General features: G+C 44.4%; 1 protein-coding gene across 3 annotated transcripts; it reads left to right on the top strand.

Moving 5' to 3' along the window:
* The first annotated feature begins 52,707 nt into the window (after positions 1-52,707).
* On the top strand, positions 52,708-141,058 carry TOP1 (DNA topoisomerase I). 3 transcript variants are annotated; one of them, XM_073309736.1, is made up of 21 exons: positions 52,708-52,893; positions 53,639-53,663; positions 83,230-83,332; positions 104,034-104,160; positions 104,714-104,769; positions 108,346-108,441; positions 109,804-109,879; positions 113,848-113,948; positions 120,492-120,607; positions 123,330-123,451; positions 125,129-125,251; positions 126,862-127,049; positions 127,767-127,911; positions 129,011-129,154; positions 130,843-131,028; positions 132,866-132,934; positions 133,762-133,876; positions 135,109-135,236; positions 136,869-136,963; positions 138,087-138,236; positions 139,618-141,058. In XM_073309736.1, exons 1-21 carry the CDS (start codon positions 52,861-52,863, stop codon positions 139,718-139,720), a joined length of 2,301 nt encoding a protein of 766 aa, XP_073165837.1. In that variant the 5' UTR covers positions 52,708-52,860; the 3' UTR covers positions 139,721-141,058. The 3 variants fall into 3 exon arrangements, 2 of the variants coding, with proteins under 2 accessions (XP_073165837.1, XP_073165838.1); XR_012154700.1 differs by lacking the exons at positions 138,087-138,236; positions 139,618-141,058 and adding an exon at positions 135,823-136,758 and having other exon boundaries at positions 136,869-136,969; XM_073309737.1 differs by lacking the exons at positions 52,708-52,893; positions 53,639-53,663; positions 83,230-83,332; ... (3 more) ...; positions 109,804-109,879; positions 113,848-113,948 and adding an exon at positions 114,144-114,345.
* Positions 141,059-144,179: the final 3,121 nt, after the last annotated feature.

Raw genomic sequence — 144,179 nt, 5'->3', positions numbered from 1 at the left:
CCATCTAATCAACTCTCTGTGTGGGCTGAACACAGAACAGAACCCTTGGAGTGAAAGGCTCGAATACCAGTAACGTGCTCCTCATGCTCTCAGTGCCAGTTGCTTCTTACATTGCACACAGGAGTGGTGTGAAGCAGAAACTCCAAGCAAGCCTGGGAGGCGATTCCAGCTGCAGAGTCACCCATTTGGAAGGGGGGAGGGATAGCTCAGTGGTTTGAGCATTGGCCTGCTAAACCCACAGTTGTAAGTTCAATCCTGGAGGGGGCCATCTAAAGATCTGGGGCAAAAATTGGGGATTGGCCCTGCTTTGAGCAGGGAGTTGGACTAGATGACCTCCTGAGGTCCCTTCCAACCCTGATAGTCCATGATTCCAGTCACAGGAGCTCAGTCTGGGGGTTTTATGATCCCATGGTAGTGCCTGCACCCAGCTTCCACTTAAAAGATAAATCATACCTGGCAATAGCTCATGCACTCATTATTTTTGTCAGCCTGGGACAGCTGCTGCTGCTGCCTGAGGCAAGGTGTAACCTGTCTGCTCATTTCTCTGTGTTTCATTGTATTACACCTTTTAATAACAGCAGATCTAAGCTTCGCAGTGTTTACTTAATGAACTGCAACTACACTAGGTGTCCCATGCCAGAGACTTTTCTCTTTTCTGTTAGGATTGTTTAAGTCCCCGCATCTTTTACCTGCTTTTCTATTAATGATGGGAATAGGCCCCAGCAGAACACACGGGATCTGAAACCTTCCAACTTCGGGTTTCATACAACACAAAACTCAGGTCTGTGGTAAAGGCTCATCTCTGTCATTTGGATCTGCATTTAGGTGCAGCCTGACCTGGTGGCTCTGGCATTGACTTGGCTTCATGTCCCAGACCTGCTGTGTGATTCTTGGACAAGTCGCCTCACCTCTTTCCACTCCCTCCTTTTGTCTGTCTTGTCAATTTACACTGTAAGCCAGTGGTGAGCAGCCCGTGGGCTGCACACAGCCCATCACAGTAATCTGCTGGCGGGCCGCGAGACCGTTTGTTTACATTGACCGTCCACAGGCATGGCAACCCGCAGCTCCCAGTGGCCATGGTTCACCGTTCCCAGCCAATGGGAGCTGTGGGAAGCGGAGGCCAGTGCAATGGGGCCTTGATCCCAGAGGGACTTTCTTGGCATAGGCACATTATAAAAATAATAAAAACTGGGTTGGAACATAACATTTCTTTACATTTCGTCATCTCTTTTCAGCCCAAGGATCACACCATGCTTTGTAAGGATCATTAAATCATAGATTTTAAGGCCAGAAGGGATCACCAAAACATCTAGCCTGACGTCCTGCACATCACAGGCCACTAAACCCCGTCCCATTGATCCCTGCTTTGAACCCAATAACCTGGATTAGACTAAAGTATTACAGCCCTCCAGAGACTAAACTATTGTGTGCCACAGGCAAAGAATAGGAGGGAGCGAGGTGCACCAATGCAATGGCAGGGACTCAATTTGGTGGGATATACCCAGATCACCTCACCCACCACTGGAATGTAGCTACTTCAGCCTGTCATAGAACACCACAGCTGTGTAACAGCACACAGCAACACCACCTAATAATCTATTACAGGAAGTGAAACCAGAATCCTATCTCCAGCTGAAGGTACAGGGGAAATATAAGTAGGTAGAATAGAATTAGTACATCAGCTGCATGAAATGTAACCAAAAAAGGAACAAGTCTAAACATCAGAGAACAATTATCTTAAAAAACTAAATGTTAAAATGTTAAAATACCAATTTGAAGAGACTTTAGTATGTCTTACCAGTACAGCCTTGAAAGTGTAGCTGCAGAGAAGAGGCAAAAAACTATGCAGCACCTCCTAGAGGTGACAGATCCATAATTTATAGGGGGCAGTCGGCACTTAATAAGTATGGCATAATTTCCACCAAGCCAGTTTAGTGACAAGCGGGAAGCAACTGTTTTGTTCATGATATCATCCCTTTTGCCCCCTTTGTCACTAAGGCCCTCAAGTGCACAAAAGTTTGTCGTCATTATTACTGGGTCATTCAAAATATTACAAAGTAAAGCTCTTTCCATGCAAAGCCTGATCATACAACAAACCCCATTTGATATACTATGACCAGAACCTCTATATAGACATATATGTGTACTAAACTGATAGCTTTGGAGACCGAGAGTGGGATTATCCAAAATGCTCAGCATTGACTTAACTCTGCCTCTTCCCATTGTCTTTGATGGAGCAGCAAGGCCAATGCGGAGATCCCACTCAGAAATCTGAACTGATCTCTTAGTTCAGAGTTGGAAACACTAAGTCAATCTGGGGCTGCGATGCACCACAGAGAGAGGTGAGCTGCCTGGATCCAGAGAACCTGGAGTTAGACACCACTTCCACACATGGTGGATATCCAAGCTCAGGGGCTAAGCACTGATTTGATGCATCTAAGTTTGGAAGATCCAGTTTTCCTAAGTCAGTGAGAGACAGAGGCTGGGGCAGAATGCAGGGGTAGAGTTGAATACAGTCCTGTGAAGTAGCAGGGTTTCTGTGAGCAAACAGACTGTTCAGTTACTGTTAAGTTGCGTAGAATTTTTTTAAATTCCTGTATTTCATTTAAAGTGTTCCTCGAATAATTATTGTACAAAATCGGGTTCCTCTTTAATCTTGTGATTGAATCCTTAGCCTTAAGCTTTGCTAGCCTTATAAATATGCCTTTCTTTACCTACAGAATCTCATTCAGAACTTAGAAGCTGATACAGTACCTACAGCTAAGGTAATTCTGGCGGCAATGAGTGCACTGAAGCATGGGCCCAGGGCTGGAATAGGAAGAGGTGATGTAAGTCAGGATTGATGTGTGTAGACAGAACTGTGCAAGGAATCTGCACTACAAGTCTGATTCAAAGCCCAGTAGAGTCAATGAGAGTCTTTCCATCCACTTCAGTGGGCTCTGGATCTGCCCCCTCCCAGATACAAGCTAATGTGATTAGTTTATCTCGCATGAGCACTACAATCCATCATTTAAGTAAGGAAACATTCTGGTACCTTTGAAGATGAAGAGCTTGGAGTTACACAGACAAAGCAGGTGTTTTTCTGCATGCATTCATAAGGCCTCACCCTGTGAGTTTCTTAGCACGCCCAGTTCCCTCTGTCTTCCAGAAGCGTTGCTGGAGCTCAGCATTACACCCATGAAGAACACACCAACTGACAAGAGCATTGCTTTTGCAGGCAAGCAACTCAGAAGCAAGCAGGAGATGGGAAGGGGCAGTCACAAAGCACCCTTCAAACACACCCCGAACTGGATACACCCCCTTCTCCTTACGGGAATTTGTTTAAATGTGAGTACTTTGCCCTCTGTCATAGGAAGACCTTAAAGCATCTTATGAGCATTAATTCATTAGGGTTCTTCTTCACTCTCTTGGCACATGAAGGGAAGTTTTCCCAGAGTCGGGTTCAGCGTGAGCGGACAGTGCAGAGTTACATACTGAGAGAAATCCATGTATTACTCCAAAGGCCTAATGAAGCACAGCAGAAACCCTGCCTGTGACTTGCGTTAAAGAAAAACTGCCCATTGTCAAGAAATATAACCTCCACCCCATAATTAGGAGTTTTATTCCATTGTGTGCACAGCACATGCTCTCTGTCCCCATCGTATCCTAGAACTTGAACTTGAACAGGACACTGGAGCTACTGTTAAACCAGCATCACAGGACCTGAAGGTACAGCTAGATCTAGATCTCCAGCAGAGCAGGGGGTTATCGCCAGGGACCAGGCCAAACTCCAGCTAAGGTAATCACATCCCACCTCTTTCAATTCCCCCCTGCAGTATCAACTGGATAAGGGCTTCATCATTTCCTGCCCTCCTCAGTCATGCAATCTTGTTCTGAGCTGTTAGACAGTTGCTGTGTTCCACCCAGAGGCAGCTGCATTTCAGTCATGGGGGAACACTCCTATCTTCCAGGAGTGTTGCGAAGCTGGATCAGATAGTATCTCTGATGTGCTCTGCGGCCCTAGGACAACACAATCATTGTTTTCCATCACCATACTAATAATGCCGAAGCCACTCGCACATTGTAACACGGCAGGTGTAGTCATTAGCATAGGACAGGGGGCCTCAGCATAGCTGGCACATGAAGCAGTAGCAGAGGGGTTAAAATAGCCCTTCAGGTATGGTCCCTAAGACCTAGTAGGCAGAGGATTGGTAGGAAGGGTGGGAAAAAATACCTAGGTTCATCTTTCTCTCATTTTATAAAAATACATTTTTGAGAAACCTCCACAGCTTCACTATTTCTGGGCCCTAAATCACACAGCCTGACAATCTATCCAGAACTATTTATTGTCAGGCTCTGAGGAAGCCATCTTCTGGGAGGCAGAGGGGCTGTTTTGAAGAGCAAGAGCATCATCTGCTGGAGGTTTGCTGTAATATTTTCCTGGCCCCCTTATCCCTTGGAACAGTTGTGCCCTGGAGGGAAATGGCTCATAATAATAAATAATAATAATAATATGTAGCTCTTTTTATCTTTAGAGCTCAAAGCACTTTCCAAAGGTAGGTGAGCACTATCCTCCATGCATTACAGGTGGGGAAACTGAGGCAAAGAGCCATTAAGTGACTTGCCCACAGTCGCAGCAAGATAGCAACAGTGCTAGCAATAGAAACCAGAACGCCCAACTGCTAACACAGACCATGCTGCTTCTCACACAACATGGTGATGCTGTGTGATGCCACCAGCTGTCTCATCAACCTTGTGAGGATGCTTATCAGTTCTAGCTGAGGACCCTTGGCAGTGTTATGGTGGGAATGAGAGTCAGGGGTCACTCTCTCTCCAATCAAACTGAGCCAAGGGGAGGCCTGGGACTCGGCAGCAGCCACTGCCAGCAGCACCAAGGTGCAAAGGGAGGGGTCAGTGGCATGTGCAAAAGTAAGCAATATTTGGAAGTGTTCACTGGAACTGTGGAACCTCAGTATAAATCAGTAACGAACCCCAAGTTATGGTTTGCCCACGCCAGCTCTCAGCCAGAGCTGGCACTTAACATGGCAATTGATGCAATGAATGCTGGGCTTGGGAGTGGAGGGCGTTCAGGAGGATTTCTTGGGGGGAACAGAAAAAGAAATATCCTGATACGTTGGACTATGCACTATTCCAATACAAAGGGAGTCAGTCTTTGAGGCGACGTCTACACTAGGAGCTAGGGGTGTGATTCCTGGCTCCCGTACACACTGAAAATAGCAGCATCGCCGCAGTAGCATGGGCAGCGAGCAGGAGCCACCCTCAGTACAAACCCGCCTGAACCCCCTGGGTACATGCTTGAGGTGGCCAGCTTGTGCTGCTGCTGTCACTGCCCATGTTCCTGTGGCTACACTCCTATTTTTAGTGTGCTAGGTCAGACGACAGCTGGTGCGAGTACATCTACATCTGTGGGGGACGGGGGATCACATCCCAGCACCCAGTGCAGAAGCAGCCACACACACGTTGTATTTTGTGTGCTCCGTGGGGTGCGGTGCATAGGCCGAAACCACAGAGAATTCAACCAGTACGTGGGACTGAATGAGCACAAACTTAAGTCAACATAGCCAGGGGAGAGTCGGGGGCAGGATCATTGGGCAGGTTCAGAGCTGTCAGGGTTAGGACAGACTACATGGGCTTTGTCCGGCAGTTCCAGTGACACTGGGTACTGTGTTTCACTGTGCAGGGCTTCAGTATGCACTTGTTCAACTGCAGGGATGTCTAGCTTTTTGGCAGTCTAGGCCCCAGTTCTGCAAGATAGTGGAGCAAGTGCCCAACTTGAACCCCACAGGCAGTATCTTGAAGTTACCTTGCCGAACTAGGGCCTCGCAAACGAATATTGCTGTAAGAAACTACAAAAGAGCCCTTCAGCAGAGGATAAAATGCCACTTCCAGGAGCTGCATGAAACCAGTCCCTTGCTTAAGGTGCTTGTGTAACCCACTCAGGAAAGGGGAAACCTCCCCCTACCCCGGGATTCAATTCCCTGCTCTGCCACTGACTTCCTGTATGACCACAGGTAAGTCACTTAGCCTCTTTGTGTCTCGTTCCCCATCTGTAAAGTGGGGATAACAGCACTGTGCTGCCCCATAGGGATGTGGTGAGGGTAAATACATTACAGATTGTGAGGTCTCAGATACTACAGTAATTGGGGCTGGGTAAGTACCTAAGATAGGTACAGGTCCCCCTCAGAGGATATGAGTCAGTTACAGAGGCAGGGCGTGTCACATTTAGCTCTAGAGGTCCCCAGTTCAATCTCATTTGTTAGCCAAGATGGCAGCTGTCATTTTGCTTCCTTGGGGGAAATGCCCTTCAAAGATGAAGTTTTCAGCATGCTATGAATGTGGAAAGCCCTGGGGCCAAAGTTTCAAAGGCGTTCAGGTGCCTAAAGATGCAGATAGGTGCCTAATGGGATTTTCAAGAGTGCCTAAGAGCCTAAAGCCCATTTATGCCAAAAATTCAGGAATGAAGGTATTCAGAGTTACCAGTACAAGTGTGGTTAAGGATTAGAACTGGCTTGGGGGAGACTAACAGAGATGAAGATCTTCTTAAAATCCTGAACATTCCCAATTTCCATATCCCTGGTCATCACCCTTCAGACTCCTCCTAGGCCCTCATCCTGTAGACCCTCATTCATAAGGTTAACTTTAATGGAACTACTGAAGTCAATGAGGCTATCAGCCAAAGAACTGGTCTTTTTGGATAACCTTTATTTGCCAAAGTCTACTGATGAGATTCATGCATGTAGATCAGGTTGTTAGGGATCTCCTTACCTGACTTGCATGCAGCTAAGCCACGTGTCTCTGCGACTGGAAAAATCCAAAGCTGAAATGGTGAAAATTTGGAGACTGCTTTGAGGAACTTGGGCCATAAATATGTCAATTTATTGTGTTGCCACAAGATGGTGCTGAAACCTCCTGCTTCTATTTCCCCCCTCCCCAGCACTCCCCTCAGGGAAACTCCTCTTCCTGCAAACAGCATTACAAGGAAAGATGCTTCCAGGCTTTGTCCCTAGGCTCAGAATTAGCATCAATGTCCTCCTCACTCCTTGGACAGTGCAAATGCCAAGGAAGACTCAGTTTCTCAGACACTACCCTTCAGACAGCTCGTTTTCTAAGGGCCTTGGTCTCTCTCTGGTTTTATTTAAATGTGCAGCTCTGAATCACCTTAATACTGATGGTAATTGTTTTTTTCTCATGTTGGATGTTCATGTTGCCAATGGTCAGAGCAAATGGGCTGTGTAAAACTCTCCTTTGCTGTAATGCCCACAAAAAAATTGACAATGATTGGGTAGCCCAAATACTAAGACCACTGCTTGACACACACAGCAGATGTCTTGCTGTGTCCTTGTACTCCCCCATCGGTCTGTATCCACCTGTCATCTTTCGTCTGATACACAGAGTGTAAGCTCTTTGGGGCAAGGCACTGTTTTTTATTCAGTGTTTGTACAGCCCCTAGCACAATGGGGTCCTGGTCCCTGACTGGGGCACCTAGTGCTACTGCAACACAAAGAATTAATAAATATTACAGAGGCACCTGGTGGCCCCAAGCAGGATTCATAGATATTTAGGTCAGAAGGGACCATTATGGTCATCTAGTCTGACCTCCTGCACAACGCAGGCCACAGAATTTCACCCACCACTCCTGTGAAAAACTTCTCACCTATGTCTGAGCTATTGAAGTCCTCAAATCGTGATTTAAAGACTTCAAGGAGCAGAGAATCCTCCAGCAAGTGACCCATGCCCCATGCTACAGAGGAAGGCGAAAAACCTCCAGAGCCTCTTCCAATCTGCCCTGGAGGAAAATTCCTTCCCAACCCCAAATATGGCGATCAGCTAAACCCTGAGCATATGGGCAAGATTCACCAGCCAGATACTACAGAAAATTCTTTCCTGGGTAAGGATTGTGCTAGGAGCTTGACAAACACACAGAAAGAGACAAGACCTTGGCCCAAGGAGCAGATAGTTCAAATATGGGGAAGGGAAACTGAGGCACAGGACGGGGCTGTGACTTGTCCAAGGTCTCAAGCAGCATGTCAGTGAATGAGCCAGGAACAGAACTCCAGTCTCAGAGTCCAGGGCCCTAACTGCTAGACCACGCTGCCTCGCTCCAGCTTTTTGCTAGAACATATGTGATGCATTCTAGAGGAGGTCAGTGGCGGGGTCAGGGAAGGACTGAATCTCACTCATTAGCCATGGAGCTGCTCCAAGGCACCTACTGCAATCTCAGGCAGCCGGCAACCCCATGTGGCTGCTGTGCCTTTACCACCCTTGTCCCCAGCCTACCTAGCGAAGAGAAATTCCATGGACCGCTGCTTCAGAAGAGACACAGCATGTGCACCCTGTGCCAGCTCCACCAAGCCTGATCCCGCTCCCCCCGTTTCTGCTATGCCCAAGGACTCTCCTGACCATCATCTAGGATTTGGCTCACCGAGTGGGAGGTCACCATGAACCAGGAGTCTGCCTTAGTGAATGAGGTGAAATGGTGGGCTCTAGATGGACCTCAGCCTGGCGTCTGAATGTATCCGCTGCAAAAAAATCAGCCCTTCAGGATTTCTCAGCAGCCACAGCCACAAAGAGGGAGCTTAAGAATCCAGACAAATTGGTGGGTGATGCTAGTGAAGGGATGACTTGAGCTAAGCACTGCCTGGGCAGGCATAATGCAAGATTCCCCCAGGCTGCTCTGCCGGGGCCACTCATTCCTGACCTGCAGCATCCTGCTGTTTTAAGCTTGTGTTGTTTTCCAGTCATGCCATGGTGTTTCCCTGAAGCCTGTAGAGACCATTAAGCTCCATTCACTTGTGACTTTAATAAGATTTTAAACCATTCACCATCTCTGCTACTTGGCCTCAGCCCATGGGCATGCTGTTCCCCTTAGAATAAATCAAAGAGCAAAACCAACAGACCCTGAAGGAACTGAAACCAGGGACCACTGACAGACAGGTGAACACTGAGTGCTAGCTAACTGACCAGCACAGTCACACTGAAGAAATACTAGTAGAGGTTTCCTTTGCCAGGTTTCCTGGTGGTTTAACATGGGAAAATTATGGCAGAGTCTTTGGAATATGGGCCCTGAGGGTGGACTGGGCCCAGACATAAGAGTGTCTGAACAGCAAACACCACAGCCTACAGCCAACCAGTGCAGGGAGAAGATGGACTCTGAGTGCTTCTCCTCTAGTCTCAGGTCCCCTCATGCTTTTGACTGTTTCTATCTTCTTCCCCAACGCAAAGATAAATGTAGTAAGTCTTAACCAAACCACTTCAGCCTTTATTTAGTTTTTCCAAGTGTTAAATTACAGGGAGACAGTTAGAAGCATGGTGCTCAGAAAACTAAAAGTGACTGAAGCTAGAAACCTCAAACATGGTTTGTTTTAGAGTAGCAGCCGTGTTAGTCTGTATTCGCAAAAAGGAAAGGAGTACTTGCAGCACCTTAGAGACTAACAAATTTATTGAGATCTCGGGTTTGAGCCAAATTTGAAGTTTGTTTGGATTAGATGAACAGTCTGTGTTCTGTGCTAGAACAATATACAGTATGTGTATTGAATGTATGGTTGTATGTGAAATTCCAGATTTAACCATAGTATAATTTTGACAAATAAAGAGAATATATAGTGATATAGTGATATCAGGCAAAGCCATATTTAAAGGTATAGTGATGTGGAGAAGAGTTAAGGTTGGAACATTGATCATTCATACTTAAGACTGGGATTTTCAAAGGAAACTAAGGGAGTTGTGTGCCCAAATCCCTGAGACATAATGAGAGCTGAGTGCCTAATTCTCTTTGAAAATTCCATCCCAGATTCTGAAATGTCCTGATTTCTGAGAGCTTGATTTTGTAACCTTAACGTTGCATTGATGTTCATTTTTTTGGCATGGAATAATTTTTTAGATACAGTCAGACTGGAAAACTCCTGCTCAGACTCATCTCTCTCAGTGGAAGCAACTGAATATGGGAGCTGGGACCAAACCAACTCCTTGGACCTGAGCAACCCTTGAACTTTGGATCTGAACTATGGCCCGAAATCAATGCCCATTGAGGTGAATGAAAAGAATGCCATTAACTTCAGTAGACATTGGATTGGACCCTTTGTAGTTGGAGCCCATATTTACTGAAAACCACCTGGGAACAGTCACCGTTCCCTAGGAAATGACTAATAAAATGATGACTGCTAGCAAGTTAAGTAAAATGATTCTTCACACCACTTTCAGAAGAATGATTGTAGCCAATATTCCTATCGGCAAGATTTCAGAAAAATTCATTTTTCTCATGAGTTAGCAAAAGCAATACTAGCTATTCACAATTCATGCCTTAATCATAAAGACATTTTAAAGACTAGGATTGCATGGAATCAGAAAAGATACATTTTATCTTTTCATAGCATCTTTAACACACGCTTAAGGAGTCACATTATTAAACATTTAAAAAAATGAAACATAGGCTTCTCCTGTCATCTCTTGGCTTTAGCAGTTGAGATTTAAAGAAACACTCAAGATTCTTGATCAAATTGTGGGGCCTGGCAACACTGAGACTGTGCAATCAGTTATATGTTTCTTAGAGATGAGGCAAGGAGGCAGGTGTCTAGATGTGGTTGTTTTAGATTTAACTCTGCTAAAAGCCTAGGTGCACTTCTCATGAGATTTTTGGCTATTTTGGGTTGCATTCAGGACAACTGGTTCCTTCTGGTTCTGGATTTGATGCAGAACCAAAACCTTGTACTCAGCACTTTTTTCTGAAGGTACTAGTTCCGGAGCCTCTAAACAAACACAGGTGCCATGCCATCAACACCAGGCCTCAAGCCCACCCTCCCACTGTGTTGCTCCAGGCCTTTTCCTTCACACGGATTTCTCCTACCTGAGGTTCTTTTCTTTTCTCTTCACCTGCATGTCTCTAGGTTTCTTCACAGCCCCTCCACAGGCATGATCTAGCTCAGGTCTCTCACTTTTCTGAGCGAAGGCTGCTGCTTATATACCCTAGCACTCCTTCCCAGAGTGCTGAGCAGCAGCCTACAATGCCCAGGGTCCCTCTGGGAATGCCATCTCTCAGAATTCCATTTTTCTATGCTGAACCAGGACTGGGTCATGCTCTTATAAGCCACTCCCACTCAGTATGGACCTCTGTCCCTCTCCAGTGGCAGCTAGGCCACATATAGAGGTTGACATATAGCTTCCCTTAAAGGGCTAGAGTACACCCTGTTACCGTAGGTTTCCATAAAGGGTTAAAATTTGTGTAGCTCTTTCCTCCCAAATAGATTTGGGAACAAGGACCTGAGTTTGTTTTAATAAACTTTGTCCCTCTGTGTGTCAGGTAGAAGAGCTATGGAAATGGAGGGAAGGGAGAATGGCATATTAGGTCATCGCCATGGGAACAACTTTTGAAGACTAATAAATGCCCCCAAGAGGCCTGTGCAACTATTAGCACATTTGAGAGCCTCTTGGGCTGTTTTTTTTTTTTTTTTGCCACCGAGACAATGGTAGTTTGAGGAGGAAGAGTATTCAAGGAGGAAAGAATATGAAGGTTTCAGGGTTTGTTACTGTTGGGTTTTTTGAACTGTTCTTTTCTACCATAAGACTGAATTACCTGACACGAACTAACTGTTCGTCAAAGCAAAGGAAATTGGTGGCAACCTGGGAATCAGCCCATGAGGAGGAAGTCTTGTCACAGTCTGCCTTGTAAGTGGTGCCCTGTCTCATCAGGTGAAACTGGGGATCATCACCACACTTTTGAAGAGGAATGTATTTGCGAGTCTTAAGAAGGGAAGAAAAGCAATACTGTGTGAAGCTGTCATCTGCAGTTCATTTTTCTTTCCTGCTGCAAAGTGTGTGTGTGTGTTTGCAGAAGAGGTGCACTGCACCATAACACTATTGCTAGCCTACATTTCTCTTTAGCGTAAACAGCAGAGGGTTTTGAACCTGAAGATCCTGAGTGCTGTGCCCAATGCCACATGTGTGCAGTTAACTGGTAACTGTGATACATGTCACAAAATGTAACTCTTTCCCCATAACTTGTTAGGGTCAGTTAGGTTGTCTTACTGGAACTATAGATTGTGGGCTTTGTGTGGGGTGTCACCAATGATCTGTCAGAATACAGATAAGGGGCAGCATAGCCTGGTGGAGTGAGCACAGGACTGGGAACCAGCATCTTTTGTGTTCTTCTAAATCCAGTACTAGCACTAACTGGATGTATTCGGCATGTCAGTTACCTCTGTGTGTCTCACTCTCCTTGTTTACCTTCCTCACAGGGAAATAATTAATTACTGGCCATACAGCACTTTGGAAATGCAAAGTGCTACAGATGCTAAACAGAAAAAACATTTTGAGATGACCAGCTTGGTCAAAACAAAAGCAACGGGGTTTGGGGGTGGGGGTGCAGTTTAAGGCAAGTGATTCTGTATTGCCTGAATACCAGATGGTGCATGTCCTGGCAAAGTTCCTTGCAGTCTTCTAATGTTTGTTATTTTCTTAAAGGCACAAAATCAAGAAAAGAATCATAGGCCTGGTTTTCAGGCCCCAGCCTCTTTTTGTGAGTGATCAGCTTTGCATGTGCACTAGCGTCTGCACACATAAGTCACAGACTTTTCCCAGGCAAAGCCCTATCATCTGGGCCCAGAGGTGTGAGAGTCTTCCAACTGCAAGCACAGGTGCTAATGCTCCAAGCTCCACTGAGTTGAGGCCTCACTGAAAACAGGTCCATACTTAGACTGTAAGCTCCTTAAAAAAGGGCTGTCTTTTTTGCTCTGTGTTTGTACAGCACCTAGCACAGTGAGGTCTAGTCCATGACTATGGCTCCTAGTTGCTACCACAATACAAATAATAATAATATAGACATTTTAAATAGAAATCTCTGCCCTGAGTTACTTAGCAAAAGCTACTTTGATTTTTAAAATTCCTCTGGAGTTTTATTTTATTAGGCTCTGATTTTAAGAGCCTGCCCCCGCCCCCAATATCGGATTGCAGAAGTGGGTCCATAATTTGCTTTTTACTCTTTGGGCTGGAGGTTTACTTGATTTTACATTTAACTGAGCTGGGAGAGTGAAACTGGAGAGGTCAGTTTCAGAGCCGTTAGTAGTCAGTTTCACTTGCAAGTTTTTATGCATTTGTACAGGGCTGCTCAGTGAGTCCCAACATTTTGTGTTGTTACAAACGGGGCCTCAGACTATTTATTTTGATTTGATCTGGTAGAAGGTTTAGCTGACAGTCCCCTTTGATGTGAGGCGGCAATGTTATATTTCAGTGTTTATTTTCATTGTTTTCCTGAATGAATTTGGGCCCCTGAATGAACAAGCTAATAGAATAGATAGCTGGGTCTAAATGGGATTACTTACCTGTTAATTGGGGCATTTAACAGACGTTAAACTTGTATCACAGATATCAAGAAAAGTGTGGAAATAACATGTGTCATAAATATAAAGGGAAGGGTAAACCCCTTTGAAATCCCTCCTGGCCAGGGGAAAGCTCCTCTCACCTGTAAAGGGTTAAGAAGCTAAAGGTAACCTCGCTGGCACCTGACCAAAATGACCAATGAGGAGACAAGATACTTTCAAAAGCTGGGAGGAGGGAGAGAAACAAAGGGTTTGTGTGTCTGTCTGTAGTCGTCTTGGCCAGGGACAGAACAGGAATGGAGCCTTAGAACTTTTAGTAAGTAATCTAGCTAGGTATGTGTTAGATTACGATTTCTTTAAATGGCTGAGAAAAGAATTGTGCTGAATAGAATAACTATTTCTGTCTGTGTATCTTTTTTGTAACTTAAGGTTTTGCCTAGAGGGGTTCTCTATGTTTTTTTAATCTAATTACCCTGTAAGATATATACCATCCTGATTTTACAGGGGGGATTTCTTTATTTCTATTTACTTCTATTTTTTATTAAAAGTCTTCTTGTAAAACACTGAATGCTTTTTCATTGTTCTCAGATCCAAGGGTTTGGGTTTGTGGTCACCTATGCAAATTGGTGAGGCTTTTTATCCAACATTTCCCAGGAAAGGGGGGGTGCAAGTGTTGGGAGGATTGTTCATTGTTCTTAAGATCCAAGGGTCTGGGTCTGTGGTCACCTATGCAAATTGGTGAGGCTTTTTACCAAACCTTGTCCAGGAAGTGGGGTGCAAGGTTTTGTGAAGTATTTTGGGGGGAAGGACGCGTCCAAACAGCTCTTCCCCAGTAACCAGTATTAGTTTGGTGGTGGTAGCGGCCATTCCAAGGATAACGGGGGTAATATTTGTTACCTTGGGGAAGTTTTGACCTAAGCTGGTAAAGATAAGCTTAGGAGGTTTTTCATGCAGGTCCCCACATCTGTACCCTAGAGTTCAGAGTGGGGGAGGAACCTTGACATGGTGGCACAGTGGTGGGATTAACCTGAAATCATTTTGAGATCCAGTTGAGATTTTTTGAACTAGAAATACAGATTTTAAAAAGGAATTTTTAGGAAGTCCAGAAGGCAGCTTTGAAACTGAAAGCAGCTTGGTTTCTCTCTGCTTTGTGGCCAAGCAGAGACAAAAGGGGATTATCTTGTGAATTGCAGGTTTCATTTGCCTGGAGGCAGGGTACTTAACTCCTGCAGGGAAATTCACAGTCTTCCAACCCAGAGGTTTGTTGTTTTTTTTTCTTTTCTTCCTAAAAGTAAATAGGGGGTGTGTACTCTACCCATTTGCCTGGAGACAAAAGTGGCAGGGTTTTTTTTAGGATTTTGATTTTTTTTTTTTGTTTTACAAGGAGCACAGGTTTGAAAAGAATTTTTTTTTTTTTCTTCGTTGGGCTGGGTAAGCAGGTTTCCAAGTAGTTGGAGGTTTTTTGCTTTAATTTGGGCCCAGAGCAGAGACAAGGGAATTGTCTTTTTCTGTAGGCTGACAATCACTATCAGAGAATAGGTATTCTATTCCAGCACAGCAAAATTTTACAGCCAAGTTTTGTTTGTTTATTTCTAAACCTCAGGTGTAAAGTTAGTTAAAAACAGAGAGGTTAGAATGACCAAATCCTCAGCTCGACTACAGCTGGAATTAGCCAAATTTCAGGCTGAGGAAAAACAAAGGGAACATGAAAGACAGATAGAACTCATGCGGCTGGAGAAGGAGGTACAGGAGGCTGCACACAAGAGGGAAATGGAGGCAAGGAAGCATGTGGAGGAGGTGGAGAGGATAAAGGCCCAGCAGAATATACCAACAAACCCTAGCAATCCTTCTCCAGGTACCACTTCCCATCCCAGAAAGTTCCCCACCTACAAGGCAGGTGATGATACTGAGGCCTTCTTAGAAAACTTCGAAAGGGCCTGCCTTGGGTACAGCATCTCTACTGACCAATACATGGTAGAGCTGAGGCCGCAGCTCAGTGGACCCTTAGCTGAGGTGGCAGCTGAAATGCCTAAAGAACACATGAACAAGTATGAACTGTTTAAATCCAAGGCGAGAGTCAGAATGGGGATAACACCCGAGCAGTCTCGTCGGAGGTTCAGAGCCCTAAGGTGGAAACCAGACATGTCATTTACCCGACATGCCTACCACATTGTGAAACATTGGGATGCCTGGATATCAGGAGCAAGTGTTGAATCTCCAGTAAATTTGCCCTTCCTAATGCAAATGGAACAATTCTTAGAGGGTGTTCCTGAGGAAATAGAAAGATACACCCTAGATGGGAAGCCCAAAACTGTAATCGAGGCAGGAGAGATTGGAGCCAGATGGGTGGAGGTGGCAGAGAAGAAGAAAACTGGTCGCAGTTGGAGCGGAGACCAGAAGGGACCACCCCAGACCACACCCTATTACCGGGGGCCGCCCAAAGCCCCACCTACCTCCCAAAGAACCCTCCAGACCCCTTATCGTCCCACCACCCCGTTCTCCAGCAACCCTCCTCGTCCCAGTGACCCGTCAGCTGGACGATGTTTTAAGTGTAACAAGCTGGGGCATGTAAAGGCCAACTGCCCCAAGAACCCCAACAGATTACAGTTCATTGCACCGGAATCACACCAGAGGTCCACAGGCCCAGATACCTCCCAGATACCCTTGGAGCGGAGGGAAACTGTGAGTGTGGGCGGGAAGAAGGTCACCGCGTGGAGGGACACCGGAGCACAAGTGTCAGCTATCCATGCTTCCTTAGTGGACCCCAATTTAATCAACCCAGAGATCCAAGTGACGATTCAACCCTTCAAGTCCAACTCTTTCAATTTGCCTACAGCCAAGTTGCCTGTCCAGTACAAGGGCTGGTCAGGAATGTGGACTTTTGCAGTCTATGATGATTATCCCATCCCCATGCTGTTGGGGGAAGACTTGGCCAATCATGTGAAGCAGGCCAAGAGGGTGGGAATGGTCACCCGCAACCAGGCTAAACAAGCCGTGAGGCCTAGCTCTGTTCCGGAAACTTCTATCAGGACCCAGTCAGAGGTGATGGACCTGGACCCCAGGCCAATGTCTGCAACAGCAGTAGTGGATCCAGTCCCAGAGACCCAGACGGAACCAGTCCCAGAACCGGAACCAGCCGAACAACCAACACCAGACCCCGTGTCAGCACTGAATCCAGTACTTGCAACCTCAACACCAGAGGGCCCCACCGAACCTGAACTGGCAGCAGCCGATAACCCTACACAAGAGGCTCAGCCGGAGCCTGAATCCCAACATAGTGCACCAGCGGAGAGCGGTTCACAGTCAACAGAAACAGCTCCATCCCCTATATCGCTTCCAGAGGGACCAAGCCTAGGTCCACAATCCCATGAGGAACTGATGTCTCCAGCATCAAGGGAACAGTTCCAGACCGAACAGGAAGCAGATGAAAGCCTCCAGAGAGCTTGGACGGCGGCACGGAGCAACCCACCGCCTCTCAGCTCTTCTAATCGATCCAGGTTTGTTGTAGAAAGAGGACTTTTATACAAGGAAACTCTTTCTGGGGGACACCAGGAAGACTGGCATCCTCAGAGACAGTTGGTAGTTCCAACTAAATACCGGGCCAAGCTCTTGAGCTTAGCCCATGATCACCCTAGTGGCCATGCTGGGGTGAACAGGACCAAAGACCGTTTTGGGGGGTCATTCCACTGGGAGGGAATGGGCAAGGATGTTTCTACCTATGTCCAGTCTTGTGAGGTGTGCCAAAGAGTGGGAAAACCCCAAGACCAGGTCAAAGCTCCTCTCCAGCCACTCCCCATCATTGAAGTTCCATTTCAGCGAGTAGCTGTGGATATTCTGGGTCCTTTTCCGAAAAAGACACCCAGAGGAAAGCAGTACATACTGACTTTCATGGATTTTGCCACCCGATGGCCGGAAGCAGTAGCTCTAAGCAACACCAGGGCTAAAAGTGTGTGCCAGGCACTAGCAGACATTTTTGCCAGGGTAGGTTGGCCCTCCGACATCCTCACAGATGCAGGGACTAATTTCCTGGCAGGAACTATGAAAAACCTTTGGGAAGCTCATGGGGTAAATCACTTGGTTGCCACTCCTTACCATCATCAAACAAATGGCATGGTGGAGAAGTTTAATGGAACTTTGGGGGCCATGATACGTAAATTCGTAAATGAGCACTCCAATGATTGGGACCTAGTATTGCAGCAGTTGCTCTTTGCCTACAGAGCTGTACCACATCCCAGTTTAGGGTTTTCCCCATTTGAACTTGTATATGGCCGTGAGGTTAAGGGGCCATTGCAGTTGGTGAAGCAGCAATGGGAGGGATTTACACCTTCTCCAGGAACTAACATTCTGGACTTTGTAACCAACCTACAAAACACCCTCCGAACCTCTTTAGCCCTTGCTAGAGACAACTTACAGGATGCTCAAAAAGAGCAAAAAGCCTGGTATGATAAACATGCCAGAGAGCGTTCCTTCAAAGTAGGAGACCAGGTCATGGTCTTAAAGGCGCTCCAGGCCCATAAAATGGAAGCATCGTGGGAAGGGCCATTCGTGGTCCAGGAGCGCCTGGGAGCTGTTAATTATCTCATAGCATTCCCCACCTCCAACCGAAAGCCTAAGGTGTACCATATTAATTCTCTAAAGCCCTTTTATTCCAGAGAATTAAAGGTTTGTCAGTTTACAGCCCAGGGAGGAGACGACGCTGAGTGGCCTGAAGGTGTTTACTACGAAGGGAAATGTGCTGGTGGTGTGGAAGAGGTGAACCTCTCCATGACCCTTGGGCGTATGCAGCGACAGCAGATCCAGGAGCTGTGCACTAGCTACGCGCCAACGTTCTCAGCCACCCCAGGACTGACTGAACGGGCATACCACTCCATTGACACAGGTAATGCTCACCCAATTAGGGTCCACCCTTACCGGGTGTCTCCTCAAGCTAAAACTGCTATAGAACGGGAGATCCAGGATATGTTACAGATGGGTGTAATCCGCCCCTCTGAAAGTGCATGGGCATCTCCAGTGGTTCTAGTTCCCAAACCAGATGGGGAAATACGTTTTTGCGTGGACTACCATAAGCTAAATGCTGTAACTCGCCCAGACAACTATCCCATGCCACGCACAGATGAACTATTAGAGAAACTGGGAAGGGCCCAGTTCATCTCTACCTTGGACTTAACCAAGGGGTACTGGCAGGTACCGCTAGATGAATCTGCCAAGGAAAGGTCAGCCTTCATCACACATCTCGGGCTGTATGAATTTAATGTACTCCCTTTCGGGCTGCGAAATGCACCCGCCACTTTCCAAAGACTTGTAGATGGTCTCCTAGCGGGATTAGGAGAATATGCAGTCGCCTACCTTGACGATGTGGCCATATTTTCGGATTCCTGGGCAGACCACCTGGAACATCTACAAAAAGTCCTTGAGCGCATAAGGGAGGCAGGACTAACTGTTAAGGCTAAGAAGTGTCAAATAGGCCTAAACAGAGTGACTTACCTTGGACACCAGGTGGGTCAAGGAACTATCAGCCCCCTACAGGCCAAAGTGGATGCTATCCAAAAGTGGCCTGTCCCAAAGTCAAAGAAACAGGTTCAATCCTTCTTAGGCTTGGCCGGTTATTACAGACGATTTGTACCGCACTACAGCCAAATCGCTGCCCCACTGACAGACCTAACCAAAAAGAAACAGCCAAATGCTGTTCAGTGGACCGGAAGGTGTCAGAAGGCCTTTAACAAGCTTAAAGCGACACTCATGTCTGACCCTGTACTAAGGGCCCCAGACTTTGACAAACCGTTCCTAGTAACCACAGATGCATCCGAGCGTGGTGTGGGAGCAGTTTTAATGCAGAAAGGACCTGATCAAGAATTCCACCCTGTAGTGTTTCTCAGCAAAAAACTGTCTGAGAGGGAAAGCAACTGGTCAGTCACTGAAAAAGAATGTTATGCCATTGTCTACGCTCTGGAAAAGCTACGCCCATATGTTTGGGGACGGTGTTTCCACCTGCAAACCGACCATGCTGCACTAAAGTGGCTTCACACCGTCAAAGAAACTAACAGAAAACTTCTTCGGTGGAGTTTAGCTCTCCAAGATTTTGATTTCGACATCCAACACATCTCAGGAGCTTCTAACAAAGTGGCTGATGCACTCTCCCGTGAAAGTTTCCCAGAATCAACTGGTTAAAATCGTCCTTGAGATGTGGAAAATATTGTTAGTCTTTATGTACTTGGTAGTATATTTAGAGATGCATGTGTCTTATTAACTCTGTTTTCCTAGAGCTCCAGGAAGAAATCCCAGCCAGTGTTTCACCCTAGCTGAGATTTGGGGGGCGTGTCATAAATATAAAGGGAAGGGTAAACCCCTTTGAAATCCCTCCTGGCCAGGGGAAAGCTCCTCTCACCTGTAAAGGGTTAAGAAGCTAAAGGTAACCTCGCTGGCACCTGACCAAAATGACCAATGAGGAGACAAGATACTTTCAAAAGCTGGGAGGAGGGAGAGAAACAAAGGGTTTGTGTGTCTGTCTGTAGTCGTCTTGGCCAGGGACAGAACAGGAATGGAGCCTTAGAACTTTTAGTAAGTAATCTAGCTAGGTATGTGTTAGATTATGATTTCTTTAAATGGCTGAGAAAAGAATTGTGCTGAATAGAATAACTATTTCTGTCTGTGTATCTTTTTTGTAACTTAAGGTTTTGCCTAGAGGGGTTCTCTATGTTTTTTTAATCTAATTACCCTGTAAGATATATACCATCCTGATTTTACAGGGGGGATTTCTTTATTTCTATTTACTTCTATTTTTTATTAAAAGTCTTCTTGTAAAACACTGAATGCTTTTTCATTGTTCTCAGATCCAAGGGTTTGGGTTTGTGGTCACCTATGCAAATTGGTGAGGCTTTTTATCCAACATTTCCCAGGAAAGGGGGGGTGCAAGTGTTGGGAGGATTGTTCATTGTTCTTAAGATCCAAGGGTCTGGGTCTGTGGTCACCTATGCAAATTGGTGAGGCTTTTTACCAAACCTTGTCCAGGAAGTGGGGTGCAAGGTTTTGTGAAGTATTTTGGGGGGAAGGACGCGTCCAAACAGCTCTTCCCCAGTAACCAGTATTAGTTTGGTGGTGGTAGCGGCCATTCCAAGGATAACGGGGGTAATATTTGTTACCTTGGGGAAGTTTTGACCTAAGCTGGTAAAGATAAGCTTAGGAGGTTTTTCATGCAGGTCCCCACATCTGTACCCTAGAGTTCAGAGTGGGGGAGGAACCTTGACAACATGTATTAAGTGACTGAATTAACCTGCTTGTCTGGAAGCTTTACAAAACCCACTCGCCCCCCTGGGTGAAATTAGCTACACTGGCAAAAGTTCAGTTTTGCTGCTATAACTGCATTGGCACTAGGGGCTTGTGCTGGCACAGCTCTGCCAGCCACAAATCACACCTCATCACCGCCTTGACCAACAGAGCTATGCCCCCAAAAGTTTGTTGTTTAAACCTGGCCCTAGGAACTTCTGGCAGCTTTCATTTTAACACATTTTGCCTATGATGTTGTTCTTTCCCTGCTATATCTAATTCTGCCCTTATCCCTAACTGTATTACAGTAAAACCTCAGAATGGAGTGGAGGTTGTTCGTAACTCTGAAATGTTCGTAACTCTGAACATAACGCTAAGGTTGTTCTTTCAAAAGCTTACAATTAAACATTGAGTTAATACAGTTTTGAAAGTTTGCTAAACAGAAGAAAAACATTGCTTTTAACCATCTTAATTTAAATGAAATAAGCACAGAAAGTTTCCTTACCTTGTCCAATCTTTTTTTTAACTTCCCCTTTATTTTTTTAGTAGTTTACCTTTAGCACAGTACTGTACTGTATTTGCTTTCTTTTGTCTCTGCTGCTGCCTGGTTGCATACTTCTGGTTCCAAATGAGGTGTGTGATTGACTGGTCAGTTTGTAACTCTAGTGTTCATAACTCTGAGGTTCTACTGTAATAATAATGCTAATACTATTACACAGCTCTGATACAGCACTTTTCATCTGTAGATATCAAAGTACGTTACAAAGGAAGTCACTGTCATTATCCCCATTGTACAGATGGGGAAACTGAGGTGTGGGGAGGTGAAGCAACTTGCCCAGTAGGCTTGTAGCAACTTGTATATCCAGAGGGTGGGGGGGGGGGGTATCCATCATGTACGTATGTATCTCTTGTGTGTATATACTTGTATATCCCTCTCCCTAATTGTAATAGCATCCATGTCCTCTTGCTTGTCACTTAAAAACCTCTATCTGTGTGTGTGTATGTGATTAGCTAGACAGACGGAGAGCTGGATAGTTATTATGGAAGTGCTTGTTGCAACTCCATAGTTAAGGCTGTTTTGAGCCTGAAGCTAGGGTTCAACCTCTCTTATGTGTGAATGATACAACATGACTTCCCCAAATGCACTTGCTCTTTGATTACAGAATGAATTTGTCTGAGAATTAACAAGCACATCTGTTAATGAGTTTGTTACATGGAATTTCAGTATAAAGCCTTTTAGAAATTTAGTGTTCAGCATCACATATTTTTTGTTCCACAATATTTTAATAATGGAATAACACCGACTCTTCTGGGGGGAAGGGCTAGGGAGTCGAAGTGATTAGAAAACAAAGTGAATAAAATGTTCTCTTGATTTTTTGTTATTTCAGTGTAAAGAGATGAGTGGAGGGTGTCCAATTTTACATAGATGTCTGTGTGCATGTGTGTGTTTTCGGAACCCAAACTGAGCAGTACCACATTAATGCATGAGAACCTGAGGTTATGTGTGTGTGTGTAAAAAAGGTGCGTTTTTACACTGAGTTAGCTAGCAGTGTAAAATCCTCGTGGGGACAAGGCACAGGTAACTTTTACTTCAATGTAGCTAGTCAAGGTGACCCTCAGGTGGGGGGCATGGGGTTGAGCTCAGCTAACTCCATTGAGGTAAAAAGTACCTGTGCCACTGGATTTTCCCTACACCCCCCTGAACCCCATCAGCCCCCCCAGTGGTCAGCTAGTTACCTGCAGTGCTGCTAATTTAGTTACTTTCCAAACCACCCCATAAATTCTAACGCCCCCCCTATAATTTCAATTCCTGGGGAACACATTATCTCAAAGTAAAAATGCACCTGTTTTTTTCAGTGAAGACAGTGCCTGAGAGTGAAACTAACCAAAAAAAAACCCCTGAAACTGACCGGTCTAGTTTTGTCCTCCAAAAGAAATGAAATGCAGAAAGTAAACAGGCTGCCTAAATGGAAAAGAGCAAATTAGATTTTTAAATTCTTTCTGACCACTAGGACACTAAGGTGGGGTTAATGGCACACCAAAGGGGACTTATTTGTGATATTTCATCTGAAAGGTTTGATTTTACAAAAAAATCAAACTGGAAATATAAAAACCTAGCCAGGTGTTTTATGGTACAAGGATTAGCATCATGTTTTTCTGTTACTGGGTATCTGAGGATTGGAACAGTCACACACTGGGCAGCACAAATTCACGCATCTCCATCTTGTTGCCATTTTGGTCATGACCAAACATCTCAAAGCTTTAGTTAAAAAGATATGACTGCATGCCCGTATAAACCACTTCATTGATGCATAGATATGAGGGTGGCACCCAGAATTTTGGCCTTTCAAAGGTGATGTATCCAATACAAGGGACATTGCCTTTCAAGGGTGATGTATTGGATACATCACCTTTGAAAGGCCAAAATTCTGGATGCCACCCGCATCTCTATGCTGCAGCAGAGGCCAGCAACAAAGGATTAATATATGAAGAAAAAACCACAAAGACCTGCACCAAGCCCCCTGTCACTCAATGCATTTCATATCACAGGCCCATTCTCTATCACCCTGTACCTTGTGCCCTCGTTTATACTAGTGCAAAGTGGGTAAACATGCCAGTGTTCTGATTTGGCAGCATTTTACACCCACTGGCAAGGACTTTTCAGGGTGATGGAGGATCAGGTGCAAGACACAAGGCATGGGCGAGACAGCCCCTCCAGTCATGCTCCATGACAAAATGACAGCTCCAGTTTTGCACTAAGAACAGGCAACCATCTCTCTTTTTCCACCAAGCACATCCGAGCCAGGGAACAACACGGATTGTTAGGAAGAGAATCCATGTTTCCTGTTGTAAGGGCTTCCCCTTAGAATTTGTTTTCCTCTGCACAAGCCAGGTGTCACTGAACAATAAGGATAGTCAGGGTGCGGGGGGAAGGAGAGGGAAGGCCGTTCTGGTAGGAATGTCCCATTTCAGTCTAGCCAGCACTGTGACAAATGCAAGGACCTAAATGCCAATTGGGTCTCGCTGACCTGAACCCTTGTTTGCAGCCAAGGCAACAAGAAGTGCCTCCAGCAATGACAATGAAAGGTCAGAGCTACAACAGGAGGGGAGAGGGGGAGGGTCAAGGGCTTTGGTTCCCCCCTCTTACCCTTACTTTCCCCTCTGCAAATGAGCCTAAATAATGGCAGGTCACCAGGGCTCAGCATCTCATTTTAGGGCTGCTAACTGGCTGCATTGAGAGGCAATGGTGCCTGTCTTCCAGTAGGGCTCCCCATGCTGTGACCCTGGGGAAAGGTATACTTGGAGCTTCCTTTCAGACAGACAGCGCTAGGACCCAGAGAGAAGCACTCATAGGACCAAAAACTATGATAAGTGGCACTCCAGGGCCCCAAAGGTCATGGGACTCAGAGCAGCACACAGCTTCAGCCAGCTGCACTTGCACCTGGAGTAATCTCTGCACTGGTAAATGATGGTGACCCCCGGTTGCCCCCAGCACAGCCAAGGGCCTGGGGTTAGGGTGCAATGATGGTCGCCCATACTGTCACCTGAGGTGGTAATGCCTCTGCTACGTGCTTCCCCTCTGATCATCCCAGACAGGGGCTGCCCCCAGGGAACTGGAAAGCATTAGTTGTGTGTGACTGGGCTCAATAATGCTGAATTAAGGATGAAGCTCACCTGGGCAGGAGCAGGGGGGGTTTCTTTTAAGCTAATGTAACCCTTCTGCCCGTCAGAGTTGGCAGCAACAAGGGCCGGGTTCAATATCTAGGGGATCCATTCCAATAACACAATGCAAACCGGCTCGAGCCCCCACCCAGTGACCTGGGACAAATATACACCACCCCCGCTGGGCGCCTCCAAGAGGCGATACTTCCCCTCTCGCAAGCACCTCGTCTGAGTGTAGCAAAAAGCCTTTTAATAACAGAGAGAATCAATGTGGCATTATGTTGGGGAAACACCGCCAACAGGATTCATAACACAACCCATGAGCAAAAAAACCCACCCCAAGCAAATTGGGGCATGTCCTTTCCCTTTGGTTCTTGAGTCCAGCAACTCCAAATCACCCAAAGTCCCAAAAGTCCAATGACCCAAAAGTCTCTGTCCCTGGTCAGGGCAGCCCCAGAGTTCGAAAGTTTATCTGCAGAGCTTTACCTCCCAACCTGGGTGGAGATGGGGGCGGGGGTAAAAGGCACCTTACATGATCTGAAGCTGACCGCCCCACAGCTCCATAGGCCTCCGCTCCGCTCCCACCAGCCGCCCCAGGAACTGCTTTGCTCAGCAGCCCACCAGCAGCTCCCACCGTCCCATGAACTGCTCCACCAGCCTGTCCACAAGGCGCTCCAGCCATCCTGCAAATGTACCCACAATATATCTTCAGGCTCCCCCACTACTTAACACAACGCTCAGTGATTTCAGCTCTTAGTCAGTTCAGCTCTTTGGTGAATTCAGCTTGTAGTAGAGGAGCCTCAGTGCTGGTGCACCCTTAGCCCCAAGTGAGCTCAGCAGCCTGTAACCAGACTCCTAATGAAATCAAAATTAGCTCTGATATTCCACAGTGGAGAGAGGAGGAAGTACAATTAGCATGTAAGGCCCTCACCAAGGGGCCCATGCCACCAAGTATTAATACCTATCCCCAACCTCTCTCAATTCAGAGAGTTTTGGAACCCATGACCCTTGCCTAGCGAGTGCTTCTTAGTTGATGGTGAGTCCCTCCATCATAACAAAAGGCCAAGTACAGTTCCAAGCACAGTTCCCATAATCAGGGTAATAACAATTTATTCTTCCTGCCCCAAAAACAGAGACACTGGGGATCCCACAGCAGCCAGAGTGACCATTTGGGCAGCTATGGCCTCATTCTAGGTGGGGTGGGTGTGCCTATGCAAATGAGATTGGCCCCTGAAGTTCTTTTCCACAACTTGCCACACCTCACCACCAGATGTCAGGGTGGAGCTCACCCTAACACTGCTTACATCAGGAAGCTGAAACCAGCAAGGGACTGCAGTCAACGGTTCCTCCCTGACAGGAAGGAGGAGCATTGGAGATAACCGGGTCTGGCAAGAAGCTAAAGAGGGAAGTAGTCACAGGGCATGGAGAAAGTTTGGACAGGTGGTAAACCCAGAGGCTAAAAGTAGGGAGTAGACCAGAGCTCAGGAAAGTAGTAACCAGCTCTGGGAGTAAGTAGACTATAGTTATGGAGCTTAGGGTCCCTGGGCTGGAACCTGGAGCAAAGGGTGGACCTGGGTTCCCCTACCAGCCGCTGGGCAAGTGGCACAGCCTGTGGACAGAGGACTGCCTGGAAGGATAGGTGGACAGCTTGTCCTGAGAGACTTTGATAGGTCCTGGAAAGGGAGGACTATAGTGATTTGGCCCTCTGGCCACAAATGGGGAGCCGGGGAGTCCCAGAAAAAGGCTGCCCTGATTCCTGTAGGGTGAGATTGAGCCAACAGGCTGAGCGACGCAGGAAGGGGCATCTGACTGGTGGCGAACTAATCCCCAGGTGAGTCATGAAGAGGCGCGCCAGCAGTGAGTACTGAACCCCAGTGCCTGGTGCAATATGGACGTTCTCCGTTTACAATCAGATGCATGGAGAGGGGGTAATCATTACATTCTGCTTCTCCCCACCTCTCTCCCCCGGGGCCCTGGGAAGAAGAGAACAGCTGAGCACAGTGCATTCCAGTCACCTCCCTCCACCCCCCACCCACCCCCCCACAGAGAGGTGGGCTGAGAGAAGGAGCAAGGCCAGGCCAGAAAAACTGCCCTCCAAGAGTGCAGGGGAGCATAAAGTCTTTGCAGCAGCACTGCATTGCCCAGGGTGCCCCACTTTGTCCTCAGGTGCAGGAGGGGCTGGCTGTTCCCTCTTTAAGGCCCTGTATGCCGCCAGAGCAACGTCAAGGGGCCTTTGTGTAACTGAGAATGGGGCCCAGTGACTCTACACAGAGTTGGTACTGTGAGCTTTCAGCTCCCAGAGAAGTCAATGTTGATGTACGTCTAAAACCAGGGAGACATGATTCACTGTTACGTGGAAGTGCTCGGTTCTGTTTATTCAAGACTTTGTTTTTATGCTAATGTTGATTTTTTTTTAAGTGGTAGCTGGTAAACATGGCAAATTATTTTTAAATAAAAAAGGTGATTAAATAATGAATGTAAATTGCATTTGTGATTTCAAGTACATTGTAATTTAATTTCCACTAACAATCGGTAAATGCCAAAATTAGACCCATCTGTATTATTAAGCCCCTTGCCCCCACAGCTATAGAAGTCAAACTGTGCCTATGAACAGTCACAAAGACTGTTTCCCTAGCAAGGCTTGGGGCATATATAGTTGGACCCCAGTGTTGCCCTCAGGGGCTACTGTGCAACACCTACTGGAGTCAGTGAGAATTGCAGTGGCTTCTTGCAAAGCAGAATTTGTCCCATGTACATGAAGTAAATCATTTCACCCCCACTGAAGTGCAGCCACCTCTGGGGTAGAACACAGCAGCTGTATAACTGCACACAGTGACGCTGCACAACAGATTAGGTCAGGAAGTGAAGAATTCCATAGCCAGTTGAACATGTAGGGGGAAACTGGAAACAGAAGGCAGAATGTAATTAACCAAATTATATCCTTTGCAGAAAGAAAGTTAGCTCCCACTACTGTCTTTGTCCACTGGGCAAGGACAGACTCTGCACTGACCCAGGAATGAGAGACTAGAACCCGAAATCAACCCCAGGCCTCCTGCACTCCAGCACAGAGTTCGTTATTTCAGCAGGAGTTTGGTAGCTTTCAGGTGGGTTTTGCATTCTGATTCATGGTTTGTCCACTAGAGGACTCACTTCCCAAACTAATAAGCATTTGATCCATCGACAATCCATCAGGCAGACAGTGGATTTGTAGATCTGTGTTTTGTGAATATGGCAGTAGGATGTTTGAAGGAGGGGAGTAACTGAGACCTGCCTAACCACAGCCTTTGAGCCTGAGGTCTGGAACATGGCTGCCTCCAAAATCTCTGGATTTTTGCTGCCACATTTAGTGGCTGCTGCTAATGCTGTAATTTTGAAAATGGCATGAACAGAAGGGGAACAGTAGGCTAGATCCTCAGCTGGTGTAGATCAGCTAGCTTTTTTGAAGAAATGGAGCTACACAGATTGGGGACCTCGGTCTGGAGAGTCTATTCAGGCCACAAGAAGATAGTTGCTGAGTTCTGAAGCCCCACCGTGGCCTGGATTTGCTTCACTTCAGGGATAGACACCTTTTTTTTTTTTTTTTTTAAATTAGGAAAAATAAAGATTCTGGGGAGGTTAATCAAGAGGTGATGGTTTTCAGTCATGTCCCGGGTAGGCAGAGGTAGAGTTCATGCACCCGGAACAGCGCTCATTGGCAGGTATTCCAACCCCCTCACTCTTTTTGTCCCCAGTTGATAGAGAAGAAGACGGTGTGTGGGGGAGGACATCCAACAGTTGGTGGGTAGGAAGGCTTCACTGGTGTTACTATGGGAGTTGAACAAGATGTTGCTAAATATAGAGCAGGATGTATTGGATTGAGTACACATCCTTGTTTGACTCTAGTTTTCACTTCAAACCTCTGTCAGCTCACCATTGACTCATACCACACACCAAGCTATGCTATACACGCTCTGCAGTATTTGAATCAAGTGGTACAGTTTTAGCAGCAAGCTGAGTATCTTTCACAAAGGCCCTCTGTTAATGGAGCCAAATGTTGTCTTAAAGTCAACACATGTGCAAAACACAGATTCACTGAACTCTCTCTCTCTCCAGGATTTGATGGAAAAACAAATATCTAATCTATGGTAGAACGTCCAGGTCTAAAGCCAGCTTGTGACTCAGAAAGGATTCCTCTGCTCTTCTTCTTTTAATCTGGCCAAGAATCACTCTCCAGAATAGTTTGCTATGAATGCTTATCAGATATTCCTCTGGTGTTGTCACAATCTGTCAGGTCACCTTGTTTGAGTGAACAACGATTAAGTGTTGCCAGACTTCAGGAACTTCACCCTTTGTCCAAATGAGGTTAAATAGTTTGCAAAAGAGCATGACCATGCCTCTTCCACCATATTGAACACTTCAGGTGGCATATCATCTGGGCCAGGTGCCTTGTTTTCAGGGACTTGATTGTGGCTTCAATTTCTGCTTCCAATATGTATTCTTCTTTATTGCCTTTGCAGTTAATAGCCTTAAACACAGCTGGGTCAACTTGACTATTCACATTCAATAGATAACATTTTTTCCAGCTTTCAATCTTTATCTACTATATCGTTCCCCTGAGCATTGTGTAGCTGACTTGTTACAGGTATTGAGTTCTGTGATAGTAATCCAACTTTCTGAAAAAACTCACTTTTTTGAAAGTGGTGGTCAAGTTCTTCACCTTCTTTCTCAAGCCAGTCTTTTAGCCTTTTCAACTGTTCTGTTTAGTTCCTTGATGAGCTGACTGTTTTTTCCACTCAGGGCAATCTTCAGCTTTCAGTGATGCTAGCTACACTTCTTGTGCACACATGTGTGTGTACATATATAATATGCACACACAAGAAGTGTCGTTAGCATCACTCATCCTTGTTCTGGTGCTTTAGCCCAGAGGTGAAGTGAGAGGATTTGATTTCAGCCCTGTGTGATGTCCCACTTTTTAAACCCAGACAGCTGCCACATCCTGGCCTCCACCCAGTGACTACTGTAACTTGGTGGGCTGAGAAGCTACTAATGCTATAGTCCCAGACAAGGGACCACCCATGGCAGCTCTGATTGGAGGATCGCCGACTTCCACCAATTGATCCAATTACACTATCTAAGCCAGGAAGAGCAACAGGAAATTTGTCTGAGCAACAAGGTGCTTTCCTGTTGTGACTGCCTTGTTCCTGGCTCCTGCCTTCACTTCTGTTCCCACTGTGCTCCTACACCATGCTTGATCTTTACACCTTGCCTCCTGTCCTTACACCTCACCTCCAATCTTCAGTGACCGGTCCTGCCTCTGACCCTGGCATCTGACTTCTGACCCTTGGCTCTGGCATTTGGCATCTGACCTTGGCTCTGACCCTCAGCTTCAGTTCCTGACCTGTTTCCTGGCACTGGTAACTGGTAGTAGACTCTGGTGCTGACCCTTGGCTTCATTTCCCCAGCCTGGAGACCTGCTCTGCCCACTAGACCTGACTCATGCTCTGACTACTAGGCCAGACCACCTACATCTTGGTCCTAACACCCTGTTTCTACTGCACAGATGTCCATGTTGCCACTGGGACATGTTGGCCGCATTTGCCATCTTAAGAGGTTACAAACTCCCTGCTCCCCCTCAGAGGTCCCTCAAGGTTAGGATTGAGGTACATTGGAAGGGCCGGCTGAACGCACTGTGGCTAAACACAGAATTTCAGTCCGTGTGGCCATCAATCTGGCCCCTGTTCCCAAACACACCATTCACGGGGGAGGCCTTGCTTCTCATCCCAAGTGCCCTTAAGCATGTGCCATGGCTGCTCACATGGCTGCCAGAACCAGGGGAGGTTTAAATAAATCCTTTGAAACACTGTAAGGGCATTGTTTCCAACAGGCTTCCCAAGCTGCAATGTGCAAACTGTGTATTGTGCATTCTTCCCCACCACTGCATTTGAGGCTGCAGAGAAAATTACCCCTTCTATTCAGGAGCTCCTTCACCAGTCAGATAACAAATAATAATATACTGAAAATAATACATTAATTCTTTGCTTTTCTATAGAACCCAATGGAAGCAGGGAGGCAAACCCAATGTCGTGTCGTTAATTTCTCAGGGTTGAGTCTCTTCTTTCCAGCTACTGTCTTTATTTTCTTTCCCAGAGGACAGTGCCAAGCAGTGAGTATCAGTACAGGAAATGCCCAGCCTGCTTCCTCTGTACCGACCTCCTCCCACATCCCCTTTCACAAACATCCCTGTGTTCGGTCCAGACTTGACGTTATGACCTGATCTGATGCCCTACTGACATCTTGCTGTCTCAGGGCTAGTGCATGGCTCACAAGCCATGTTTAGCAGGATAACCACCTCAGAATATTTTGATCGCTTGGGTGTTAATTCTGCAAACTACTGCACAGGGGCAGGTCCCCACTCCCACACAGAAGTCCTGCGGAGGTCCAGTGGGCCACCCACCAAGGGGCGCAGTTTGCAGGATCGGCAACTTAGCTTCTTAGGCTGAGCCTATGCTGACAGTTTTCAGGAAGTCTCCCACCCTTGCAGCTCCACTGATGGGTGCATGAACCAACAAAGGCAGCAGGCATTTTTATCACCATGTCACAACTTCAAGGGTTTTAAAAAAAAAAAAAAAAAAAAAAAACCATGAATGAGGCCCCGAAATTCACAACATTGGCTTAACAAGCATGAAGTGTAAAGAAATAACACAGCTGTGGTGTGGGGCCTTTTTAGTTGCCTTCTGGGGTTTGAGCCCTTAGGGGGTCACATTTTCCAGCTTTTCTCTGCAACCAAGAAACTTACTTTAATAAAAAAAAGAAGAAAGCTGGGAGTCTCACAATTCAAAGGAGCTGGGGCTTAAAGAAAAACACTAATTATCACGAGACTGGAGGTAGTCGTAAGAGTTGGCAACCTGCCAAGAGCTGCTCTAAGCTATGGCCCAACCCTAGAAATGTTCATGTACATGTATAATTTTAATTATGGGACGACTCACATGAGTCTAGCTCAGTGTGTCAGTGTTTGCAGGATGGGGCCTCTAGCCTGTTCCCCTGTTGTTTGAGAAGGGAGAATAACCTCTTTTTTTCTAAATGGGAGATTGTAATAGCACAAACTGGTGGGAGGCTCAGGAACAGGGGCTAGCCCCTGAAATTACCTCTCACTTAACTTTTTGTTCATTGACTAGATTGCACACTGAACTGCGTGGCCCTTTAAATTTTACACAGGCCCAGAGTGAAGGCTTTCAGGAGTAGAAGCCCAGTCTCATGAGTCCCAGTCCAGTGCTCTGTCCTCTAGGCCACAGTGACATGAACAGCTTTCTGTCCCACTATGCCTCCAATAGTTCGGGGGGTTTTTTCTTTCCTGAGTCATCTTAATAATCCTCCACCTGTATGACAAGCCGCTTGCATTATAGACTCACCTATGATAACAGGCTACTCTGTCAGCACAGAGGATGCATCACTTCTGTATTGCCCATCTCCCCCTTCAGCTTCTTGGTGGTGAGCTGGTTGCATAAGAGGCATCTGGAATTAGCAGGGAGATGAGGGGCAGTAGAAGATGGGGTGCAGCATTGAGCTCCATAAAGAAAATAAAGGAGACCGTGAGCGGGGGCGCGGGCTGGGCTTGTGGCCTGTAGCTGTAATCGCAAGTGGGTAGGTTCTCAAAGTGGAGAAATGGACAGAGGTTTCTAACTCAGAGGTTTAGATGATTAAAACATGAACTTTACAGGGAGGGAAGAGGGCACTGGGGATACATATTTAATGAGGGGAACTCTTCTTCCCCTTCTGTTCACCTTCCTCCCACATGTGTACTCAAATGCAGTGCTTCATTGTAACAAAGTAACCAATGTTCCCCTTCTTCCATCCAACTCCCCCACAATGCCAGCCCTGGGCCAGCAGCAGTTTTATGAATGAACCCTGCCCCCGCTTTGCACTGTGACAAAGGTCCCTATGGTTCCCAGGTATCTGCTGTTGCTAATTCCTGGAACTCAGAAGTAGCAGGATCCTTTTATCTTAAACTGTAGCTAATGGGCTTGTAGGGTCAGATTCTGTGCTGCAGCTCAGAAGATTCATAATTCATAGATTCCAAATGCCGGAAGTGACCATTAGGATCATCTAGTCTGACCACCTGTATCTCACATACTACAGAACTTCCCCACAATAATTCCTACAGCAGATCTTTGTAAATCAAGATCGGGAGTTTTTCTAATTGTCATTGATAGAGAATTCACCACGACCCTTGGTAAGTTGTTCCAATGGTTAATTACCCCTCACTGTTAAAAGAAAATTGACTGTTTCCAGTCTGAACTTGTCAAGCTTCAACCTTTAGCCCTTGAATTGTGTTATACCTTTTTCTGCTAGATTGAAGAACCCATTCTTAAATACTTTCTCCCCAAGTAGATACTTACAGACTGCCGTCAAGTCACCCCTTAACCATCTCTTAATTAAGATAACTAGATTGAGCTCCTTGAGTCTCTCACTGTAAAGCATGTTTTCTAATCACACTCATGGCTCTTCTCTGAACCCTCTCCAATTTATCAACATCTTTCTTGAATTGTGGACATCAGAACTGGACATTAGATTCCAGCAGTGGTCACACCAGTGCCAAATACAGAAGTAAAATAATGTCTCTACTAAACCCTGGATTAGCATGATTTATGTGTAGATTGGGGGAGGCTTGAGCATGAGTTTGAACTCTGGCTTACCTTGCAATGTGGACATACCCTTAGAGCCTAGGCAGTGGTGGCTGCCTTAAAAGCTTGTCTACATTAGAAAAGTTGCACCGGTAAACAAAATCCATTTAAAATTTATCTAGTTACACTGGTATGAACACCTAATGTAGACCTGTTTAAATTGATTGAAATCCCATTGAGATGGGTTGCTTTTAACTGGGTAATCTACCAACACAACCTGAATCTTGATCATCTTGGGGTTTAAATAGATCTAGTTACAATGGTGGAAATTGTCTAATAGAAACAAACCCTGAATCAAAGTGGCCAGATGACAGGCCACTCCCATTTCTTCCCATGATATTCCCCCCTTACATCCTTCTCTGCCAGGGACTGCAGGGGAGGATGGCACAGGGTTCAGCCAGCCCTATTCGGGGGTGACCCTTACATAAAGGATATATCCTAGAGGGTGTTTATACCCCTTCTACTCCACTAAAGGGCTATAAAGAGCTGTAGTAGGCAGGGCCAGTACAAGGATATTTTGCGCCCTAGGCGAAACTTCCACCTTGCGTTCCCCCTCCCCTTCCCCTGACAACCTCTGAAAACTAGTAAACTTAGCATTAGAAACAGCCTGTCAGAATGGGTAAGGGCTGTTGTAATGTTTCTTTTTTACCTTTAAGGCATTTCAGTTGTTTGCCATTGCCTCTGATGGTGTCCCATTCAAAGTCTTACTATTGTGCAAAGCTAAACAATTGAGCCTTGCATTGCATTACCAGCCAGGTTAGGCAGGGTGACAAATCCCCCTTGCCCCAAAGGGCCATTAGCCCCTGGTGACTAATCTCTACTCCAAGTCTGTAAAGCAGACTTTTATGGTAAATACATTATTCCTTAAATATTACCCATGCACACATCTCACAAAGATTCTCACTCTTGACAAGTTACCAGCCTTGTGTAAATCCCTTCCACGTTCCTCTTTGTGGGTAAGTGTCCTGTAAGACATGTGTGGTGTGCTGTCAAGGTTCCTTCCCCACTCTGAACTCTAGGGTACAGATGTGGGGACCTGCATGAAAAAACCCTAAGCTTATTTTTACCAGCTTAGGTTAAAACTTCCCCAAGGTACAAACTATTTTACCTTTTGCCCCTGAACTTTATTGCTGTCACCACTAAGCATCTAACAAATATATAACAGGGAAAGAGCCCACTTGGAAATGTTTTTCCCCCTAAAATCCTCCCAAATCCTACACCCCCTTTCCTGGGGAAGGCTTGATAAAAATCCTCACCAATTTGCATAGGTGAACACAGACCAAACCCTTGGATCTTAAGAACAATGAAAAAGCAATCAGGTTCTTAAAAGAAGAATTTTAATTGAAGAAAAAGTAAAAGAATCACCTCTGTAAAATCAGGATGGTAAATACCTTACAGGGTAATCAGATTCAAAACACAGAGAACCCCTCTAGACAAAACCTTAAGTTACAAAAAGACACAAAAACAGGAATATACATTCCATTCAGCACAACTTATTTTATCAGCCATTTAAACAAAACAGAATCTAATGCATATCTAACTAGATTGCTTATTAACCCTTTACAGGAGTTCTGACCTGCATTCCTGCTCTGGTCCTGGCAAAGGCAACACACAGACCGAGAGAACCTTTGTTTCTCCCCCACTCCAGCTTTGAAAGTATCTTGTCTCCTCATTGGTCATTTTGGTCAGGTGCCAGTGAGGTTATCCTAGTTTCTTAACCCTTTACAGGTGAAAGGGTTTTTCCTCTGGCCAGGAGGGATTTAAAGGTGTTTACCCTTCCCTTTATATTTATGACAGGTGCAGTGAGTTTGTCAGGCCTGCGGTGACAGCTGTTTGTGAAGATCAGGGGGCCCCTCCTTGCCAAGGGGTGCTGGTGTCACAGTGAGCTTGGGGTGGCTGACAGTATGGGCAGGGCACTGAGGCTGGTAGGGCAGGTAACATTCACTGGGCTGGGGGGCAGGTGGTGCCAGGATGGGGTAGGGGTGGGTACATATCAGTCTCCAGTGCTCGGGCTGCACCAGGGCCAGCAGCCTCTTCACCTCAGAGTCTCCCCCACTTGCCCAGGGGCCACTCCTCCTCTCAGGCTCCCCGGCCGCTGCTGCCACAGCCTCCGCCACGGAGAAGACGCAAGGGGCCAGGCTCAGCTGGGGCCCTGCACCTGCTGGCCGAGAGCAGCAGGAACCGGGCGCCTGAGCCCAGGCCGGCGGCAGCCTCCACAGCAGCACAGGCAGGCGGGGAGTGTAGGTACCTTGGGCTCGGGCCGCCCAGCTCCCCCCGAGTGGCAGCCAGTTCCTGGTCTGCTCTTGGCCAGCAGGTGCAGGGCCCCAGCCGAGCCTGGGCCCTTGCATCTCCTCCTTGGCGGAGCCCCCCACCCGCGCCCTCCTGGGTGGCCGTGGCAGCAGCAGCCGGGGAGCCTGAGAGGAGGAGTGGCCCCCGGGCAAGTGGGGGAGACTCCGAGGTGAAGAGGCTGCTGGCCCTGGCGCGGCCTGAGTGCTGGAGACTATCAGGTACCTGCCCGTAAGCAATAGTGTAAAAAAAAATTGGGGGGCACCGCTTTTTGGCGCCCCCAAATCTTGGCACCCTAGGCAGCCGCCTACTTCGCCTAGTGGTTACACCGGCCCTGAGTTGGGGACAGAATCAGACCTTTCATTTCTGTCTCTCTCCCACCCCCTTTCACTAAATCATAGGTTGCATCCACTGTAACATTCTAGAATAGCTGGTGTTTCTTGGCTAGGTTTCTAGATCACCTGTTTAGTAGAGCTGGTTGGGAATTTTTAGTGAATGTGATGTGTTGTTTTTTTCCCCACAGAAAAATGCCAGTTTGTTGAAACTTAAACTGGTCATGCAACAGAATCAGTTTTGACAAATCTTCCAACTCCAAAAAAAAAAAATGGAAACAAAATTTTGAAAACATCCTGTTTCCACATTTTCAAGCAGGAAAGTTTTGGTTTTTCAAGTTAAAATGATTTTTTTGTTTTGAAATTTTAGTACATTTAGAATAAATTTAAAACAAAAAGCAAAGACTGTTGAGAATGAAATATTTCAAAAATATTGAAATAAAATGTTTTGACCTCAACAGTCCTTTTTAATTTTTGGTTGGTGAAAATTTGTTTTAATATTTCAAATTTTCATCACAATTAAGGACAATATCTTAAAATTTTTCACAGGATAGGAAAACTGTTACCTGCCCCAGTCTCTTTATAGCACACCCTTACTATAGAACAGACTGGTTCAAGTTGCTAAATGGCTTCAAGTCTAATAATTAGGTGAGCACAAACCATAAAAGTCACATGCAGATTTCAAACACCCAGAAGTTCAGAGGTGTTTGGACTTGGGGTTTTGGCTCAGTCCACTGAAGTGGTGATGATGATGCAGATGAGGGTTTGGATTTCAAACATCCTAAATGTAGGGTTTCAAAGCTGAGTCTTAGGTTATAACCAGTCCTTAATTATTAACTACCTGATTTCACCTGCCCATCACTTTCTGATGAATTCTCCTTTGGGGCTGAAATTTTCCTAGCTTAGTCTGTAATGATAGGGGGAATTTTTCGGGAAAGTTTCAAGGAAAAACCCCTCAGTCATTTTTGCTTTGTGCACATAAGGGGAAAAAAATATTTTTTTTCCTACTGGAAGAAACTTATTGCCCAACCTCCCGAGGCCCAAAAGGTTCCTGTAACAACAATCATCACAACTTTATTATTTTAAAAGTGCCTATCAAAGCATTTGAGGTGCACTCACAACACAGTATTTTAAAAACTAATAAAAATAAGTCATCCACATCATTAACACTCATAGAGCCTTCGCTATTCTCAAAGCTCTGTGCACACATTAACACCATCTCTCTGAAATAGGTCAGAATAATTAGTATCAAATAATACAAACACTGTATTGTATTAGGTTCTAGATAAATATCTAGGATGAAATCCTGGCTCCATGTAAGTCAATGGCAAAACTCTCTTTAATTTCAAGGGAGCCATGATTTCACCCTTAGCCCTTATAGATATTGTTCCTCTTTTCCAAGCAGACCATTTTAATCCAGTTTGCAGGCAGAACATTTTCTAGTGTTACTCTGTTCTTATCTCTGGCTCATTAAGAGGAGACCATTGGATGCAAAGAGTCTGAGTCAAAGCTCAGTGCAGTCAGTGGGAGGATTTCCACTGACTACAACTGGATCAGGCCCTATATTGGTCATATGCCCGGAGGCTATACCTCACCTGCATCTATCATTGTCCTAAATGTGATGATCAAAAATGAACACACATGACCGTGCTGCCTCGTCCTGCTTGTTTGCTCCGTGATACGTGAATAGAAATTGCTTTTGATTTAGAGTTCAACTGCAATAAAAAGCCACCATGGATCAGTTTCATCCTTATCCCTCAATGAACAGGAAAGGGCAAGTATGGGGCTTGTTTTAAGGCTCCACTGGCCGCACTTTGCATGCTCCAAAGGTGGGCATTTAACTTGGAAAAGAAAACGCCTTTTCCTGTTTCCATTGTGGTTTTGCTAATGTTTCCAGCTGGAGGGGGATTGAATTCATAGTTTGCAACTTCCCTTAGTGTTTGGGGGAAGATGACAGTTGTCCCATGTTCCCACCCCAAATGTAGTCCTGAAGTGGCTTAAATATTTTCCTTCTAAAATCTTCCCTACTATGGGAGTTGCCCTGAGAGATGTCTGGAAGGATAGTTCCTTTTCAGTAACTAAGCATCGGGAGGTACTGCTGAGGACTATCACAGCATATCTAGAGCAGGGGTGGGAGGTTTGTATAATTTTTGGTGGTGTCCAGAACAGGTCCAAGTCCTGCCTTCCCCCCCCCCCCGCCCCCCTGCCTTGTAAGCCAATATATATATATTTAAAAATAATGTAAAAATGTGAGGGCTCTGGCGTGGGGCTGGTGATGAGGGGTTTGGGGTGTGGGAGGGGGCTCAGGGCTAGGGCAGAGGGTTGGGGTGTGTAATGAGAGCTGTGGGGTGGGGCCAGGAATGAGGGGTTCACGATGCAGGAGAGGGCTCAGGGCTGGGGCAAAAGGTTAGGGTGCGAGGGGATAAGGACTCTGGCTGGGGCTGGGAATGAGGGGTTTGAGGTGTGGGAGAGGCTCAGGACTAGGGCAGAGGGTTGGGGTGAGAGGGGTGAGGGCTTTTACTGAGGGTGCAGGCTCTGGGGTGGGGCAGGGCTGGGGATGAGGAGTTTTGGGTGCAGGCAGGCCAGAGAGGACTCCCCCCTTCTGCCCCCCAGCCCTCACCCCCACCGGCAGCACACTCACCTCACACCACTGTCCCTGCATGTGCTCCTAGGGCCCCTCTCAGGTCCAGGAAGCCCCCTCGCCTACTCTGTGATGGGCTGCCATCACATTTGCACCTCCTCCCCTGCTGCTGCCCCTCTCTGTAGCCTCCGTAGGAGTCGGGGGTGGGGCTGCCTCTTGGGGCAGGAGTGGTGACTGTGGGCGGGGGGGCCCCCTGTGTTAGTGGAGGGTCCCTCTGGAAAAGAGAAGAGTCTGAGGCAGAAGGCCAGCCTGCCCTGGCACGAGTGATTGGGTGTGCTAGGACCCTGTGATGGCAGTTGATGCTGGGAGCCAGCAGAGCGGAGGCAGCATGGAGCTGCAGGGGAGAGGCAGGGATGCTCCGGGACCCAGGGGATGCGCATGGGGGCAGCAAGCGGGAGCCAGGGGACACTCAGGGGAGGTGCGTGGAGGTGGCAGACGGGGCCAGGGGAGAGACCCAGTCCCGAACATTGGTGGAGCTGGGCCCGCGGGCCCTGAATATTCCTGGAGCCCGGGCACCACGGGCCCATATAACTCACCGCCCCTGATCTAGAGAGCCTCTGTTTGCTCCCCCAGCAGGCACATCTCCCTTGGGCTCAGAGAAAGACGATGAGTCTAGCAAGCCAGAGCCAGCAGGCAGTTGTGCTAAGGATTGAGGCAGACGTGTGGGCTTTTGAAAAAGCCAGTTTCATCTCCTTTTTTCTTCTCCGAGTCATATTTGGTTGGCACTATGGCACACTCTGAACTGCTTTCATGGACGCAAATCAGCCATGTAAACTGTGCAGAAAGAGGCCTCCAATGGCAGATCTTCAGCCAAGGTACAAGGCTCATTATGCCCCTGTCAAGGTTCCTTCCCCACTCTGAACTCTGGGGTACAGATGTGGGGACCTGCATGAAGGATCCCCTAAGCTTATTTTTACCAGCTTAGGTTAAAAACTTCCCCAAACTACCAACTTTGCCTTGTCCTTGAACCGTATGCTGCCACCACCAAGCGTTTTAAACAAAGAACAGGGAAAGAGCCCACTTGGAGACATCTTCCCCCAAAATATCCCCCCAAGCCCTACACCCCCTTTCCTGGAGAAGGCTTGATAAAAATCCTCACCAATTTGCATAGGTGAACACAGACCGAAACCCTTGGATCTTAAGAACAATGAAAAATCAATCAGGTTCTTAAAAGAAGAATTTTAATTAAAGAAAAGGTAAAAGAATCACCTCTGTAAAATCAGGATGGTAAATACCTTACAGGGTAATCAGATTCAAAACAGAGAGAATCCCTCTAGGTAAAACCTTAAGTTACAAAAAGTCACAAAAACAGGTATATGCATTCCATCCAGCACAGTTTATTTTACCAGCCATTAAACAAAAGGAAATCTAACGCATTTCTAGCTAGATTACTTACTAACTTAACAGGAGTTGTAAGGCTGCATTCCTGATCTGTTCCCGGCAAAAGCATCGCACAGACAGATGAACCTTTGTTTCCCCCTGCTCCCGATTTGAAAGTATCTTGTCTCCTCATTGGTCATTTTGGCCAGGTGCCAGCAAGGTTATCTTAGCTTCTTAACCCTTTACAGGTGAAAGGTTTTTGCCTCTGGCCAGGAGGGATTTTATAGCACTGTATACAGAAAGGTGGTTACCCTTCCCTTTTTTTTATGACAGCCCCACTCCTGTATTTTCCACTGCATGCATCTGATGAAGTGGGTTTTAGCCCACGAAAGCTTATGCTCAAATAAATTTTAGTCTCTAAGGTGTCACAAGTACTCCTTGTTCTTTTTTCTGATACAGACTAACACGGATACCACTCTGAAACCTTATTATACCTGTAACCCTGCTTATTTGTTTATTACTGAATGTCCATGTGATGAATCCAGATGTAAGCCTTGGAATTTTGGCTCCTTTCTGAATCACAGGTTGCTGCTATGCTTTCCTGTGATGTTAGATGTGGGGGGGAAATACACCCACAAAGAGATGCTCTTTGCTTTTAAAGCAGAGGCCCAAATCCAGCAGGAAGAATCATGCATGTAGTCCCCCTGCATATGGGTGGAGCCCCACTAAAGTCACTGATTCTCCAACTAGGCACAGGGGTCTAGCTGCGCAGAGTGTGCTGCAGGATTGAGGCAGTATTTATATAAAAAAAGTCCTCATCAATGCTATGTATAACAACTTGGATTAATTTAGGAAGTATTTCTGCATAGCTACTACTTACACACTTATTCCATGCTTGTCACTGTATCTGAATTCTTTGGGGCTGGGACTCTTTTCATTATGAGTCTGTACAGCTCCTTGCCCAGTGGGGCCCTGATCCAGGACTGGGGCTCACAGGACCCACTGCAATACAAATAGCAAGTAATAAATATACATATGGAATTTCCTTTGTCATCATTTATGCCATATCATCGTTGCCAACTCTCACAGTTGTATCACAGGTCTTGTGAGAAAGTTGCATCAGCTTAAGTAAAGGTGAGATTTTGAAACTGACTTAGTTCAACTGCTACAAGACCTTCTTCGGACACTGTTAATTCAGTTTAAGCCAGGCATGTTTCAGTTTATCGTAAATCGGTTTAGGAATTCACTAAAGCTAAACTGTAATAAGAGTGTCCACACGGGGAATTGCACTGTTTTAACCAAAGTAATTTGAACTCTTAAAATGAAATCAGTGCAACTATGTTAGGCCTTGTCTACATAAGTTTCTATCCCTTCTGGTTGCAGAGAAAAGATGTAAAACATTAGCCCTAAAAACTTCATAACCAAAAAAACAATAAGAAGAGCCCAGAGTTTTAGTATTAAAATCTCATTGTTTTGGGGACATGCCTTTTTTTTGAACACTTAGGGCTGGCAGAACTGGCCCCAGGTTTGTCTGATGGTGAGCCTTTGGGCAAAGGACTATGGGGAAAATTTTCAAAAGTTCCCATATGACTTTCAATAAGACTTAGGCTCCTAAGTGCCTGAATTGCCTTCAAAAATAGATCAGTAAAAAACCCACCATTTATTATTTTTAAAAATCTCATTATTTTAATCTCATGACTATGTGGGGCTTCACTCCTGTTCTGAGGTGGGCATTAATGCTATTTAAGCTTTGTGCGTTACTTTTTCTTTGGAAAATGAATCTTGTTTAGTCAGTTTCACATGTGTTTATAATCAGTTTCACTTCTGGGATTTATTAATTCTGTGTAGTAATATTTGGGATACAAGCTCTGCTGGGGAACATTTACATCCCAACTAAAATGGTTTTCAATGGATTTTTTAAAATGATGGAAATACTTCTATCCATCTGAGATTTTGTAAAACTATCTCCTTTAATAAAAATAAAAATGCTGGGCCTAAATCAACCTGACAATGGCTTATTAAATGCTCTGATGGGGTTTGTTTAAAAAAGACTTCCTGTAAATGCCACTATATCATTGAATCTTGGCAGAATTATTGTCCTTTTAATAGTAATAGGGCTGTACCAGTTTTTCTTGGGCCATCCCATAATCTGGAGGTTAGGCTCACAGATACTAGTATGTTCTGAAAAATCTTTTGGGACTGGCACAACATTGTCCTGTTCAGACATTGAGTTTCAACATGGCACTGTCATGACTCAGCCAGTGGCCCCAAACCTTGGATCTGACTAAGATGCACTGCGTACATGGTATAGGATTTGAGGGAGGGGTAAAAAGATGGTTTTATACCTCTTGATGCCCTCTGATACCTGAGGCTGCCATGCTCTTGTTTGGCCCTGTACCCATCTGCAGTGACCCCCAAGGGTAGCAGCACTACAGCCAGGTTCCCTCCTTCCAGGCATCCCATGACATTCCAGGGGTGGGAGTAGGCTATGTAGAGCCAGTTATGCCACCTTGGGATTCCTCCACCCCGAGGGTATCCTCAGCTGCCCAATTAGTTCCTTTGCTCCACAGAAGCATTGTAAAGGGGCCATAGTATGAACTTAGATGTGGTCCAGTAAGTCTGATGCCCGCTGTGGGACAATGGGAACACTGTGACACTACTGACAAGTCTTTCCTGCAGGATGAATGGTGGCAACCCAGTAAATAGGCCTTTAAATTACTCTGATAGCAGGCCCATTTCATTCCAGAAGTCAGAGACAGGAACAATCTAGTAATGTCAGTGGCTCTCCAGCCACACACACTTCTTCATAAGTAAACAGCATTGTCTAGGGCTCTGGACTGGGAATCATGACTCCCACGTCTATTTCTGGCTCTGTCAGTGACCAGCGTGTGACCCTGATCACACGATGTAGTCACATCAAGTGTAAAACTGGAGTGAGGAATCAGGCCTAGGGGTTTAAACCTGACAATGGATCTGATCCTCCCTCTCTGGCTCTTGCATGGCCCCCATCACCTAGTATCTGAGCACCTCAAAAGCTTTTCATGTCTTTATACTCACAACCGCCCTGTGAGGCAGAGGAGGAATTGTGGCATACAGGCTTGAGCCTGGTCTACACTTAGAAGATTTACAGGCTGAGATATGTCTGTTGCGTGTGTATGTTTGTCCTAATGTAGACACAGTTATGCCAGTATAAAAGTGCTTATGCTGATATATCTTACACCTGGTCTATACTGGGGGGATCGATCTAAGTTACGCAACTTCAGCTACGTGAATAACGTAGCTGAAGTCAACGTACTTAGATCCACTTACTGTGGTGTTTTCACCACGGTAAGTTGACTGCTACCGCTCCCCCGTCGACTCTGCCTGTGCCTCTCGCTGAGCTGGAGTACAGCAGTCAATGGGAGAGCCCTCAGGGGTCGATTTATCGCGTCTAGACTGGACACGATAAATTGATCCCCACTGGATCAATCGCGGCCTGCCGATCCAGCGGGTAGTGAAGACATACCCTTAGTTTGCTTCCTGAACCAGAAGTTATCCTGATATAAGCAGTTTTATACCAGTCTAACTGTGTCTACACTAGGATTTTATTTGTTTGTTCATTTTGCTGCTTTTCCTATGCCAGCATAGTTAAAGTGGAAAAACTTTTTAGTGTAGACAAGGCCTAAGTGATTTGTCCAACTGGAAGTCTGTGTTCAGTGTTCTTGCTTTGCCAAAGGTCTCCTGCAGCTAGGGCCCTTACCACTGTACCATTCTTCCTGTGAACCCCATAGTCCTGAGAGTAGTCTTTACTTACTGTGTAATTCCACTAAAGCCAATATAACTATTAAATGGGGAAAGAGGAACTCCATGATTACAGGCTGCAGAGATGGGGCTCTGTATCCCTTTGAAGTGTTCATGCCACTATATTCAGTCAATGTATCCATCCACATAAGAACCCTGGCCAGTGAAAGACTGTTCCCCACAGGTTAGCTCCCTCCCTATTGCCTGGATTGATCTACTGGCTGACCTTAGCATATTTCAAAGCCATCAAGCTGAAGTAGGTCTTGGGCATTAGTCCGAACTCCCCTCCCAAGGCCTGCACAGCATTGGCAGCATGGCATGCTGATATCAAGATGTCACATCACAATGTCAAAATATAACCGTAAACCTGTAGCTATTTTGAAAGGAGGCTCATGGTCACAGTTGACATCAGGAAAACCTGTGGGTAAACCAGCCTATCAAATTGCAGGTGTCGCCTGCCCGGTGTGGGAGGCTCCACAGGACTAGCAGAGGAAAAGCTGTTCTGTGGTTAAAGGATAGGATTAGGAAATAGGCCTTCTTTACATTGGGGATTTGGCCCCGTTGCAGCCATTGGTAGCCAGCTACTGCTGCAGCTGCCTAGAGCGGGCAAACAAAGCTGCTGTAAGCTATCATTTGAATGGATACTTCTTCCATTTCAAATGGGGGCAAACTGCCCCCGTTTGAAAGTTAATCAGTTTAGGGGTTTGTACTGATGCAGCTGCACCAGTAGCTAAAATCTCAGAATAGACCAAGTTTCTATTTTCAGCTCTGATTTGCTGTGTGACCTTGACCAAGTTATTTAAAGCCACATTTTTGAAAGTGCTCTTTTATTTGGGGTTATTTTTTTGCAGAAGAAACTGGTGGTTACTCTTGAAAAATTCAGCCTTAATCTCTCTGTGACTCAGTTCCCCTACCTGCAAAATGGGGATTCTATTTCCCCCTTGGGTGGAAAATGCTGTTGAAGGGCAAAATATTACCCTATTGTACTTGGATACAAAATATTACCCTATTGTACTTTGGTACCTCTACTTAAGTGGTCTTTAAGTAGAGGTACCAAATTTAGGTTTAGGGATTCATTTTTAAAAAAACAATTTATATAAAGCCCAATATAAAAATAATGTTTAGACAAACATTTCCCTGCAGTGTTGTGAATCCACCAGCAGCAGGGTGATATTGCATGAGAAATAGAAAGTGAAATTGATTAGAAAAAAAAGAAGTGAAACTGACTAACCAAATTTGGACAGTAAAGTAAGGGAACTATTCTAGGGACACTGATTAGATTAAGTAGTTTCTTGTCTCAGTTGTAATTGCAACACTTCAGCATTGTAACAGAGCCATTGTGTTGCACCACATACCATGCAATGGTGGCTTTTCCAGTGCATTCTGGGACCCCTGAAGTGCCTGCCTCATAATGCCCAGTACTACTGCTGACAGCAGGACCTATGGTGTAATTTCCAAATATGAGTCACTACACTTATGAGATGGAGCTAGGAGGACTGGCTGCATCAATGCACTGCTTGTAGCTTCCTGAACTCACATTAAGGAGAATCGTCTCATCTGTTAGCAGTATGGAGTTTGTGACACAGAAGAGTTCTGATTTTATCCAGTAGAAGGCAGTGTTAACACATACACTATCCAGTTCATTACAAAATTGCGGAACATATTTCACAAGCATAATGCCTTTTAAGTGATTCATGACAAATATAATTTTTCCCTCATAATCTGATTTAAAAATGTTTGGTTTCACTCCTCTATTATGTACCATCCTTCTTTCCACCTGACTCTTGACTCCAATAATAATAATAATAATAATAATAATAATAGCAAACTATGACAGTATATGCAAACGTTCATGTAATAAAGCAAGCCACTATCAGCTATTATTCCCTAACTAGTAATTACCCATGATTATGCCAAACCTTTCCCTTCCCAGGTGCAACTCAGTAATTAAAGCTGGCCTTTGAAAGTTACCTCGCACAATGACACCTGGTAGTTCTGCTTCTATTTTCTCCTGCTCCCTACATATAAAACTGAATTATTGCTGTGGTTTATCAAGGTGGAAAACAAGGAGCTTTTGAAAGCACTGTGCTCATGTAGTTTCAAAACATAATGGGTATGAATATTTCTGAGCAGGTCATCCTAATAAAGAATGAGGGCAGTAATATATTTGATTGCTCATGTTTTGTACAACTCTTTTGTTCCAGTGACAATTTACAGGACTACACTGATTCAGAATCCAGCAAACCATGTAGGTGTCTCAGGATACTTAATGACATTATTTAAATGGACACTGGCAATAGATACATGAAGATTTGAGAAACCCAAGCATTCAAAAATCATGGGTCAGCCTCTCCCACATCCCTCCAATCATGAGATTTTATTTTTAAACAAGACACTTTGAGTTCTTTCTCTTTGGCATCTGGTTTCTGTGCTTTTTAAGATGCATTTTCTTCACACTTACAAGCTTTTCTCTCCAACCATGAGGGCGAGAAACTTACTTTTTCTTTTAAATCAAAGTTGAGATTCTCATGCAATCTTTTGATTCCAGTAGCTGGGACTTTAAGAAAATACACCAAAAGTTGTGAGACTTATGATAAAATCATGAGAGGTGGCAACTCTGTAAATATGCATTGTCACTCACACTTTTTCGCACTATTGAACAGAGTCAAAGATTTGGATATTTGGTTTTTTAATCTAGAATGAATAGAAATTGAATATACACACTAAAATATAAAATCAGTGAAACCTGGAAGCAGTGTACAATAAACTGAATTTAATACAAACAATACCTAGCACAGGTGATACTGTAATGATAATGCAGTACTGGACCAAGGGCAGGAGATAAAGGGCTGAATAATTCTAGACGTTCAGATCTATAACTTAGGTTTAATGTGCTGCATGAACCATGGGGCCTTCTTTAAATTTTTACCATCTTGTCCTTACATCTGAAACACAACAATCTGCCATGGATCCTGCCTACTTCATTGACTCCCTGACTGTGCAAGCCACTTTAAATAGTAAACTACAATAAATCGAATGCATCCGATGAAGTGAGCAGTAGCTCACGAAAGCTTATGCTCAAATAAATTGGTTAGTCTCTAAGGTGCCACAAGTCCTCCTTTTCTTTTTGCGAATACAGACTAACACGGCTGCTACTCTGAAATCTACAATAAAATTGTAACCCTTACATGCACCCATTCCCATCTTTCGGAGTAGCGGCCGTGTTAGTCTGTATTCGCAAAAAGAAAAGGAGTACTTGCGGCACCTTAGAGACTAACCAATTTATTTGAGCGTAAGATTTCGTGAGCCACAGCTCACTTCATCAGAGGCATCTAAATCCCTAGGCAGGGGAAGGAGAGGACAGGCTGCCACATTTGCAGGCTCCAGCAAATGGAGAGCAGGGTCTTCTCCATTGAACAGGCGGCATCTAGGCATTCCTTATTTTCACCCCCTTGACCCCTATTATGACTTCATCCAGCTGGTGTCCCAAGGCCCCCTGAGGGAGGGTGTTGCTCATTGCTAGTAGCTCAGCGCCACCAGCCTAACACTCTCCACACTTACCAACTTGCACTGCACCCTTTTGAAGGATAGCAGAGCTTCCAGTGCCATGTGTGCTGCTGGGAATCCACAAGAGGGAATCTGATGGTGTTACCCAGACGTCCTCTTGGGGCAGCCTGCTGCGGTATGTCCCCTCTACACTCATCCTGCCTGCGCTGTGTTATAAAGCCGCAATCTGGCCTTGTGGCTATTGCTATCTTTCTACATTTGACAAATCCTGCCCGTCTCTCTGCAGCTGGAGAGGCTGCTGATGGCAGAAATTCTGCTGCACAGATGAGGATGATTTGGAGGAGCTATTTCTCCTGCGGAGGAGGGCACAGCAGAAGTGGCACAGCTACTGCAGAAGCCCTGAGACCACAGTGCAGCCACAAGGGAATTTCTTGCAGCCCTTGCAGAGCTCCTCAGAGCACAGCCCAGTTACTTGGACTGGTGCTGACTGCAGGATTTGACTCTTTGACATTAGAACAGGGGTGGGCAAACTTTTTGGCCTGAGGGCCATATTGGGTTTCCAAAATTGGATGGAGGGCCAGTTAGGGGAGGCTGTGCCTCCCCAAACAGCCAGGAGTGGCCCAGCCCCCGACCCCTATCCCAACTGCTTCTCGCCCCTGATGGCCCCCCTGGGACTCCTACCCCATCCAACCTCCCCTGTTCCCTGTCCCCTGATGGCTGCCCCAGGACTCCTGCCGCATCCACCACCCACTGCTCCCTGTCCCCTGACCGCCCGCGCACCCCCCAGCCCTGACTGCCCCCTGCCGCCCCATCCAACCTGTTCTCTCATTCCTGACTGCCTCCCCAGGTCCCCTGCCCCATCCAATCACCCCTTCTCCCTGTCTCCTGACCGACCCCGCCCCCCCCCCCCGCCCCTGACTGCCCCCTACCGCCCCATCCAACCCCCCCTACTTCCTGACTGCCCTCCCAGGACGACTGCCCCATCCACCACCCACTGTCCCCTGACCGCCCCCGCCCCGCCCCCAGCCCTGACTGCCCCCTGCCACCCCATCCAACCTGTCCTCTCATTCCTGACTGCCCCCCCAGGACCCCTGCCCCATCCAACCACCTCTTCTCCCTGTCCCCTGACCGACCCCGCCCCCCCCCGCCCCTGACTGCCCCCCCAGGACCTCTGCCCCATCCAACCACCCCTTCTCCCTGTCCCCTGACTGACCCCAGCCCCCCCCGCCCCTGACTGCCCCCCCAGGACCCCTGCCCCCATTCAACCCCCTGTTCCCGCCCCGACCCCTATCCACATCCCCACCCTATGACCACCGCCCAGAACTCCCCGGCTCTCTATCCAACCCCCAATGCCCACTTACCGCACTGCCTGGAGCACCGGTGGCTGGCGACGCTACAGCCGCACCGCCTGGCTGGAGCCAGCCACGTCACCGCGCAGCTCAGGGCACCGGGTCAGGCTGCGGCTCTGCAGCTGCACTGCCCCAGGAGCTCGCAGCCCCGCCATCCAGAGCATGGCACCGGCGGTGCAATGAGCTGAGGTGCGGGGGATGGGGGACAGCCTCCCGGGCCAGGAGCTCCAGGGCCGGGCAGGAGGGTCCTGCAGGCCAGACGTGGGCCGCGGGCCATAGTTTGCCCACCTCTGCATTAGAATCTGGTTTGGGTTTTTTAGCCAGGACACTGAGGTGCCACCTCCCTCTTTCAGATGTGCCATGAGAGACCTTTATCATATACTTCCACAGAACCAAATGATCCAAATACATAGGAGCCTGGAGAATAGAAATTCAGGCAATCTGAAGATTTTAGGATTTCCTGCAGATTTTTTTGAATTCACCAGGAATTATGATTTCATTTAAAAATATAGTTTCCAGCTATTTCTTTTCAAAGTTAGCCCCTTGGATGAGGCACTGCTGTCTTGTTGAGTCAGCAGAGGGACAGATTGAAAAAATAGCACTTAGAGGTGTGGACTTCTCCATTTACATTGAGCTATCATAGCCTCTGTAAGCTGTCAGAATCACACTTTAACGTTAACCACTTCCCTGCTGGTCAATGTAATTGAAATGTCCAATTAAATTAGACATTTCTTGTACTGACATTCCATTCATTTGAATGGATGTTCCCCAGCAATAACAAAGCAAGTCCTGAATAATAGATAGTCAAATAGTCTCCCACTTACTTGGGTAATGGACATGTTTATAAATGGACATGTGCTTGTAAATTAGGTAAAAAGGGGTAACTAAAAACTGCTAGACTCCCTTGGTGCAGTTTGTAGGATGTTGCAGGATCCTGTGGGATTTTGTGAGTTTTCTATTAAATTTGTTCCAGCAGAAGTAACTGCAAAGGCATTACAGTTTAGTATGCTTATAAATATCTTTTCAATGACCGTCCTTTTGTCTTACATTTATATCTGGTAATTGGTGGAGGCTCCTGACATCCAGAAATGGGAAGATGAAACTAAGGTGCACTCTGAGCCAATTTGCAACAATGGGTAAGGATCATAAAGTACCTGATTCAAAGCAGGGTAGGCACTGCGTGTGTTGAAGAGTCTACATGGCAGGTTACCAAGCATCAGAACATGGCTAAGCGTGACAGAACAATTATGGGAAAAAATCTTCATGGATCTTAGAAACTTTCTGCTGTCTCTCTGCAGATGCCAACTCCCACCAGAGACGTGGTTCAGCGAACACAGTCCAATTTCCAGTGTGGATGGGGTTTAATATCAGGCTTCTATGGCCTCTGCCCGTGAGTAATTTTTTATTCCAATCCTGTCTCCCCAAGGATCAAGGAGCAGATTGGAAAAAGGGCAGTGGTACTCTTCCATGAAACAGGGTCCACCCACTTGAGACACCAAGATGATGTGTCACTCACAGTAGATTATCCAGATGTCCAAGATATGATCTCTGCTGGGTTCCTTGGGCTTAGTTCCCCCATAGAAGACTCAGATGTCCTGCTGGGCTCTGCAAGGCTCCTTGTGTTTTCCCTCCTTTTTGAGAAGGGAGTCATAAGAGTGGTACTATCATCCAAGCACCAGCCACTTAAGGTGCCAGAAGGAGTTGTCACTAAATGCTTTGATCAGCAGTAAAAGAGTCAACAATGTTGGCATTTAAATGATCATTATTGGGCTTTGACTTCACACTTCATTGATGGCTTCTCTACACCGTGCCAACAAAGTGCACTCAAGGGGTTGATTTGTAGAGCCCTCTAATATATTACACTTTCCTTGACCTGAGCAGACCCTGCTGGTGTGCTCCTCAAGGTACATAGTTTGTATTAACATAGCCGTCATCCTCAGGGAAGGTTCATACCTCTTGGTGCTATTGTTTCAGGCTGTCGGCAGATGTCTCTGCAATGGTTACACTCATTTCACATTTTGAAGGTTTTCTTTGCAAACGGAAGGACTAGAAACTTGCTTTAAAAAATAAATCCAAGCAGAGATTCTGGAGCACAAGATAGCACTTGGAAGAGGTGATAGTGGTATTCTGTACCTCCAAATCTCCCCCATTCAAGCTCTGATAGAAACTATCTCAAGAACAGTAAAACTGGCCCTACTGTACTACTTTCTTATAGTAAATTAAACTGCTGCTTCAAACAAATGTATCTCTAGGGGTTTCTAAGGCTGCCTAGATCCTATAATTTTGGCACCAGATAAATGTCCTGCTGCAACAAAATGCAAATAGTGTAACAAACCACTGGACTCCTATGAGTTCCTGATTATTCCTATGCTCCCACCAGGGTCATTCAGAACTTCAGCGTGACTGTGGAATAGAACTCAAATATGAATGCTCTTTCCACTTGAACCAAAGGAGAATCTTTGTTAGTGCCCATGCTACACAGTCCAGCCAGTTCATTAGAATATATTTTAAAAACTATCAGTTACTAAATCAGTTGACATAATAAACAGATTTGGAGCCAGAAATATTTGGCTGGGGCTGGTAAAAGGGGAGTACTCACATCCTCTTCTGAAGATTGTGAGAAAGTGACAGAGTTTTACCCTTACAGGAATATAAATATTCATAGCAAATAGGTAGTGGCTGCTGCTGCCTGCTCACATTTCTATGTATTTCCTGAGCTCTTCATTTAGCCTGGCAGCACAGGATTATTTTAATGTCAAATCAAGGATCCAGTAGTGTAAAGGAGCAGGGGAAAGGTACATTTCATGTAGTAACCCTGGAAGGAAACTCCAAGATGAAGACTTGAGGCAGTCCAGTGAGATATTGTACCAGCCACATATACTAAACTGTCCTTTCAGTAGATCAGAGAGAAAGCCCCTTTGGTGAGGCCATGAACTGTTGCAGAACACAAACAAATGTTTTCAGATTTTCTTTATAGGAAGGTATAAGATTCATTCTCCTTCAATTTCCATATAGGAAATTATGTTTAAGGGACTGTTTACACTACAAAAAAAATCTGTTGGCTGATTGATCCCATTTTCAAAAGAAAAGATCCAACCTATGAGGCACTACTGATTATGGCCCTTGCCGTAAAGCCCAGTGCAAGTCTAGCTGTGCATTTGTCCAGCACCTACCACAGTGTGGCCCTTAGCAGCCAGGTGCTACTGCAACACACATAATAAATAATGAAGTTTGGTAATATGCTCAGTGGTTCTCCAGTACACCCACCTCCACTTATAGCCAGTACTGCTATGATTATCTCACAATTTGATTTTGAACATTTCACAGATTTAGATTGAAAGTGTCAGTGCCTGATTCTCCAGTCTACATCAGCACTATTCATTTGACTGCAGTGGAGCTATTCTGGTGGAAAACCAGTGTAATAGAGTGGAGAATCAAGGCCAAAATATATAAGAAGCCACATTTTGGAGAAAGATTTCAGAAAATAAAACAATCACAATTATTTATGCTATGCTAGAGTTGCTCCTGGAGTTTACTAAAATATAGGAAGACTTGTCCATACTCCAAAAAGTCCACAATCTTAAATAAACCATAACACAGCAGCAAGCAAAGACAAACAGCTGAAGTGGTGGGCTAGGCGTTATACAAACACACAGTTAGTCACAGTCCCTGTCCCAGAGAGTTTTCAATCTAATTTATAAAATATGACTTTGAAAATGAGCAATTAGTAGGATTACAATCAAACCCTTCCTGCGCCAGGAAATGGGCTAATTTAGAGGGAAAGTTGGGGGGATGGGAGATTTCCTTGGCTTCCTTAGGGGATGGATGTGTGCAACCCCATGCACTCCCATCCACTTCTTGCTAGCCTTCTCTCAGCCTGCTTGAGGGGCTCATGTATTTCCCATCCTGATCTCTCCCCCCTACGCCCCCATCACCCCAGCAGATGTTTGATCCCTGTTCTGTGTACTGGGGTCAGAGGCAGCTGAGAAGAGCTGTATGGGAGGCAGGTCGGAAAATAAAGTTGCTGCTCCTGCTCCTGCCCTCCAGCTTTGGCACCTGGCTCCTCTGCCCTTGTAATGCAACCTTAGCTGGGGCTGACAGTCAGTGGGCCTTGCAGAGAAAGAGTGGGGCCCACATGCAAATAGAGGAATTCTTGCGCATGAGCGTTACGCGCACGTTGGGACGGGCTTTCGTCCCTTCCACCGCGGGCGGGCAGCAGTCTTCCCTCGGAGGAGGCGTGGGAGGATATGCAAATGAACGCCTGCCTTTCCTTCGTGACTGGAGAGAGGGCTGGAGGGGCGGGACCGGATATGTAAATTGCACCCGGCGTTCTGAAAGGGGGGAAGAGTGCTGCGTACGCAAATAGCAAACCGGCTTTTTTCATAAATTGCGCAGAGAGGGGTGGTGGGCGTGGCTCTCATGCAAATCTAACCCGGAGTTCTGCGAGCCGAGAGGAGGCGTGGCTGGAATGCTAATATGACCGAAGCTCTCTTCTAATTGGAGCTGGGGACAAGGCGAGGATGAGCATGCAAATATCGGAACCCACTCCTTTCCTCCTTCTCCCCCTCCCGTACCAGCCCCTCCTCCGGTTTAAAAGCAGCGGCGCCTGCGCACTGAGGGGAAATGAGGACTTAGTCTGTTACACAAGTGGCTGCTGTGTTGAGTGAGGGGGCTGCACTCTCCCTTCGGCCTCAGACTCTGCTGCTCCCAGGCGCCTCTGCTCCTGTGTAGGCCTCCCCACCAGCCGGCATGAGCGGGGACCAGCTGCACAACGACTCCCAGGTGAGGGACCCGCACGCACCCCCCCATATCCCCTCAGGCACTTGGGGCCCCAGTGGGGCCCTCCAGCCCCCCAAAATCCCCTCAGGCCCTTGGAGGTGCCCCTGGCCCCCCAGTATCCCTTGGGGCCACGGGGTGACCTCACCCCCATATCACCTTAGTGGGGGCGGCCCTCCCCCTCGCAGAGCTCTGGATCCCTAACCCCCTTGGCTCCCCCTCCCTATTTGCCCTCGGACACTTAGGGTGGGATGCCTTGATCACTGCCCCGCGGGCTCCTCCAGTCTCTGTGATTGGTGATTTCCCCATAGACACATAAAGGTCTGTAACCTCCCCCCCCGCCCCAAAAAAAAAAAAAATCCCAGCCAAGCCACACACGGGGGGATTTTTTTCTCCTGCCTTCCCTTTAAAAGACAGATCCAGAGAGGATGGGAATGTGCCCCCCCTTTTCATGCGGGGGAAGGGGTACCAGGGCAGGGGTGCCCCAGAGAATGGGTACATAAGCATGAGGGGGGACTTAAAATAGGTTGGGGGGAGGTTAAAACTTTGGGGCGCTAGGAAGTCTGAATTTCGCCCGCCCGCCCTTGATTTGTGGGGGGGGACCCCCCTCCCAATACGTGTCTGTGTGGGAAACGGACTGTGATTCGATTTCCTTCCTCTTCATTTAAAACTGCCCCCTGGATCAGGCTCTTTTACTGTTTTTGAAAACCTACATGATTTTTTTTTCACTCGCTTCCACTTGTCCTTGCAGATCGAGGCGGATTTCCGAGCGAACGGTGAGTCTCTGCCCCCCACCCCCGCCTTTTGGGGGCGATTTACCCCACTTTACCTCCCCTTTTCGCTCCCCCCCTCTTCTGTGTTACTGAGGATGGTAAAGGACAGACATGGCGTCCCAGAGACTAAGTCCCGTCTCCTCGCTCACCGGCCCCATTGTTCCCATCGAGCTGCCAAATGCTCCTGCTTCCGAGGGGCTTAGGCTCCACCCGACCCCCTCTTCTCCTAGTGGGGGCAATGCAGGCCCCAGATCCGGTCCCTCCGGGTTTCCTGGGGTCCCCTTTGGGCCCCGATTCCTCCCTGGAAAGTCGCCTTGTCGACGGTCAGGACTTAGTCTCTGCGCCATTTTCTTTTTCTCTCTCCTCTCTCTTCTGTGTGTGTCTCTTTCTTTCCTTCTCCTCCTACCCTGAGCTGCCGAGCAGGAGCCTCCTGCAGAGAAACACGGGAGAAATCATCACCTCCCGACCCACATACCCTCCCAGAGAAGGGGAAAGGCAAAGTTTTTAGGTTAAATAAATCACTAAGCAGCCTTTATTCCACCCACCCCTCTCTCTCCTCTTCAGTTTTGTTTCTTTCAGTCAATTCCTCTCATCCCCTAAAATGAAAGGTGGTTACAACATGTTGCTCTTTAAAAGATTCTGCTGCATCCATTTTAAGACCAGGATTATTTCTTTCTTTGCTGTTTAATTGATCTAACTTTACCTTATTGGGTAGAAAATTTTAATTTAAATAATTGCATTTTTTTTATTTTTAAAAAGGAGTGTAAGCAATTCCAGAAAGGTAGTCAGCATCACTTCAGAAAGTTTGCAAGTTGGTTGTTCATTTTTGGTGAATAGGTTGGAGGATCCCTGTAGGTGATTGCATTTCGGAGGATGGCTACCAATTTTTTGCATACTGCTGGGTCACATATTGGTTTTGGTTTTTTTCCAAACTGGTATATTTAAAAGTGGAGGGGGGGCGAGAGGGGGAGGTACAATTTGCCTCTGCATGCATATGTCACTGTCAAACAACTGGATTTACTTGAAGAGCTCTGTCTGTCCCCTAAGTAATGGGGATGGGAGGTTTGGGGGGGGGGGGGAAGGATGATGTGCCTGTTGTCTAAAAGTGTTTGCGTTCACTCCCCCTCTTTATTAAGGTGTTTTCATCTTGCCTCCCAATCCCATTGCATTAATACTGTTTTTATTATGCTGGGTTCTTGGCATTTGTAGTCATTGGACTGTTGTTCTGGACAATATGTTTGATGCCTAATTGCTTTGCAAACTGCTATACATGTAAATATTCACAAATATAAAATATTTGTGTATGCACATCTTTTTATATTCATGCACATAAATGCATTTTATAGATAATGTAAATGTGTATATAACAGAAGTATGCAGATACAAATATGCTATTTAAAAAAAATTTCCCCTCTACAGATAAAATAATATTTAATAAATAATTATTTTAAGGAAGATGAGAAGATAATTCATTCCCTGGAACTGTAATAAGAATTTTTAGAATTACTTTAGTATAAGTATGTCTATAAATATTTGTAACCTCCCTATGTAGGAAATATTTGCTTAAGGGTAAGGTTTTTTCTTGAGGAAAAAGCTCCACTTATATGCTGATTTAGATATGTGAAATAATGGACTCTCCTAGTCATACTTCTAGTGGACAATCTTAACAGTGTGTGTTTCCCCCCTCCACCCCCCCCCATATTAAGGCTGGCTGTACACTATTTTTATTGTTACCAATTAGGAGTGGTTTAGGGACATAGAGCACTTGACACCCTTCTGACTCTGTGGGTTTTTCTTGTCATCTCACAACTGCTGAAGGAAGTCTAGTACACAGATTTAAAGTAAGCATGTACCACATATCTCAGACAAAATGTATATAACTGGTGAATCAGATATGCCTGATGAATTTCAACCGATGAAGGTGTCATAGAACTCTTCCTTCCCATCATGATTCCAAGTCTTCCTTTGACTGTCATTAGTCTTCATTGTAGTTTTTCTCAAGCAACAGAAAGGCAAAATCTTCTGTGTTGAATGCTGCATTTGCTAGGCTTGTTAAGGGAGTAACGCTGTTGATAGTCCATGTCCTTTCTGACCTTGCCACCAAAGCTGAACCTACTTCAGGAACCTGCTGTCTCTTCTCTCTAAGGTTCTTTCATTCTTGCTTCCACTGTACAGTAGTACCTCTCACTTCTGTGTCAGACATTATCACGTGTTGTTATTATGGCCATGGGAGTCTGGGCTTTTATGTACTTCTTGTTTGGATCCTAGTTAGTTGCAAGAAGTAGAAATGGGTAGAAAGAATCCCATATACATTATTCTGAGCACTTAAAATTGGTTTGTACTTTAATGAGACTGTATAGAGCTGTTTGATGTTGTTATTAGGAGGCAGGGCCTGGACAGAAGCTTAGGGCCCACAACTATTTACACTTAAAAGAGTGAAGGGAAGTATTTAGTCCTGAAAGAGTCAATGTGGTATTGACTACTCAATCCACATACTATATAAGCGTTAAGCAGACATACTTACTGTTGGAACAAAGAACTCTATGGTTTTTGTCGGTAATACAGTAGCTAAACACTTGTAATTATTCTTATTAAGACAGGAAACTTGGAATCTATGTCTATGACTATACCACTGTAATGTAATCACTTCAGATGTTACAACCCAAGCTAGGTGGGTGTGGATCCTCTAGTTAATGGGAGACATCCAATGTTCAAGGATGTTGGTGGTTCAATTTTTGGCACTATTATCTTTTAATAGGGGCTAAATTGATAGAGTAGCATGATGTTAGCATCAAGGGGTCCTAGAATCAAGGTCAAGTGTAAAATGGAAGTGCTGACCATTCTGATCACTAAAAATCCACGCCACTCCTAACAAGTGTGTCCCAAACCATTCTACCTTTGGTAATTGTATTTTGTGTAACTACCCAAATTCCCCCTGCCATTTAATTAGGATACGATATTTTTCTTCACCTGAAGTGTCTTCTGTTGTTGCTGTGCACTGTTAAGAATTTGCCATCTTTGGTTTTAGAAGTGGGTGAAGTGATTGGATCCTGTGTGTGTAAAAAGAAAAGGTGTACTTGTGGCACCTTAGAGACTAACCAATTTATTTGAGCATGAGCTTTCATGAGCTACAGCTCACTTCATCGGATGCATTCAGTGGAAAATAGTAATTGACAATCTTGTAAGTGGTGTGCTGTTTAAAACACCAACCTGAAGCGTATGTATTATCTGTGAATGGGGATAATACTGTCCTCCTTTGTAAAATGCTTTGAGATGTAAAGATGAGTAGTGCTATAAAAGAACTAAAAAACCATCCTCAAGATCTGAATGCAGTATAAAGAAAGTTTATTTCCTAGTAGGAAATATCTTAAAGTACATTTATGAAAATGGCACCTTCTTATTCAACAGATGTTACTACTTTTTACTCCTGTTAGCCTACAGAGACATTCTCGGTATGCAAGAACTACTAGCTGGATTCTTTTCTGGCTTTAGCTTAATCAATAGCATTGTTAACCAAGTTCCAGTTGAAGAACCTCTTATTGCTAATGGGCCAGAAGGAACCCATCTTGACTTTCAGTTCTCCTCTTGTGTTTGCAGAACATAGCAATTAGAAAAATCTTTGTTTGTAAAATGAACAAACTGGATATGGAGCATCTAAGATGTTCAACACCCACAATTTTATTTCTGCAGTATAAGACTATGTCTTGCATGCCTATTATTCTGTGTTCAGAACTCCTATTAAAATTTAATGGTGGTTTTGCATAAAAATTGTTAAGAGGAGGCCCTTCAGTGAATTTCCCCTTTTGTTGATTTAACTAAATATCTTAAGATGGGATTTAAGGCCAACGTCACTGCAGTAATCGGTGAAATACTAACTGGACTTGAGCACAAATTTTGATTGTCTGGCTGTGTGGAAGCTTATTTTTAGAAGCTGAATGTGCTTGAGTGAGAAGTGCTTCGTTTAATAGTTAACTTTAAAAATGCCAAAAGTGTGGAAAAGCAAGTATCTTGTCAGAAATTGACAGTTTTGTAGTGTTATCATGAGCATTAATAAGACAGTTTAGAGGCAGCTTTGTGTTGTGGGGGGAGCACTTGAAAAGGGGGTGAGAAATGGAAAAGAGAAATTTAAAATTAAATGGCATTGGAGTTGAGCAAATGCTTTGTAAGTGATGGACATTCAAAGGCCACTTTAGTATGTGGTGTTCTATCTTGCATGAAATGCACATTTCATTTAAGCTGACAGAGTTGGGCATGCGAAAAACGTGACTCAACAGAAAGGAGTAAACTTAAATATTAATTAAGTTTTTTCTTAGAAAAATAAGATTATACAAGATATTTTATTAATTTTTTTGATGCACACAGCACTGGTAGCAGTTGAGTGTTGCTAATGTTGCCAGGAAAGTAATGAGTTCAGGAAATGTCAGTCTGCTCTCTATTTTAATATATTTGTAATTATTAGGAAAAATCTTTTTTTCTTAAATCTCTTCCAGAAGACTTGTGAATAACAAGTGTATTAAAATTAAAATGTATTCTAAACTACAGTGGGGAGTAATTGTACCCTGTTAAGAGGAGTAGACTAGCGCTCAGGACTCCTGCTTGCTAAGTCACTGGCAGAAAGTGACCTTTGGCAAGTCACTTAATCTCTCTGCCTCCATTTCCTGTTCTGCAAATATGTGCGTGTTATTACACTTACCTGTTTGATCTTAACTTAAAAAGATGGAAAAACTCCAAGATTCTCAAAGCCATTTTTAGGTATCCCATTGACTGAAAATTATAAGGTACTTCATAGTTAGTTTAAAGAATAAGCTTGTACGTGACTCTGTTTAGTTGGATGTCATGCAGGTGTAGTTTTTTAATGAAGAGCAGAACTCCCTATGGAATTTAGTTCTATATGTACCTAAGCAATGTTGTTGCAGGCACTGCATAGCAGTAAATGAACCTGTAAAAACTAGTAAACTTGAAGCCAAGTCTCATACTGGGGCCTCTCTTCCACTCTCTGGATTCAGAGGCAAAACTCTCATTGACCTCCCTGGGAGCATGATGTAGTCGGCTGTCTTGGATCACAATCCAGAATATCTGACGTTAAAAAGACACAGTTTTAATACCATTTTTAAAACGTTTAAACATTTGTCTTGCTTGTCTGCAAATATCCTTCTCTCTTCTTGTGATAAATGCATGTTCTGAGCCCTAAGAAATGTAAGAATTGCAGTGCCATCATTTCCTAACTGAGATGTTTTCACAATGCAGGCACTTTTATAAGGGCCACACCGATCCTGTATTCAGATCAGCAGCAGTTGGGGTTGCTTGCAACACTTGATGAAAACTGCTCATCTTTGGTTTTTAAAAGCACTTTTTAATATTAACTCAACAGTTATTTTTAAACCTATGGTATCCCACAACATTGGTCCCAAACACTGTTGTTTACGATAGCATTATTGCAGTGTTTGGCGCTTATACTGTAGCATAGTTCTATAAGGAATGCTGCAGGCTTTGTTACAAATGAAACACTGTAGCAAGCTGGTTATTCCTAACATATGTCTCAGAAATATCAACTGCAAATTAAATTTAGTGAAATGTAAATTTTAAAAATTTGCTCCTGGTAATATCCTTTAAACATCATTATGCTGAGTAAAACTACTGTTTCATTATTGATGTTGAAATCTGTTGTGTTAATTTTTCTGGTGTATATGTGGGTAGCTTTCAGGTTAAAACTTGGTGCAAGACGGGAGAGCAGAGATACACGTTTCTATTAAGCTCAATCAATTTTGTTTCTGTTGTGTCCCAGCAAAACTCCCTAAAATGATTAAAGGTCTGTGTCAGGGACTAATGGGCCCACAGACTTTCTGCTTTGATAAAATACGTCTTAACATTGTAGCAATGAGAGGGGGGAAAAACACTATAAGGTAACTTCTGTTTATCTGCAGTGTTGGCCGCCTCATTTTTTATGTCCCATAAAAGCCATTCGTCGGCTGAGATGTCTTTTATGCAAAGTTTCAGATCTGTGCATGACTTCACATTTGAATTAGATATCCAGTTTATCAAGGATTTATAACATAAATTTTAATTTAACTTTAGCAAGCCAAACAGCACAACTGTAACTTCAGTTATTTGTTGGATAGACCACTGAATTCCAGCCTCCTCTTGAGCTGCGTGGTCAGTACAAATGGCAATGATATGTAATTATAGCAAGTACTTCACATCTCGTTGACCCAAATTCTTCTATTAGTGACTTCCCAGAATGCTTGTTAAAGCAATACCTGCTGAAATAACCCAAGCTCCTTGCATCAAGCCCCTGTTCTGTTTATGAAAGTGACGCTGGAGACAGATCCTCAGCTAGTGTAAATTGTCATTGCTCCTTTGTTGTTACATGTCTCCTTTGTTGTTACATGTTAAGGAGAGAGGCCGTGTTGAGATACAGGTGGCTTCTTTCTTTTTGAAAGGGAAAATTTTGAATAAGAAATAATCCCACCTTGGAAAATGTTGAGGACAAATCTTTGCTGATTTTTCTTATCTTTCAATTCTGCTTGAGCTGGCTCTGCTAATTTAATACTAGATATCCTTGTTAGGCAGGCGGTCATTAAGAAATATTTATTGCTTTGAACTGCCTTTGTGGCTTCTAGTTTTATAAGAAAGTCCCACAATCCACACGATAGGAGTCGAATGCTATTTAGTGTTATGGCATTATATATATTCTTAGCTACATCTTTTTAAGGAATTTTATCCTGTGTCTTAATTATCCAGATATGAAAGAGACTATTGTTACATATTCAGTGTTTACAGCCTTACTCCCCTAGAGTGTCCTGTTTGATTTGACTAACACAGGCAAGTGACACGTGACAAATATGTGCAACCATGCCCCCCCCCCCCCCCCGAATGACTGTTGGTTATAACCTGTTCGGCAATGTCAGCATTTAAGCAAGTATCATAATTAGACTTCAAAATGAATTCCCCATTAAGGTAACTTCAGGAGGGTTTCCTCTTAATGTTGTTTCAGTTTGATTGGAGAGTCAAAAGACAGCAGCATTCTGGGTTATATTTGTAAAGCTGCTTTACAGCAAGAAGGGCTAGGAGAAGACAAATAAAAAGGTGGAAGAATGTAGGTTCTGTCAACTACAATGAAATCTGTGAAGGAGAATGGCATTAATCGTTTGTTGTTGTCCTCGGACTCTTATTGACTGTCTGCTCTAGGGAACTTTTATTAAAAATAATTTCCACCGTACATGCCTCTGGTAGCATCCAGCATTTACAGCTGTTAGTTAAACTGCTGAAAAGCATGTTTAATTGATACAGTAGTTAAAAACCTCATCTGGCCAGGCAAGGGGAGACTTGCTCATTCTAGGGCTCCCATCACTGGTTCAGCTGAACTAGTCGTAGCTCTGGTAAGGAATTTTTGTTTTTAAATTCCCTGGTGTGAACAAGTCTATAGCAGCTAACGCAGGGGTTCTCAAACTGGGGGTTGGGACCCCTCAGAGAGTCACGAGGTTATTACATGGGGGGTCACGAGCTGTCAACCTCTACCCCAAACCTCACTTTGCCTCCAGGATTTATAATGGTGTTAAATATATAAAAAAAGTGTTCTTAATTTATAAGGGAGGTCGCACTTAGAGGCTTGCTGCGTGAAAGGGTTCACCAGTAAAAAAGTTGGAGAGCCTCTGATCCAACACATTCTTAGCATAGTGTTTGTAAAACTCCCTGGGCTGACGTAAATTCAGAATAATGCCTTTGACTTCAGCGTTATTCAGGTTTACCGTACTTTGAGATCAGAATCTGGCCCAAGTGGTGGTGTTTGTATGCACATCATTTTTTTTAATTGCTAATAATTGTAGCTGCTGCTGTTCCTGTTCACTGGTGACCCTGTAGGATCATGTGTCCTTGAAAAGGTGACTTGCAAAGGGGGGGGGGGTGAAATTGATGCATTGTGATATATAAAGAATGCCTGGAAGTTATTGGTTGGCTTTGGTGTGTGCATGCGTGCCCGTGTTTTTAAATTGAGAAATTCAGGTCCTGTTTGGATACCACGATGACTTAAATATTTACAGAATTGTGACATCAGATCCAAGACAGAAAGTTGAGCAATTGAGAGGGAAAGGGAATTTAACCAGACTTTTAAATACCTTTTTTTGTGTTTTGGGGTGTTTTTTGTTAATACCTACTTAACTCCAGGGACTAAAATTTTGGCTAAAAATGTTTTTTTTTTAAACCATCTTCCGATGGTTTAACAATAATATTCAATATAAAAGTTGTGTTAGAGCTAACAATAAACATCCTTCTCAGATCACCCAAACCAGTGGAGACCAGAGTTGACTCTCCTGTTATTGGTAAGGTAGTCAGTCGCAAGTGGAATGGGGTGAGCAGCCTTTTAGACCTTTATACCTCAAAGAAGCAAAAAAGGACAACAAACCACATTCTTCTTTCTTTGTTAAGCCCTTGGCAGGTCATCTTTAACAATTAATGAAGGGGAGAAGATGGGATCTGGAATGAGCAAAGATGATCAGGGAAGTGACGGTCCTTAAATGAATAGCATTGCTACTGACAGAAACTTGTAAGCTCTCAAATATGTAGGGAGAATATTTTTTCCATCATCTTACAGCACAGATATCAGATATTAACATATCGTATTTCTGTTCTTTTTATCCCTTGTCAAAGACAAATTGCAGAACAGTACCTCTTAATGTTATGTTTCAGAGTAGCAGCCGTGTTAGTCTGTATTCGCAAAAAGAAAAGGAGTACTTGTGGCACCTTAGAGACTAACCAATTTATTTGAGCATGAGCTTTCATGAGCTTCGTTTGGAAGAATCTTTGTTTAATCTGTTGCTTAAATCTTGATGGCTTTTTCAGTTGAAAGCAGCCTCTACAGCAGTTCAGTTTAGCCGGAGAAAATGTAGTTTGTCCTGGCAACTGCTGGGAAGTTGGAAACAGCTAGTTTCCAACATAAAGGAATTACAAGGTCAGACAGCATTGAACATGCTTTCCTCTTGCCTTTGGAAAGCTTTGGGGAAAGCATAATCTGTTTGAAATACTTATCCTGGTGGGATGGGGGCAGTGCAGGCTCAGATATGGGGAGAGACGTAGCGAGGCCAGTCATTGTTACTTGTCATTGGGCTTCAGGGAACAACTCTTATTCAAGAAAAACACATCTGTGCATCTAGTTAAATTATATAAATACTTTTTTGAAGTTGGAGGCGCTAATTTGTGGACAATATGATAGTTGCAGCATAAAGAGGGGAATGCACCGAGACAATAGAAAGTTGTTGTATTAAAGGGTTCCTGTCAGTCTCTCTTAGGGCCAAAAATAGTTTCCCAGGCAGATCCTGGTGAGTATCTTTTTAGATTCCTGGCTGGTATTTTTTGGTCATCCCAACCGTAAACCCACTTGTGCATTCAAATAATCTGCTACCATCATGACTTTAGTACAGTTTTGTGTGTGTGCTTTTTAAACTGTCACGTCTACAACAGTTGGCTGTAAAAATAACATTCAGCCTTATTGAGACACTACCTTTGGTACACTGAGAGGCTTGCTGAATGAGCTTCATGGTGCCCCTCTGAAGGAGTGAATCTGCATTTTATCACCAAAGTTCATGTAGATGGGTGCTTGTGTTAAAGATAGGAATTTTATCCTATGAATAACTTCATAGGTTCTGCATTTAGCAGACTTCTTTAAAACAGTAAATAGAGATCATTTTCTTCTTAAGGAAACCATAGTGTACACCCAACTTCACTAATCTCTGTTACACATCCTGGTCAAGACATCTTTTAGAGTCAGATTTCAGGGCCAGAAGGATCATCTAGATCACACATCTGTCCTCTCCAAAGATATTCTGTATAGTCAGGGTTTATTAATTGTGTGTGTGTGTTATATATTGACAGCTGTAGTATTTAGTGTCATTTAAAACACTTGACTATTTAAAAAGCACCTAAGATTTCAGGGAGAATTTAAGACTATTTTTCAATTCTACTATTTCTACATCTCTTATTTTCTGTACTACTTTCGCCTTACTTTAAGATGTTTATATGGAAATAGGATCTCTGTGTCTAAATACTTCATCCCCTGTTGCTATGTATTGTGCTTGCTAAAGTCCTAGTCCTTGATTTGCAATGTTTTATAAACTTCCACAGCAACCATTTGGGAATTTCACCAGTGGAGGATTATGCAATTTGAGGTAGGGAATGAACCATAGGAGTAAATGAATTTCTAGGCCTCATCTACATTGTGGATAAAGCTGTGTATAAAACCAGTTACTCTAAAGCTGTGTAAGACCCCATTCAGAGTACTTGTATGAGCACTGTTTGCCAGGCCACCGTGGACCAGGTCTAACCACTTAAGACTTCCTAAAGTACTGGTGGACTACGCTCTTGTGTAGATGTGGGACTTTTAAGATCTCATTTCTGTTCAAATGTTCAGAGTAAAGCACCACCAGGAAAGAGCTGTGGAATATTTTTAATATTTTTCATTACACATCAGCTGTACATTAAAGTGCAGCTGCATGGTAAAAGTTAGCAAAATAATTAATGGGAATTTAGCAGTCCCGAAGTATAGATAGCTTTTTATGTGTCTTGACATTTGTTACTTGTGCTCTACAGCCTAATGCTGCTCTTGACACATGAAAACTGAAGCTGCTAGGTGGGGACTGTTTGGGGCCTGGTTTTCTCCTTGTGTTGCTACTTCTATCGGCCTTAATTTTTTTGACAATTGCTTTTAAAATTCTGCTTTAAAATTCCACTTTAATATGTTCATGTGGGACTAGGTTCTCTTCCTGTTCCCCTCTAAATATTGGCAAGGTTTATATTGAAGATTTTTCATAAAAATGCATTCTTGGTCAGGTTTTATATTGCAATATTTGAATAAGGGCCAAATGCATTGAAACAGTTGTTCATCTTACTCTAAATTTGCAGTTTCTTGTTTGAGAGATATTTAAGATGTGGCCTAAAAAAAACCTGCTGCAGGTGGAGATGGAACATATCTCCTTCAGTATACATTCCTGTTTGGGAGGTGAGTAAAGTTTGATTTTTAGATAGTTAGAGAAATAGTTGAGTAACATTGTGGTCTTTTAATTGGAAGTGTAAGGAATCTGTGGACTTAAACTATTTTGGTATTGCATAAGTAGCAGGAGAATGGCTTCTGTTTTTTCTTGTTGATGTCTGCAAGCAGAGTTTGAGAACACAGAAGTACACGTACTCTTAAACTTGCGTAAATGCCAAATAAGAAGGGTGTAGATAATGGACTACCAATGTGCGTGGGAGGTGGGATGGTTTGGAGGATTGATGTTCAATTTTGGAGTCTCTTCTAGTGGGTTGTTCTGAGGCTGACCAACGTCAGCTGAAAGTTACTCCCGTTGAATGGAGAATAATAGTCTGTGTGAAACAAGTTGTGTATTCTCAGTCCACGTCCAGTTTGTGTTATGGTTCTCAGATCACACCAGCTGCCACCATAGTTTCTAGTACTTGGCACTCTTGTGGACAGTGTTAGGGTATGTCTACATAGCAAGCAGAAACTGAAACAGTGAGTCTCAGAACCTGGGTCTATAGACTTGGGCTCGTGCTACAGTACTAACAGTAGCTATGTAAAGGCTTGAGCTGGAGTTTGGGCTCTGAAGCCTAGGGAGCGGAGTGGGTTTCAGAGCCTGAATGTGACTAGCATCTATCCAGCATACTTTCATCTACTGGTGCTGTTGCAAAGCCATAGCAAGTATGAGTAGGATACCTTATTAGAGAGGTAAAATGAAATAGTCGGGATGGGCATGTTCCAGTTCCAGCTTGCCTGGGAAGTTACGTTTACAGGTTAGACAAGTGCAGTCTTCTGGGAAACTCGAAGCATGAGCTATTTGGAGAGATCCTTGTGACACTATGGTTCATTACAACATGAGCAGTATACACAAAATGGAGGAATTGAGCAATATTAATGACCTACTCCAAGGTTAGTATGGCAGAGTTAACGACCACCAGATGGGGAGTAAAAAGCCACCTGCTCCTTTGCTGCAGACTCAGCATGCAATTAAAGCTATTAAAAATGATAACGTAAAGAGATATATCTCTTCTTGTAACATTTCCTTGTTCACTTTAAATGTCTTCAATATGAAAACGAATCACTTTTTTTACTAGTATTTCCCATCTAATACGTCCTTTTGTTGTAGAGTTGTTCATGAATGACTGTGTAAGCTGGGAGTAGAAGTTAAAGTATTCAAGCATTTTATTTCAGAAGAAGAAGTAGAAGAAGAAGAGGAGCAAATCCTATTCAGAAACTTACACGCACTCTGCAAACAGCTCTAGAGACAATAGGTCCATGCACACTTGTGCATGTGCTGCAAGTGTGTGGATGGATGTATGTATGTATTTATTTTAAAACAACTGAAAGTTTTCTTTCTCCAGTGTTTCCCTGTCCTGGGCCAGCCAAGTGAGTGTGATTGTTCCTTAGAGTAGGGGGAGACAGATACTAATCAGAGCTGGGGTAGCACTACTCCCCTGTGTCTGGTGCTTGCGGGCTGTCATCCTTGAATTGGTTTGTTCCAGCAGGGGAAAGCAACCTCCCCAGCTGTCTGGGATATTTTTTGCTGAGGAGAGCTGAGTTGCATGCGCTCTGAGAATGTTGTGCATTCTCTTTAGAATTGTAGGACTGCAAGGGACCTCGAGAGGTCATCTAGTCCAGGGGTTCTCAACGTTTTTCTTTCTGAGGTCCCCTGAACATGCTATAAAAACTGCATGGCCCCTCTGTGCCACAACAACTGTCTTTTTTGCACATAAAAGCCAGGGCCAACATTGGGGGGTAGGAAGCAGGGCAGTTCCACGTGGCCCCATGCCACAGGGGTCCTCGCTAAGCCTAGGCTTCAGCTTCAGCCCCGGGTGGCAGGGCTTCAGCTTTCTGATCCGTGCACCAGTGAGTCTAACACTGGCCCTGCTTGGCAGACCCTCTGAAACCTGCTTGCGGCCCCCAATGGGGCCTCGGACCCCTGGTAGAGAACTGCTGATCTAGTCCAGTCCCCTGCACTCATGGCAGCACTAAGTATTATCTAGACTATCCCTGACGGATGTTTTTCTAACCTGCTTTTAAAAATCTCCAATGATGGAGATTCCACAGCCTCCGTGACAGTTAGGAAGTGTGCCCTAATGTCGTACCTGAACCACCCTTGCTGCAATTTAAGCCCATTGCTTTTTGTCCTATCAAAGGTTAAAGAGAACAATTTTTCTCCCTCCTCCTTGTAACAACCTTTTATGTACTTGAAACTGTTATGTGCCCTCTGAGTCTTCTCTTCTCCAGACTTTTTCCTTGCCGGCCTCCACCACCACTCAGGAATCTCTTCAAAGGACACAGAGGCACATCTTAGTCATACTCCCTGTTGTATGTGCTGAATGGCCTTTTGTTAGGACAGCTTGCTATGTTTTATTAAAATAGGTTTAAATCAAAGATGCAATCTTTTATTTTTATAGCTGCAGAAATGTTTTGGTTTTTTTAATATTCTAGTTAGTTATAAAGAATTAACTGGCATCTTGCTGTATTGTTTGCATCCTCAGATACTTACATGTAGGCACTAATCTTAAATGCACATGTAGGTTTATATGGTCTGTTTAAATAAACTCTAAAGAAGAAATATGCCAATACAAAAAGTGCCAAGCATTCAAATACTTGGGTGTGTTAACTGTCTCTTACTGGGGGAAAGTAGCTAATGGGGGTGTGACTATGCTTGGCCCCGGTCTGCAGTTTCCTCTGTTTGATGATGTGCTGAATTGGATCTCCTATTAGGTTCTCTTCTTGCCCTGTATGCTGCTCCTGCAAGCTGAAACACTTGAATTGCTAACAGTCCATCAGCCCCAGGCTTCGTGGTTGAAGGAAGAGGTGACAGCTCTACCTCCTCAGAGATTGTGCCTCCTATGTCCAGTATCTGTTGTTCCACTCATTCCTTTCAATGAGTTAAAAAGTGTCCCTATTTTCTCCACACATGTCCCTATGTATATATCTTAAAGCATACACACTCAACAGCATTTATCTTTCTCATGAGCCTATCAGCTTTTTCTCAGAGCTGTCTTCACACTGAAACTGACCTGTTCAGTGCACAGTGTATTAGAACATATGAATGACCATACTGGGTCAGATTAATGGTCCATCTAGCCCAGTATCCTGTTTTCCAACCGTGGCTGGTGCAAGATGCTTCAGATGGAATTATTGAGAGAACCATCCCATCATATAGTTCCAGCTTCTGGCAGTCAGAGGTTTAGGGACACCCAGTTATTGATGGTCCCTATGCAACCCCATGCTCTGGATGTCCTTAAATTTCTGACTGCCAGAAGCTGGGCTATATAGCCATTTATGGACCCCATCAGTTTGTATGTATAGTTGGATTATATTTTCCAATGGCTTAAATTTGCACTTAACATTGAATGTCATCTCCAGTTTTGTTGCCCAATAACATTGTTTTGTGAGATTAAATGAGTTACTTTCAGTATCCATAGGATTGATTGGATCAGCCATGAATTAATCTGTTCTTGGATTTTGTCCATAGCTCATCTCTTTACTTCATTAGAATGACAAAGAATCATCAGGCACTAAGGAAGAGCATTTTCAAGGCCTTGATGTAGTATAGATATAATCCATCTAAGGCTTATATTTCACATAGATTGCTTTTGGAAGAATACATTAGCTGAATTGTTTCTTGTAAAATGATTTCTTGTTCTTGAGAAATCTATCTTTGTGCAACTGTGTTCACGATAAACTAAATGATTGCATTCTTTGCTAAATTCAAGGCTAGCTTTTTAAAAATTTGTTTTCCCTTTGTAAATACGGGGTTTTCTTCATCTTGTTACCTTTCTCTTTACACTGGATTCTAGAGAGTTCGAGGTATTCCAGTGCCCAGGAGCCCATTGCTTTAGCCATAACCAAAGACAGCAAGCCCCAAATCAAGCCGTCCATATCCAATCCCAGTATTCCTTTGTGAGCTGTTTTAGCTAGTGTTAACGTTTTGGGAGGATGGTGAAAAACTTTTTGGATCTCACTTTTAATCATCATTATAAAGCTTGGGGTAATGAGTGTGGGAAGGAGAAGTGTCTAGCATTTTGCACTTGGCAAATGTGTTTAGCTTTCGAATGGAGCGGATATAAGCATGCTGGTTTTATTTAGTAAGTACAGTTTTAGTAGTGTCTTTTCATGCTAGAACATCTTTCTTTTGTGCACTAGCCTGATTGCTTAATCTCAGTTCATCTCTGGAAATAGTGTTTCACTATACTAAGGAAGTTTTCACTCTTTAAATACAGCAGAAACCGTTGAATAATTTCGTGTTAGAAAAAAAATACAATAAAAGCTGTTTTATCCAGCATGTTGCGGGAATGGCGGATGCTGGTAAGTGAGAAATTCCGGTTAACTGAGAGGGAGGGAGCTTGAGCACGGGAGGGGGCTCGGGGCAGCGGGTTGGGCATGGAAGGGGTTTCGGAGTGCCGGATCTAGGGGGCGCTCACCTTGGGCAGCTCCCTGCAAGCGGCGACCTGTCCCCGCTGCTCCTAGGAGGAGGTGCAACAGGTGGCTCTGTGTGCTGCCTCTGCCCACAGGCGCCGCCCCCTCAGCTCCCATTGGCCTCAGTTCCCAGCTAGTGAGAGCTGTGGAGCTAGTACTTAGGGAGGGGCAGCACCTAGGAGCAGCCAGGATAGGTCACTGCTTGGGAGGAGGGTAAAAAACCTTTTTTGTTAGTCTTCACTTTAAAGCAGATTAAAGATTCAGACCAACTCACCCAAGGGTATCGGTGTAGTGGTTGGAGATATAAAAATGGATCAGTACTTCTGTGGGATTTTTAGGTTTCTCTTTATTTATTTATTTTTGTTATTCTGTGTCCCCAAATCAGATTACAGCTCAGGAATTTGAAAATGGCACATGCCAGGAATTGGTTCTGAAGACTGAGCAGTTTAAAAAAAAATTTTTGGAGGGGGGACACAAGCAGGGTTTGAAAAATCAAAATATTACTTTGAACAGTGCTGCTACTGTTAGAATTAGTGCTATGTGATCTCCTAAATCCTGTGGTCTGAATCTCAACTTGCAATGATGCTCTATCTGCGATTAATTGGCAAAAAAAAGTTGCTGAAAGCAGGTTGGTGTTTCTAAAGGGCAATAACCTGGATATTGATTGTCAAACATTTCCTTGTTTACTCTGAGTCAGATGAGACGATGGGAGGGGATGTCAGAAAATGCAATGTCTATTGACATTTCTGGATAATTTCTGATTCCAAATTAATCTTGTATGACAGGGCTGATTTTGAGATGTATATAGCCCACTGAGAGAGCAACCTTTAGGGAACTTCTGGCTGTAATAAATACAGCATTATTTAATGTAAATGTACTTCTTTTTTGTTTTTAGGCTTGGTGCATTATTCTTTTTTCTTAGTAAACTGAGGAATTAATATTGTTTAGCTTTAGAAAACAGTCATCTTTGGCTATGTTTTCACTGCAAGAAATTGCATTTTGATATCAAGATAGCTATCTTGAGTTTAAAAAACACCATTTTTGGCGGTGAAGAAAAAGCCTGCACCTCACACTTGATTTGTTACTCCAGTCAGGAATATTTCTCTTGAGCAGAGAGAAGGAGCTCAGGCGCTGAAATACTACAGTGAAGAGCACGTTTAAAAAAAATATATATAGAATAGACATCCAAATTATGTGATGTAGACAAATGTCCTTTAGAAACTAGGTTTAGCTCATTCCCAAAGGGGGATGAAACCAGATCTCCACAAGTGAAAGTTAGTGTTATGACCTATTCTGTCATCCAGCCTCCCACTTTGTCTCTTATTCAGGGAGAACTTTATTTTGGGATGGGATGTTAAGATAATCTTAAAAGTGCATCACAAGAATAATTTTTCACTTATTGATATTCTAAGAATATATAAAAATTCCTTTTTATTGTACCTGTACCACATCTCACTATCTACTCCTTCCTGGACCCTTAATACTTAGTGGTGGTTGTTCCAAAACAGTGATCTGAAGTTAAGAAGTAAAACTGACTTAAGGCAGCTCTTCTTATCTCCCAAAGGAAGCAGATAGCTTTAAAGAAAAATAGGTACACTTCTTTAAAACTTTCGAATGGCCTAACAGAAATACATCTACACTCTATTGACATATTAAGAGTATCTGGCTTCTGGAGTTTCAGAAATCACTGCAGCTGTTTTCAGAGACTTCTCTTCTGATGCTGTTGAATAAACAGCAGTTTGCTAGTCTGAATGGTTGTGAGCTATGACTTCCTGCCTTCAGGAGAGAACAATGAAGGTATGCTCTCAGTCCTAGAAGCAGTCCCGTCCAGTCTGAAACACATTGACAGGGCAATGGAGGAGAGGTTTGTGCTGCTGCTTCCTCTGATGTATGTCTAGGTACAAAACAAGTAAAATGATTTCAGTGTCTAGAGCTTTCAAACTGTCATCTTTCCTGAGCATTCAGTGGATGTGAAAACATTAAAATACACATGCACTTAATTTTGATTTTTATATAAAGATCATCATAAGGCAGCCACTCAAAGCTCTGAGCGTCCTAACACTTAAAATTCACAACCAAATTGTTTAAAAACTGACTGCGTATGCAAACTGCTCACTGCATGTTTTGACTATAAGGACAACAGACATAACCACCAGAATTGTTAAATGACCCCCTATAACTTTCCCATCTCTGTCCCCAAATGCACATGTGGAAAGAGCTATTCTCTTTCTCCCCCATCTCACAAATATTTGTGTGCAAACAAGCTATTTCGGTTGATTGCTTTTCTCTTCAGATTCCTCTGGAAGAGAATAACAAACGGCCCTTATTGCTCGGGCTTACTTCAGTAATTTACTCCTGGGAGAATTCTGCGCCACTGTGCAGTGCAGAAATTAATGTGGTTTTTTTTGCACATAATTTCATTTTCCCCCTTAGAAATGGGCTGCAGTGCTGCTGGCCGCCGCTAGGGTCCGCTGGATCCATCAGAGCCCAGCTCACACACAGAAAACACTGCAGGCGGGGGGAAGGGGAGAGAGTAGAGAGTTCTGAGTAGCTGCAGCTCCCTGCACACCTTGAGGGAAGGGGATGGTGGCTCAGGAAACTCCACACAAACCTGTGACCCAGCAACAGACTTTGTGTCCTTCTGGATCCCTGGATGATAGGGGGATGGGTGTCTGGGCTCGGGGGCGGGGGGGAGACAGCTAGGTTCTGGAGCGGGTTCAGGTGTATTGGCTGGGGTCCTTGCAGCTGGACTTGGGGGGGAGGCGGAGGGGCAGAGAAACAAGAACTGGGCTGTCATAGGGGTTTCTTTAATTCTGTATACCTGTGTGACTTTTTCTGTGTGTCTGTATTGTTACAGATATACTTGCTGGCAGGTATTTTGAAATAAATTACCACAATAATTGAAACTGGTGATTCATGATTATGTAGTGTTATTTTGACAAATAAAAATTGCAGAATTTTGGGGGGGGGGCAGAATTCCCCCAGGAATAGTAATTCCTTGAGATCTAGGAGCTGTGCTTGTTATTGCTTAATGATTTAACACCTACAGTAATAGCACAGAACTTCAAAGCTAAGGTTGTCTGACTACTACTTCTCCCTGCATCCTTGTCCCCTCCTCCCCCAAAGAAATTATAGCCACTTCAGAAAGCGGTGTGCCCTCTTCTCAGTCAGCACTGAACCACTACTCCATCTTACTGTTTAGTGCGCTTTGCTTGGAGATGGTCTGTAGTGGCTGAGATATAAAACAGGAACACAGTTTTACAATGCCCAATAGTGGAGAAAATAGTGGACTGCATTTCTTTCCCTTTGGAAGGGTATGTCTTCCCTGCAAAGTTGATTCAGATGACTGACACTCAGTTGGTGTAGCTGGAATGAGAACAGTCACACTGCATAGTTGTTAATAATACCCCTGATGGGACCGCTAGCTCAGGTATAAAGCATCACCATATAAGTGAGAGGGGCTTTAATGTGCGGTGTTGGGGCAGTAAGAACATAAGTACTCAAGAAAAAACCTGAGTTAACTCTGTAGTGAAGACAAGCGCCGAGTGAGATAACTTAATGGGGCTGTCTAGCTCTTCTGGAACAAATTTAGACAAACTTTCGCCCCAATCAGATCAGCATGTGGATGGCTCCTCTTGTGTGGAGCGAGTCCCATTGATGTCAGCAGGTTTCTGCATAGATGCAGGGATCTGCACTAGTGGATTCGGTTGCAGGATCAGAGTATAATCTTATATTTCTGGAAACAACAGGATTGACCTGCAAAAAGAATTAAAAACAAAAACAAAACTTGAATTTCTACTAAGCCCATCCTGATCTTTTAGCCACAATTCATACTCTGATCATGCTCAGCAATGAAGCTATAAACTATTTCCAATAGTGCATCTCCTTGCAGCTCTTGACAAAGTATGTAGGAGACCAGTAATGCCTGAGGCCGAGTCATGCCTACTACAACCTCTCTATAGAGAGAGATTTAAAAAATAATCATATATCACTGTAATCTCTTCACTGGGAATGTTGCATATGTTTCAGTCTAGAGTGGCTCCCCTGTATATACCATGGGTGAAATCCTGACCCTAATGAAGTTAGTTTTTTCGCTGACTTCACTGTGTTCTGGATTTCACCCTGTGTTTTCTTGTTCCTCAGTGAAGTTCTTACTTGGAGGACACCCTGTTCTGGATCAAGCCCAAGGTATACAGAGGTATCTGACATGTCCTTGCCTTGCGTTAGTATGAATACGAGCACTATTTGAGGCGCTCTTGAGACACAAGCGTGGCCCTGCTGCTGAAACAGGGCTTAATGAAAGCTTTACAAATATCTTTTTAGTGTGTCCAAAAATGTTAGCCATTTAAGATATTTGTGCTGTACGGAGAGCAAGTGAAAATATTTTTCTAGTTTAATACAAACACTGTTACAGTGTAATTATTCTTGACAATAGAGCAGATTTCCTGTTGGTTGAAGTACCATTAAAACCAAAACTTTCTTCAGATTCTCAATCTCTTTTTGGAAATTTGACTGATGCTAGGAACTGTGTCGTTCCTCACCTTTTCTAATGATGAGGTATGCAGTCAGTTACATTATAGTGAATAAAGATGGAAAACTCCTATTAGGTTAAGTCTGTGCCTCGACAAGGATAGGATACAGTCCATAAAGTTCTGTCTTCCTCTCACTGCATTTGTGCAGTGCCAAATACTCAGTTGTCAATAAATAGTAATAGTCCCTGATATAGGTTGTGCCAACTGATACTACACTAAATCTTAGGTGTATGGCCAAGAAGCCATCCTTTTCATCTAGTGATGGTTTACACTGCACTTAGCTTGCAAGAGTTCTGATTTAAAAAACAAAGGACTTTACACAGTCATCCAGGAGCTGAAGGGTTAACTGGGCCATTTTGCTTTTGATTCTGAAGTAAAGGACACATTATCTCCTGCAGTTGGCTGATTGCTCTGAAGTCTAAACGTGGCTGTGATGTTGCAATAGCTTCTGCATGGGGAACACTTCTGGAAAACTGAAGAGCAGAATTTATATAGATGAGGAAGTGCTTGTAATTACTGCATGTCATTCTTGCTGTGAGCGTGACTCCAAAGACTCCTGGCACTTCCTTTGTATTCCTATTTGCATGTGTTTCTTTCTCCCTCTTTCTCTGTATGGAGAAAGAATGTCACTAGCATGTATTGGGATATTTTGTCAATGAAGAATGAAATAAAAGTTCTTTGCTAAAGCTTTGGCTTTGTATTAAGGGGTCATTTCAAAGTCTGACTGGCCTGATATTGTACTAACTCAGAATTGGATAAGTGTCTTTCACATTGTCCCACTAATCCCCCAAATTCTATTTTTCTTCAACATTTAAACTAAAATTCCATTCGTGTGTGATCCTACATAAACCACTGCCCGGCCCTTGGTTTCTCAGTAGGTATAATTGTTCTTGCTGTGCTTGTTTGCTGCATTTAGCTCAGAGGTGAGGAATATAACTTCAGGGGTGAGGGGAGGAACTCAATATTCTGGTAAAGATTTGACACTTCATGGATTTAAAAAAATGCCCCCAGAGAACCTCCTTTTATCATTTTTGTTTTATTTTTTAATGCAGTTATTTCTTTGTACATAATTCTACATTTGTACGTTCAGCTTCCATGATAGAGATTTCACCACAGTACTTGTATTAGGTGAATTGAAAAAAACAATTTCTTTAGTTTTTTACAGTGCAAATATTTGTAATAAAAAATAAATATAAAGTGAGCACTGTACAGTTTGTATTCTGTGTTGTAATTGAAATCAATATATTTGAAAATGTAGAAAACATCTAAAAATATTTCATAAACGTCAATTGGTATTCTATTGTTTAACAGTGCAATTAATCATGATTAATTTTTTTGAGTTAATTGTGTGAGTTAACTGTGATTGACAGCCCTAAATATTTCCTAATGTAAATTTCTTAGGCTCCTAGACCAAATCCAGACCATGGGACTCATTCCTGTAGTATTTGAATATCTCACAATCTTGAATGCATCTCTCTTCACAATATCCCTGACCAGTAGGGAGGTATTTTTACATAATTTTACTAAGTGACTTACCCAAGGTCACACGCGAAGTTTGTGGTAAAGCAGGAACTTTGAACCCAGGTCTCCTAAGTCTTGGGCTAGTGACCTAACCACTAAGCCATCCTTCCTCTCTATGGACTGGCTACTTTCCCACTGCCTCTTGCTAAAATACCTACCTGCTACGGGCTTGTTCACGTTATTAAAATTCCAATGTAACCTGCTACGGGCTTGTTCACGTTATTAAAATTCCAGTGTAACCTGAGTTCAGGCTGACTTCTTCAACTTTTGGTATCCTGGAGTCTTCAGTCACACAAAGGGTGGGTATTAGTGATCACTGCTCGCTCTTTATTTCTGGCCAATTAAACCGATTTTCACCCATTTTTTAATTTTTGTAATAATCACCAATATATTGGCAGGAAATTGTAAACAAAGTGAACACCAAAAATGAAGGGTCTTGTTTATATAGCACCTTAAAGTGTGAGTGAGAATTTACCCTCGTAGTCTTCACTGGGGTGCAGTGTAGGCAAGACCTTAGAGTGGCTGGTTCTAGTTCTTCAGAGTCTGTGTGGCCCATCCTGGGGGAGGGTGAAGGAGACGGGACGACTGGTAAAGCACAGCAATGGGAAATATAGGGGGTTTAAAATCTAAGACTAACAAAAAGTGCTGATTCTATGGATTCTTTCCCTTATTGAAAAGACAGTGTCGTATCAAAATTCTGTGCCACAAAAGTACCTGGTATCTGCCTTTATCCCATTGTACCTGACCAGGGGCAGAATCCTGGGGACTCTGGAACTCTAACTACAGGGCCATGTTAGACTTTTAGCAGGATACAAGACCATAGGTCTCATCCTGCTCCCATTACATTCACTGATAAAATCTGCCTTCAGGGAGAGCAAGACTCCGCTCCATGTCTTGTAGCCAATATATTCCACCGTTGATGACCATCTTTCATACATGTCAGTACTGTCTGTCACCTGCTGGGTCTGCTTAATGAACAGGAAATCTAGAGGCAGAGGATTCTTGGAGTCTGTGTGTCTCTAGTTGGGGGATTTAGACTGGAGATGCTAGATTTCCTTGTCGTCTTCACTTAAGAAAAATAAAAACACTTTGGGAGCACTGTCATGCTGCTCGTTAATTTAGGAAGTTCCTATTTTGATTATTCTGCCAATCTACCTTGTTTATCCTGAAATTATCACTGGTTTATTTTTGTATTCTTTCTGTTCTAGTGGGTCTAGAAAATAGATGATTTGAGTTTCAAAAGCAGCATCAGTCGTTAGCATTATTCTGGTTCTGAGGCTTGTTATCTCCTGTGTGGGGTTTTCTGTGTTCTCCTTACAGTTTATTCCAGCATTTATTTTGATTTATAATTATTGCACAGTGAAGTGGAAATCTTCCGTCTTGTGATCCAGTTTAAGGAAGGGAGAACTGAGATGTCTACCCCAACCATCACTTGGAATATAACAGACCCCTTTAAACTAACCAATCTGAACTGGAGATGAGCAGAAATAAAATGGGTCTGAATAGATCTGTATTGTTTTAATTAGACCGCAAAAGAGTCTAATAGGCTTTAGAAATACTGAGCGTCTTCCCATTTCATTGAGGCCAGCCAGTTCTTCCCTGATCCCTGTGTATGGATGTGATTTTATTAGCTGTGGGCTAGAGGTAATCTGGAGTAGTGTTCATTGTAGGAATACTTTCGAACTCGATTGGTTAAGGGTCACACTTCAGGCTGCTCTTGAAAGAAAGCCTTTTAAGCATGTTGCTTCTAACTGAGCAAGTAGGAGCCTAGTAAATTTGCTTCAACAGCTCTAAAACTATTTTCTTCCTTGGGACATAGTAGTGCTTGAAAATAAAAGTCCACTCTCTTCTTCAATCTAGTTTTTCTTATTGAGCAAACGTTGTTTTCATCTTCCCCAGTGTTTCTAATGGAGCAAAAATTGGCATGGTTCCCCACTTAAAATCCAGAGAACTATCCAGTCCCACATAATTTAAGGTGAATCAGAATCTGTCTTAAAATGGGCATATGTGGCTGTTTCATGAATTATAATACTTTCTAAAAAGAAAAGGAGGACTTGTGGCACCTTAGAAACTAACAAATTTATTTGAGCATAAGCTTTCGTGAGCTACAGCTCACTTCATTGGATGCATTCAGTCACGAAAGCTTATGCTCAAGTAAATTTGTTAGTTTCTAAGGTGCCACAAGTACTCCTTTTCTTTTTGCGAATACAGACTAACACGGCTGCTACTCTGAATACTTCTTAAGCACTTCTATGGTACTTTTCATCTGGTACTTTTTTCATATGGTACTTTTCATCTGGTATGTTTCATCTCAAACATTTAATGAGCTAAGCCTTATGGCACCTCTCTGAAGTAGGAATTGTTATGCCTGTTCCACAGTTGGGGAAATTGAGGCACTAAGCGACTTATCATAGGTCTCACAGGAAGCTCATCCCAGTCCAGTTTATCCACAAATCCATATTTCATCTTTTAGAAGTGCCAATTGGGTATATCAATTCCAGTTTTACCTCCAACCATATGCAGAGATCTGGAAAACACCTTCGTCTTCCACCTCCTTCTGGTGCTGCTGTTTTCTTCTGATTACTCTTTTCTGCCCTCGCTCCTGCCTCTCTTTCAGGCTGTATGGTCAGTGATACCTGGATGTGACTGTTATTTTTTAAACCATCTCCTTCCCATCTAGAACAGCAACCACTCTCCTTGCCAAGTACATCTCTTCTCTTCATGCCAATCCCACATAATTGAAATCCAGAAACATGGTGTAGTCTCATAATTACTTTAACTTCATGATCAAACTTTGCATTTCTATAGTATTTTTACCTGAAGAACTCAATGTCTTATAAATAACTAAAGTTCTCAAAATGCCTGCAAGTACAGAAGCATTACTGCCATTTTAAAGTTGGTTACACTGAAGTATGTAAAGTTTAGGTGACTTGTTTGGGGTTGCAGAAAGATTCTAACTATTTGGAGTTCTAGATCCCAGTCCCCCTCCCTCTGCTACCCATCTCGCTTCCTCTTTATACATCTGGTACTTCATAAGATGCATGGGGGCCCTGCCACTGCCTTTCTGCTCCTTCTTGCTTTTGTACTTGTAGAAAGCTGTCTGAATCTCTTCTTTGTAACATACACTTCTTAACATTTTAAAAACCAACCAGAACCTCCCCAGAGCAAAGTTTATAAATGGGATTACAGTTCGGCTGGTAAATTATCTCCCTCCGTAACCAAGTCACTTTGTTCACTTTAAAGATCTTGAATAACTGCTAAATGTTATGGTTTAGGTTTTCTTTCTGATCTAATCTGTATATGTCCAACTTTCTGCTACAGTAAACCCTCTTAATCTGGTGCCTGTTAAGGTAAAATAGTTTAGTTTTTGTTTTGTTTTTGACAGTGGGACAATGACTGTTTAAAAAGGCTACACTGCCACAATTACTTGAGCTGTAACATGTATGTGGTGAAAGTTTTCAGTCTAACCTCCAAGGACCCTTTTAGCACCTGAACCAAAATCCGCTTGCTTCAAGTCATTCTTAGAATAATGCTATATCATAGTGTACCAGCCTTCTCTACCCCTCCCTGCCAATGAATGGCGGGGGGGGAGGGGGACGGAAACAACCCCAAACACCATTGTGAATCAAGGAGAATTCCTTACTCCAAGGGATCTAAAGGGAAGATGGATTTATCAAGTCTGTCCAGTTGGGCAATTTTTATACAAGCTATTTTGGAAAATATCTTTTTCCTCTGCTGGTAGGTGCTGGAATTAAAGCGACTGGAGTCTAAAACCAGTCTGTCCACAGAAGAGGTGATAGTTGTGTACACTTCCTTTAATTGCCCCGATGCTGATTAGGGTTGGGAAATCACATCTAGGAACCAGTGGAATTCAATTTCCATGTCCTCTCTGCCTACCTTGGTTTCTGTGATACTCATACCTGAACTGGAATGAGATGACTGAACTTGTTTCAGGCAAGCCAACAAATAGCCATTAGTAATGACTCGCAGCTGCAGTTCACCTGTAAATAGATTGACTGACTGACTGACTGACTGACTGACTTTTATGACCTACAAACAAAATATTTCCTTATCCTGCTACTTCTGAATAATCCAGTATCCCACCCTCTAGCTTTTTTTAACATGAGTGAGTTTGATAGACTTGATTTTATTTTGTCTTTTGATGGAATTTATACTTCAGTGAAATATTCTTTCTGAAGAAAGATTATTTTGGGAGCAGTCCCCATCCTAATCTAATTGCTTGTAGAGATCAGTGCAGATACATCAATTCTGACACTTAAAATGGTATTCACTAAGAGTCAAGGCTACTCTGTGCGTCTGTCCTCTTCATCCTGTACTTCCAGTGTTTGTACACTCCATCCTGGCCTTGCTCCACTTCCGTAGGCAGGTACCTCTCCATCTCTGAGTGAGTTTGCCTAAAGTTCTCTTGCCCCTTTTTTCCCTTAATCCCTACAGAACAGACCGCCGCCTGCTCCCCGCTCACTTCCATCTGCCATCTGGTCTCTGTCACGTGGCAATATTCCAGCCTTCCCACTAAAGCACCCTCCCACAACCTCTTAGTATTAGGAAGTGACAGAAGTGGGAGGGACGTGAACGTTCAGAGGCAGAATTAGTCCCACCGTCCAGAGACACCACTGTTGTTGTACCCCCTGCTGTTGTGCCTGAAAATGAGCCAGTCCTCTCTTCACATCCATCTGCAGACTAGCTCTCTAGGAAAGAGCTTGGGAGCTAGGATTATAGCTACTTCTTTCTTTTTGAGGAGCATTTCTTTGATTTCCTGACCACCTGGGTAGAAGTAGTCGATGGTGTTATCTTTTTCAATAAAACTTTGTAATGAAATCCCATCTTCTCCAGTATATGTGTTTTGTGGTGTTTGCTTCCCGTGATAAGTCACAGAGTTAGTTCTAAATTACACAGAGAGAGTTCCTGTCTAAGCTTGACTCAGGTGTTTACTGGTTGTGGCCCTGCCAATAATTCCAACAGGAGCTGGCCAATAACAAACGTCCGTTTTAAATGGAAAGCAAATGCACTTGGTTGGAAGAGAGTCCTGGTGCGAAGATGGAGAACAGTGCTGTCCCCCCTTTCCTCCCCAGTCAAAAAAATAAATAATCTTGCTGCTCTCTGGGCAAAAAAAGAATAGTTTCAATAGCACAGCCCCAAATAAATATTTTCCAACTTCGGAATTGAGGGAGCTGGCAGACAGTTGATAGGGTTGTGGTGTCACATTTTTTCTGTGTGCCTCTTTGAAAATCAGATGCAATATAAAATAAGTGAGTTCACACAGTTTTATGTACAGCAGTGTTGTAATTGATTTAGTCCATTTGTCACATGTAAATGGGTGGTGGTTTACTTCAGTCATTGCTTTAAGAATCCCTGAGAAAGGTCCTGTGGAATGACACCCCAGCAGTTTCCAAACTGCTTGGGCTTCAAGTTAGTGACTGAATTGAAAAATTACAAGACTGGCACATACTGCCATGGAAATGTGTGATGTATTTTTTTACAACAAGAAATCCCTGCTTGGCAGTTCTGAGACTGTAAATATACCTGCCTAGAATTTGCTGAAAGATTGCTGTAAGGCTTCAGCAGGCTGGGATACTTTGCTGCTTACATGGCTAAAAACTCCTACACAGTTTAAGCTGCAGCACTAAAATCCAGAAATGTCCTGTCACTCTGTGACCCAAAATGTCATAGATTAGGTCATCTTTGCTTGAGCTGTAAGTTTGTTAATGCGGTTTTATGTATTTGATAAGACCTTAGGTTGAGGAGTGTTAGGAAGGGATTTTGAATTAACAGAAGCAAGGAAAGGAGCAGAAGCCAAATGGGGAGTTTGGAATGTTATACATTACTTTATGCCTCTTTATTACAGTACTTGAAGGTACATGTAACAATAGATTAAGTTGAACTTTTGTTGGCTTATTATTTTGTTAGTATTGTTGTGCTATAACTCAATGAATGTTTTGAGGATCTTTGAGCCAGTTTTGGGCAAGAAAAAGAATGATTTTGTGTTTGAAGCACAAGACTCGGGGTATGTCTACACCAGAAACTTAAGTTGACCTATATTAGGTTGACTTACAGCCACCGCAGTAATTGCTATGGTAGCTCATGTCCATGCTACCTTCCCTGAGTCAGTAGTGCACGTCCTCAGTAGGGCCGCTTCCACCGACCTAAGAGGGGCAGTTGGTGGGGAGCTGAGAGCCTGGTCTCTCACCTCCTGGCTGCCTCACAGGCTCCTGATGGGCTGACCCCTCCCTTGCCTACCCATTCCCCTCCAGGAGCAGGGGAGGGATGGGTGGCAGCTGCCTGGGGTTTCTCTGCCTCTCTTCATTCCCCATCAGCCAGGCAACCTTGTCAATTTCAGGCTCCAGAAGCCCTGAAATTGACAAGACAGCCAGTGTTCCCACAGGCTCCAGCTCTCCATAGAAGGGGGGGAGGGGGCAGCTGGGCTCTAGCTGCTCCCCTTTCTTGTCAATTTCACGGCAGGAGCCCTGAAATTGACAAGACAGTCAACAGCCTATATAAGTAAAGCAGCATCTACACAGACACTGCGTCACCCTAACTACACTGACATAAGCCCTACGCCTCTCATGGAGGTAGAATTGTTGTGTTGGGGTAGTAGGGCACTTACATCTGCGGGAACAAGGCTGTAGTGTAGACACAGGAATAATTAGGGGGATAATTAGATTGACCTAAGGTGCCTAACTGTGTAGCGTAGACCAGGCCTAGGTTCCATGCAACAGATTTTCTACCTGATTATAAAAAAGTCACTAAATTGTTGTGCTTCAGTGTCCTCATCTTTAAATTGGGTATAATAGTTGCTTTACAGGGGAGTTGTTAGGATTAATACGTTTGTGAGGACTTTTGAGATCCTGGGACACAAGGCACTATGGAAATGCGGCTATCATCAGAAATCAAATGGAGCTGCTAAACAGTAGGTTTGGCGTTTATTCCATCTATTCTGAATCAAAGTTGGCACAGCATTCTAGTTGATAAATAGATGTCCTGAAGAGAGCTACTTAACCTGTTAGTGGCATTAAGAAGCGTGCACCTAGAATGAGGGGGAGGGAGGGATTTCTTGTGGATGCATTGCATATGTGTTTACTGTAAACAATATAGCATGCAGTTCAACCTGTGAAGCAATCACTGAAGAAACCAACAAAAATTAGGTGGCTCTCTACTTCAAGTCAACAAAATTGTACTTGAAACCTTGGCTACTTTTAAAATCTCCTCTTTGGGACAATGGGATCTTCTACTGGAGGTAGGCTTTAAAAAACAAACAAAAGACCCAAACCCTGTTTTTCCTGTGTTGGGCCATCTATTTGTTTTGGTATTTTTAAAGGACTTTGTTCCAATCGTAGTGCACAGTACCACAAGCACTGGGGGGATTGGGAGAAGGCACTTTTGAAAATAAAATTATTAAACCATTGTATTTGTCTAAACTTCAGCCTCCTGCTATTTGGACTAGCCTTGATCTACATAGCTGGGCTTCCACCTGGGACCTACTACGTGCATATCATGAAATGCTGTCAGAGGCATCTTACTTGTCTAGTCTGTTCTTGAAGGCAGTTGCATGTTTTTGTGCTGTTGTGGACTCTAAAAGAAGAGCTGTTTTCTGCTGCAGAAAACTGAGAGAGAAGGTTCACAGCCTTCCATTGTGGGCTGCTTTTGCCTTGTTCTATGCCAGTCAACCCACTCACCATGTGGATAAGAGTAGTATACTGCAGTTCCTTAAAGGTCTCTTCTCTAGTATTAAATGCTGCTGGAGGCAGTGTGGCCTAACTGTTAGATCCAGGAGGCCAGACTTAATTGTGATTTCATGTTTGTAAAGCGTTTCAAAATTGTTGGAACAAAAGTTCTATATAAATGCAGCTGCTGCTATCTTGAGTTAATTTGTCCCAACGCAATGATGTGTCAAATTAGTACAGTAAGACCTTTCAAAGCTGAGATTTTGTTCCTGTATTTTATTGTGAAGGATACTTTAACAGCAAAATAAATACAAAGCTGCATGAGGGAGCTGATGACTTGACACACAGTTCACTACTCCCAATTTTATTTCTTAATTCCTTTCCTCTTCTGCTTACAGATTCTCACAAACACAAAGATAAACACAAAGACCGAGAACACCGGCACAAAGAGCACAAGAAAGACAAGGAAAAAGACCGGGAAAAGTCTAAGCACAGCAATAGGTGAGGAAAATCAATTGCCAGGTCACTGTTGCCAAAACCTTTGTTCACCCACAGTCAAGGCTTCATAAGAAGAGTTAATGTGGTGATTAATATGCACAGTATTGCTATTTTTAAGTGTTTAAAAGAATGCTCACATATAAGTCATAATCATAGAATATCAGGGTTGGAAGGGACCCCAGAAGGTCATCTAGTCCAACCCCCTGCTCGAAGCAGGACCAATTCCCAGTTAAATCATCCCAGCCAGGGCTTTGTTAAGGTCAGGCTTGACAAAGCCCTGGCTGGGATGATTTAACTGGGAATTGGTCCTGCTTCGAGCAGGGGGTTGGACTAGATGACCTTCTGGGGTCCCTTCCAACCCTGATATTCTATGATTCTATGATTCTAAGTGCAGGTGTTCTTACATGTACAGGTTAATTCACATAATCTTAAAAATGGAGATCAGTGTTAATGTAAATTGGTGTAATAAAAAATCAGTTGAAGAAATAACTACTAACTGCCAAACTGTGCAAACTTTAGCTCAGTACTGTTGATACTTTTGGTTTTTTGTGGTACTGTGTGTGTATTCATTAACAAAAACATTACATTATGCATCTTAGAATTTCAGAAATGTCAGATATTTTGGTGCATTGTGGCCAAGTTCATATTGCAAACTTACTACTTGGTGTTCTTGTGATTATTTTTATTATTTAAGTTTATTTTTTTATAGTAAATATCTTACTACTTCATGTTCTGCTCGTTGCTCACATATTGGCACTGCATCAGTCTGTAGCTTCTCAACTTACTACTTAACACAGTTTCTTTTTGTGCATTCTTGGCTCTACATTTCCAAATGTTTTTCACCTAAATTTAAAACCATCTTTTTTGCGAAGTTAACAAAGCACATGCCCTTCAGTTACATCCTAATGTGTTTTCCATATTTGAAGTTTGAAAGCTCACTTTTATGTTTTGAGCTGCCTTCTCTTGGGGGGGGGGGGGGGAAGTGATTAAGATTTTTTTTTTAAGTGGAAAAATCTTTCACCAATTCTAATTCTCAAACAGCTCATAACTATTGGTTTATATTTTTTTTTTTAAATAGCATTTGGGCAGCTTGAAGTTGAGCAAGTGGAATGGGTAGGTTATAATGGAGATACTGAAAGTGATTACTAGTAGAGACTGCTTCTTGGTCCTCTTGTGGGCGAGAAAAAAATTAAGCTCACATTGGGTCAGATTGATAGCTTTACTCACATTGTATAGGTTTCAGAGTAACAGCCGTGTTAGTCTGTATTCGCAAAAAGAAAAGGAGGACTTGTGGCACCTTAGAGACTAACCAATTTATTAGAGCATAAGCTTTCGTGAGCTACAGCTCACTTCTTCAGATGCATATCGTGGAAACTGCAGCAGGCTTTATATATAGTACCTCACTCCACATGTGTTTCCACTGAAGTCAGTGGGACTACTCATGATATATAGACTGTCTCTTGTGACTACAGGCATCACAGTCTGGCCCATTATGTCTAAAGCCTTCAGCACTCCTGCCTATGTAACTTGCTTGTCCTGAGGGCAATACTTCAAAGCTCTTGTGTCAAAAAAAAAAAAAAAATCAGTGAGTTCTTTAACAGGTACACATGCTGTACTTGCAGCCTGTGGTTTTGAAAAGCCTGGCACATCTGAGTGTGTACAACAAATTCTTGCTAGTTTTGGTGAATGGTTACCTAATATTGTTGACCTACCTCTCCTATGTACAAGTGGTCTGTGAGGCACCTAACTTCCCTTTTGCAGTTCACTTCTCCAGTTTGTGCACACAAGTTGCAGGTACATGTGCTTATGTGCATTTTCAGCCTTTTCAAAATATGTCCCTGAAGGTGAATATATTTGGCCTGTTGTATCAGTCAGTCGTGACTGCAGGCTGATATTCCTGGGATAATAACATTACACTCACATTAAGAACACTTCAGGACTTTTTTTTGAGGAGCAGTTAAAAAACACCACACTCTACCCCTGTCCACACTCAGTCATGCACGGCATAGCAGCTGCTCGCTCTATCAAATAAAATGATTTTTAAAGCAGACATGACTGACTTGTGGAAACAACTGCCTTTTATTATGCAAAGTTTTCTTTCCCAAATTTTCTTATTAGTATTCACCAGTACAATTCCATAATATATACACCGCCTATATAAAACCTTGATTAAATAATAATCCCTGACCTATAAAGTGCGCTCAAAATATGGGGCAGCAGTTTTAGAAGAAGGGGCACAGAGAGATCAGTGTTGAGGAAAACTATTGGGGGAAGATTCATGGAAATAAGAGATTTAAAAGAAGAGGGGGCATGGTGGATGAGAAGTGAGGAGACTTCCAATGGAGACATAACAGAAGGCATGAATCTAAGTGTGGGAGGAGGAGACACAGTAGAAAGGTCAGAGGACTGGGGGGGAATTGAGAAGCAAGATGATGAGTAGGGAGAGAAACCAGTGCAAAGATGTAGAGCTTCTTGGGTGAGGATGAGAAATTTGAATCTGAAGGGATGAAAGTCAGCTAGGGAAGGGGATTCAAGGAAGAGGACAACAGGGTCAGAGCAGTGAGAGCAGAACATATAAAAACTCCTGAAGAAGTTGTAACTTTTTCCTGGAAACAAAAAATTCTTTCATATTGGAATTGTCATAATTTACCTCAAACTATGGTTATTTAAACAATGTTGACACTCTTGGTGATTTCTTTAAGTTTGATTTGGTGACTGGATGTGGACTGGCTGGGGCTCATTTTAAGTACCTTTCATTGTCCCTCTTACTATTACTGTTTTGAATATATCTGGTGCAACAGGTAGGTTTTGAAAATATTATTTTTAGGATAAACAGTCTGTTTAGAGACTGAAGCGGGGGGGGGATGGGACTTATTCCCAGAAACTCATGAAGAAATGCTGCGTTGCAAAATGGCCACCACTTCTCATTTTTCTATATTGGAGTGAAGCCAGGCTGCCCTTAGGGAAGATGGTAACCCTTCTGTTATCAGGATGTGGAAAAGAGCTGGTGAATGGTCCATTTTGGTCAAGGGAAGCCCATGACTTCAGTCCCATTGAGAACCATGGGAGATAGAATTCCCCAAAGAACTCTGAAGTAGTACATATGTGTCTGCCTGTGCTGGAGGAGAAACTTTACCTATGAAGTATAACTGCAAACATAGCTATTAGTATTTTTTTTAAAAAAATCGATTTTAGCTAATGCATGCGATTTCAGTGAGTGTTAAGTATATGGGGAGTTTGAAGAGTGTGTTGCTCTATTATTAAGATCATTAGGGACCAGAAAAGGTCTGACGCCTGGTGTGAAAATTAGAAATGGGTCCTTTAAGAAACTTAACTCAGACTAACAGAATTGCTTATAAATTCTCAGAAAATTCTTTCTGTACTCGGCTAAGTGCTGTAATCTTGTGGAGGACGTGTGTATTTTGTATTTTTCATACATAAGAAGTGGAATACTTTCTTTCAGTGCAAAACTTAAGTCAGCCTTAACTATAGATTTGCCTTTAGCACCTCCATAATGTGTCGTGTATAACACATCAATAGATGTTCCTTTTTCATAAGGGAGATGATGGGGGAGGCGGGGGGCCACAGACTAATCTCCCTGCTCCAAAAGGTACAATTTATAATTGAATGTGTGCAATTAGGAACAATTCCTGGTTGTAGAGGAAGCGGACCTATGCTCTCCATGTCTGTCTGTCTCTAATAATTTGGCAGCTCTATCATCTCTCTTAAACAAGGTTGTTTTATAAACTACTGTCGAGGGCAAAAACATTCCCATGCATAAAAATAATTTCTATGTCTTGTCTTTGTGTGAGTGGGAGGTCGGATCATGGTTCTGAGCTGCCAAGTGATAAGTGCTTTAAAATACCTAAAATAGATAATCATGATCTCATGTGGTAGAAGAGTGCTGGCCTCGTATGCATAACTCTTCAATTTCACTTTCTGGTTTCATCCTCTCCCACTTACTAGATGACAGTTTTATATCCTAACCACTCAAGTACAGATGTAGTAAACTGGGGGAAAATAGCACTCTTGTACATTTCAGGGGTTTTTATTTATTTCTTTGCCCTGTTTAAAAATAAATAAATACAGCAAAGCCTACTTAAGCAAATTCTGTATCAAAGAATAGATCTACGTCAATGTATTGAGTAATACTCAGAAGTCTTTTTGTAAATAAATACCAGATAAAGGAATAATGAATACATTAAATATAGACTTCTTTGCCTGGAAAGGCAAAATGCAGTAAATTAATCTGTGATACATTGAAACCAGGTATTTCAAAGGTCATTTATCAAACAAAAAGACTTGGTAAAATAATGGGCCTTTTTGAATCAGAGCCTTTAACAGAGATCAGTTGTTGTTTTTTAATCTTGAAGTAACAAGAGATTCTTTCTTCCGTGTGTCTTGGGTTTTGTGCATGGAATGCAGGCTTTCTGTAAATTGAAGTCAGCAGAAAACTGGTACTGTGGTGTATGGAGTGAAGAGACTCCCCACCCCCACATTGGCAGTACTGATCCAAATTGTCAGCATGACAAGTGTCGCAGCTTCAGAAAAATCCTCCTCCAGCTTGCATGTTCACTGTGGTTACAAAACGTCTCTTGCTATCTTCTGCGTTTGAACAAATGTTGAGGGTGTAGTAGGGATTATAGACCCAATTCTCAGTGGTGATTTATTGATTTTGTTTTGCCAAAAACAAGAATTGGGATGGGGAGAGGAGCTACTTGTCTCTCATACACAGGTAAATTCAGATAATGGAAAATTCTGGGGCTTCTCCTGTTTTCTTTACCATATTTCATGTGTTGTCTCCCAAGCTATTTATCTAAATGACAGAGGGAAGGAGAAGAGGGAGGAAATCTGGTTGGTCATCTGTAGATGTAGAGGAAAAAGGTCATTTGAAAATTTCCTTGTGCTTGCTGGGGGTAGAGGGGGAGACCAAAAAGGGTTGGCTCCCTCCCTGTGTCCACAATCGACCTTGGGTTGCTATCTGGTGGAAAAACTGACTTCTAGTAGTAAAACTGTTACTTTCCAGTAGTGCCTAGAATATGCATGCTCTGCCTGGTCTCAGTCCCAAAGAGCTTACATACTCATGAGGTTTCATTTTCATCTGTCTCCAACTGATGATTACAGCTCTGGCCTTCTGTTTTATTTCCAAAATACTGTGCTCACTAAGGACCTGATCCATTGTCTGTGGAAGTTCAGCAGGCATGGGATCGGTTTCTCATGAACTGGTAGCTCAGCTGTGTAATTTGGGCCCACACAGGCTTTTGCACCCACTTCTGCTCTGAGGTGGTGCATCTCTAACAATGAGAATACAAAACTGCAGGCCAGCTGAAAACTTGACCTTTGCTAGTACAGTATTTATTGGTCTGAATGAAATCACAGCTTTCTAACAGCATTGCAGTAAGTCAGGCAGTGTAACTTCTGTACTATCCCTGTTGGTTTAAGATTTCTATAAATTGAGAGTTGTCGATTACTTAAGCTTCAGTTGGATTCTGACAGATATCAGTTGTCACACTGAAGTGCTGTTTGCAACTAGTTCTGATGCTTAATAGTAGAAAATACACAGCCGTGCTACTACAAGCTAATTACAGCTGAGCAAATTAGAGGGGAAATAGAGATGCTTCAGATAAAGCATCTTTCCCTGTTTGTGATCTGAAGCTGGGATAGAAAAGGCATTGGAAGGGGAGGAAGAGGATTGTTGATGTACATAAATGGCACCTGGAGAATGCAGTGTTTAAAGTACTCAAAGCTGCTGTGGTTTGAAGAAGGAAGCTGTGTATGTGCACATCTGCCATCCTTTGGAAACACTTTCCACTTCTGGCTTTCCATCTGATCACAGTATAAGCAGCTGCTGCCAGATGCACATTCTCCGCTCCCTCCCCCAATTTTTTTTTTTTAAAAAAAAAACCCTCTATCACATTTTCCTCCAGGCAGCTCAACGAGGGAATACTGCTAGAGTTTTCAAGGAGACAGATTTCTTTTGTGGAACTTAACATTTCCATCATTCTTCCCCTGTCTCCCCAAAACCCTCTGAGATATTGTATTATACAAACCTTCTAAAAGGAGAGACAGGAAACCAAGCTGGTGGTATGCTGTGGGGCACTGGCTGATGTGTGCCTATTACATGAGGTGTTAAATTAATTTCTCTTGTTTCCTCCAAGATATCGGACACATTCCTGCCGCATTCCAAGTGTTGTTGCAGCAAGACTACTGTTTAAGCAGGCCTATTCTTTAACCAGCATTTATCTGGTCTAAGCACAAATGTTGTACCAATATAACTGTGTCTGTTTAGGGAGGGTGACCTTTTTTACTGAAATAATTACACCCATACAGCCTTGTAGTGTGGGTGCATATATGGGTGTATATATATGCTTAGACAGTACAATGTATTCCTGAACAGGAAGGTGGGGGGTTAGCTGTAGTGGTATAAGGCCTTATACTTTGTATTGATCCTCTTCAGTGGGTTTCGCAGTCTGACTTTTGGGTTTTAATCTGGCTAGCTCTGCAGGGAAGGATGCAACTGCGGTGACAAAAGGAAGGATACAAAGGGCTGTAAGGAAATAGGTTACATGTCATAATCCTATGGCTGCATCACATAACATCTTTCTGTAAAGAGGGAAACAAGTAGTGTGTAAAGTCTGAAATGGACAGAAAAGGATTCTCTGATCTTCAAAATGTGACACATCCACCCTAATCGTAGCTTTAGGCATCCTTGTGAGTAGCGTTCCGATGGAAGGCTGAGACCTATTCTGAAGGTTAAGGATGGTGCCTTGGAAGAGATACCATGTTGCCCTCTTCTGTTATAGTTTCCAAACTGTGAAGTGTTTCCCCTGGAGGCTTCCCTAGATATCCTAGCCCAGGGGTTCTCAAATTTCATTGAACCGTGATCTTGTTCTGACAGAATTACTACATGACCCTGGGTAGGGGGCGAGGGGCCAGAGCCCGAGCCCCACCTCTCTGGGTGGAGGTGGAGCTTGTGCTTCAGATTCAGCCCTGGGTCCCAACAAGTCTAATGCTGACCCTGGTGACCCAATTAAAATGGGGTCTCAATCCACAGTTTGAGAACTGCTGTCCTAGCCTGATAAACACGTGCCAGGCCAATGTCATTCTGTTCTCTGGCTGAAATAGGTACGTTTGGGGAAACTATGTGCCTCTTGTTACTGTTGCTAGGATTACTGGCTGAAGTCTACAACACCAGCATGTTCCCAAGCGAAACACATCGGCACTGGCATAAATCAGGCTCTTCAGGTAGGCAGGATGGCATGAGCCTGCTTTTGCTATTTAGTGCATCAGATTTCAGACCCACTTGTCTGTCTGTAAAGTCAGAGCTGTGTTTTGGTGCCCAGAGAATGTGTAGGTGTGGCAAACAATCTGTTTATGAATGGGAGAAAGAAATACATTTTCCTTCTTGCCTCAGAACAAGTAGCAGATGGAATTTTGTTTTATTGGGGAAGCTTCTGTTAGCCTTATAATGGGAAGAAAGGTTGTGGTGGTGGTGGGAATCTCAGAATTCACCACCTATATCACTGTTACTTAGAAATGGGTTTTGCAGGCTAACGCTCAAGATGCTTAGGATCTTTGAGCCTTCCCTCCCCATGCTGCTTCATGCTCTGAAGAGCAATGAGAGGCAACTGTTAAAGGTGTTGGAGGGTAAGAAGTAAGTTGCCTTGCCAAAAAGCAAAGGGAGGAAAGGGGTAGTCTTAGGGTAAAGACCCAGGCCTGAAGGTCAGAAGCTGAGAGACCTATTTCTGGCTCCACCGGTGATGTTTCATAGATACTAAGGCCAGAAGGGACCATTATGATAGTCTAGTCCGACCTCCTGCACAACGCAGGCCACAGAATCTCACCCACCCACTCCTGCGAAAAACCTCTCACCTATGTCTGAGCTATTGAAGTCCTCAAATCGTGGTTTAAAGACTTCAAGGAGCAGAGAATCCTCCAGCAAGTGACCCGTGCCCCATGCTACAGAGGAAGGCGAAAAACCTCCAGGGCCTCTTCCAGTCTGCCCTGGAAGAAAATTCCTTCTCGACCTCAGATATGGCGATCAGCTAAACCCTGAGCATATGGGCAAGATTCACCAGCCAGATACTACAGAAAATTCTTTCCTGAGTAACTCAGATCCCACCCCATCTAACATCCCATCACAGGCCATTAGGCCTATTTACCATGAATATTTACAGATCAATTCATTACCAAAATCATGTTATCCCATCATACCATCTCCTCCATAAACTTATCGAGTTTAATCTTAAAGCCAGATAGATCTTTTGCCCCCCACTGCTTCCCTTGGAAGGCTATTCCAAAACTTCACTCCTCTGATGGTTAGAAACCTTTGTCTAATTTCAAGTCTAAACTTCCCAATGACCAGTTTATATCCATTTATTCTTGTGTCCACATTGGTACTGAGCTTAAATAATTCCTCTCCCTCTCCGGTATTTATCCCTCTGATATATTTATAGAGAGCAATCATATCTCCCCTCAACCTTCTTTTAGTTAGGCTAAACAAGCCAAGCTCCTTGAGTCTCCTTTCGTAAGACAAGTTTTCCATTCCTCGGATCATCCTAGTAGCCCTTTTCTGTACCTGTTCCAGTTTGAATTCATCCTTCTTAAACATGGGAGACCAGAACTGCACACAGTGTTCCAGGTGAGGTCTCACTAGTGCCTTGTATAACGGTACTAAAACCTCCTTATCTCTACTGGAAATACCTCGCCTGATGCATCCCAAGACCACATTAGCTTTTTTCACGGCCATATCACATTGGCAGCTCATGGTCATCCTATGATCAACCAATACTCCAAGGTCCTTCTCCTCCTCCGTTACCTCTAATTGATGCGTCCCCAGCTTATAATTAAAATTCTTGTTATTAATCCCTAAATGCATAACCTTACACTTCTCACTATTAAATTGCATCCTATTACTATTACTCCAGTTTACAAGGTCATCCAGATCCTCCTGTATGATATCCTGGTCCTTCTCTAAACTGGCAATACCTCCCAGCTTTGTATCATCCGCAAACTTTGTTAGCACACTCCCGCTTTTTGTGCCGAGGTCAGTAATAAAAAGATTGATCCCAAAACTGATCCTTGAGGAACTCCGCTGGTAACCTCCCTCCAGCCTGACAGTTCAGCTTTCAGTAGGACCCGTTGTAGTCTCCCCTTTTAACCAATTCCTTATCCACCTTTCAGTTTTCATATTGATTCCCATCTTTTCCAATTTAACTAATAATTCCCCATGTTGTCTAAAAAATCTGTTACTTTCTCAAAGAAGGAGATCAGGTTGGTTTGGCACGATCTACCTTTTGTAAAACCATGTTGTATTTTGTCCCATTTACCATTGACTTCAATGTCCTTAACTACTTTCTCCTTCATACTACAGATGTCAAACTAACAGGCCTGTAGTTACCTGGATCACATTTTTTCCCTTTCTTAAAAATAGGAACTGTGTTAGCAATTGTCCAATCATATGGTACAACCCCTGAGTTTACAGATTCATTAAAAATTCTTGCTAATGAGCTTGCAATTTCAGGTGCCAATTCCTTTAATATTCTTGGATGAAGATTATCTGGGCCCCCCGATTTAGTCCCATTAAGCTGTTTGAGTTTCGCTTCTACCTAGGATATGGTAATATCTACCTCCATATCCTCATTCCCAATTGTCATGCTATCATTATCCCAGAGATCCTCTTTAGCCTTATTAAAGACTGAGGCAAAGTATTTGTTTAGATATTGGGCCATGCCTAGATTATCCTTGACCTCCACTCCATCCTCGGTGTTTAGCGGTCCCACTTCTTCTTTCTTTGTTTTCTTCTTATTTATATGGCTATAGAACCTTTTGCTATTGGTTTTAATTCCCTTTGCACGGTTCAACTCTACTTGACTTTTAGCCTGTCTCACTTTATCCCTACATGTTCTGACCTCAATAAGGTAGCTTTCCTTGCTGATCCCTCCCATCTTCCACTCCCAGGATGCTTTCTGCTTTTTCTTAATCACCTCTCTGAGATGCTTGCTCATCCAGCTTGGTCTACAACTCCTCCCTATGAATTTTTTCCCCTTTCTTGGAATGCAGGCTTCCAATAGCTTCTGCATCTTTGATTTAAAGTAATCCCAGGCCTCCTCTGCCTTTAGATCCATAAATTCTTCAGTCCAATCCACTTCCCTAACTAATTTCCTTAATGTTGTATTTGGCAAATAACAAGTCACTCAAACCAACATTTTCAAGAGTTGCAACTGATTTATTTTGGGGTACCTCAATTTTTGGTTTCCCAGCTGCAGACCTTGGGCACAACAGAAGTGGAAGCCGTAAGTGTCTAGCGCTTCTGAAAATGAGGCCTACAGGTATGGGGTCTCAAATTTGGCACCCAGAAGCAGTGTGATACTCTTGAAAATATTGACATTTAATTTCTGATCCTTTGCCTCTTGTGAAATAGGGACAACACCATTTCCCTATCTCACGGAACTAAATCATTGTTGTTTAAAGTGCATTGAGATTCATAGATACAAACTGCTGTAAAAGCTGTTGTAGTATTTGGATGAATTTAGTAAGCCATGCAATTGCAGGTGGGATTTTAAAAACAAACCCATAGAAGAATGCGGGGTGACTAGAATTTGGTGGTCAGAAAATAGAACAATGTAGACTTGCAGACACAAGTCTAGGTTGAAGCCCTACTGTGGGAGGTAAATAGCTGTATTACCTTTCTCACCCGACTGGCACCTCCACATGCATCTGTCTTCTAAACCCACAAGGCATCTGTTGCAATAGTTTTCTGCTGTTCTACTTGGGCGGTTCCTTAATCATCCCTCTCTTGCACTTTTATAATTATGAAATTTAAGCTTACGAACAATGTGAGAATCATCAGCTTGTCGTCTTTTTCATTTTCCCTCTAGGATACCGAAGCTGGGAAATGTATCTGAGGTAACAACACAAGTGTAGCAGTAGCAGGCATCCAGTTGACTTTTCAAATTCAGTTCGGGGTTCTGTGTGCGCTGCTGTCGTGATCACATAGCGTATACAATGTAATCTGCAGTATGTGGTCTTTAAGTCTGTACTAACAGACAATCCTTGGTATGGCATATCTGTTTATGGCACTCTAGAAATGCTTAATCTCCTTCAGTGTTTAGGCACTCTTGTACGCTGTTCCACTAGTCTAATCCTGTCACTAGAGAGAGAAATGGAAACGGACTTCTATCTGGAGACTTCATAGTGAGATGCTTGTATTGAATTAGTGAGATGGCCACCTCCTGCTAGTGTAATATAAGCTTTTCATTCTTACTGTTTTGAACCAGCAAAGGGAGAGGCTGTCCTAATGCAGTGACAATTTCCCAGTGCTCGGCACTGTACTGTGTGCAGTAGATTCAAAATCCATTTAAATGTTGCTTGGCGTAAAGTGAATGCCCTCAGAACTGGGATCTTCCTCCTTAACTGCTTGGATTTGGAGACAGAGGCGCATATTACAATATGGCACTTTGAGCCTGGTCCTCTGGCTAGACCTTTATCAAGTGCAACTCCTGACGAGTCCATGGGAGTTGTATGCGTACAGGCTGCAGGATGAGGTTGAAGTCAGGTTTTTCTCTGCAGTCCTACAGGTGTGATCAAATTGGTATATTGTAACTTTAGATGCTCATCTCTTAATCACTCACAACCTTTCTGGGTGCAGAATAACAGTCGTCATGTCTTTTTGTAGTGTTTAGACTTGCAGCCCGATTTCTGCATGTCCCTATTTGTTTAGGTAGTAACAAAGGAGAACTGGAGAACTTGTGTCTCCAAAATGCTCCCTCCCATCTTGCATTCTAGACGTGACTTTTTCCAGTGTGTCACCATTCAGTGTCTTTACTTGCACTTGAGTGTTAAATGACTGAAATAAGGAAGCTGCGTACGTTTTCATAAAGCTTTGTATTATTAGTTTTTTGTTATTTGTATTGTAGTGCCCAGGACCCCCACTGTTTAGTCGCTGTACGAACACAGAACAAAAAGATAGCCCCTGCCCCAAACAAGCTTACAGTTGAAGTGTCCATGAAGAGATGACAGATGGATATGGACAGATTGATGAGGGAGTACCAGCAAACGGTGAGACCGTATTAGCCAGTAGGATAGGCTGTTGTCTCAGCACACCAGCAGCACAACCTTTATCAAGATTTTTGTAAGCAAAGGAAAGTTTTTAAGGAGGGATTTGAAGGAAAACCATGAATGGCTTTGTGGATGTTTATGGAGAGCTCCTCCCTATGTGAAGGGCAGCATGGAAGAAAAGTACAAAGATGCATGTTTGAAAATTTAACAAATGGGCAGTGAAGGCTGGTATCTTAAGCTGATCACAGGTGGGAGCTGACTTTTCAATACTGAACGAGATCTAAATAGTGTGTGGATAGGCTGTGAAGGACCTTGAAAGTGAAGTAGCTTATGTTTGATACACAGCTTAGAGTATGTCTACACTACGAAATCAGGTCGAATTTATAGAAGTCGGTTTTTTAGAAATCGTTTTTATATATTCGGGTGTGTGTGTCCCCACAGAAAATGCTCTAAGTGCATTAAGTGCATTAACTCGGCGGAGTGCTTCCACAGTACCGAGGCTAGAGTCGACTTCCGGAGCGTTGCACTGTGGATAGCTATCACACAGTTCCCGCAGTCTCCACTGCCCATTGGAATTCTGGGTTGAGATCCCAATGCCTGATGGGGCTAAAACATTGTTGCGGGTGGTTCTGGGTACATATCGTCAGGCCCCGTTCCCTCCCTTCCTCCGTGAAAGCAAGGGCAGACAATCGTTTCGCGCCTTTTTCCTGAGTTACCTGTGCAGACGCCATACCACGGCAAGCATGGAGCCCGCTCAGCTCACTGTCACCGTATGTCTCCTGGGTGCTGGCAGACGCAGTACTGCATTGCTACACAGCAGTAGCAACCCATTGCCTTGTGGCAGCAGACGGTGCAATAGGACTGGTAGTCATCATAGTCATGTCCAAGGTGCTCCTGGTCGCCTGTGTGAGGTCAATCAGGAGCGCCTGGGCAGACATGGGTGCAGGGACTAAATTTGGAGTGACTTGATGAAGTCATTCTCTTTAGTCCTGCAGTCAGTCCTATTGAACCATCTTATGGTGAGCAGGCAGGTGATACGGATTGCTAGCAGTCCTATTGTACCATCTTCTGCCGAGCAGCCATGAGATGTGGATGGCTTGCAGTCCTTCTGAACCGTCTGCTGCCAGCCAAAGATGTAAAAGATAGATGGAGTGTATCAAAACAAGAAATAGACCAGATTTGTTTTGTACTCATTTGCAAACCCCCCCCCCCCACCCCAGCTCCCGTCTAGGGGGCTCATTTCCTCTTGGTCACACTGCAGTCACTCACAGAGAAGGCGCAGCGAGGTAAATCTAGTCATGTATCAATCAGAGGCCAGACTAACCTCCTTGTTCCAATAAGAACAATAACTTAGGTGCACCATTTCTTATTGGAACCCTCCGTGAAGTCTGCCTGAAATACTCCTTGATGTAAAGCCACCCCCTTTGTTGATTTTAGCTCCCTGTAAGCCAACCCTGTAAGCCATGTCGTCAGTCGCCCCTCCCTGCATCAGAGCAACGGCAAACAACTGTGCATCTGAATTGAGAGTGCTGTCCATTTAAGTCGAAATAAAGGGCTTCATCGTGTGGACAGGTGCAGGTTTACATCGATTTAACGCTGCTAAATTCGACCTAAAGTCCTAGTGTAGACCAGGGTTTAGTACCAAGGAGTGATGGAAAGTGTTTCTTTAAGGCCAGGGATCTTTCTAAGTTAAACCAATGAAGAATAAACAGTGATAAAAGAGAGAGTGCGTTATGGGAGTTGTAGTCCTGATGGAACTGAGTCTGTAAACTGTCAGGACAGGCAAGACACTTGGTGTTTCACCATCCCCAGCATGAAAGGGAATCCAGTTATTCTTCTTCGAGTGATTGCTCATGTGTATTCCACAAAAGTGTGTGTGCTCACCACGTGCACCGGTGCCAGAAGTTTTTCCCCTAGCAGTACCCGTAGGGGGGGAGTGCCCCCTGTGACCCCTGGAGTGGCGCCTGCCTGGTGCAGTATAAGGGGAGCTGCACGCTCCCCCCACCCTCAGTTCCTTCTTGCCGCCAGTGAAGGTGCTTCGGAACTACTCTGGTCCGGCTTTGCTGTGGCTCGATCCCCAGTACTCTTAGTTCGTTCAGTGTTAGTACCTGTAGTTAGTTAGCTGTTTAGTTAGTTTAGTCAATCAGCAAGCCCAGGCCAGGGCATGCCCCGTGCCCGGGGTTTAAGTCGTGCGGCCCTTATAGGCGTTCTATGTCAAGAAGTGACGCACAGGCAGACTGTTTGCACTGTTTGGGAGAAACCGATATCAGCGAAAGGTGCAAGATTTGCAAGTCGTTTAAGCCTCGGACCAAAAGAGAAAGGGACATTAGGCTCCGGGCCATCCTGATGGAGTCGGCGCTGACCCTGACTCCAGCATGCATCTCCGAACCAGTCCCTGGCATGGTGGCGTTGGTACACGGCAACCCTCCGGACCCATCGACCAGTTCACACTGCTCCCCATTCATGGCCAAGAGGGCCAGGAAGACTCCCTCTTCGCAGCGGCACAGAGGGAAATCTGGGACAGAGGCTAGACCCATGTTGGGCCGTCCTCACTCCGCACTGGGCTCCAGGCCTTCGACTCACATTGAGCGGAGTACCCCAGCCCCTTCAGAACAGGCCTGTCCAGATGTCCGGATGCCTTCCACGCCTGAAGCCCTCCAGGCGGCCCGGGACGTTATGTCCATACCAGTGCCAAGAGCACCTCCAAGGTCGGCCCCACGCTCCAGAGGCAAGCCACCGCTGGATCTCCGCAGTCGCCTCCGGCTCGGTATCGGTCTCTGTGGGGGGAACGTTCCCGAAGCCGTTCGCTACCCAGCGACTGCTCAGGGCAGAGTCCAGATGGATTGCCCTTGACACCTACCAGACTGTTGGCTGGGTTCCGTCCAGCCAGGATTCTCGGCATCGCTCATCCTCAAGGAGCAATCGTTGACGGGACCGCGGCAGGCACCGCCAACGGTCCTTGTCTCGGAGGGGGGGACCGCCGGTCACAGCATGGTTGTTGACACCGTTTCCACTCGGCCTCCCGCTCCAAGTCTCGCTGTCACGGGTCTGCCCGTTGAGGCTGTTTGCGGAGCAGCTGCTACCATTGGTACTGGTCCTCCATGTCGAGATCGCGGTCCCGTGGCCAATGTAGATCCTGGCACCACCGCTCCTCCCGGTCCAGCAGATCGTACGCCAGCCTGGCCTCCATTCGTAGCCGTCCTTCAATGGGCCAAGCCAAACAGCCAGCCCCGCCGGTGGTGTAGCAGGTGCAGTGGCACCGAGCGTTGTGGCCAGCCCAATGGTACCAATGGGCACCGTGGCCTCTGGCACAGTCCCCAGTGGGAGCTTGCTCGATGGCCAGAGCTTTGGAAGCACCATCAGCCTCCCCCTCCAGACCCCCAAGGAAGGAGTCGGTGGGACGTGCATCCTCGGCACCATTCCCGGAGTCTGACCAGGTGGTGGACCCTCCAGTGCCGGCCGATACCCAGAGCATTGCACTGGCCTCCTCGCCCCGCCCGGGAGGAGGTGATTGTGGTCCCGCCCCCCTCCACCCCGCAGGAGGACTTCAGGGCCCATCAAGAACTCTTAAAGAGGGTGGCAGCAAGCCTCCATCTCCAGGCAGAGGAGATGGAAGAGCCCTCAGACTCCCTGTTTAACATGCTGTCCTCGTCGGCATGAGTAGGGTGGCCTTGCCTCTCCATTAAGGGGTGGCTAAAATTTAAAATGCCCTGTGGCAGACACCAGCCTCCAATTGCAGGCTTCCAGTAGCGCAATGGAAAGGAGTTAAAGGCACTAGTGGAGGAGGGGGCAGCGGCCACTAGGGCATCCCTACAGGCAGCCTCGGATGCTGAAGATATGGCCGCACGATCTATGGCCTCCGCGGCGTCCATGAGATGGGTGCCATGGCTCCTGCTCTCTGGGCTTTCCAGCGAGGTGCAGTCCTCCCTGCAGGATCTCCCATTTGACAGGAAAGCCCTGTTTACGGAGGAGACAGATACAAGGCTGAACGGCATGAAAGACTCCCTCACGACCCTCCAGACTCTGGGCCTATATGTACCAGCTCCGGCAAGACCTAAGTTCAAGGCGCAGCAGACTCCTGCCCAGGCCACCCTCCCGAAGTATGAGGCCGCCCACAAGAAACAGCGGGACTATAAGAGATGCCTTAGAGGCCGTCTCGGCCGGCCCCCCAGCCTGGCTCCTCTAAGGGCAAGCAGGCAGTCTTCATCAGGGATCCACTCTCAATAAAGCTCCCTTTCTCCAACCGGTTGTGTGCTTTCCTCCCAGAATGGTCGCGGCTAACCTCGGACCGATGGGTCCTCAGCACCATCTCCCAGGGTTATGCCTTCCAGTTTACTTCCTCTCTGCCCAACCACCCGCCGTCCCGTCCCTATTGGAGGACCCCTCGCGTGAGGCTCTGCTCAAGCAGGAGGTGGGGTGGCTCCTAGGACTAGGAGCGGCAGAGGCGGTGCCCAAGGAGTTCATGGGCAAGGGGTATTACTACGGATACTTCCTTATCCCAAAGGGCAGCTCAGACCCATCCTGGACCTGCGAGGTCTGAACCAGTACATGGTGAAACTCAAGTTCCTCATGGTTTCCCTAGCCTCCATCATCCCCTCCCTGGATCCCGGGGACTGGTATGCTGCCCTCGATCTGTGGGACGCATACTTCCACATCCCCATATTCAAGGGGCACAGGCCATTCCTCCGTTTCATGGTGGGAAAGAATCACTACCAATTCACGGTCTTTCCGTTTGGTCTGTCCACTGCCCCCAGAGTGTTTATGAAATGCATGACGGTGGTAGTGGCCTACCTCAGGCGGCGGGGGGGATCCAGATTTTTTTCCCTATCTGGACGATTGGCTGGTCAAGGGCACCTCCTGTCCACATGCACCGCCTTGGGCCTGTTGGTAAACAGCATCAAATCCATGTTAGTCCCGGTCCAATGCATAGAGTTTATTGGGGCACTCCTGGACACAGCTTCGGCCACAGCCTCTCTTCCTCCAGACAGATTCAAGACCCTGAAAGGTCTCATCGACTCGTTTCAAAATTCCCAGTGACAACAGCCAGGGCTTGCCTGCAGCTCTTGGGTCACAAGTCGGCGTGCACATACGTGGTCCGTCACGCCAGACTCAGGATGAGGCCCCTCCAACTCTGGTTGGCCTCGAAGTTCTCCCAGGCCCCAGACAGGATGGACAAAGTCCTCACCGTGCCGGACTCTGTGATCACCTCCCTACGGTGGTGGTCCGCCCCAAACAACATGCTCCAAGGGGTCCTGTTCAGGTACAGTGCCCCGTCGTTGGAGCTGGTGTCCCCAACGTTGGACCTGGGTTGGGGGACCCATGTAGGGAACTTTCAGACCCAAGGCCTGTGGTCAGCCCAAGACCTGACCCTACATATAAATGTCAAGGAACTCAGGGCGGTGTGGCTGGCGTGTATGGCCTTCCACTCACACCTGGAGGGCAAGGTAGTCAGGGTCCTCACGGACAACACTTCCTCGATGTTCTATATCAACAGACAACGCGGGGCCCGATCCTCTGCCATGAAGCCCTCAGGCTGTGGGACTTCTGTATAGCCCACAACATCCACCTGAGGGCCTTCCACCTACTGGGTGCCCGGAACGAGAGAGCGGATCACTTGAGCAGGGACTTTTCCTTGCAACACAAGTGGTCCCTCCACCCGGAAGTGGACCACCGGCTCTTCCGAAGGTGGGGAACTCCGCCGGTTCTGCTGAGTCGCGAATAGTTCCACCTGGGATGTACCCGGTTCTGCTCTGGGGGGGGCCTGTGGAGGGGAGGCGATCTATGATTCCTTTATCCTGTCTTGGTCAGGCCAGCTTCTCTACGCCTTCCCCCCCATTCCCTCTAATCAGCAGGGTCCTGGAGAAGATAAAGACAGACAAGGCCCAGGTCATCCTGATTACTCTGGAATGGCCCAGGCAACATTGGTATGGGACCCTCACGGGCCTGGCGGTAGCTCTGCCGTGGCTGTTGCCGCTCCACCCGGACCCGCTCTCTCAGGACCAGGCTCGCCTCCTCCATCCCAAGCTAGCGGCTCTTCACCTCATGGTGTGGCTGCTCAGTGGTTAGGCGGAGAGGAGAGAACATGCTCAGAACAGGTTCAGTGCGTCCTCCTTGACACCCTCCACTTGCCGCACTTATTTGGTGAAGTGGTCCCATTTTTCTAGATGGGCGGCGGACCATGGTGTCTCTCCCGTGACTGCCCCGATCCCTTATTCTTGACTACCTCCTCCACCTGAGAGCCCAGGGCCTGGCGCCTTCGTCAGTCAGGGTGCACCTGGCAGCCATATCTACCTTCCATCCGCCAGTGCAGGGGCACACGATATTTCCCCGTGCTATGACTGGCCGGTTCCTCAAGGGGTTGGACCGTCTTTTCCCATATTCTAGACTCCTGGTCCCGCAGTGGGACCTGAACTTGGTGTTGGCTCCTCTCATGGGGCCCCCTTTTGATCCACTGGCCATGTGCTCCTGGTCTCACCTCTCGTGGAAGATGGCCTTTCTGGTTGCAATCACATAGGTCAGGCGAGTCTCGGAGCTCAGAGCCCTGACCTCCAAGCCGCCGTACACGGTTTTTATATAACCAGCTCCGCCCACACCCTGCATTCCTCCCGAAGGTGGTCTCCATCTACCACATGGGTCAGGACATTTTTCTACCGGTCCTCTGCTCCATGCCCACCCCACACGTCCAGTGAGAAGTGCCGTCTCCACACGCTCGATGTGCAACAGGCTCTGGCTTCCTACCTCGAGTGGACCAAGCCGTTCAGGAAGTCCTCGCAACTGTTTGTCACCTCAGCTGAGCATGCGAGGGGCCAGCTGATTTCCACTCAGTGGCTTTCCAATCAGATCACTTTGTGCATCCGCACCTGTTATGAGCTGGCGGGTGTTCCCCCGCCGCCCATTGTAAGGGCACACTCAACTCGGGCACAGGCCTTGTCAGCTGCCTTTGTGGTCCACGTCCCCATGCAGGACATCTGTAGGGCCGCCAACGTGGTCTTCGGTTCACACGTTCACCTCACGCTGTGCGATCATCTCCCAAATCAGGGATGACACCGGGTTCAGCAGGGCTGTCCTCCATCCTGGGAACTTGTGAACTCCTACCCACCTCCAACAGATATAGCTTGCAATCACCTAATGTGGAATACACATGAGCAATCACTCGAAGAAGAAAAGACAGTTACCTTTTCCGTAACTGGTGTTCTTTGAGATGTGTTGCTCATGTCTATTCCACATCCCACCCTTCTTCCGCTCTGTCGGTGTTGTCTGGCAAGAAGGAACTGAGGGTGGGGGGAGCGCACAGCTCCCCTTATACCGTGCCAGTCAGGCCGCCGCGTCCCCCCCCCCCCCCGGTACTGCTAGGGGAAAATCTTCCGGCACTGGTGCACGTGGCGAGCACATACACCTATTGTGGAATAGACATGAGCAACACATCTCGAAGAACATCAGTTATGGAAAAGGTAACTGTTTTTTTCCCCCATGTTTGTCTTGCAGGGAGCCATGGTCTTTTTCTTGTGTTTTAATTGGACTTCATTCAGTTTTGTAAACAAGCCTATCTGAGGCATGTTGAACTAGTAGTATTGCTGCTTGGCTTCAAGAACCGTGCTGCTAATTCTGTGTTGCCAACTCTTGTGACTTTTTTAACGTGAGTCTTGAGATGATTGGTGTGTTTCATGAGACTGCAGCTCTTGGGATCAAGTAACAACCTGAGAATCTAGCCCTCATAGTTCAAGTGAAAAAGTTGAGAATGTGATCAGAGTGTATCCTAAAAGGCTCAGAAACCAAAAGGGGAAATAAAAAGAACCTTGGATTTTTTTATCATACTTTGCAGACTCATTTATTATTTTTGAACACTTGATTGACAATGCTGTAATCTGCAGCACTTGAATCTGAGTGGCAATGAACTCATAGCATTTGTTAAAACTAGGCATAGTAACATCTCTGCACTCCTGTCCTGACTTGTCGTCGTTATTCTGACTTGAGCTTCTCCTGAGCACAAAGCCAATTGTGCTGAGCTGTATAGTGATTTTGACAGAGGTTTAGTGAGGCCTCGTTCAAGCAAGCAACTAGGAATTAGGGACTGCTGAGTTTTATTCCATTGATTTAGGGTAACCCTAGGCATGTCACTAACTTTTCTCTGCCTCAGTTTCTCCTCCGTTGATAGGGGAATAGTCACCTACCAAATGTTTATAAAGTGAATTTAGTTCTTTGGATGAAAATGTCAAAACTACAAAACTGGTATGTATTACTTACTATCTAAACAAATGTCCACAGAGGAGTGGAATGTGACTATCAGTATCGCTTCACTTGTGACCTTTCAGGATTTAATTGGAAACAGAAACAAGAACAGTGAATAGCCAAGCTAAAGTGTTTGACCTTGGTAAATATATCATGTTGTGATTTTTCACTGGCAACCTCACACTGATGCTGTTAACCTGATTTGGAGTACTTAGCGGCTGTGGTTTTACCCTGTGTTCCTTCTTCCCCTTCTGAAGAAAGTAAATGCCATGAATCTGACTGATTTGTTGTATCTTCCTGTTAATTTGACTTTATTTCAGATGATTGTAAGTTTCATACCGTTAACACTGTAAGTTGCTCCTGTTGGTCAAGCCTCTTAACAGCCCCTCATTGAACTGACTCTTCTATCTTGCAGTGAGCACAAAGATTCCTCGGAGAAGAAACACAAAGAGAAAGAGAAAACCAAACACAAAGATGGCAGCTCAGAGAAACACAAAGACAAACACAAAGATAGAGACAAGGAGAAACGAAAGGAAGAAAAGGTAGGTAGTTCTTTAATGTGGGTGGGAAGGGGCAATTCTGCTTTAACTGTTGCACTACATGAAGACACAAGAACTGCTTCTAGTTTTTAGTTACCTAATAGTGGAAACTAACCCCAAATTAAGTTTGAGACTTAAAGCTCAATATCTTGTAAGCCACAGTCTCTAGGGGCCATATCCTCAACTGGTGTAAATGGGCACAGTTCCACTGAAATCAATGGAGCTGTGCCTACTTACACCACTAAGGTTCTTGCTCTACATCTTTCCTATTGTAATTCCACTCTGAAATCAATGTCAAGTTTAGATTCATAATTGTCAAAGGTCAATTTAGATTAAGTTCATTCTATGCAACAGCAGGCTTCAGTTTCCCAGTATAAGATGTAGCAGATATTGTACTGATAACTACACTTGACCTTTGCCAACTGACACTAATGGAAGGCCAGAATGTAGCTGATAACAAAGATGTAGGCATCCTGGGTGTGCTAAAAGGACTAAGTTACAAATAGTATGAGCACTTGTTCCTGCTGCAGGTTCTCTGTCCCCTTTTCTCTTTCAGAGCAAATCTTCTGGTGATGTAAAAATAAAGAAGGAAAAGGAAAATGGTTTCTCCAGGTAAGAAAGTGAGTCTGGGGTCTGTAATCTGATGTAGCAGTTTGTCATGGTTTTGCTTTGTTTCCCAATCCTCAAATTGTTATGGCCCCTCCCACCCAGTTTGTGGAGACAGATGCTCTGATATTGCAGTGACTTCTTTCCTCCATATAAAGAGCCCCCATCTCAAGCAAATGGATGCACTTTTGGGTAATTGGCTGACTTCCCAGAAGTCAGTGATGGGAAAAGACCTGTTAGGACATCTGGTCTATTCTATGCATTCAGGATTGTTCCTTACCATGGATTCTTGAATGCTATCATCCAGTGATCTGGAAACTAGGTTCTGCCCTGGGCAGAACCGACTCCTGGAAATGGTATTAACTGGGAGCTAGAAGAAGTCCTTACTCTGCTGTAAAGTGGGTGTCGTGGCAAGCATTTGACTCTCTATGCATTTTGTCTTCTGGAGTTGGGGTTGATAATGCTACGCCCCAGGTACTTGCTTATCTGAAAGCAAGATCGAGGGACTAGGATTTCAAACCCTAGTTTGTAAAGAAATAGCAAATGGCCACTAGTTAAAATTTAACAAAAAAAATTGAGAAAATTTGTCACTTATTCTACTCTATTGACTTCCTAATCCTTAAAGAACCATCTAGACTTCATGAATATTGAATTGTACCAATCACCACTAGATTTACTTGTAGTTCATTTACTTGTGAATTTTTAATAGAAGTGCCATTTATTTCTTAACATCTGACAAACAATAAAGATTTCTTGTTTACTCCTTTAAATCCAGTTCTCAGATCATGAATCTGGGTCCTGTGACTGTTTTTCAGTTTGGGGTGCCTGACCATCTGCTGTGTATTGAAATAGATCTGCTGCCTTGAAAGTAGTTTATATCTAGGGTTGGAAACCTCAAACCCTCCCTCCCTCTCCCCCTTTTTTGTTTTTTGGGTTTTTTTTTTGGGGGGGGGGGCTGTCTTTAGTTTTATGCACTACTGAGAATTCATCCCAGTCTCACCTTGGTCTGAAGTGGAATTGTGGCAGGGAGGGTCATGAGAAGGAGCCTGCCTGTGCTCTACCTGATTAGAATCATATGCTTATTTTGAGTATCTCTTCTTGATACAGTAGTTTCAGTTCTCAAGTAGCAGTATTTGAACATGTAGACTCTGCATTTAACGCTTTTTTCTGACTTGGTAGAGGAAAGAGAAATGCCCCTCTCCAAGGACCTTTCAGAACTATATCTTGGAAATGCAAACCGTAATTATCATAAGCCAGTGGCAATTGCCATAAACCTAATACAGCGCACGGTACCTTTTGTTAACTCCTTCTGATGGAACATGCTGCCTATAGAGGTTATGGAAGCTCCTTCACTTGGTTTTCAAAAGGAGACTAGATAGCCATCTGTCTTGGATGGTTTAGACACAAAAAATCCTGCATCTTGGCAGGGGGTTAGACTAGTTGACCCTTGTGGTCCCTTCTAACCCTGTGATTCTAGTCAGACAATTGAGCACTGTCATAGTTTCACTGAATGTATGTGTTTTAGGCCTGGTCTCCACTAAAAAGTTAGGTCGACCCAGCTGTGTTGCTCAGGGGTGTGAAAAATCCATGCTCCTTAGCACTATAGTTAAGCTGACTTAACCCCTGGTGTAGATAGCGCTGGGTGGATGGGAAGAATTCTTCCATTAATCTAGCTGCCACCTCTCAGGGATGTGGATTACCTATGCTGATGGGAGAACCCCTCCCGTCGGCATAGGTAGTATCTGCACTGAAGTGCTACAACAGCTCAGCTGCAGCTGTGCCACTGTACCGTTTCAAGTGTAGACAAGCCCTTAGCTGGAAACACTTGGCCCTCCCATACTAACGGAATTGGCTCAGCACAGGTTCCAGCTGCAGCACTTTGTGTAACCAGTGCATCGTTACCTCCTCATGCCAGTTCAAGACTTTTCCCAGACTCTCACTGTTGGTAACCCAAAACAGGCTAATAGGGAAGTAATTTATATTTCTCCCACTGAAATGTTCCATTGTCAAGCTCACTAGAAGTATGTCACCTTCCAAAAAATCTAAATTACCCAAAATAAGATTTGGAGGATGCAGGGGGAAGCATTATGGCCTGGGTTACATCTTGGCAAGCTAGATGTGTGTTCTCGGGAACAATGTGGTACCCCGTTTATTCCATTTTGCATTGTCTGTCTCAAACTTCATTTCCTATTGCCAACTGCTTGGAGATGTTTCTGCATGAAGATTCCTTGTATAAAGCAGACAACATTTTAATAACAGTGATGATGATAAAAAGCCACAGAGCTCTATTTCCAGGGAGAATAAATTGTACAGGGTAAACGAATACTTTTTTTCCCTATGGTGATACTTTTCAAACGTCTGGAAGCTTAAGTCTTGGTTAGTTATAAATAATGCCATAAAAATGGCTCCTTGTAACAGCACATATCTGTTCTCTGTCTTCTGAGTTACATCTGCCAGCGGCACAGAAGCTATACAGCTGTGAAAGAGCAAACTGTCCTGTTCTGCCTCATCAACACAATTGCCAGCTAAATTAAGATTCCAGAATGTCTCTCTCTGAGGGTGATGTACAATGCAGACTGCTGCTTGATTTCTCTTTTCCCATTCCACCCAATAACAAAATCTGAGTGTTGACTTGGAAACTGAGCTAATTTGATACAGAAATCATTTCAGGGAATGTGAATAAGAAAGCTCAAGATGTTGCTCTTAGAGTTGCTTACCTGACCAGAATTGCATTTAGGGCGATTCAGAAGTAGTTAGATTTCTGATTCCTTTTGCAGCTTATTTGTTTTATAAAGATAAGTGAAATGCTTTTTACAAAAGCAAAGACTGAAATTTAAAAACAAGTTCATTAAAAGGACAATATCTTTTAAAATAATGTCTTAAAATTATTTCTGCTCCTAGCATTATGGCACATTAAGACTGAAAATGTTATGCCTAATTTAATATTTATGTTGTCTGTTTGAGAGCGTGGGGAGAGCATGCACATGTTGCACTCCTGCAGCTTAGATATTGAAAATAGGCTAATTAGTGTAATTTTTTGTTGTTCATCTGTATCATATCTAGTTCTCACAAATTAGTATAATGCTGCAAGGTTCTATTTGCAAATGCTGTTTTTAAAATCAAACTTTTCATTTGAGATACTGTTTTTAACAAAGACTCTGGACTTCTGTTACTTGATGATGTCCCTGTTTCGCAGCATAAATGCATAGACTTCAGTAGTTTTTAAACAATACATTTGTAAATTTTTGGAAGCTGCACTGTGTTTACTTAAAATATAAGCCTCAGAGTAACCTAGAACCCTAACCTTAACACGTAAAAAATTGCTGCATTCCTTGCACTGCTTTAGGTCTTTTGGATAGAGTCAGCAATTGTGGGGGGAATTGCATACTCCCAGACAGTGTAAGGGGTGTAGCTCCCTACACTGGTGCAGGTGCTAGGAGAAATACAGAACTCTGCACTCCAAGACCAGCCAGCAGTATCTCTTTACAGTTCACTTCTTACATTGAATCGGTTCTGTTTTCAAAAAATTATTTGACTAATTGTTCTGTATTTAAACAAACAACACTCTGCCTTTTTCCTTAGTCCGCCACGTATTAAAGATGAACCTGATGATGATGGCTATTATGCATCTCCCAAGGAGGACTCCAAACCCCTAAAGAGACCTCGGGAGGAGGACGAGTAAGTAACTTGTGTACTGTGCCTGTGTGAAGAGAATGGTTTAGACGGGTTTTGGGCCTTTCAGAATGAACAAGTTGGATGTGGGACTGGGGATCTAGATCCAGATTTTTTTTCTGGAAGATAAATTTGCTATGCTTAATATCTACGAATGTTCTAGGTGTATTTTTGATCTGGTACCCATGCAGCCCTTTTGCAAAAGTATCCTTTGGTGTGCTCTGTGTCGAGGAGGAAAAGGTGCCGTTAAGCATTGCAAAACTAGTGAATACAAAATCAAAAAGCAGGCAGAGAAAAGGGACATGGGTATTAAGAATGTAAAACGTAAATCTGAGTAAGAGGGGCATAATCGTTCACTAAGTGGCTGCAGTAATTTCTGCTGCGCGGTGAAATGACTGCACAGGAGAAAAAAAGCTTTGTCAGCCCTAATTTCGCCTGTGCTGCTTGGCATGGATTCCCCTTTAAAAGGGTCTAAATATGTTGTGAGTTATCCCAATAATTTAATCAAAATGCACACCTAAGACTTACAGGCCATGTGATGTCCCACAGTAAAATGGGCTTTTTGCAAAGCACAGCTGTATCTTATTGTGACCCATCTGAGTAAATCACTGCCATTACTTATCACTGCTACTGAGTTGAGGAGCACAGTCATGCTTCCATACTTAGTAAATGACGATTACCACAGTCCCATTTTTCTTCTGTTACTGTGTAGTATTTGTCAATTTCCAAAAGCAAGATGGACGTGACGTTAGAACTTTTCTTCTATATAGTCAGCCATTGCCTTCTGCTTGATAAGTTTTAGTGACTTTCCAGTCCAGTGTCTGTTATGGAAGGATTATGACCCCACTAACACTATCGTGGCATTGTTGAACGAACTGGTACTCAAGAAGTGAGCTGATTGGAGTGAAGTGACATCTGATTGTTAGCAGTGACAAGGAAAAATGAGTGAGATGGGCTTTTTCCCCCAAAAAAGTCTCTTGTAAAGTGTTCCAGTCTTTATCTGGTATTCTTCTCAGTGGGTGGCCACTAATGCCTGGGAATTGGCTCACTTGGAGTTAGTGAAGTTCGCTAAATCTTTGCACGTTCAGAGGATTTTTCACATCACAGTTTCAGATTTGTAAAGGTCATTTTAGGGGTCTGTTGGCTGTATGGTGAGGGGCAGAGCTTCTGAATCCATTCCAGCAAAAAAGTGCTCTTCTTTCTTTTGAAAAACTTAGTGAGGACCCCACTGTAAGTTTGGGAGGATGGGGAGCATGGGTGTCCATCCCAGAGGTGTTTGTGAATTTGCACATGTAGCCTTCATGCTTATATGTAAGTGCATATCAGGAAACGAAGTGATTTTTTTTAACTGGTCCGTGTCTCTTACAGTGATGAGTATAAACCCAAAAAAATCAAAACAGAAGATATCAAGAAATCAAAGAAGAGGAAACAGGAGGAGGAAGAGGTAAATTGTGAGAAAAAAGTTATAATTTCTGGATTTAAGAATGGAGTGCTTGTGGTATTTTGTAGAACAATGAAAGCTAATCTGTCTGATGTCCTATTAGCCCAAATAGGAATTTAAGGAGTGTTTCTACCCTGAAATAAATGGGTGATTTTTAAGACTCATTCAAGAAGATAACTTTCTAAGGTCATGTCTACACTGTGGGACATTATGCTGGTATAATCCTGTAGTGTACATACAGTCTCGAGTGATGTAAGGTTTTTTCCATCGCTGTAGGAGCTTCACCTCCCAGAGTAACAGTAGCTAGGTCAACAGAAGTAGTTTTCCATTGACCTAGCTGTGTCTTCCCGGGGATTATATTGGCATAGCGATGGTGCCCCTGGGGGGCAGATTTTTTCACACCCCTCAGGTTTCAGAGTAACAGCCGTGTTAGTCTGTATTCGCAAAAAGAAAAGGAGGACTTGTGGCACCTTAGAGACTAACCAATTTATTTGAGCATGAGCTTTCGTGAGCTACAGCTCACTTCATCGGATGCATACCGTGGAAACTGCAGCAGACTTTATATACACACAGAGAATATGAAACAATACCTCCTCCCACCCCACTGTCCTGCTGGTAATAGCTTATCTAAAGTGATCATCAGGTTGGGCCATTTCCAGCACAAATCCAGGTTTTCTCACCCTCTACCCCCCCACACAAAAATTCACTCTCCTGCTGGTGATAGCCCATCCAAAGTGACAACTCTTTACACAATGTGCATGATAATCAAGTTGGGCCATTTCCTGCACAAATCCAGGTTCTCTCACCCCCTCACCCCCCTCCCAAAAACCACACACACAAACTCACTATCCTGCTGGTAATAGCTCATCCAAAGTGACCACTCTCCCTACAATGTGCATGATAATCAAGGTGGGCCATTTCCAGCACAAATCCAGGTTTTCTCACACACACCCCACCCCCATACACACACAAACTCACTCTCCTGCTGGTAATAGCTCATCCAAACTGACCACTCTCCAAGTTTAAATCCAAGTTAAACCAGAAGTTCAAGTTAAACCCTGACAGCAGGATTGTCTGGCTATGTAGACTCCCTCCTCAGGCCCTACGCTACCAGCACTCCCAGCTACCTTCGAGACACCACTGACTTCCTGAGGAAACTTCAATCCATCGGTGATCTTCCTGATAACACCATCCTGGCCACTATGGATGTAGAAGCCCTCTACACCAACATTCCACACAAAGATGGACTACAAGCCGTCAGGAACACTATCCCTGATAATGTCATGGCTAACCTGGTGGCTGAACTTTGTGACTTTGTCCTTACCCATAACTATTTCACATTTGGGGACAATGTATACCTTCAGATCAGCGGCACTGCTATGGGTACCTGCATGGCCCCACAGTATGCCAACATTTTTATGGCTGATTTAGAACAACGCTTCCTCAGCTCTCGTCCCCTAAAGCCCGTAATCTACTTGCGCTATATTGATGACATCTTCATCATCTGGACCCATGGAAAAGAAGCCCTTGAGGAATTCCACCATGATTTCAACAATTTCCATCCCACCACCAACCTCAGCCTGGTCCAGTCCACACAAGAGATCCACTTCCTGGACACTACAGTGCTAATAAACAATGGTCACATAAACACCACCCTATATCGGAAACCTACTGACCGCTATTCCTACCTGCATGCCTCCAGCTTTCACCCTGACCACACCACACGATCCATCGTCTACAGCCAAGCTCTGCGATACAACCACATTTGCTCCAACCCCTCAGACAGAGACAAACACCTACAAGATCTCTGTCAAGCTTTCTTACAAGTACAATACCCACCTGCGGAAGTGAAGAAACAGATTGATAGAGCCAGAAGAGTTCCCAGAAGTCACCTACTACAGGACAGGCCTAACAAAGAAAATAACAGAACGCCACTAGCCGTCACCTTCAGCCCCCAACTAAAACCCCTCCAACGCATTATTAAGGATCTACAACCTATCCTGAAGGATGACCCAACACTCTCACAAATCTTGGGAGACAGGCCAGTCCTTGCCTACAGACAGCCCCGCAACCTGAAGCAAATACTCACCAACAACCACATACCACACAACAGAACCACTAACCCAGGAACTTATCCTTGCAACAAAGCCCGTTGCCAATTGTGCCCACATATCTATTCAGGGGACACCATCACAGGGCCTAATAACATCAGCCACACTATCAGAGGCTCGTTCACCTGCACATCCACCAATGTGATATATGCCATCATGTGCCAGCAATGCCCCTCTGCCATTTACATTGGTCAAACGGGACAGTCTCTACGTAAAAGAATAAATGGACACAAATCAGATGTCAAGAATTATAACATTCATAAACCAGTCGGAGAACACTTCAATCTCTCTGGTCACGCAATCACAGACATGAAGGTCGCTATCTTAAAACAAAAAAACTTCAAATCCAGACTCCAGCGAGAAACTGCTGAATTGGAATTCATTTGCAAATTGGATACTATTAATTTAGGCTTAAATAGAGACTGGGAGTGGCTAAGTCATTATGCAAGGTAGCCTATTTCCCCTTGTTTTTTCCTACCCCCCCCCCCCCCCAGATATTCTGGTTTAACTTGGATTTAAACTTGGAGAGTGGTCAGTTTGGATGAGCTATTACCAGCAGGAGAGTGAGTTTGTGTGTGTATGGGGGTGGGGGGGGGTGTGAGAACCTGGATTTGTGCTGGAAATGGCCCACCTTGATTATCATGCACATTGTAGGGAGAGTGGTCACTTTGGATGAGCTATTACCAGCAGGATAGTGAGTTTGTGTGTGTGGTTTTTGGGAGGGGGGTGAGGGGGTGAGAGAACCTGGATTTGTGCAGGAAATGGCCCAACTTGATTATCATGCACATTGTGTAAAGAGTTGTCACTTTGGATGGGCTATCACCAGCAGGAGAGTGAATTTTTGTGTGGGGGGGTGGAGGGTGAGAAAACCTGGATTTGTGCTGGAAATGGCCCAACCTGATGATCACTTTAGATAAGCTATTACCAGCAGGACAGTGGGGTGGGAGGAGGTATTGTTTCATATTCTCTGTGTGTATATAAAGTCTGCTGCAGTTTCCACGGTATGCATCCGATGAAGTGAGCTGTAGCTCACGAAAGCTCATGCTCAAATAAATTGGTTAGTCTCTAAGGTGCCACAAGTACTCCTTTTCTTTTCACACCCCTGAACACCACAGCTATGTTGACTTAAATTGTAAGTGTAGATCAGCTCTAATGCTCCCAGACTAATCCATGTAGCACGCCCCTCTTTCCGTACAGATGCATTTATCAATGGAAAAAGGAGCTTTATTAACTTTTGGTATTGGCACAGATGATGTGATACAGCTCAAAGGCAAAGAAGTTGGTACATGGTTTAGCTGTAACAGTCTCAAAGCAGCTGCCGAGTGCTTTTTAAAAGCCATTGTAGATCGGCCCTGAGGTCCTGCCCTGTTTGGAAAGGAAATAGAAGCTATTAAAATGACGAGATTTCAGCTACTTGCTGGGCAGGAACAGTGCTCCAGGATCCCAGTCTGCTGGCAGAGGGATGCTGGTGAAATGTATTTTTTGAGTGAGCAGTTCCAATTGGTGTGCTTAGCTCTTGAAGGTGTAGTCTACCCTTAAAAGCTATGCTGAAATAGCTGTACCAGCAGAGAAAACCGTAGTGTAGACGCAACTTGCCAGCAGAAAAGTGCTTTGGGCTGGTAGGGTTTATGGGCAAAATCACTCTTTTATGCCAGTATAACTATGTATACACTAGGGCTTTCAAGAGCACAGAAATGTCACAGAAATTTACATCCCAATTCGACATTGCTATACCTGCAAATTTTCTAATGTAGACATGGTCTAAGTAAGAGTCTTTCTATTTTAAAAATATCTTGTTGAATAAAACGTAGCTGTGTTTTAATAATCCTTCTGCCTTTCCTCCTTGTCCTCCCTTTGTAGGACAACAAAGCCAAGAAAACTAAGAGCAAAGATAAGAAAGTCCCTGAAGGAGACAACAAGAAAAAGAAGCAGAAGAAAGAGGAAGAGCAAAAGTGGAAATGGTAAAATCTCTGTGATAAATTAACCTTTTGTCATTCTCTGCTTACCCTCAAATCCATTATATCGTGCTCTGACTAGAGATTAAATAAACAGGGACCTGCAGATCCACTATCTTTTACTGTTGGCACATATCAAGGTTTGTGTTCTGAATGTGTGGTTTAATTTTCAATAACATTTTTAAAATCTCATTTCAGAATATTCATTCTTTACGTTGAAAAAATCAGAACTTCAAGTGCTACGATATTCATTTTTCAGCTTTTCTGAGCTGCCTTAAAATGAACTAGTTTCCTTCCTATCCTGGAACAAGTGATCCAGAAGCTGATGGATCCATTCTCTTCCCTGCTGTAAAACAGAGGCTACCCATAGTGATCGGACACTAGGCGTTTCCTCCATCATGAGGCAATATGAAAGCTCCTCCGTTTATTGATGATTTAGGTTTATTTGGTTATGTGCAGGTATATTAATTGGAGACGAAGCACTGTCACTTCAAAGGCAAACCTGATCCTGGGAACTCCTTAAACTAGAAGGATACAGTTGAAATAATTTTGGCTTTCACCTCCGTTTATTACAGTCTGATCTCAGCTGTGCAACAATCTCCCTTCACAAAAGGGATACTACCTAAAGAACACATGAATGAAAGCTGATCAACACATTCTATTTGAGGTTTTTAAAAGCATTTAAGATTTAATCTGTCAAATCTGGAAATACAGTTTGAATGGGAAGCATTTTTCCCCTGCGCAGAATCCAAAAAGTAATGTAACTGGAGTGACTGAAGTTCAACGTTCACTGACATTGGCATTTAAAAATATAGATCTACAAATAAATGAGGATTCTCGAGTTTGAGTGCAAGAGGGAGAAAATTATCTGGCTCTGGGATATGAGAGGCACCTGTGTTGTTTTCCCCTTGAAGAACTTGTCAGCTTGATGACTCAGCGGATGAATTTTTCTTTACGAGTGGTTTTGTACTGGCATCTCAGATACAATCCAGTGTTGTCCCCCAGAGTATGTGTAGGGTAATGAATATTCATGTATTTGAGGACTGGCCCTCATCATTCCCTACAGTTTAATACAGCTTGGCTTCAAATGCAAATATTTTTCCAGACTCCTGTCATCTCAGCACTCTGTAAGACCTTCGAATGACTCAACTTCGGAGCTTCCATCTACCTCTTCCCTTTGAGGGGTTATTGTGCTGTTTTATTAGACCTCCTTGTTGGGAAACCCCTCTTAGTATTCACCTTGCATTGCTCAGTTTCACCCCATCATGCCTTGCATCACCCTAAAATAACTCCTCTTCCTCAGAGTGTTTACAGCCTTCAAATATTTGACTCCAATTGTCATGATTTCAAATGCAACGCTGATCACCAAATGTCCTTGTATGTTTAGGTTTTACTCTTTCATCCTAAGTGTATCATTTGAGCCCCTCCATAACATGCTGGTGCTTTTCTCTGAATTCCCTCCTAGCTTCCTGACCTCTTTCTGGTCTGGCTTTCATCTATTTCAGTTTTAATGTAACCATTAGTACATAAAGAACTGGTGATCCAGAAATGGTTTCTTGCCCTAACAAGCCTCTCTTCTGCCTTTATCTCAAGCAAACCTTCCTGGTTTTTGTCTCTGTATCCTACTAGTTAATTTCCCCCTTTTATATCATAGTCAGTATTGTCAGGAAGCCTTTATTGGAAGGCCACAGAACTTTCTACTTGCCTGTCTTGGCAGCATAATTCCAGTTAGCTGTGCCAGAGCTCAGCAAATTGTGCTGACTGCTGAGCAAAGCTGTATTTGAAAGTGCAAAACCCGGCAGTTGGTAGGAATGTCCTTCTGCTGGTGTTTGCTTGGTCCATCTGCAGCTTTTTATAGCATGTCTTTTGTGAAATGGGTTTCATCTCCATCTTGTAGCACTTCAGACTCAGCTCTTCAAGGGATTTTGTTCCATGCCAGTCAGTTTTCTGAAGATCTGAATTCTTTGTGTTGTTTTCTCTAGTGCTTGCCTTCTTGCGCATCTTAATTCTAGTGATTATGGGATTGGCATCACCATTTTACAACCAGGGAAGCTGAGGCACAGAGGTGAAATGACTTGCTCAAGGTCACTCGGTTAGTGGCAGAGCTGCAAATAGAACCCAGGCTCCTGGGTCCCAGTCAAGTGCTCTATCCATTAGTTGCACGCCCCTGCTTCAAGAGCGATGTCTGTCCAGTCTTGAGCATCCCTAATTGGAATGTGGATTGAATAGTTTTGCTGCTGTCTTTGAGTTACTTAGTCAGAGGAAGCACATTCTTTAACATGAATTTGATTCTAGAGCACAGAATTACAGTCTGAAGTCCTCTAGCATGGAACAGCCTATTTGAAGGCACAACCACTTTGGAGTCAGCTCAACTTCCAAACCGGAGAAGTGCCCCCACAAAACAATGAATCTAACCTCCAACATCACTAGAGAGTAGGATGGCTTCAGTGGTACAAAATCTCTACAAGGGAATGTCAGGAGCGGTGTTGGTGAGGGGACTAGTGAGGCAAACAAACATTAAAAGTAATAGTAGCAAATCTATCCTAAAGTATTGCAACAATAACGGCTAGGGCTCCGTGTCTGTCACAGAGGTCGCAGAAGTTAGGGATTCTGTGACTTTCTACAAACTCCATGACTTCTGCAGGGGCCAGTTTGGCCTACCCCAGGGCTGCCCAAGCAGCTGGCTCTGGGGCCGGCTGCTCAGGTGGCCCGGGGGACAGCCATACCGGCTGCTGCTGAAGTGACCCGGGGGACACAGCCTCACCAGCCGCTGCTGGAGCAGCTCTGGGGACAGCCACATCGGTCACTGCTCCGGCAGCCTGGGCAGCAGTCCCCAGGCAGCCTGCCACAGCGGCCCTGGTCCCCCTTAAGATTTAATCACAGGTACAGGTTCCGGGCCGTGAATTTTTGTTTATTGCCTGTGAGCTGTCCATGTCTTTACTAAGAACACCCGTGACAGAATCATAGCCTTAGTCATGGCAGACTATCTCTTTCCCTCTTCACCGCCAAATAGCCACTATTCAGGAGTCACCTTTTTCTCCGTGCTGGAAACTTCAGGTTAGAAATCGCCTAGTACTACAGGTTCGGGTCTCAAAGTGATCAGCTCAGCCTTTGCTCTTGCAAACTGGATACGTCGAGATGTGCGAAACATAGGCTGTCTCCACTGCATAGCACTGCGGACTACGTGGGGTGTGAATTGCAGTGCTTGCCAAAAGGCTGCACTGTAACTGCCCCATGTGGAGCCTACTGGCTCAAACTAAGAGGTACCTAGTTCACATTAACATAGCCCTAGAGGGCTAAATTGACATGAACTAAAATTTACCTTTTAGTTCGTGCCAGCGGCGTACATGTGGGGCAGTTACAATGTAGCACTTTTGTCCACCCTGCAGTTCACACCCACATGGTACAAACTGCAGTGTCATGAACGGAAGCCCTCGGTTCGTTGGTGTCTTTACTCTGAGGCTTATAACAATTGAGATTCTGTCTGCTCTGCTTGGACACAGAGGATCTCACTGCACATCTTGTAAAAGTAAAGGTGGGTCAAGGTGCTTTGGCCAAAAACAGTATCATCCTATCATAGCAGTGTGCTATGTCCCAGTTGATTCCTGGTCTCCTCTCTGGCTGTGGCTGCATTTCAGCCGTGCCTATTGTGACAAAGTGCCTCCTCTATCTTGGTGGATCTTGCGCTTATGGGTGGATTTGCTTGCCTTTGAGCTTCACAGCAGGCCTCAATTTGGGCATTTTCATGAACCCACAGTCCAGGACAACTCCTTCTGTGTCTGACCAGGAGTTGGGCGGTTTGTGGGGAACCCGGGCCCACCCTCTACTACGGGTTCCAGCCCAGGGCCCTGTGGCATGCAGCTGTTTAGAGTGCCTCCTGGAACAGCTGTGCAACAGCTACAACTCCCTGGGCTACTTCCCCATGGCCTCCTCCCAACACCTTCTTTATCCTCACCATAGGACCTTCCTCCTGGTGTCTGATGATGCTTATACTCCTCAGTCCTCCAACAGTCCATGTTCTCACTCTCAGCTTTAAGCACCTCTTTCTCCCAGCTCTCACATGCACACCACAAACTGAAGTGAGCTCCTTTTTAAAACCCAGGTGCCCTGATTAGCCTGCCTTAATTGATTCTAGCAGCTTCTTGATTGGCTGCAGGTGTTCTAATCAGCCTGTCTTAATGGTCTCCAGAAGGTTCCTGATTGTTCTGGAACTTTCCCTTTTACCTTACTCAGAGAAAGGGGACCTACTTAGCCTGGGGCTAATATATCTGCCTTCTATTACTCTCCTATAGCCATCTGGCCTGACCCTGTCACACTATATGGATATAGGCTAATAAGCACTTAGGGCTCCCTCAGAGAGAAGCCTTATTATATATTTATATGGTACCTGTCTCTTATACAGTGATCCTGTTATCTAATTAGGGCTGCAGCAACCAGCACTTATTTGTGCACAACATTTCCTGCGTTGCTGCCAGTACATGTATGTCTTCTCCCAGCTGATGACTCACTCCAGCATGAAACTGGCTAGGGGCCTGGGGATACAGGAATCAGGAGCAGCATGGAGAAACATGGCATTTTTTTGTCCAGCAAGTTGGCTGGGTGATTAAGAGATCGAATGCTGTGACAGGATAATAGTGTCCCCCTGCTGCATAAATGCTAAGGTGAAATAGACTATTTTCTCAGCAGGAGATCCTGTCCCAGTGGTATGTAACAATTACTTTATTGCCACTTGTCAAGGTTCTTTCCCCACTCTGAACGCTAGGGTACAGATGTGGGGACCTGCATGAAAACCTCCTAAGCTTATCTTTACCAGCTTAGGTCAAAACTTCCCCAAGGTACAAAATATTCCACCCTTTGTCCTTGGACTGGCCGCTACCACCACCAAACAAATACTGGTTACTAGGGAAAAGCTGTTTGGAAACGTCTTTCCCCCAAAAATACTTCCCAAAACCTTGCACCCCTCTTCCTGGACAAGGTTTGGTAAAAAGCCGCACCAATTTGCCTAGGTGACTACAGACCCAGACCCTTGGATCTTAAGAACAATGAACAATCCTCCCAACACTTGCACACCCCTTTCCTAGGAAATGTTGGATAAAAAGCCTCACCAATTTGCATAGGTGACCACAGACCCAAACCCTTGGATCTGAGAACAATGAAAAAGCATTCAGTTTTCTTACAAGAAGACTTTTAATAGAAATAGGAGTAAATAGAAGTAAAGAAATCCCCCCTGTAAAATCAGGATGGTAGATACCTTACAGGGTAATTAGATTCAAAACATAGAGAATCCCTCTAGGCAAAACCTTAAGTTACAAAAAAGATACACAGACAGAAATAGTTATTCTATTCAGCACAATTCTTTTCTCAGCCATTTAAAGAAATCATAATCTAACGCATACCTAACTAGATTACTTACTAAAAGTTCTAAGACTCCATTCCTGTTCTGTCCCCGACAAAAGCAGCATATAGACAGACAGAGACCCTTTGTTTCTCTCCCTCCTCCCAGCTTTTGAAAGTATCTTGTCTCCTCATTGGTCATTTTGGTCAGGTGCCAGCGAGGTTACCTTTATCTTCTTAACCCTTTACAGGTGAGAGGAGTTTTCCTCTGGCCAGGAGGGATTTTAAAGGGGTTTACCCTTCCCTTTATATTTATGACACCACTATAACAAAAGATCAGTGCAGATGTATGGAAGGAGTGTGGTGTGGTAGTTTGAGCAAAAGACTGGGAAGCCAGGACTTGGGGCTCTTCAATTTGTTATTGGATGTGTCATTGGCCATTGATTAACACCAGAAAAGTCTCTAAACCTTTCTGCCTCAATTTCTTCAGCTGGAAAATAGTAATACCTACCTCATGGTTATTATGGGACCTAATTAATTATTGCAGTAGGAGCCTTAGGGCACCTTTGTCCTTATCCTTTGTTTTGTGCTTGCCTTAGAGAACATGTTCTCTTTATTATGGAAGGAAAAAAAAAAAAGGAAAGGAGCGCGAGGTGACAGAGGGGATTAATTAATTAGTATTTCTTCTCTGAAACACCTGAGTTTGCTTAGGTCACAAGTGAAAATCAATTTCTCTTTGTCATGTCTATCCTTACTGGAACATCTGTCCACATCAGAAAGTGATCACGTAATTTGCTGCTGTTGTCCATATTTGTTCTGAAGAGATCTTGGACTGGAAGTTAGATGAGGGCTTCGTTAAACTGACAGTTTGCTGTAAAGAAGCCTGTACTATACCTGGCATTCAGTCCTTTCCTTTCTTAAGTACACATGCATGCATTTGTTTGGTGAAGAACATGATGGGCTAATCTCATCCGTGCTGCAACTCAGTTGAATATAACTCTGGCATAACAGCATTAATTTGTGTCTGGAGCCTGTTCCATGCTTTTCAAAAAGATGGCAGTTGGTGTTCTAGGTTTTGCTTGTGTACTGCTCATTGTGAACTCTGAAATGCAGTGCAGTGATTGCTTACTGTTTTTATATGTCACCCTCCCGTGTAGACACTGAAATGATGGCTAGAGGGTGAGTTTGTATCAGCTTGTCGGTCTCTCTTTAAAGGTGGGAGGAAGAGCGCTATCCTGAAGGTATTAAATGGAAATTCCTAGAGCACAAAGGTCCTGTGTTTGCTCCGCCATATGAACCTCTGCCTGAAAATGTCAAGTTCTACTATGATGGTAAGTTGTTAAGGGTTCACGCTTACTGGGCTAGACTGTGGCATCCTGAATAGGAGATGAGGGTTCTCTTGCGAAGTAGTGGGGTGAGGTGGTGGTCCAGGCTAATTATTTGCTCTATAAGCAAATTCCAGGGATCATAAAAAGAGGAATAAGCTTTATAGAAACAAGGAAACCTCTGTTAGAATCTATTTGGATTGAAATAAGCAATTGTATTTATTTTCACTGTGATCACAAGGGTACATGTCACAGCTCATGTAGCATGTGATAATGCTTACACCATAAGTGACGACGTTTGACCAAGGCACCATGTTGTTGTAGTTATTTTTCATTATTGCTGGTCTTCCTTGGGCCCTCATCCTTCTCATTCAGTGTTGGGGTCTCTTTTTTCAAAATTATTATTATTATTAATTCAATTGCAGCTTTCTATATCCAATTAATTTTTCCTATAACACCTGCCTGAAGTGATCGGAATAAAAGGCAGAACTTATTTTAATATAAATGATGATTTGGTTCCTGCAGGTATGATCATATTAAATGGAGGAACATATTAACCAGGGATTAGATTAAGTGACAGGTACTTGAGTGGATGAAAATTGAATTTTTCACTCTAAAGCGGCATCTGTCTGTAAAATTGCTTCAGAAGCAGTGGGCTGTTCCCATGAAACATTGTGGAAGTTTTAAAATTAGAAGTGGTGAGATTCTTTTTCATCAGTAACACGTTCAAACAAATGTCCAAGCCACCCCAAAGACCATCTCTAGGAAAATGAGGTGTTGAATTCACACACACGCTATTGTGAGAGATCTGCTCAGCATCCTACTGTCTGTGCTCAGGAGACATTGTCCAATTCAGAGATTACCCTAGAATAACTTCTAGCCTTCAGTACTCCACATTTGGTCAACCACCTGCCAGCTTCCTCTGAGTAGAGGAGTCCATCCCAGGACCAGTCCTGCTTTTGCAGCAGAATGCCGGCTTCCATCTGACAGGGTGTCCATAATTACTGCCTGAGCTGTTGCTAGAGCTCCCAGTCACTTGCAGCACCAGACTCCTGTAAAGGAGCTGTGGACGCCGAAGTAGCCTGTTGCTCTTGTTTTTTAAGCAGAGTTACTAACTTCAGGGCTCTTGATAAATTCCATAGTACTGAAGTTGTAGTCCCATCACAGGAAGACTGCTCAAGCCTTTGAAAGAAGGGAAAGTGAGGGATGAAATTCAATCCAAGCAAGTCTGTTTCTGCAGTTCTGTTTACGAAATAACAACCGAGGCCAGTAGTTACTCTGTGCCAACTGTAGGCAACTTTTGAGCAATTTTTAATGGGATTTAACCCCCAAAACATCTTACCAGCTGATCACTGGCACCTTTTTCAACCTTAACCCTTTTTCCTTTACAACCTTCTGTTTTGCTGCTTCCTGCTATAAGTAAACAAACAGTGTATATTTGTTACAATTAAATTAACAGCAATCCTGTTGGTATCTTAGTTTCTAGTGTGACGTATTCAATCATCTTTGGCCTAAGTGAGCCTTCCTTTGCTATGTTTTGTTGACTTAAGTTCTTTAGGTTGGGCAGATAGTTTCCTCACTTTAATTTTTGCATATAATGTAAATCTTTCACTTAGTGAATCAAGAGGACTACATTTTACTTCCCCAGTATTTTAATAAACAGTTAACATCAACAGTTCTGGCAGTGACTTTTGTGAGGTAAAAGAGTCAATTAAAAAATCACTGGTGCTGACTCTTCAACAAGCAATTGGGATTTAAAATATTCCTCGCTATTAGCTGTATCCATGAGATGCATTCAAAATATTTCTCAGAGAGCGCCGGAGCATAATGTGATGTCAACAATGAGATCTGGGACTGAAGAGGCATGCTCAGTAGAAAAGGTAGACCTTGAATGTTCAGCAGTTTCTTCTTCCTCACTCCCAAAAGATCTCTTCTTCACAGTGATTTCATTTTGAGGAAAGGCTCTATTGTGATCCTGCAACCAAGCTGAAATATGACCTCACCGATCACTGAAAGAACTAAATGTGACTCTATTTTGAGTATGAGGAGTTGGAGAGACTGGAGTGTATTCCCATGTTACCTGAATCTCTCATTCCATTGGTTGGTAGAGTTCGCACATACTTACCTTCCTGTGCGAGGGGAGATGAGTGTTTGGCACCACTTACTACCCTACTTGTGGGTGTCACTGGCGCGTGCTTTGGCAGAGATTTGCCTCTGTTCCTGGCTAGAAATAGCTGCCTATTCATAGACAGGAAGTTGACCTGTTTTAAACAGTGTGTGTGTGTGTGTGTGAGGGGAATAGGAAGGCTAAATGATTTGTTGTCTCCTGGCTTAGTAAAGATGTTGAGAGGCAGAAGATGGAATTGAATAAAAGCCATATTATCATATCATATGATCTAGATGTTATAATAACTATTTTAATGCAAGTCAAATTTTAGGCCTCAATAGTCTGATCATTCTTCTCTACTCCCTTTGCATCCCATACTTAGTGTCAAGGGACACTAGTTTGTGGTGCTATACAGCACACTGAACAAAACCTCGCTGAAATACTAGGACAAACTGTATACTTCCATAGGGTGGCTAATCTGGCTGTGTATTGTACATCCACAGCAGTCCACAGTTGCATGGAAGGGTTCCAAGATCTCTTGAAACATCACAGTGCAAAAAACAGAATGATTTAGGGGATGAACATCTTCAGCTGACCTTTTTTAAACCTCCTCTCTCATAGGTAAAGTAATGAAGCTGAGCCCCAAAGCAGAAGAAGTTGCTACATTCTTTGCAAAAATGCTTGATCATGAGTACACTACAAAGGATATCTTCAGGAAAAACTTTTTTAAAGACTGGAGAAAGGTACGGATCCCTGGACTGAGATGACAGCCTACACGGCCATTTTCTCCTGAGTGTTAGAGAGAGAAATGGGCTACTCTGACTTGGTGCACAAAATGCTAGTGCGAGGCAGAGACCAAAGGGCTGGCTCAGATGTCAGCACTGAAAGTTCCTGTTTACGCTGTAGTTTTCCAAGAAGGGCCTCCTGGTAAATATTTCTTAAACGAACAAGGGTTGAACTTTTGCAAGTCATACTTGCATGTGATGTGACATGGCTGAGCTGATCATGACGTTTTTATCGATGACCTGGAAGAAAATGTAAAATCAGCACTGCCAAAGTTGCAGATCACACAAAAATTGGGGAAGTGGCAGATAATGAAGAGGCCAGATCACTGATACAGAGCATCAGGATTGCTTGGTAAACTGGGTGCAAGCAAACAATATGTGTGTGAATACAGCTAAATGTAAATGTCTACATCTAGGAACAAAGAACGTAGGCCATACTTACAGGATGAGGGACTCTATTCTGGGAAGCAGTGACTCTGAAAAAGATGGGGGGGTCATGGTGGATAGTCAGCTGAACGTGAGCTCCCAATGTGATGCTATGGCCAAAAGAGCTAATGCAATCCTGGGATGCATAAACAGGGAAATACTGAGTTGAGAGGTTATTTTACCTCTTTATTTGGCACTGGTGTGGCTGTGTCCAGTTCTGGTGTCCACAATACAAGAATGATGTTGATAAATTGGAGAGGGTTCAGAGAAGAGCCAGGAGAATGATTAAAGGGTTCGAAAACATGCCTTATAGCAATAGGCTCAGGGAGCTCAATCTGTTTAGTTTAACAGAGACGGTTAAGGGGTGACCTGATTACAGTTTAGCAGTACCTACACAGGGAACAAATATTTCATAATGGGCTCTTCTGGCTAACAGAGAAAGATATAACACAATCCAATTGCTGGAAGTCATAGCTAGATAAATGCAGGTTGGGAATAAGGCACATGTTTTTAATAATGAAAGTTCCTAATCGTTGGAACTACTTACCGAAGGTCGTAGTGGATTCTTCATCACTGACCACTTTAAAATCAAGATTGGATGTTTTTCTAGAAGCTCTGCTCTAGGAATTATTTGGAGAAGTTCTGTGGCCTGTGTTTTATACAGGAGGTCAGAGTAGACAATCAGAGTGGCCCCTTCTGGCTTTGGAATTGTATGAATCTTTGCCCCACTGAAACTGTGGAATTGAAGAGCCATCACTACCTTTGTATCAGAGGCTAGCCCCTTTCTCAGTCTTGCGAAGTAGGAACTTCACCACCCCAACCAGTATAAGCATGCCAAGAGAATAAGCATATTCAGGCAGCTGGCCCAGGTTACCTTGGCGGCCTCTCCTTCCCCCAGTAACGTCGTCAACCCTTGAATGGCTAAGTGGTTTGAAAGGTTGCTGTGTAATAGAATATACACTCCGTGCGTGCAAAGATCAGACACAGTCTTAATGTTCTGTGTGCCACATATACCCTCTTCATCCTTTTCTCATTCTCCCTGACTAGGTTGAGTACTTACTAGAAGTTGACAGCTCTTTGATAGACAGGCAGAAGCTGTGTTTATTAGCGGCACTTGCCCTTTGATACCTTTTTAGGGGCTGGGAGGGGCAATTAAATATCCTTATTCTAACTATAAGAAGGTTTCAAGCTCTACTTTCATCCTCCCAGGAAATGACTTCAGAAGAAAAGAGTACCATCACCAACCTCAACAAGTGTGACTTCTCCCAGATGAGCCAGTATTTCAAAGCTCAGTCAGAAGCTAGGAAACAGATGTCCAAGGAAGAGAAACAGGTACTCTAGGGAATTGTAGAAGACTGTTCTAGCCATTTAGGTGTTTTTTTATCATTATCCTTTACTCGTTTCTCTGGCCATATCATCTATGCGCAGTCTGTCACTCCTCTCACGCTGAAGGGATTTGCTAGAACCTTCCCCACCTAGCGGGGATTGGCAGAAGTATTGCACTTCTAGCTAAAAGTCTGTCTCTCTGCTGATCTTAATGTGATGACTAAGAGGCCAGCGGCTTGTTTCCTAGTAACATCCCTGAGATTCCTTGTGTCACTTATGTTCCTCTAACATGTCTGCATAGGTAATATGTCGAGAGCAATGTTTAGCAAGAAACCTCCACCTACTGCAGTTCTCTTTCTGATGATAAAACATTTCTGGCCCTTTCTCCTTCAGCACCACGGTGTTACTAGGACAAAGAGTTTGGTTTTTTTTCAAGGAGTATCTGCATGTCTTCCCTCCATTCCCACACAACCCCTAGATACCCACTTTAGTAAGAACTAGAAACTTGTCACAAGATCTAAATCTGGTTCCATGTAGTGCCTTGGGTAATGTAATTCTAGTTTAACTGTCCTAAGTGGTGAGGTTCAGAGCTCCTCTAATTGGATGGGGGATGGTTTTCCCAATACAGTTGAACCCCATGGTGTCAGGATTCAAAGGTTCCCAATATGGAAAAGAGCATGTGCCTGGCTTTTCTGGCTTTCAGCTTTTTATTTGATAAATATTGGTTGACACGCACCCCACCCCAGATAACTAATAGAGTAGAAGGGGCTTTTTTTGGTCCACTTCTCAGTTGGTGCAACTTCATTTAAGGATGCATTGATTGATTTCTTCATACCTTTCAACCTTGTGTTATTAGGTCTCAAAGTGAGAAGCTTGTTTCTTTAAACAACATGATGTTAAATGCAGTGGATCAAAAGTCCTTAAACTTGATGTTTGTGGCACATGGACAGAGGGGAATGGAGAGGCAGTTGGTTTGGGGAAATAGGTCCGAGACAAGTGAAATGTAATTACAAATTTAGAAAAAATTGTACATGTTGCATGTATTACATTAGCCTATTAGTAAGGCTAAGATTTTGTCTTGGATGTTTTTAGTAAAAGTCACGGACAGGTCCTGCAGTTTCAATAAAGAAAATTCACGGAAGCCCGTGACCTGTCCTTGACTTTTACTAAAAATATCCCTAACAAAATGGGGAGCTGCAGAGTCCCCACACTGCCTGCAGTGGCTGGGTAGCTGTGGGGGTTCCAGCTTGGAGCCCCAAGGTCCCCCGCCCCAGGGGTAGTGGGGAGACCCTGCAGCTCCCAGTCACCACGGTCTGAAGTCACTAGGTCTCTGGAAGTCATGAATTCAGTTACATCTGTGACAAAATCGTAGCCTTCACTATTAGTTCCTGACTTTATTTCTGTTTGTCTTGCCATTTAGATTGTATGCTGTTCTGGGCAAAGACTGCCTTTTATTCAGTGTTTGTACAGCACCTAGTACAATGGAGCCCCAGTCCGGATTGGGGCCTGTAGGTGCTACTGCAATACAAATAATAAATTAATTTTGCTTCGTTCTGTCACTGAGCTACTTGGTGTCTTTGGGTGCAGTGCAATCCCCCTGCTTTGTGTCTTCCTAGAAAATCAAAGAGGAGAATGAGCGGTTACTAAAAGAATATGGCTTTTGTATCATGGATAACCACAAGGAGAGGATCGCCAACTTCAAGATTGAACCCCCTGGTCTCTTCAGAGGGCGTGGCAACCATCCCAAAATGGGCATGCTGAAGAGACGGATCATGCCAGAAGACATCATCATTAATTGCAGCAAGTGAGCATGGGATGCTTTGCACCTTGCTTTGCTTACTAGTTAGGATAACCTTTTTTTATCATATATGTAACTTGACATGGCATCTAAGCATTCAAAAGTTCATGTGTTGGGTTTCTTGGTCATTTTAGGTGTTTTGAAGGGTGAGAAGTATAACGAAAGCATCAGTTGTCTACAAGCCATTCTTTACATAAGACAGACACAGAGCTCTGTCCACACACCTCAGTGTTGATCAACACCAGCATCTGCTGTTACAGTGCAGGGCAGCTCCTGTTACGTTCTATTCCCTTGGGGCCAAAGGGTATTTATTTTATGTATGGATCTCCCACTTTTTCTTGTTTCCTAAGAGGCAACAGACCAATGTGTAGGGTCTTCAGACTTCTCCCTCTCCATGTAGACCAGTGAAGCTGCAGAAACATCCCCAAATCAAAGCAACGAGCTTCCCAACAATGCTACTTATCACAATAGTTAACAAAAGGGAATAATTCCATAAGAAGCATAACCATGACTGTGTATCTCTTGATCTTTGACTTTCATTTTGATTCATCTTACTATCCCGCTACAGAAATGCAGTTGCCCAGACTAGAGTAGGGAGAGAGACTTGTTTAATATTTGTTGCTGTCCATCAACACTTTAATCTTTGCTGGTCATCTATATTTTGTCACCTGGGGTCTATTAAGACCACTTCTTTCCTCTCGCTGTTTTTGTTACCTTATGCAGGGATTCCAAAGTTCCCCCACCTCCTCCAGGTCACAAATGGAAGGAGGTCCGGCACGATAACAAGGTGACCTGGTTGGTGTCATGGACAGAAAACATCCAAGGATCTATTAAATATATCATGTTGAACCCCAGCTCTAGAATCAAGGTAATGGTTTATTTGGAAGGTTGCTTGGCCATGCTGCATCTTAACCAACTCTCTTAAGGGGGGGAGTGTGGCTATCTAGTGGTTAAGGCAGCGGACAGGGAGGCAAGACCAACTTTTTTCTTACTCTACCATTGACTCACTGTGTGATATTGGGCAAGTCACTTTGCTTTAGTTTCCGCATCTGCCAAATAGGGAGTAATAGCTATTCTGTAGGGGTGTTGAATAATATCTATGAAGTACTTTCAGATTTCTGGATGAAAGGATGTTCCCGTCCTAGTTGGGAGCCTTTCATGCTCTGGAGTAAACGTAGAAGAAAATTTCTGCCAGTTTTGTCTCTAAGTTTGGCCCCAGTGTCTCCTGCCTGATCATGCAGTGAATTCCTAACTACGTGCTGGGTGTCAGTCAATTGAAAAGGCATAAATCCAGTTATGTAACTTCACTGCAAGATGGAGGCGAAGGTGATGTTCTGAGAAGAACAAACCCCTATGTAGGCACGGATAGCTGGTAATTGTCAAATCATGTAAAACAAATGATGAGATTTTGAAGGTAATTGGATTTCCTTTTTTAGTAGAACAGATTTTTTGGCCTTCTCAGCAGGAAAATTGCCTGTTTTTAAGAGAGCCACTACACTTAGTCGGTGGCTCCCCTGGAGCGAAATAAGAGTCTTGACCTGAGTGTGTGGTGGGACATCATTTCTGCTGACCTATAGTAACCGTATCATCACACACATCTAATGTGCTATTCAAATCTTTTTTTAAATGAGTTCACTCTGCTGTCTTTATGGCTTTACTGAGTGGGTCTCTAATTGTGAGAAGAGGACCGCTAAGAAAATTGCAATCTCCTTAATAGAGGAGGGGGTACCTTTGTACATTGAGGGGCCTGGAAGACCAAGTACCTCTCTCATCTGATTTCTGACTTCTGTGCAGGCACTTGATGTCATGGCTACTGAAAGATGTGCAACTGCATGAGAACTTAGTTCAGGCAGAACTTTGAGCAATGAATTCCCAGTGATTTTGTGCACATAGGTTTGAGTAGGAACTCTCTCTGCTTCTGCTGCTCACTTTCAGGTGTGCTGACTTTCTTGTGACTGTCTCTGCAGGGTGAGAAGGACTGGCAGAAATACGAGACGGCTCGGAGGTTGAAGAAGTGTGTGGATAAGATACGGAATCAATATCGAGAAGACTGGAAGTCCAAAGAGATGAAAGTGCGACAGAGAGCTGTGGCACTGTACTTCATTGATAAAGTGAGGGTTGATTTCTGGCAGTTTCCTCTTCCTGCCTCATTCTGAATAAAGATGCTGGGCTGTTGGGCACCTGTCCCTAAACCCAAATAAAATTCTGATAGAAACGCTCACCCACTTCACAAATTAAATAAGGGAGTTGAAGGGCTTTGAGAGAACTACTGGTTATTCTATTAGAAGTCCAGTCCTCAGAGGACCCAGAGGTCTTCTCCTGGAGTGACTCTGGTCTCCACTTCCTCCCAATTAACTGGAAATCCAGATCAATAAATTGCCATACTGAACCTGGCTACGTTGGGCAATACTGTTTTGTTCAGACAAAAGTCACAATTAGGTTAATTCCAGAGTCCCCCAGTTGGATCAGTGGGAGCTCTGCAGGTGGGTGTATGGCCCTTGGCTTCCAGTGGTTTCTGACTCCTACTGAAATGCTCTGCTTTTTATTACCACTTAGTTATGAAGCTCACGACTCCGACGTGAACTGTGCTATTTCCTCTTGCCACACTTAAGAAAACTGTAGTCCGTCACCAAGTTTACGTAATTGTAGTATTTAAAACTGTGTCCCAAATAGTGATAGCACTGCTGTGTGGCTTCTGTGACCAATTAATTACTCATTTTGATCAGTGTGGATTGAATTAAATCACAATAATTTTAGTCATGATTTAAATTAGCAAGCAGGAAACTTTGTAAATAATTGCTTTTAATCTTGTTTTGCATGTGTACTTTTTAGTTATTTTCCTAAAGAAAGGTTCATTCTCCTTGGTAGGTAATATTAAAACGTGTTTGTTTGCAATTATATGTAGCCTCTAAATGTGGTGGTACTTTTGGCCAATGAGGAGGATACGCTATAGCTATATACATTTATTTAAGCTATCATATAGCGCAATCTACACTTATGCAGATTCTTATTTTTAAACCTGCTTATTTGCTCTTAATATCCCACTGGGAACCTATCTATATCCTAAAGTGTCTAAATATCTTTGAAAATCTGGTCCCATGTCTTTAGCATTAATAGATTTCATCCTCTCCCACCTGGTTTGTATGCCTATATTGGAAGAGGAAAAGCTTTCCTGTTTGGTCAGCTTTGTCAGTGTCTCTCACCTTTGAATAAACTAGTGCAAATGAAGAACACTAATATATGTTCTCTCTGCAACTGCTAGCTAAAATGAAACCAAAAGTAACTAAGGCACAAGCTTTCTTTTTTATTTAAATAATTTTACTAATTATAGTAAATTAGGGCTTACCATAGGTTGTCATAATGTCAAATTTAATTTTAAACAGGGTTTTTTTAATGTTTTAATTTATATAAAAAATCCAGTTTAAAATATAATCAACTTTTTATTTATCCTGATTTTGATGTATCTTTTGATGTCTTCTCCCTCTTTTGGCTCCAGGCATATAACTTCCATTGCACTTCATTGTGTATCCAACTATTTATATTTTAATGTCAGTAATCTAAGTTTCAAACCTCTCCTTTTGAGAGTTACCTGTCTTTAGCTTCTCTGAATGTCCGTACTCCCCTTCTCTTCAAGGATCAGGCACACACTGTACCCCGCTAAATCGGAATACCCTGGTTACTGGGCAGACAAAACTCCTAGAGGACCCCACAATCCATAAATTACCAGAGCAGTTTGAAATGCTAAACCTCTTATTTTGATTCCATTTGCCCACCTCCCCTTCTCTTGTTCAATTTGTAGCTTGCCCTGAGAGCTGGTAATGAGAAGGAAGAAGGGGAGACAGCGGACACCGTTGGCTGCTGCTCCCTCCGAGTGGAACACATTAATTTGCATCCGGAGTTGGATGGCCAGGAATACATGGTTGAATTTGACTTCCTCGGTAAAGACTCCATCCGATACTACAACAAAGTCCCCGTTGAGAAGAGGGTGAGATGTTTCTCATTCTTGTCCCCGTGCAGTGTTGCAAGGAAAGGAGGAACTGGCTGGTGGAAAATCTCCAGAAGTGGCAGTTCCTGTACGTCGTTTTTTATCCAAATGTGAAGGCAGAAAATAAGATCGCTTATCTTCTGACCTTCCCTTTCTGTGGGTGCTTTGGAGGAGTAAGGCTGCCACCTGCCTGGTTCTGATGTGAAGTAACCACCTTTATTGAAGTTTTCTCCTTTTCTAAGGTCTCCATGCTCTGAGCTGGTGGCCATTTAATCCATGCCATACCTATGTGACCAGCAATGGTTATTTTAAAGCCATTATGTGGACGGGTTGCTAGTCTGCAGCCTTAGCATCCTGCTTTTTTCTCGGTGGTAGACGTTTTTGGGACACAGTCATATCCACAGGTGCAAAAGCCAAACCTCCCCAGCAGCATGAAGGGCACAGGGTGGCCAGTACCGGGCTGCATTGTTACTAGTGTAGCAGTAAGCAAACTTGGAGTTATGCCTCAAGTATCATGGACATGTGCCTGGATATTATACTAGGGATTGCTTTTCTTGAAGCTCACGTCTGAATGTTTGCCTTCAGTGGGCTAGGCCATGTTCTCAGGTACTCTGGTGTAAATCAGTGGAGCAGCTTCGCTGAAGTATGCCTGACCTAAGAACTATTGTACAAAGTACATACCTGCTGACTGAGACCTTCCTGTTCCATGCAATATTTATTTGCTTTGTTTATATTCAGTCCACCAGTTCTATCTCTGTTGTTACTTGGATCGCTCCAGAATAAATCTCCATCCATTCAGTATAAGCAGAGGCATTAAACAAAATCCAGGGAGTTATTTATGCTGTATTTACTCTGGTGTAAGAGATAGGAATCTGGCCCACTAACTATGCACATAGCACAGTGTGTAAAATACAGTGTTTGTAATGCTGTGACAAGTTGAATGGCGAAGAGCAGTAAATGTTGACTTTTTTTTTCAAACTGCTGCTGTTATAGAAATGAGGGTGTCACAGGGGTTAAGAAAGAAAAATCTATTTTTCTGTTACTAAATTCATTGGCATTAGTCCCTCTTGGGGTGTGTTCTTTAAGAGTTCGCAGTGGGGGAATTGATTATTATGGAAATAGAAATCTCTGTGTATTAGATGTCGTCTTGTTATCAAAATGTGTGGCTGAAAAGCCTGGAAGTTGAATTTTCAAGTGATTTCAGAGCCATGTAGAGCAGGGATTCATGGTCTGTCTGCATAATCTAGGAAGCCTTGATTGTTTTTGAGTGTAACTGCTTGTGGTGTAGTTATATGAAACATCAAATGCAACTAAGGGATGTGGCTGTATCAGGGCTCCAAGGCAGTTTACGTCACTTGTTTGGGCCTGAGATGGCAACTCTGCCCAATGGGAGAAGGATTAGGGTGCACACTGGATAGCAAGGATGCTCCGAGAGTAACCTTGTTCTGCCAGGGAAAAGTGCCAGCTTGGCTCTCTCTTTAACCAGGGCAATTAATAGCAACGGCGGTAGTAGAGTCTCCCTCAGCTCTGACCTAGAGGGATCACCTCAGAGGTGTGAGATGGGCCATTCACTCCTTGGCTCTTCTGCTGCCAGGGCAGAGACTGTTAGCACAAGCTTCAGTGGTGACTTGGGATGTGGATACCTGTCCACTTGGAATGGGATCCAACTCTTCTCACATGGATGACCAGGTAGCCTTTAGAAGGTAATGACCTTCAGGCACTGTTGAACTGGGAACCCAGAAGCAAAAGGCTCTCTATCCCATTCCCAAACCTCAGGGCCATCTAGTCTCCTTGCTTTGCCTTGTGAAGTATTTTTTCCCCTTCTCCTTTCTTGTAGGTTTTTAAGAATCTACAGCTGTTCATGGAGAACAAGCAGCCTGAGGATGACCTCTTTGACAGACTCAATGTAAGCAGCAATACTGCTTCAGAGCTCCTTACTCTAACCCTAGTGATTCTTACTATGCTATTAGACGAATGTGGTACGATGGCTCTGTTGTTTTGGCCAGCCAATAGCAAATCGTACTGCCACAGAGAAGGCCTCGATTTCATCTGTCTCCTTCCAGTGGGCCTGGCAAAGACTGGCACAGAGGCAATGGCCATTTGTCTCCATAGGGATGTGCCCATTTACATGACTGGTCTAAAATCTTAGTCTTTAAGCAGACTGGCTTGCTCCGACTAAGGGCTTGTTGCTATGCAACAGCAGCCTAAGCATGGGGAGGAGGCGTGGGACGTGTGAGGTGATAGCCTTGCTACCCACCCCCACACACACACACTCAGATCAGCTTAAACACTGTGAAGGAGCTGAGTGCCTCTACTGAGGTGAGACAGACCCACCCCCACATATTGGGGCCAAAAGTATAACAGTGAAGGAAGAAGAATTGCTTTGCCATTCATTCAAGTGATCACATCAGATGCTGGTTCTTCCTCCTCCCTAGTCTTCATCAATGCAGATCTACAGCCCAGTTCCGCCCCAGCCCCTTGTTCATTTTGTCAATAGTTGTAGCTACCACATATTCCATTATTCCTATATTGGCCTAAGGAAGACATGGCAAGGTTCCAGGCATAGGTTACATATTCTCCTTGCCTGGATCATAGTGTGGGTACCTAGAAATTCACAGTTAAACCTCTGGTCCAATGGCAAGACTGTGAGTCTAGCAAGGATGAAAATATTCAGAAGGATTCTAGTCCTAATGCTGGAGTGACTGAAACCTCAAACTCTTTCTGCTCCCTTAGACCAGTATCTTAAATAAACATCTTCAAGACCTTATGGAGGGCCTGACAGCCAAGGTATTCCGTACTTACAATGCCTCCATCACGCTACAGCAACAGCTAAAAGAACTCACTACCCGTAAGTGCTGTTTGTCTGGGACCACCTAGCCTCATTTGTGGTGATGATTTGTGTGGTGGTGATGCCTTGGGGTGGATCCCCGGGGTGCCTCAGTGAGTACAAAATGGTCTTGCTGGATAATGAGGCCCAAAACCCTAGGAACGGGATGGACAAATTATTTAGGATGAAACATGGCTTAGGATTTCCCCAAAAACTCTCCCCTCTTTCGGCTTAAGTTCCAAAGTTTGACCTCCCTTGAAGTGTTTAGATTATTGGGAAAGTATATTCTGGTCCCTCACAAGGCTGTATTGTCCCACTGTAGTGGCACAAGGCAACCTCAAAGAGGACTTTACCAGCTTCCTAGGGATTCCCTTAAAATGCCAGGTGGCATAGGGTTGGCTATTCTAGATCTATGCTACTCCCCTTGCAGCCCCCAACATAAGAGGCATGGCTGACATGAGAGAGTTTGTTGAGGGATCTGCAATCTAGCCAATCCACAGCTGCCAAATCAGCCCTGTGGCTACTGGCTTGCACTGAGGATGGGCCAGTGACTCCAGGACTGGGGTGATGCAGACTTGGCCTACAGCCATCTTGGTGCATTCATACCATCATCTCCAGGTGTGCTGCAGCCAGCACAGCTAGGTCTCCAGGACCTACCTGCCTCCCACTGTCTCGATGGGTGTCTTTTATCTTATGAAACTTAAAATTCTAGAAGTGACCCTTTGAGGTCGGAAGAGAGGGAGAGTGGCTGTGTCCTGGAAAATCCCCCCTTCAGACGTGCAGGCCAACATTAGTACTTGGCCATTTTTGTAACGCCATCCATCCAAATGCTGCACAAGACATGGGTTCAGCCCTCCTTCTAAGGCAAGGAGATACCGTCCTTCCTACAGAAGGGGGAATGGCGGCTTAGCACGGTTAAGTGTCAGGCCCAAGGTTACGTACTATCAAGAACAATCCTGACTTACTCTGTTCTGACTGCAAGATATGTTGTCCCTCTCCATTGTTGACTGTGATGAGCTCTTCTCTGCTGAAATTACTCATGACTGTGGTACACAAAGAGAAGTAAATGGCATCTTTAACTCCTTGGTCCCAGAATAAAATTTGGGTTTGGGATTTAAATGGGGCTGGCATACTAGAGATGAATTCAGACTAACTTAGCCTCATTAGTGAATATGAATCGGTAAAAGCAACGGCGCATGCCCGTGGCTGCTCAACCTCTCAGACTCGTTTCACCTGCTTTTCGACTGTTTCAGCGGATGAGAACATCCCAGCAAAGATCCTTTCCTATAATCGTGCCAACAGAGCTGTTGCTATTTTGTGTAACCACCAGAGGGCGCCACCAAAGACTTTTGAGAAATCCATGATGAATCTACAAACCAAGGTAATTTTTAGTCTCCTTTCGATTAAAGGCAGAGCTAGAAATCACTTTTTTTTTTTCCTTTTGGTTGTGGGTGTATCATCATTTGCTTCTAATTGCGGTGTAGCAAATCCCACTGAAGGGGAGTCCACTTTCCACTGCCTATGGAGTGCTAGTGTGGCTGGGTCTGAAACCACTCTGTCTTGTAACGAGTCCTCTGGTTTTTAAAAAGAAATCTTCCACTTGAGGACAGACTGTCTGAGACACAAGCACCCTTTTTCACTTGGATAGAACGAAATCTGCCACCTCTCAGCTAACTTTCTGCCCCCTAGCCAACCAACCAGGTGCCTAGGTCATGAGCTGGCTTTCTAAGCCAAAAAAGTCCCTAGAATATCTTCCTTGCAACATGTCATTTTCCCCTCAGCAAAGTCTGATTTGCACGCTGAGGACACTTAACTTAAAACCACAGTCCTTTTCTCTGATTTGTGGCCCTGAAAGGAAACCAGAGCAGGTGTCTACTCCTTTCAGAGTGGCCTGGTAGACCTTTGTATCAATTCAGCTTTTGCGTGCAGTGCACTCTACTCCTCTAACTCGACCTCTTCCTTTACAGATTGTTTCTGCCGAAGGCCATGAGGTCAAAATGTGGCTAGGTCTGTTCACAGCCTGACTTTAAAATAACCCTCTCAATAAGGTGTTCTGTTTTAGCATTAGGGTGTTCTCTTGCTTCTGTAACACCTAACCTGGCTGCCCCCACCCCTGATTTTTACAACTGACTTGAGTTGTTACATTGGGAGGAGGAGGAGAGTTTCAAAATAGCAGTTGAGGACTAAGGAGCTGGGAATCTTTAAACCTTACTAGATCCCAAGCTAAGACTGACTGTCTAGATTCAGTGCTTGTAATCTTCCAAAAAATATCAAGAGCATGGAATCCTTATGATTCAGGGCATAAACTGATCACAAGCCGGGGTCAGGAAATTTCCCTCCATGGGATTGTATGGTATATTTAGATGAATTTTTATTGGTTTGCATCCAGCATACTCAGAGAGGCTAACTGACTAAATGGGCTATTGGCCAGCTCTGCTTTGTCAAATCCTACTATACTTCCACTCAGTTCCCTTGCTCAGATGCCAATTCCTGAGCAGTAACCAGAGGCTTTATCCTACTTACTACCTTCTGGTTGGAACTGTACATTCCTAATGCCACAGGAACCCCTTTCTGTGACAAAGATAATCCCCTCTGCACTGTCCCCAAGCTGGTCTCTGTGCACAACACATCTGAAATACCAATGGCCCAATTTTTACAAAAGTGATTAGTGATTTGGAGTGACTCCATTTTCCAGTGTTCACCTTGGATGGGCTTGATTGTCAGAGGGCAAGTGCATAGCAAATTAGACACCATTATGGTGTCTTAAGTCACTGGTCACTTTTGAAAATGTAGGCCCAGTGTGTGAGGTTTTATTTAAAGCCCCAGGCTCGTGTCCCACTCAGACGTATACTTCACCGGTTGAATCCCAGGCCCTTCGATACAGGTGGCGAATCTGCTAGGAGGTTTGTACAGTTGACCTGGATGTCAGTGAACCCCTCTTCTGTAGTCGTTCACACTTTGTGGGTGTGACTCCTAATTCCCACCCTGCTCTCTGGGTTTTTGCCTCTTCTAGATTGATGCCAAGAAGGACCAGTTAGCCGATGCCAGGAGAGAACTGAAAAGCGCCAAAGCTGATGCCAAGGTCCGGAGGGATGAAAAGTCCAAAAAGTAAGTCTGGCTTCAGTGCAGATAAGCTGTAAGAGGTCTCACGCGGCAGCGCAGGGCAACAGCCCCAAACGGGATTGTTACTTCAGCGGTGCTGCTTTAAATACCTCCCCCCTTCCCTCCAGATCCATGATCCTCTGAGTTTTTGTTCCCCACCCCCCACGCTTTCGAGCCTGCATTAGCAAATGGCCACCTAGCTGAGGAGCACGATGTAGTCTGTCATTGCCGCTTCTTACGTGGTCACTAGCCAGCTGCATGGATCTCTGCTTTTCACAAAACATACCCTCACCCGCAAAGCTTCCATGAGCTCAGCATGTGGCTGATGGTTTAGTGAGAGACTGGAAGCATGTCTGTGACAGGAGAGTGCAGAACACTCCTCAGAATCCCGAGGTCACATCCTATGAGTGGGCCGTCTTCACTCTGTTAATTTTCAGTCTCTTGTGAAGAAATCATTCTGTTATGACTTGTCCAAACCTCTCTCTGTTCTGCTCCGCCACACAGGCCCTACCTACCTACCTCTCCCAGGAAGCAGTTTGCTGAGCAATGTGCTTTCCCTCTGGTGCACAGAGTAGGAGATGGTTGGTATCTTAGTGTCTGCTCCAGTAGAAACTACAGAGCAGCGTGTTGGGTGCTGAATGCAAAAACCAGATAGGAGCGTACACTTGCACTTAGACTTTCAAGGGGGTACTCTACAAACAGAGTAGGAAAAATGACCCTCTTTCAGATCAGACTGAATACTGCACTCTTGTGCTTAATAGATGATCTCATACCACTTCATGCAGGAGTGGACTGCCTGGCTTTAAACTGGGGTTTCTCTTTATACGGGAATAGGAATGTTACCGCTAGAGTCCTGGACAAATTCCAACTTGGGGAACTGCATTCTGCCTCCTTAAAACGTTATCAAATAGCTTTAGTTGATACCAGATTCTTGATTTCGTGTATTGAACTGTTTAAAGTGTTGTCACCTTTCACCTCAGTGCTGACTGGTATCATTTGCCAAGAACTGGATCTTTTCAGGGAAGGTGCGAGTTACTAGGGTCCCTTTGGATCCCCATAGGATAATAATGCACCCCCACGAAGGCCTAGCTCTTTCTGAACAGTTCCCTGATTCTTTCCTCATCCACAGGACAGTGGAGAGTAAGAAAAAAGCCGTGCAGAGGATTGAGGAGCAGCTGATGAAGCTGGAGGTTCAGGCCACAGACAGAGAGGAGAACAAGCAAATTGCCTTGGGCACCTCCAAACTCAACTACCTGGATCCCAGGATCTCAGTTGCCTGGTAAGCTGCCATGTGGGGAAGGATTCCCGCCTGCCCCTGTGCTGTGTGCACTGTCCCAGAGTGGTGGGAGGCTTAGCACAGCTCTGCCTAGTAATCCGTTTCCAGGCAGTAGCTTGACCCTCCTGGAAATCTCAGACTCTCTGAATCTTTTGTATTTTAGACCGACCTCAGTCATTTTTTCTAAGAGCACTTTCCAGCAGGAACCACAGTGTCTCTGGGACCAAAAGGGCAGTGACTGTTACATTGTTGCTTCTTACATTTTGGTGTCTTAATTTAGCATCTGTAGAGGCTAGAGACAGGCATGCTGTGAACACTTCCTTCCCCTCCCCCTCAGCTCTCCTAGCACATCTCTCTTCTCTTGGCCAGCCACCTCATCCTGCTCGTTATTTCAGTCCTGAGCCCCTTCTGAGCAGACACTGCGATCATGCCAGTTTTGTATGGGAAGTGGCTTGCGATGTGGACAGTCTCAACCTAACCTTTGTCAGACACAGAAGTTGGGGATTCTGCAGTCAATGGTGAATTCAGCCTTTTAAATTGCCTACGGTATTAGAAATTCCTACTGCAAAGGCTTCTGTTTGAGAAGAGGTGGCTGGTGCCAAGAGATTTCCATTATGCTTTCAATGCATCCATATAGACAAGATAAAAAACTCTTCAGCAGCCTGGATGGTTCTTAGCAAAGATACACCTGTCCTGTGATCTCCATTAGCCATCCTAACATCTCCTTTGCTACTGGCACTTGCAGGATGGTTTGCAACTTGAGCGTTATCCTTGTGAGTTAAATCCCATCCCAAAGTAATCACTCCGAGTGACTAAAACAGCTTGGACTTGCTAGCTGCAGAGCCTGCCATGTGGCATCGGAAAGATGTTGTGCAGTAATGTCTCAAACGTGACCTGTGATAACAGTGATGGGGACATATAAGGGTGCCTATGCCCTTGAGTTTGGCATGTTGGTGACCTCGAGGACTGTGGGAAGGGAGGTAAATCTGCAGCAGGCGGGGTGGGTAGTGGGTGAGATTGGGAAGGAGGAGTAGCAGGTTGTAAGTTCTTTGACACGAGCACTGTGTCGTATACCTTTTGTGTACCAGGCCAAGCACAATGGAGTCCTGTCCCCGATTAGCCTAGCCTAGCCTCTCTTTGCAAATATTAAGGAGTGGGACAGCTCGCAGCAAGCTGAGTTGGTCAAGAATTGGCAAGACTGGTGGGAGGATCCAACCTGGGGGGGACCAGCTTTGTGTGAGCCAGTGAGTAGGAGGGCACAGGAGAGAACAGGAAAAATGTTGCATTGGAGCGAAAAGAATAATGATCCTCGGACAGGTGCTCCTATTAAGAGAGCATGTTTGTGAGCATGGGTGACTAACTTTTGTCTCCTTCTCTCCTTCAGGTGTAAGAAGTGGGGGATTCCTGTAGAGAAGATTTATAACAAAACCCAACGAGAGAAATTTGCCTGGGCAATTGACATGGCAGACGAAGATTATGAGTTTTAACCTGTTTTTAATGAGCTGGATTTTATGGAAAAAGGGGTGGGGGGAAGCCTGGTTTTAGGGAGATTGATAAACTGTGAGCCTTACTTGTCCTAATTGTGGGGGAGGGGGTAAGGAGGGGCAAGCGAGCATCAGACAAAGAAACCAACATCTTTGAGAAAAGATAAACCTGGAAATATTATAAAGGAGCTGAGCCAGTTGTCCTATGGACAACTTATTTAAAAATGTTTCAGAGATCCAAATTCTAGCTGTATGGTTTGGTTTGGTTTTGTTTTGTTTTGTTTCTCTCGAGGCAGGGCAAGTGGATGGGGGATTTGTCAACCTTCCACCAGGCAAATTCATCATTACACTGAAGAGCTTGGGGGATCTTTAGCTACTGTATACAAAATCCAATTATATTGGTGCGTTTTTACAGTTAGGGTTTTGCAATAACTTCTATATTTTAATAGAAAATGGACTCCTTAAACCCCTGCCCCTCCCTCTGTCCCATTTCAGGAATTTAACAAAATTTTAAAACCCAACGCACCTGACACAGCTGTCACGATGGTCATGGAGGTACCTGCTTTTATTTTATTTTATTTTTTGTTGGTTTTACTCAAAACAATCGTGGCATTGGAACATGAATTTAATAAAAACGCAAAACAACCCACCACATCTGTTCAAAGCAAAGCATGATGGGAAGATGCTTCCTGACTTGAGTGTTCTTTTTTAAATGTGAATTTTTATTTCTTCTAATTATTTTAAAATATTTAAACGTTTTTCTTCTTGATCTTAAAGATCGTGTAGATTTGGGGGGGGAAATGGGGAGGGATGGATGAGTGTGGGGGGGAGGGATGAGTGTGGAATTTGAGGAGAAATGAAATCAGTGACAAACAATTTTCCCATCATCCTTTGTTCTGAGCATGCTCTATACACTTCAAGAATACCCACTTTTTAGGTTTGGCAGACTGTTTTCTTTGCTTCCCCCCCTTTTTTTTTTTAACCCCCCTCCCCTCTTTTACTTGAAAGATTTTATTGTGTAAAAAGAAGTTTCACAGGTCAATAAATTTCGAGGGAAATGAGCATTGGTCCAAAAAAGGAAAAATAATCAAGATTTTAGGGCTTTTATTTTTTTCTTTTGTAATTGTGTACAAAAATTTTAAAAATTAAAAAGCAGAATTTTAATGTGAAACCTTTTTTTTTTTTGCTATAATCATTAGTTTTAGAGGCATTGTTAGCTTAGTGTGTGTGAGAAGACCATTTCCCGCAGTCTTTCCTCAACAAGTATCTTCTATTTTTATCATGAATTCCCTTTTAATCAACTGTAGGTTATTTAAAATAAATTCCTACAACTTAACCGAACGTTGGCGTTTGTGTGTTCTTCCATCCAACTACCCACGGGGGCCAACAGCAGCCTCCAGCAGTGAGCGGTGTGGCTTAGGTGCAACAAAGCAACATGCTATCCCTCCTCCTCAACATGTGCAAGCTGCCATAACATGGTCACTGGACTGGGAGTCAGGACAATTGTGGGGTACTCCTAGCTCTGCCACTGGTCTAGTGTGTAACCATTGGGGAAATCACTTCACCCGTACTTCTGACTTCCTTCCCGCCCTTTGTCTGTCTAGATTGGGGACAGAGATTTTCTCACTGTATTTATACAGCACCTAGCACAATGGGTCACTGCCATTACACAAAAAACACCTCAAGCTGTAATCTCATTGCAGCTCATAGACTAAACATAGTTCTTAGGCTGGGTCAGTAGATGGATATGAGAGCTTCAAAGAAAACCATGTGTTACAAAAAGTGCTTTTGGTGATTCAGTAGGTGGCACTCTACCCTCTGAAACTGTGGCCTGGTGTGGTACTAGGGGCACTGTGTGCCTGGAAGGGCCAGATTTTTGATGAGCTCTAAAATTGAGATTTTGATTGAGTGGTCTTTGGATCCCGTCGAATTTTCTACCACAGTCAAAGGTGTTTGCCTTGACATTCTGTCATTGTGCTGCCTTTATAAACTGTTCCTTGTGCATTGTGTTAGCTAACTAGTCTTCACTTGTCTTCCTAGCTGTTGTGTAGTGTTTGCGGCATGCTGAATATCATCCCAGTGCTGGGGGTGGGGGGAGTGTACAGCACTCTGCAGTCCAGTTGGAGGGTGGGGACTCAAGAAAAAGGGGTGGCCATACAGGATTATTACTTCATTTTAACTCAGTCGACTGTTCCTCCTCTGTTCCAGTCTTGGTAATGCTGACAGACAACAGAGAGATGATCTGACTTTCACCAAGGCTGAACCTGCTGTACACCGTCATGCTGGATGGCTCCTACAGCTTCCCTTCTTACACTTGCTATAAGACTGGATTTGCCTGGATTTGAGTGTATTTGTATGTATGTGAAAACATGAGTGTCTGGTTAAAAATGATCATTCCATTCCAAGGGCCCACTCCTGCAAACTTTCCACGCACAGAGCTGCCCCTGCGGTCAGTGGGAGTTCATTGTACAATGCAGGGCTGTCCTCTGGAGATTTAGTCTCAAGATGAGGCTGGTCTCTTGAAGGCTTTCCTGTCTGTGTGCAGGCTATACAAGGGGAGTGGAACAGATAAGTGGGAGTGTTGGAAAGCAGTGAGTTGTCGAATGGGAGATGTGGTGCACTGCTGGGGAATGGAGCAGCCATTATGGGTTTAGCAATGGCTCATGCCGCCATGGGTGCTTTAAGCTATTGGAGTAGAAGAGGAGTGTAGGCCGGGTGACAGGAGATTTCCTGGCCCTCTACAAAAAGTCCCTTCGGTTCCTTAACTTCCTCTAGAGAGAAACTGGAAACAAATACCAGGGGGCATCCACCTTGTCTCAAAGAACAGGGCAGCACACTCTGCTCTTGCAGGGCCGTAAAGCAGAGGTGGGCAAACTACGGCCTGTGGGCCACATCTGGCCCACGGGACCGTCCTGCCTGGCCCTTGAGCTCCCAGACGGAGAGGCTAGCCCCCGGCCCCTCCCCTGCAGCCTCAGCTCGCTGTGCCACCAGCACTCTGGGCGGCGGGGCTGCAAGCTCCTGCCAGGCAGCACAGCGGTGGGGCTGTCTCCGGGCGGGCAGTGCAGCTGCCAGACATGCTGCTCTGAGCGGCATGGTCAGGGGGCAGGGAGCAGGGGGATTGGATAAGGAGCAGGGGGCAGTTGGATGGAGCAGAGGTTCTGGGTGGGGGCCAGTCAGGGGATGCAGGGGGTTGAATAAGCATGGGAGTCCCGGGGGGCCTGTTAGGGGGGCGGGGGTCTGGGTAGGGGTCGGAGCAGTCAGGGGACAGGGAGCTGGGGGGGATTGGATAGGGGGTGGGTCCCGGGGGGGGGGCGGTCGGGACAAGGAGCAGGGCGGGTTGGTTGGGTCAGAGGTTCTGAGGGGGGCAGTCAGGGGACGGGAAGTGGGAGAGGGTGGATAGGGGGCAGGAGCCAGGCTGTTTGGGGAGGCACAGCCCTCCCTACCCGGCCCTCCATACAGTTTTGGAATCCCGATGTGGCCCTCAGGCCAAAAAGTTTGCCCACCCCTGCTGTAGAGCGTCAGCCCTGGATAGAAGCCGCCATTCTATCCGTGGGACCTGAACTTACCACCCTTGGCTCAGAGCACAGGGAATTGAGTGACACTTCAGGAAACTCCAGTTGTACCTTATTTTTCCTCAGGCCAGCAAATGCCACCTGCCCCACTTCATTAGCGTTTGAGTTGGTGATGGTCTCAACCAGTTCTGCATTGATGGTCTTCAGCACTGCACCCCATATATGATCTGCAGCTTCAGGGCGGGGGGAAAGGCTAAGGAAGCCAATCTGCCCTCCCACCCCTACAGCTGCTCCCTACACACTAGGCTTTGGGCTGTGCCCCATGTTTGGAAGCCTGTCCGGCCACTGGCTGCAGGACAGAGGGCTCCAGACTGGCACTTTTTCCCAATGCTGAACTCACTCAGAGACCTACTAGTGGGAGGAAATAGTGAACGTGCAGCAACTTGAATGGATGTGATAAAACTAGCAGTGTGATTCGGGGGGGTGTCGCAGAGAAAGGACTAAGCCCAGCTACGTCGGAGCACCTGCTCCAGTCTGTCCAGTGCAGAACTCACAACAGGAGAAATGCTGAAGGCTCTGATATGGTGCAGTCTGTTGGTGGAGTTGTGGGGTGAGCGTCGGGAGACCTGGTGCTCTATTCTTGGCTTAGCCATTGATTTGCCGTGTCCTCACCTCTTTGTGCCTCAGTTTCTCCATTTGCTGAATAGCAGAGCTTTGGACAAATTTCACTCCAAGGCAGGGGGGAATTGGATCGGGATTGCATCATTTCCCTTTTGGACACCCTTCTGGCTTCATGAGGGAAGGGTGGGGAGGCAAGGAAGACGTGTGAGGGTTTCCCCATGTAAGTTAAAGTCGGGCTTCCTTCTGTACTGTGCCACTTGTATTCCAGGGTTTGGCCGAGGTGTGGTTGTCCCACAGGCTGCCTGCTGCGAGGGGCTGGGGCCCTGAGA

Source organism: Lepidochelys kempii, chromosome 13, assembly GCF_965140285.1.
Source record: "Lepidochelys kempii isolate rLepKem1 chromosome 13, rLepKem1.hap1, whole genome shotgun sequence".
Lineage (NCBI taxonomy): Eukaryota > Metazoa > Chordata > Testudines > Cheloniidae > Lepidochelys > Lepidochelys kempii.
This window is presented reverse-complemented; position numbering and strand designations above follow the sequence as displayed.

Excerpts from the sequence above, each read along its gene's own strand:
- TOP1 (XM_073309736.1), top strand. The coding sequence starts at position 52,861 with ATGAGCGGGGACCAGCTGCACAACGACTCCCAG. Across the intron at positions 108,442-109,803 it reads AGACCTCGGGAGGAGGACGA|TGATGAGTATAAACCCAAAA; the intron begins GTAAGTAACTTG and ends TGTCTCTTACAG. Across the intron at positions 129,155-130,842 it reads CACTGTACTTCATTGATAAA|CTTGCCCTGAGAGCTGGTAA; the intron begins GTGAGGGTTGAT and ends TTCAATTTGTAG.